This window comes from Amblyomma maculatum, chromosome 9, assembly GCF_055883805.1.
Source record: "Amblyomma maculatum isolate TAMU_Amacu chromosome 9, ASM5588380v1, whole genome shotgun sequence".
NCBI lineage: Eukaryota > Metazoa > Arthropoda > Arachnida > Ixodida > Ixodidae > Amblyomma > Amblyomma maculatum.
In genome coordinates this window covers 31528820-31656551 of record NC_139352.1, presented here as the reverse complement: position 1 = coordinate 31656551, position 127732 = coordinate 31528820, and the positions used below count along the sequence as shown (strand labels likewise).

Genomic DNA, 127732 nt, shown 5'->3' with positions numbered 1-127732 from the left:
GCCAGTTCAGGGTACTCAGCAGATTCACGAAACGGCTGGGATCTAGTGCATCGCTGAGAATGAAATGCTGCATCTCGACTGCATGTACAGGGTCGTCCACTTCTAGCTATAACACGGTCACTGCTTTCAAATCAACATTGCGCCCGACGTAAGCATATATCGATGCAAAAACGATGCAAGCACAGAAGGACCCGGGCGTGTTGCTTCACATGTCCTGCCACTAAGCTATATTGCATGGCCGAGTCGGACGCAGTGACGCTTTGAAAGCAGTGACCGTGTTATAGCTAGAAGTGGACGAGGCTGTACCTCTGCGTCTACAAGTACGTCGCTGCCGACCTCGCTCATAGATAGGGCTCTGGAAAGTAAGTCCGGCACGAGCAACTACTCTTCAGAGATATACTGCAGATGAAAGTTATATCTCAACAGTTTTAAGAATAAAAACGCTGAAAACGGGGTTGCATACCCCCCCCCCCCCCCCCCCCACACACACACACACTATTCTGCGCAATTACATGAGAAGCTTACTGTCAGTTTCTGCTAGAACATTACGACCGGAAACTGAATGGTGAAATTTTTCAAAGCTAAATGTGACCACTAAAGCCTCTTATCTTTTTGAGGGTATCGCGTTTCAGCTCCAGAGAGAACTCTAGAGGCATAGACAATCCGCCTTTTTCACAAATTGTGGCGCCCTCTGGAAATGGTTAATTATTCGTTTACAACTGGTTTAAAACGTCCTTGAGAGACGCATCCGGCTATGAAATGGCGAAGTGTGTTTTGTAGCGAGAGATACATTGGCCGCAGTCTCGCATCTCACCGAACTTGTTTGAAGTGCAAAGAAGTAGTGGTGGGAGGTGGCAGCTGGTAGCTGACATGGCCGAGCACTAACTGGACGTAGGGCTTCCTGCCATTGCGTTTTGCAGGAGCTGCCAACTCAGGTCTCTCCATTCATATGGGAGAATGATATCACAATCAGCCTGCCAACACCCTTGCGTTCACGTTATACCAAGCCACGCAGGCACGTTCATACTTCAGTTCAGTTCAGTCGTTTCCGACTCTTCGTGACTCTATAGACCATGTCACGCCACGCTTTCCGGTATCTCACTAACTTCCTAACATCACATAACTTCACCTGCAGCGCCTCGAGGATGCCATCTAACCATCGCGTTCGCTGCCTACCCCTTCTCCGGCCACCCTCAACCTTTCCCAACATCAAATCTTTCTCCAGCGACTCCTCTCTTCTCATCAGATGACCAAAGTATCTGAGCTTTAACTTTAGAATTTGACCCTCCAATGAGCAGTCAGGGTTTATGGTCGACAATATCGACTGATTTGATCTTCTGGCAGTCCAAGGAACCCTCAAGGGTCTCCGCCAGCACCACAATTCCAACGCATTAATTCTTCGGCGGTCAGCCTTCTTCACAGCCCAACTCTCGCATCCATACATCACAACTGGAAAGACTACTACGGCCCGGTTAATGCGGGGCTTTATGTGTTGGCTGGTAGCTTACGCTATTGCGTCATCGAGAAGGTGGGAGTGAAAACATAGAGAAAGAGGTGCAGTTGTGGAGGGCTTCAGACCACCGCGCGATAGAGGCTTTCGCCTCATCGCACTTTTGTGGTAAAAAGTGCCTCCTATGACGTAGATAAAGCTGGAACCATAGAGTAAAGTACTATGTGCCAAAGCCATGTCTTTACTTTCAACTGATCCTAACCGTAGCCATACAGATAGCTCTCGCATAACTTCAGGTTTAACCATGCAAGCTAAATTATATGCAGACTTAGGAGTTTATTGCCCGCCTAGCTGAAAAAACAGCCACATTACACAATGGTTCATTCGCGTTTTCACTACTGTCTTCTTGTTCGGGGCACAGCTCCTAAAACAATCTTAGAACGCATATTAGAAATTTATACGGTTGATAGAAAATGCACCTTACCTCAGCCATACTCATCCATTGTTTAGAAAATACCAGTTGCTTACCATATGGAATGTCATAAACAAAACGACAACGTCAGTCGCTTATTTAAAAATGGGTTTCAATCCTCTAGTATTTTACCACAAGTACATCGCCAAAGTACACAACTACAACACGTGACACACAAATTTCAATAAAGCAACCATTCGCACTAACTACGGCACCCAGAAACTCACATACAGAATTTTCAATTTTTTAAATGATCATCATCCTGCTTTAAACATTATTTATGAAAGCAAGTCTTTGAAAGCTTGCAAAAAGAATATCGTTTTGTACCTGTTGTCACTCCAGACGTAACCATTCTATTCAATTATCTAGTTTTTTTTGTGTGTGTGCTGCTTTTTCGTTCGGCACCATAAAGGCGTTTCATCATGTCTGATTATGAATTATGCACTGAGTGTGTGCCTTCTGCTTTGAATGTCCTGTGCTCCTGAGTTGGAGCACTAAGGGGGCCGACTCTTCGTCAGGCACTTATTTACCTTTTGGTCTGTCCCCTAGACAACTGTAACTGTTGCTGTCTGAAAAACACTTCGAAAAACCAAAGTTAACTTTCTGACAGCTGCCGCCATTAGTCGCATATGCCTGTCACGAATATTAACTGCACATGGCCTCCGAGATCAGCTCCGGCCGCGCCGATCGCGGATGTCAAGATGTGCGCATGCGCAGCTGGGGTTGGCTATTCGGTACTCCCCGTTTGTTGTCAGCTCTCGGGTTCCTCGTGATTGTTCGCGTGACCGTTCGCGTTGACTTTATTCATGAGAACGGAGCCATCAACAACCTGAGGCAGCGAACCGTGACATGTTTCTACAGGCAATGCCGATGACAACGCTGATGTCCGCCAACGCAGGTCCACCTTTTGCATTTCTGCAGCTAGTGTTTCCGTGCCGCCGCGTGCCAGCGTTTTTGCCAGTATCGAATGCGACGGGTTACGTGACGAAACAGCAGTCGTCGAAAGTAATATGTCACTTCTGTTGACGCACGAAGTATGTTCCGCCCGAAGCCTCATTAACTTCGCTAACTGTGAGTCGGAAATCCTGGTAACAAATTTTACCACTGAGCCTCGACACTTTTTTAGCGCTACATCGAGTTCGCTGAACACTTGCCCGATGTTTCTGAATTTTTCCTGTCTGCACCTACGCTATGTGCAGACAACTCTCTAAATAGGATTGATACTGTGTACGAATTGTGACCACTTACAAACAGTCTAGTATATCCCATACACAGATCCTGTCGGATGTTTCTGAACTGTCAGGGCTTTTGCCTTAAAAAATGAAACTAAGGAAGAGAAAAAGGTGCGCCGCTACAGCCGTCATCCTAAACAGTGACGAACCCTAGATTTCCAGCCCCGGAGAGCCGGGACATGCTCACGAGCTCTTTCTTTTGATTTAGGTCCAGGCTACTCGACAACACTGTGCACGGATTTTAACACCGCACACAGTAGTTGCGAGTAAGGGGTTAAACGTCGCTAAACTGCATGTGAATGAAATGCTGATAAAAGGCCCATAGTTTAGCAAGGCAAGCTTGAGATTACTGTCGATAAAGAAAGAGAGTTTTGTTTCAAAAAATGAGAAGGGTTCAACGCTGCTGAACCGAATATGGAGCGAAAGCGTTAGCTGCGGGGTACCAGGTCTCCTCCTCCTCCTCTTGATGCTGATGCTGATGCGGCCATTCCCCTTTGTATCGGGGGATCACGAAGTTATGGATCAGGTCAGGAGAAACTGGTAGAAAAAATTGAGGAGTGAGAGAAAGTTTTATGCTAAATGTTCAGTCAAATAGTCCGAAGAAGTAAGAAAGAGAGAGAAAGAAAGAAGAAATTTAACAGGCTTCTCTGTTGCGTCACCAGTCCTCGAGGCGGCGCTTTGTCGTCTGCACTGCCCTCATGATTACCCTAGTCTCTTCGGGTAGTGACGTCGACTCTAGACCGAGTGCTGTCAAAAGCGCCTCCGTTGGTGTTGTCGCTGTTGTAGTGGGGGCGGGTCGCAGTTCTAGGCACTCGATCACTACATGTTGGATGGTCTCGTCGGCCGCCCCGCACCTGGGGCACCGGGTATCCAAGCCCTCGGTGTATTTGGCTCGTATTGTCCTTGTGCGCAGCACGCCGCTCCGTGCCTCGCAAAGCAGCCCGCTACCTCATGTGTTGTCGTAGAGGTTTTCTTTAGTGATGGTATGCTTGGCACTGGGGTAGACCGCCAGAGATGACTTCTTCTTCTTCTTCTTCTTCTTCTTCTTCTTCAAGGTCATTCGTGACAGCGCCCACAGAATACGCAACGGGCCGAAGCCTAGCGCAGTATTGATTTCGCAATAAAAACTGAATAGTTGTGAAATGCACTGCAATAGGTGCACTGCCTAAGGCTGCTAACTGAGAAACCTATTTTTCGAAAAGTAAACTGAAAACCAAGGGAAAGCAATTTGTAAAACAATTAGAAGAGGAACGCAGCAGGGCACAATAGCGAGGGTAAACGTAACAGTTCTCGGGGTTGATATATTAGTGTCATATTGAGAGACTAGCATCCGAGCTCTTCAGAATACTCTTAATGATCATGAACCTCCCGCTCAAGGTTGGCTCGTGGACATTAGCAGCCGCTAGGAGTGCCACCACCGATCGAGAGGCCAGGAGGGGTCTCAATCTTTTCACGTCGTAGGTGGAGGATGACGTGAGGAGGGCGACGTAGAACCTACGTCACGGCTACGTATTGCCATCGTGGTCCAGCTTGCCCTCTCAGCAAGCTTTTTTTTTTACTTTTTCCCCTTCTTTCGGACGTTCGGGTACTTCAAATGAGGGAGTGGGCACCGATGTACACGACAAAGCGTACGCGAAGGCTCCGCATTCATAGCGCATATGTATTTCTTCCCTATATTTTGTGTGTGGGCGGTTACCCAGGAAGAGCTTTCGGAGGGGCTGTGCGTGGGCTGAACAGCTCACTACTCGATATTGTGGTTATCAAATCCTAATTCACTGATTTCTGTGCGCGGGATGAGCGCGTTCCGCTCATATTTTGACGTGCGGCTGAACAAGTACACGTTGAACAGCTCGAACTGGTTCATACTACGTAAGGCAGAACGTTGCAAAGATGGAGGCGAGGTTCCTATTGTTCGAGATGGAAAGCTTAGTTGCGAATTAAGAAGGACAACGTACGGGAACGGTGAATTCGTAGCATTACGAGCCTCTATTCATATTTTGTTGTAGGCGTACATGGATTTCATCTCTCGTGAAAACTTCTTTGCTGATATTGGCTTGAAAAAACGCTTGTAGGAACTTTGCCTTAATGTTCTCTCAGTCACGGTTATTTCTATTTTTATTTTCCTTCCGAGACAACCACAGCATGGCCTGCCCCTTCTCTCCACTACCTTGACCTGGGCCCAGACGTTTCACGTTTATACTCGGAAGGAAACATAAACAAATATTCTCATCGTCTATTTTGTTTTCACTGGGCCTCTATGAATACGTTGAAATATGAAAAGAGCCCTTCTGAGACCTTACTGAGGCGAGTACACGTGGAGTTCTTTCCGCAAGCAGCTGCTCGACGGTCTACAAAATAATGCATCGAATCAAGACCCGTATGTATGCGGAGGACAGCTCGCAGAGAAAATCCTCCTCGGACGCCACATCGCGCAGCTTCAGCTACTTGTTTAAGGTGTCGCCTAAAATTTTGCCTTCAGGTCTTGGCGGGCCTGCCATCGACTCGTAAACTAGGCGTTCAGAACGACACAAGCCTTCCAAAAACTAACGTTCAAGGTTTAATTTACGTGCTGTTTGTCTTGCAAGTCATGCGTATGCTCTTTCGCTCCCCATAAATACCAATTTTAGAGTTTTTTTTTGCTCTTTGACAATATATCTAGTCATTTGTGCCCAATCAATTACATGAGCTTAATTACGAGTGCGATCAATATGCAGTTTAAGTATAGCATGTGGACCGATACATGACGCAGATCTGCGCGCGATTTTTATCATCTTGAAACAGTTTCACATTTCGGAAAGTATTTGAAATTTAATTTCTTTATTGTCTGTAATGAAGATTATAGTAGCTTTCAGATTCTGTTCAGTTCAGCCCGCCATAACTAATGAGTTACGATCGCTCACCGCCGTCCATACCTCTGCTCAGACAACCTGCACGACGGGGACTAAATTCTCTGAATGTTTTAGGTTCGACGGTTGATAAATAATAGATGACCAATCAATATAGGCATCCTTCTGTTGTGAGCCACGCAGCTTTCAAGCGTTGGAATCGTTTTTCAAAGCTGCGTTTGATACCGTAGTGAAAGCTTCTTTCTCTTTTCTATTGCATTGCAAAAGCCATTGTCTGCAATGCCTCTTTCCACCAATTCTCAGCAAAAAAAAAAAACTGGAGATGAATAACGAGAAAAGGAAGCACTGCCAGGGGTTCCTTAACCTACCCTGTCACTGTGCTGTATATGGCTGCACTTTTAATTATTGAAGCTTTTAGGTCACCTCACATTTTAGAACCATATTAATTTGTAAAGAGCTTGTGGAAAGTCCCGGCCGCCGTGGACAGCAGGCGCTTGTTGTTTTTGCTGTTGGCCTCTTGAAACAAGGCACGCACCCACATGTGGGGATTGACTAAGATCTGTGCTGCACCGCCATCTCCTTTTGCTGTGCAGCACCTTCGCACAACATCGCCAGTAGGCGCCACATGCCACGGGACACATGAAAAAGAAAAGCTGCCTCAGCCATCCTACCGTCGTCGTTGTCGGCTCACCGGCGTACTGGCTTCCCATTAATATCAGCTGTCACTTTCCGGTCTTCAGGTTACTTCCTTCGCCGTCGACGACAGCGCGATGCTTCTACCTGGTTTCGTCTACATTTCCACGCTATTCATCTATGGCACTCCACTAGCAGCAGCAGCGAACAAGTGCGAGCTTAAGGTAAGTCAGAAAGAATAGTGTACCTCCCCGTCCACACAATAAGAATTTTAGCGCTCGCTATGTATACATGTCCACATGTTACTGGGGATGAACAAAGGGCGATTCCTAGTAGCTCCAGGACGAATGAAGCGGCTGGGCTAAAGCCAAAAGGACGCTCAGTTGTGGATGTGTCAGGAAGCGACCGGAAAGTCCGATGTTGCAAGGCGGTATATCACATAGCAACATGGAATGTAAGATCTATGACGCAAGGTAAAATGGATGTCGTCAAGCGAGAAATGGATAGATTGAACATTGATATCTTGGGTATCAGCGAGCTCAAGTCGACCGGAATGGGAGAATTTAACTCCGGCGACCATTATGTCTTGTATTGTTGGCACGAATCCGCGTGTTCATGACACTTTCTTACTGCAAGCCATTGACGTTTGTGAAATCACAGCAATCGTGAAAACTCTCGCCGCAAACAAGGCAACAGGACATGACGGGATTACAGTGAGAGCGTTAAAAGACAACATTCACCATCTTGCACCATTCCTGGCAACACTAATGAATCACGCAATTTACGAAGGTATTTATCCGAATATTTTGAAGATCGCTAGAGTTACACCAGTTTACAACAAAGGGGATTGTAATGATCCAGGCAGTTACCGTCCAATCTCGGTTTTGAGTATCATTAACACTGTGTTCGAAAAACTTATCGCAAAGCAACTAAATGACTACTTGGAGAAAACTAGAATCATATCTCACTGTCAACATGGCTTCAGGAGTAACAGGTCTACATCTACAGCAGTAATGGCATTGTCTCAGGAGCTATGTTCATCTTTGCATAATAATGAAATGTCCATAGCCTTGTTCCTAGACGTAAAGAAAGCATTTGATACTGTTAATCATAACATTTTAATTCAGAAGCTAGAGCACTATGGTTTTAGGGATTCCACTCTTGATTTCTTTACTAGCTACCTTACCAACAGAAAACAATTTGTTCATCTAAAACACTTCAAATCATCTCGACAAGCTGTCTGTGCTGGAGTGCCCCAGGGGTCAGTTTTAGGCCCTGTGCTGTTTTCTATTTATGTCAACGACTTTCCTCTCTGTTTGCAGAATTCAAAAACGGTGATGTACGCTGATGACACTGCAATAGTTTTTACAGGCAAAACTCTAACTGAAATTGAGGCTAAGACACGCGATTTAAGAAACATCTCTGCATGGTTTAAGGCAAATAAAATGACATTAAATGCTGTGAAAACAAAGTACATCCTGTTTAGGTCAAGGCACAAACATATCACAGATACGCGATTACATATTTACCTCGACAATGTTTTAATCGAGCAAGTTGACACCATTAAATACCTCGGCGTAACCCTAGATAAGAACCTTAATTGGCATGAACATATTGATAGCCTTTGTTCCAAGCTTGCTTCAGCTTGTTACATTCTATATAGAACACGGGGGCTGCTAGACATATCTGTGCTGAAGATAATCTATTTTTCTCTTTTTCACTGCCATTTGACGTATTGCTGCGAGTCATGGGCTAGCACATACAGATCTTACATTCATCAAGTTATCTCTTTGCAGAAAAGAGCACTAAGAATATTAACATACTCTAATAGGTATCAGTCCAGTGCTCCTTTGTTCAATAGGTTACAGGTTTTGCAGTTTCCATTGTTATATGAAATGAGAATCGCAATGTTAGTAAATAACATTATACAAAATAACTACCCGCTTTCAATTAATATTTTTGTGTTGCCTATCAGGAGCACTAGAAATGCTAGCAATATTAACTTTAATTACCCGGTAACCCGCAATGCCTATGGTCAGCGCCTAATTCAATACTGCGGGGCGAAAATATGGAATAGTGTACCACTCGAAATTAAAATGGCTAACAATTTCCTGTTTTCAGTTAAGCGCTTCTACTTCTCGATGATTGAGAATTATGTTTGTTGATCTTTTTATATCTGCTGTTGAGTGTTGCTCGCTATTACTTTGTTCACTGATCATTTATGACCGAGTCTTATGTTGGTGTCTTTGGTTGCTGTTATAACAAATGTGTACAATCGGCCTATACTAGCTTCGGCTATTGGCCCAGCAGTTTTTGCAAACGTTTTGTATATGTTATGTGAAAATAAAGAAAAGAAAAAGAAAAAAAAAAGAAGGAATGGGGTCGCTCTTATAGTAAAAAGAAGAATGGGCAAAGCAGTGCTAGGGTACAACCCCATAAACGACCGAATTATTTCACTTTGGATCCAAGGTCACCCTTTCAACATAACAGTTATCCAAGTCTATGCACCGACCACTACTGCTAAAGAAGCTGACGTTGAGAGATTTTATGCGGACCTACAATGCCTTTTAGACCGCACCCCATCATCAGACGTCGTTTTTCTCATAGGAGACTGGAATGCTAAGGTCGGGAGTGAAGAAATATCCGGAATTATAGGCAAGTTCGGTCTTGGCGAGCCAAATGAAGCTGCGCAGAGGCTAGTAGAGTTTTGTCAAGAAAACAACCTCACCATAGCGAATACTCATTTTCAACAGCACAAGAGGCGCCTGTACACATGGACTTCACCGGACGGTCTGTACAGGAATCAGATCGATTATATTCTTTGCCGGCAGAGATGGAGAAGCGCTATACAAGCAGTAAAAACAAGGCCTGGGGCCGATTGTGGCACCGATCATCAGCTTCTTGTTGCCAAAATTAAGCTTCGATTGAGAAAAATGCAGAAAACTAGAAGGCCTTCCAGGTATGATCTGGATCAAATTCCATTAGAATATGCTGTGAAAGTGAGGAATCGATTTCAAGAATTAGATCTAGAAGACAGAGAGCCCGAAGACATGTGGGAGATGTTCGTGATATAATACAAGAAGTTGCTACTAAGGTAGTTCCAAAGCAAACGAAATGCAAGAAATCAAACTGGTTATCTGAAGAGGCTTTGAAAATAGCTCGGGAAATGAGGATGGCAAATGTTATGGGGGAAAGAGAAAGATGCAAGGTTCTCAATGCGGATTTTCAGAAAATAGCAATTAGAGATAAGAATGCCTTCCTGAACATACCGTGCCAAGCAGTTGAGGACAACAGCCAATTAAGGAACACAAGAGCTCTGTATAAGACAATCAAAGATATCAAAGGAAGCTTCTGTGCTAAGCTGGTCGTGATAAAGGACAAACGAGGCAAGGACCTCACTGAAGCCTCAGAGATAAAGAAGAGGTGGCAGGAATACACAGAAGAACTGTACAAGAAGGACCCGAATGTGCAAACCCAACATAAGACGGTTGGGATCACTGATCTCGAGCCGGGCATCCTGAAGAGTGAAGTTGAATGGGCCTTAGCCAGCCTTGCTAAGAACAAAGCTAGCGGAATTGATGGCATTCCAGCTGAGTTGCTTCAAAACCTCAACCATGACGCTGTTAACATTCTGCATACATTATGTCAGAAGATTTGGACAACCCTGCAGTGGCCACAGGATTGGAGGAGGTCAGTTTACATCCCCATTCCAAAGAAAGGCAGTGCCAAAGATTGTTCCAACTACCGCACGATCGCGCTTATTTCACATGCTAGCAAGGTAATGTTGAAAATCCTCCAAGGTAGGCTGCAGCAGTATGTGGATCGGGAGCTTCCGGACGTGCAAGCTGGGTTTCGCAAGGGCAGAGGAACTAGAGACCAAATTGCCAACCTTCGCTGGATCATGGAAAAAGCAAGAGAGTTCCAGAAACCCATCTACCTCTGCTTTATTGATTATGCGAAAGCGTTTGACTGCGTAGATCATAGCAGATTGTGGCAAGCTCTCCAAGAGATGGGAGTTCCAATTCACCTCATCTGTCTCCTCAGGAACCTGTATAAAGGGCAAGAGGCCACAGTCAGAACTGGGCATGGTATTACTGATTTGTTTCCGATCGAGAAAAGAGTGAGGCAAGGCTGCATACTGTCGCCCTGCCTGTTTAACCTATGTGCAGAGTGCATAATGAGGAAGGCCGGTCTGGACGAGTCTTCAGCTGGAGTAAAGATTGCTGGAAAACGTATCAACAACCTTAGATATGCGGATGACACCACTTTAATGGCAGAAAGTGAAGTGGAACTCAAGAGACTTCTGATGCGCGTACAAGAAGACAGTGAGAAGTTTGGGCTTAAACTGAACATTAAAAAGACAAAGATCATGGCATCTTGCCCTATCAAGTCCTGGAGCATTAATGGACAAGAAGTGGAAGCTGTGACAGATTTTCTCTTCTTGGGCTCCAAGATTACATCGGAAGGAGACTGCAGCCATGAAATTACGAGACGCCTGCTTCTGGGAAAGAAAGCAATGGTTAACCTTGACCGCCTAGTAAAGAGCAGAGACATTAGTCTGCCAACCAAGATCCGTATAACTCGGGCTATGGTCTTTCCAGTTGTGATATATAGATGCGAGAGTTGGACTGTGAAAAAGGCTGACCGCCGAAGAATTGACGCGTTTGAATTGTGGTGCTGGCGAAGACTCTTGAGAGTTCCTTGGACTGTCAGAAGATCAAATCAGTCGATATTGTCGACCATAAACCCTGACTGTTCATTGGAGGGTCAAATTCTAAAGTTAAAGCTCAGCTACTTTGGTCATCTGATGAGAAGAGAGGAGTCGCTGGAAAAAGATTTGATGTTGGAAAAGGTTGAGGGTCGCCGAAGAAGGGGTAGGCAGCGAACGCGATGGTTGGATGGCATCCTCGAGGCACTGCAGATGAAGTTAGGGGTTTTAGGAAGATTGTGAGAGACCGGAAAGCGTGGCGTGACATGGTCCATAGGGTCACGAAGAGTCGGACACGACTGAACGACTGAACTGAGTATACCTGTATTTCGCGCTAAAACCGAGAAACCAGTTATAATGAAAAGCGTTGGAACGCAGTGCTGCTTGAGGGTGCAAGATAGTGCGAGGCACGCGTAATTTGCGACGAACCAACACAGACAAGGCACTCCCGTTTGTGCGAATTTCGAAATATATATAGTTTTCTTGCACCACCATGCAGCGCCGTTTATCACTACTGAGTAGTACCAATTATTCCATATTATTCTGTTCATGCTGCATAATTACGCCCCACCAATTAGCAGGACAAGATTGGAAACAAATCATTATCCAGCATCAATTAAGTGTCAGAAACTTTGCTGTGCTGCCCTTGGGTTGGTATAGCATTCACAATCTCGTATTATTTTATGATAGGCATGGCAAACAGCCCTGCATGTACAAACTATGGGTGCGACGAGTCTATAATCCACATTCTTTGTGTGTGCCCTATACAGTGAGGAAAGACAGTGTCTATGCCGTGCGCTGGAGCATCTAGATGGACGCCCATTGACTTCAATTAAGATTTTAGGTCCCCGGCCACGGCGATCTTCTGCGGTGAAGGCCTCCCAGGCACTGCTCCGCTTTATTAAAAGCACAGGCTTTATCGAAAGACTATGAGTTTTCTGTTATGTTCCGTGATATGACTGTGACGTGGTGTGATGTGATGTGACATGTCTGTGATGTGACTACTATCTTCACCCATCCACCTCTCACAACTTTTGTATCCACTCTCCCCTTTCCCCCAGTGCAGGGTGGCAAACCGGTTTCTTTAACGCTTAACCTCCCTGCCTTTCCTCCTCATCTTCCTCCTCTTCCTTTTCAGCCCTACATTTATGCAATAATCGTGCACCAACGATGAATGGTTAATTTAATAGACTTTCACACGTGGAAGAAGGCGATCGAAACTTTTAATCGGTAGACAAATGTACAACGTTATGTACTCAAAGGAACCCTCATAGTCGATGACTGAAGTAGAGAGATCTTATGTTAGAACAAACTCACTAACGCAGTGAACATCGGATTAAAGCACAAGCAAGAAATCAAGGCTTAAACACGCAGAAACATTAGACTGAACAGCAATTACTGAGGGTCAGTAAAAACTAATAATCTTAAACACAGACACACATGCAGCAAATTCAACAGAAGCTATTGTGACCGAGTACGAAATAACTCGATGGAGTATTCTGTTATTTTATTAAGTAATGTGCTCTATTATGAAGCCGAAGGGGACAGTAAATTTCCCGAGCTGCAAAAAGAGCAATATCTTTATTATCAACATTCCCACTCTGTGATGTGTGAAGTTGTGTAGATCCTCATGGAACCCATGTGTGCGGCTTGGCTGGAACATACGATGATAGAGTTAAGGTAACTGGCAAGATACTGAATTAAAAGGGTTTGTACGGTATTCTGAAGTCGTGGAGGAGGAATGGGTTTAATCCACAGCCTGTCGCCAATCTGAAAAGCTGGTTGAAAGTAGTGAAGGCACCCTGTATCGTGCGGCGGACATAGAGGAACTAACCACGTAAGAAAATTAATGAACGGCTCGTGTCCGATGTCCTGCCTATTTGGGTTTGCTCGGTACGGTGGCTCCGCAAGAGAGAAAACAACAGAAGAGACGAAGAAAGCGGGCTGTTCCGACTAACATCTACAAAGTCTGAAAGGTTTAACAGAGGGCCTCAAAATTCGGTTTTTTATAAGCGTAATTGAAATAAAAATAAGATCCTAGGTAAATGGTACGAATTTCGAAGATTTCATCACACTTGGTTCTTTGACTGAAAAAATATACCAACATAATTTATCAACACAAAGATTGCTTGTGCAGGGATAAGTTTTGGTAATTTTTGTTATGTTTATTCATTTCAGTTCATAAAATTGTTCCCAAATACATCGAACCACACACAAAATTAACAGCAGAATTCCAGACTGCTTTATCCTCTGCGCACACAGAGTAGCAAACAGTTTTGCTGTTATGATTACCTTCAGAAATTTTCAGCGCACCGCTGATATTTTGGTGCTGTTTTGATAGTTATGCCGAAAAGCAAGAGTGTTGCCTTAATAAAATGAGCAGTCTGTGGTGCTATGACGAAAGAGGGTAAATTTATTTGCTTTTTCATGAAACATCACGTGGATACGAGGTGCAATACGCGATTGAACATAGAGGGAGCATCAGCCAATTATCACCGGTTCCGAATTTGTATTAATGTCTCAGCGGCCTCCAATCGCATCATCATCATGTTGCCAGCGGATGTTCTCTGAATGGATTTCATTTGACATGGAATGAACTAAGATGCCACCTCGTCGCTTGTCTTGCAGGGCTGCCCCAAGCTGAAGCCGGGATACATCAACGTGCATGCCATTAGCCACAGTCACAACGACGCCGGATGGCTGGAGTCGGCGGAGGACATATACAGGACAGGTATACCGCGTGGAACTCCCTAGAACACCGTCGCACTTAGCAATCTAATTTGAGGAGAGCGTGCTGCCAGGATAGTTGGTGATCCATTAGGTCAAGAATTTAGCTCAAAAATAAAGCACAGTCAACAAAGAAAGCCACATAAGACGATTCACGAGCGCTAGCTACCAACTGTTTGCTCATGCCAAAGTACAGAGCATATATAAAGAAAAACTTAACATGCCCAGGAGGGGACGGATAAAGCAGCAACAGTTAACGCAAAAACATGTCCACAAGGGCACATTCCGCTGAGTCTGTCCCCTTCTTCGCATGCTCTTTCTTTATATATGCTCTGTACTTTGGCATGAATAAACAGTTGTTAGTTAGCGAACGTCAATCGTCTTATGCGTCTTTCTTTGTCCATTGTTGTTTATGCTTGCGCTAAATTCTTGATTTGATTGCAATCTAAGATTCAGGTTTTATCAGGAGTATTCAGACCAGGTACTTTCCTTGAGCTGCTGTGTAGTGGTGACACTTTCGACGCATTTCAATAGCAAATTCTCTTTAGATCGGACAACGAAGGTTGCCCTTACCCTGCCGAGATCGACAGCTTCAGAGCTGTGATTCACAAAATGGCTTAAAAAGGCACCATGACACTTTACGACCTTCACAAGGCTGTACTGGTGACATCAGAGTACTGATGGGTTTCGGCGCCACGCTTGTTCCAGAATGTTTACTATTTCTGTATCGTATATATCTCTCGGTGTGAGAGAAAGAGAGAGAGAGAGAGAGAGAGAGAGAGAGATAGACACAATTTTATTTGCCCCAGGTGTGTATTAGGGTAGGTGGGTCCTGTGTGGCCACCAGGTGGGGGCGACATCCTGGGCCCACGAAAAATAGTGCAAGTTGTGTGTTCTTGTCTGGCTTGGTGAGGAGTTGGTCCCAGCTTTCCGCAGTGAGAGCTGGCAGGAGGACCCTTGGGGGCGGGTTAATTTCCGCATCCCCAGAGGATGTGCGCCTGAGCCTCGGTGTGAGCGCTTCGTCATAGTAAAGAGTGCGTCACTACTCCTCATACGTGGCGCTAGATCACGACGAGTTACAAACAAATCTGTTAAAAAGGCTATTATGATGCACTCAGAATGGACTACCCTGGATGCCTTCGTTCACTGGCTCAGTCCAATGTGACGTCAGTTTACTTGTGTCTTATTGCAAAGCGATCTACAGGATGAATTGCGTTGTGTAATTCCGCCACTTGTCTCCATATATTTCGCTGCAGAGTTATCTCCCTAAATGCAGTTGTTCCTGGCGCGTGTCTGATTAAGCTAGCGCGCTTGTCTGGTCATTGCATCGCCCGAACTCATAACCCGTCAACATCATCATCAGCCGGACTATACCCACTGAAGGGCGAAGGCCTCTCCCATTTTCCTCTAATTAACCTGGTCATGTGCTAGCTACATCCATTTGACCTCTGCGAATTTCTTAATCTCATCCACCCACCTAATTTTCTGCCGTCCCCTGCTACGCTTACCTTACCTTGGAATTCAATTGGTTACTCTGAGAAACCGTCGGTTAACCTCTCTTCGAACTATAGGCCTTGCCCATGCCCATTTCTTCTTCTCAATTTCCACTAGAATGTCAGTAACTTGAGTTATTTCTCTGACCCACTCTGCAAGCTTCCTATCTCTTAATGTTACCCCTACCATGTTGCGTTCTATGGCCCTCTCCATTGTCCTCAACTTAAGTAGAACCCTTTTCGTTAACCTCCATGTTTCAGCCCCATAGGCGACTACCGGTAAGATGCAACTGTTATGCACATTCCTCTTGAGTGATACCGATAAGCTACTAGTAATAATGTTTGAGTAACTTCCAAACGAGCTCCATCCCAATCTCATTCGCCTAGTTATTTCCTTTTAGTGCTGCGACCTATCATCTACGTTATTTCGGCGCGCAGCTGTGAGAGAAATCTACAACACGGTCATGGAGGCTTTGAAGCGGAACTCCGACCGGCGCTACGTTTCGGCGGAGAACGTATTCCTGTCCCGATGGTGGAGCGAGCAGTCGCATGCCGTCCGCAACAGCGTCCGCGAGCTTGTACAGGCAGGTAAGGATTTGCCTTCAAGAGTTTCCTTTGTTTTTTTACCAGTGGGTGCCTAGAATAATGGCACGTCAGTATAACAGTATACGAGGGCAGAACGATAATCTAGTGTGACAGCTAGGGATAAGCTATACGAAAGAAAAGAGTATATCGACATCCAAAACCCTTTAGTGTACTTGCATTGTTTCATAGTGTTCGAGGCATCAAATAGAGTTTCCTATCGAGGGAAACAATTTTTTTCCTTTGTAGAGGAAATTATGCCATGAAGCTACAATTTCACAATTCCACAGTGGTCTCGTGGGAGCGTTGCTTGTGCGTCTTCCCAAACTTCGGTTGGACAGCACGACCAGATAAATATGCTCAGAGAACAGACAAAAGTATCGCATGTCAGCCTCTTTATGGTAGATGACTTAAGTATCGACTTTAAATGCTGTTTATTTCGTGAAATATTCATATTGCAATATTATGCCAAAATGCAATGCCATGCATTCGCTTTTATTTTTTTTATTGTCAAAATTGCTGACGCCATGAATTAACAACGAGACGGTCTCCATGCCGTGCACTCGTGTTGCAACGGTTCATTTCGTTAGATTTCGCTTGGCCGTCTGCCACTGGTCGTTACTCTGCAACGCAGGCCATACAGGTGACGTCACGCTCATTAGAGCAAAACAAGACACGCTTATGACGCCCCGTGAGGAAATCCTCCTAAGCAAATGCAACAATGGCGGACCGGTGTCAGCTCCTACGTATTACGGAGCGTGATGACACTTAGCTAATCGAGTCTTGGTAAAGAAATGGTGGTGCTTTTAAAAGATATTTAGAGCGTAGTTGCGCGCCCCGCCGCAGTGGTGCAGTGGTTAGGATCCTGACACTGTGCCGGAGTACCCGGGTTCGATCCCGACCACCAGCGGCCGCGTTTCGATGGAGGCGAAATGGAGAGGAGTCCGTGTGCTGTGCGATGTCAGTGCACGTTAAAGATCTTCAGGTAGTCGAAATCACTCCGAAGCCCTCCACTACGACTACTATTCTCTCTTTCCACTTTCAGTCCCCCCCCCCCCTCCTTTCCTTCCCTTATCGATTCATGCAAGGAGGAGCACAGGCGCTACCTTTCCCCTTGTAAGGAACTGAACGGCACTGACGAAAGCCTCCTGATCAAAATTTTCTCCAATACTGTACTGCACCCGGCGGTGCTTAAGCTTTTCAACACATCTTTTGATGGCTAGTCCCAGTACTGTGGGGAGGTGGCTGACGCCTTCCATATGGTCTGGGCGTGCCAATGAAACCCATCTATTTCTCCCGACCCTAATCCAACTATAGAGGACTGGGAGGCGGCCCTGCTCGGATATCAAGTCCTAAAGGCTCGAAAGGTCGTGTCATCGAACGCGGGTGGCGTTGCTAGCCAATGGGGCCCCAGAATAGGGGCTCCGCCTAATATTTTTGAGGGGAGGAGGCCAATTAGTCTCTAAACCCAATCCCCTCTTTTTAGCCATTAAATTGTTAATAAATATTTTAACCCTCATCACGACCCTTACGGCGCGGCTCAGGTGCGCGCGGAATAAGTGTGACAGATACGTCGTCTTTCCTTTCCTCTAAGCCAATAATTATTTATTATAACTGCGCTGACTTTACCTGAGTAGATGCAGCCAGAACAAGATGGCTTGAAGCGGCAGACAAAGAGATCAGTGGCCAACAAACCAGCTTCATCTCGAAATTTAACATCGGAATTAACGTTTTAACGAATTCTCGTAAATTTAAAAAATAGTCCATGACTGTGATTAAATACACGAAAGTAGCTTCCTGAATACCGCAGTTGACGAAACACTGAAAAATAAGCGCCCTGATCGTAGTTTTAGAACTCATGTGATCTGAAAGAAAGAGCCATGTCTCTTTCTTGGTGTATTCGTTTCGCGAATGTGAAGAGCTTAAAGAGGTTAATGCAAGCTCTAAACTCCTGATTCCAGCATTCAGTGAGTAGTTTACGTCATCGCGAGCATATCGTCCAAGTTAGGTTTTACTACAAAGCATAACACGCCCAAACGAAGCTGACAAGTTAAGTACCCTGCCTTTTTTTTACGGTTATTTAATTACGCCATCACGGCCATGTATTCCAATCGATAGCAAGCAAAACGACAAGAGGAGCTTCTGCTTACTCCGTGGGACGTCTTGCTACGACGCCCCATGATTCGACTCTGATAGCACAGCTCAGACGACTCTTTAAGCGCTCACTATCCAAAAGGACCTAAAATCTCTTTAAAGTGATCATTTTTGTTTTATAACACCCCGATTTTTCCGAAGCAATGCAGACATGTTATGCGCATGTTTTCATCATCATCATCATCAGCCTGACTATACCCCACTGCAGGGCGAAGGCCTCTCCCATATTTCTCCGATTAACCCGGCTCTGTGCTAACTGCATCCACTTGACCCCTGCGAACTTCCTAACCTCATCCGCCCACCTAACTTTCTGCCGCCCCCTGCTACGCTTTCCTTCCCTTGGAATCCAGTTTGTTACCCTAAGCGACCATCGGTTATCCTCTCTTTGCACTACATGTCGTGCCCATGCCCATTTCTTCTTAATTTCCACTAGAATGTCGATAACTTGAGTTATTTCTCTGATCCACTCTGCACGCTTCCTATCTCCTAATGTTTTAGTTTTATGTACTATTGTGCGGAATTTCATACGTTCAGAAATACTAGACTATGGAGGACTTCGCACTGTAAGGGTTCGTAATAAGTTACACCAACTGAGGATTTTCAATGTGCACTGACATCGGTAGCAAAGAGACATATTTACATGTCGTATCCATCGAAACGCGGCTCCAGCCACTAAGGATCCTATTCCGCGTCGTTAGGATTTCAAACAAACGACTAAGCTACTGAGCTGTTCAGGACGTGATTGATCATCATGACCCAGTTTTTCTGATCATATAATGGGAGACGATCTCTATTTCTAGATTACTACTGCATTGAGTTTAGTAAGAATACAAACACGGTAGATATGGTTGCATGGCAGCTACCTTTGACCTACTATCGGTACGACAACTGCATGACAGCCAGGTCAACAAGTGGAGAGGGCGGCAAGAGGAACAGCACTCTCTTTAACCCACGTGCCGTCTCTCAAGATAGAAATGGCATCAATGAATGGCTACTTTATTTCCGTGATCGACAACATCGATTGCGGCCCGTGAAATAGGACGGTCGTTCTGTGCGCAGAATTCAATAAAAATTATTTGATAAACATTTAGTGAAGGAAAATAAGGAAACCAATTTATTCGCCCTCAATTACTCCGCTACTTAAGTGAGTTCAGAAAAGAAATTCTTTAATGTCGATATCGTTTGTGAGGCACCCCCCACTTCCAATTGTCCACAGCGTTGAATAACTAAAGACGTTATTCTAGGACCCTTCGAGTGTAGACACGTGACAGGATACATTTTGTGAGAATCGCTGTGTGAGTGAAGAGCATATGTCGTGCATAACATGCAGGGCGCCTTCAGTTCGTCGGCGGTGGCTGGGTTCAGAACGATGAGGCCGTCACTCACTACACGGCCATCATCGACCAGATGACGCTGGGCCTCCGCTTCCTGAACGACACATTTGGCCCCGATTGCGGAGTGCCCAGCGTGGCCTGGCAGGCGGACCCTTTCGGGCACTCTCTCAGCCAGGCGGCCCTCTTCGCCAGGGTGAGGAAAACCAAACGTAGTAGAAAGCTACCGAATACATCTGGCTTGGCGTTGAACCAGATGCGGTATGTCTTACGTGCACCCTTCTCAGGCTGTGATGACCTAGTTTTCTGATGCGTTTAAAATATAATATATAAGCAGAGTTGTATTTCTGTGGAAAAGGAACATACATAGACAGCTGGAGACAAAATTGACGAGAAAAGAATAATGACGTAAGAAAGTGCATGATCTGAAGAAAGGTATCAGGTAAATAAACTCTTTGAAAATCAGGAGTAAGTATTCAAAGACGGTAATCCACAGATTATCTCGTTTTTCTAATCTATCTTTGAGTTCTTGCTAAACAACCGCCTGGTAAATATTTCCCTCGTGAAATTGAGTCTGGGTTATCTGAAGACCAGAATCAAATAATTGCAATCTCTGAAATTACGGAGTGACATCTTCAAAGGCTAGTGTCAGGCAACTACAGTCTTTTTAAACTTCAAGAGTAAGGTACTGAAGTGGCAGAGGAAATAAAATAAATTCGTTTTATTTGCGAAGTTTGAACAGCAAGTGACTGCAAGCAAGTACCCCGTCCTCGATTTTAGCGACAGCTGCTGCCTCAAAGCCTTCAAACTGCAGTCGTTTTGCATTGAATGTATACGACAACTACGCTGCCCTCATCATAACTACATTTTTTGTTTGGTAGCCTGAGTACAAGTACAGCATGAGATTCGTTCATTCAAAGGAAAACTTGTTTGAATGGATATCTTGACCTTTTTACTTAAAGATTATAGTTAAGAATATTTCCTATAGCCTCAGCACAATTCCTCGGCTACGTGACGTTTGCTTCACAGTGTCGCGGCTCCTTCTAGAACAGGCGAAAGAAGATACCCACTAATCTGCAAAAAAATTCTATTTTAGAAACTAAGGGACAGTACTAAACATACTCATACTGAGGGGTTCATATAATTACTTACTATAGGCTAACAGCCACTAAATGCAGAAAAATTTGCGCAATCACTAACAAATAGCTGAGAACCGAGAAAACCCAGCGACTTCATGCGCATCAGTAAGCAACTGGATTTTGAGCATGTCTGTGATCATCAGAGTCGCGCTAAGAGTATAGTTCATTAAAGAGTTTTAGTTTACCGTGATCCGCGATCCGCTACCGTGATCCGCCACCGCGCATTCCACTGCACATGCCCAAACTACCTTGACGCTGATAGATGGCGCCACGTACTGGTTGTCGGCGCATAGACCTGCTGCGTCGGAACCAATCAGCTTGTGCACCCCGCCCACGCGCGGTAGAGGGTCACGGTAGCGGATCGCGGATCACGGTATGCTAAATCTCTCTATTAACCCTAACAATTGCGTTTTAATTTTTCTGCTGCTCTATTTGTTACTGCAACGCTGCTCACTGTCATTCGTAATTGAAGCATCACGACACCAGGTTTTTTAAATTTAACCGTGAGTACAAAAGCGCGCTGCATGCAGTCTCTTTTAATTCAACTTACAATTCTACCTCTGTGCAGATGGGTTTCAGCGGCATGATGGCGGGCCGTGTTTCTATGGACACACTGAAGGATTGGAAGGCGTCGCATCACATGGGCTTTGTTTGGAAGATGGGACCCCAACAAAGAGGTACACGCATCGTGGTACCTTATGGCGCCTACCTAAAGCCCATATAAAATGACCGTCCAAATCTGCATACTATCGAATATATACTGTGGGCCATTGAAAATAATTCAGAGCTGTTCAGAGTTGCCTGTGCTGATCTTTAGTAGTTTCGATCATTCTTGTTAATAATTAGTAAAGACTAATAGCTATTTTTAAATATTTCCTTGAGATTAGTGTCAATGCCAAATTTGTGGACCACATAGAAAAAAAGCTCAACCACGTTGTTTCCATCACGCTACGACTTACGCATCTCTATTTATAGACCTTGAAATAACACTGTAACGTGACCGGCTGTATTTTAGAATCAATCGGGAAGTATGAAAACCTGGCTTTGTCGGAAAGAGCACTGGAGAGAAAAGCGGAATTTATCTCGAACGCTTCTTGGGCTTTAAAATGGCGCCGCTGTGACAAAGTTCTTTTTTATTACGCTTTGGGGCTGGTAAGAAAATCATTTTAGGTAAAGTTTATCTGGGTGGAAATAATATAGCTAGGCGTTTGTCGAGCAAATCTACCTACCACGAAAGGTGAGTTCGCTTTTCTGTCGCGCAGAATGCAGCCAATTCTCGCAGATCAAGAAATAATGTGAACTGTAAAGAACTTCCAACGGAGGATTCAGTTTCTCTGCTTCCTTTGTCTCTCTGCTGAAACGTGGTAGCCTGTGCTCTGCCGATAGTTCCACTCTTTGAGGTGACTACTCTTTCTGGACAATTTCACCCGTAAAGACTAGTTTTTTCTTCTCAAGTACCAACGTCCCTTTACGCAGGCAATGCAAGCCGAGAAAGCCATGGCAGCGACGACGCCGACGAGCTCTTCACGTGGGTTCCATGGAGTTCCTACTCAACGCCTATCGAGCTGTGCTACGAGTCCTGCCTCAAAGATGAGACGGTGAACGAGCTTTTCACCTTTATCTTTGTCGCTTCACACCTGTAATGACGATGCTCATATTTTTTTTTTTTTTTGCTTTTGGCTCCGCACTTGGCTGCGACTGTGAAAGTAGAATTATGTCCAAAGACGTAACGTGTTTCGTATGATGTGTATGATTTGACTGTATGATTTATAAAGCCGAGGTAGTCATCTGCCCTCTATGGCACACTGTCCACCATAATGGACACTTGACGACCATCCCCTTGAACCCTTGAGCCCAGCCCCTTACAACATCGCTGTGTTGCTTTTGTATGTGTAATTTCTTCTTGCCGCTGTGTATTGCAGTCAGTGCCGCTGACAACTCCCACCTTCGTTCTCGGGCATGCACGGGATCTGGTAAGTTCAGTGATCGCCGCTTTGTCATTCTGTTTATCTACATGCAGTGCCTTCAGGCCCCTTGTCCTTTTTATCATAGTCTTCCTCGCATTGAGGCTAAATTTTATATAATTTTCGAATAATTGTGTAATGGCAGTGTTGTGTGCGCTAGTAGCTCGTTTGTGTAAGGCGCTTATAGCATTTCATACAAAGTGGCTTTGAATGGCGCACCTTCGCAGTTTTGACAAACGCAGTGCCAATATCGTGCACAGTGTAGCATCTTGTACCACAAGGTCAGGCCTGTGCAGTGTTTTAAACGATCAATATTGAATTATTTGTTTAATAAATGCTGATAACTTATATGTTTATATAATCGATAAGTGATACAATCATTAAAAATGCAAGTGCATGTTCAGTGGCGTTTAGATTGCAATATATTCGTTTCCAAACTCTAGCTTGGTCTATTCCAAAGAAGAATTACAAATTTTTCATTTCTAACATTAAACTTGATTTGCAGGAACGGAGCGATGGATCCCCCTTCTCTCCTAGTACAGTTTGTTTAGGAGAGTCTCTTCTCAATTGCACCACAGTCAGACGAAGCTTGAAACAATTACAAATATGAATAAACAGTACACGAATGGGCTGGAGACAGTCGTCATCGTCATCATTACACCTAACGCAGGGCAAAGGCCTCACCTCACATGGTCCTGTGCAGCTGCATCCATTTGATCCCCGCAAGCTTTCTAATTTTATCCCCCTAACTTTCCGCCCGCCCCTGCTACGTTTGTGCATATGGCGGTAGTCATGTAAACACAAAACCGCTGCTCGTCCAGCACTCTTCCTTTTATAAGAGATGAGAAAAGATGAGTGATCTGGTTATACAGTTCTCATAGTAAATGATTACACCTCCTTAGCACTCATAACTATAGAAACCTCTAAGCTGCATTTCCTTAGGGCAAGAGTGGTGACGGCCGTGTCCTTCGCAATAACCATAATGCCTAGCATATAGCTATCGTGAAGTCATAAACGATTACACCCGCTTTCATCTCCACTCGGAAAAAAAGACTGATATTTGACTTTCGTAATCAGGTGAAATCTAATCTGGGTGCACTTGGGCTGTGCGACCATTATATTGCATCGTTTATCCTTATTTTCAATTGGTTATCACGGCATTGCTTTTGAAATGGTGATAACTCCTCGAATAAAAACAAAAATAGTGATATCTCTGTAATTTGAGTGGTATGACGAAACGTACTAACGCAAGAACAATAAAGGAACAGTCCTCCTTCATGGCTTAGCAGATGGTATCTGACAGGCAACTTGACCGTCCATTGACTGATCATCGGGTTGTGAGGCATTATGAGGACACATGACACGGTCGAGTTGGCGGGCGCTACGCCTTTAGGGTGCGAGGGTCAAGATTCAGCCTTCCACAACCCTGGAATCCCATGTTAGGTGCGCTGCCTCTATAAACGGGACAGACATGTTCCCTTCGATTTTGTTAAAAGGAGGATATATATTTCCACTGGTATTTCAGGTATGTGTCTTAAGATATTGTGGTAGTGAGTAATTGTGGAATGACAGAGGAACAAATTAAGATTGCTGAAGGAGCGAGTAGCACTGGCCCTCATTTCACCAAGCCGTTCGAACCTGCCTGCATGAAAAAGGAGTAGCGCGTATGTACTCTTCGTCCACGGGTCCTGGCAGATTCGGTTCTCATCTCACCCCAATCTCAAAAGTAGAAGACTGAGTGGGCAGCTCTGGTTGTGTCCTGTTGGCATGTGACGTCCCTTAACCCGCCCACCAATTAGTGCCCGGCAATGTCCCCGGCGGATTGCCACATGCTACAGCCATCCATTCCCGTCATTCTTTTGCTCAAAGAGCCCGCAACGCCGGACTTGCTGCATGGCGGTTAAATACATATCAGCCGCTCCTATTTTTTCATCATGTGTCCTGAGACAAAAGATTGTTTTATGATTCTTAACACCCATGCCACCCCTGGTACGCATCACGAGCCATGAACATTAGCCAGGAGTACGAGAAATAACCGACTGATTTTGTAATATCAGCCCGATTGTGCGAAAGCACCCATACGCACAGCCCCACCAGCCAGGAATATAGTCTGAGCCTCTTTGTGCCACCGCTAAGATTGGCTGAGTTGTTTCGTGAGGTCACAACCCCCGTGGTCCCGCGCAGGTAATTCACAGTAATGCGGCTTCAACGCGCGAGTCTCCTCGATGGCTCTTTCAATTTCGCCCACAATTAGAGTGATGGAGCGTGTGACTGACCAATTATTGATCACGATAACTTGTAGTGCTTTCACACTAAAAAATTATTGAAACGGACTTGAACCGATCGGGCTCGAAACCTGGTACTCAGGTTCAGTAGACGAACGGCTGATTGGGCGAGTTGGTGAATCATGAGGTTCAGGTTCAGTGGCCGAGTGTCTTAAGCACTTCGCCACCGTGGCGCGTACTTTCCCTCATTACAATTTTTCTTAAGTAAGATTAGACATCCGCCATTTGAAGCGGCGGCTTCTAGATGACTCGATTAGCACGTGGTCCCCGTGATAATGCATGCCGTTGCACCGGAGCACATCCCTGAAGCCATGGTTGTACCTCAGACATTTGATGTGACGGCTCCCAGGTGGTGGCGCATGTACAACTGAAACTGACAGTTTTTTCTGTCTTCGGACAGCGGGCAGACACTTAGCTGTAGTGTGGCGGTGAACATGCAGGAGGAAGCCTACGGAGGTAAAGTCGTTCCCCTTATGCTTGGAGACGACCTAACCTGGATCAAGGCGGTCCAACAGTACGGAGACGTGGACGACCTGTTCCACAAAGCGAACAGGCTGGGCAGTTTTCCTCTGTACCTGCTGCTCGAGCTCGCCACAGGTCGCGGTCGTAGGCCCGTGCGCATCGTCTACTCGACACCTGCCTGCTATCTGCAGGTTGGTCGGGGAATTCCCTTATTTCAATTTTTTTACAGCGGCAGCAGTTGCTGCTATTGCGCTCCACCAGACGTACGTGGAGCCGCCAGATGGGGCGCTAAATGTGTCCTTACATGAGAATGATGCAGCAGATGGCTGTGTATAATGTGTCCACTGCCGGCCTAATTACGGCGGGGTTTTTTTTTCGATAAGGAAGGAGACTGAGGTATTTCAGTGCGAGGCGTAAATCAGCTTTTTACTACGGTTTAAGCCTAACAGGGATAACCTGTCCTTTCATGGCATCCTTTAATCCAGAAGGCCAAGAATGAATGCTTAATGACGTCCTCAATACAAAATACCGTGGACGTCTCCTGGTCAGTAAAACTCAGTCACTGATGCAGTTACCTTCGGTCCCAATATACTAGCGTCAATGTGATGATGTGATATGATCAAACGTTTGGGATCACATGATCTGCAGAACAATAACAATAAATCATTATATAAAAGTCCTGCTCTAGATAATTAAAACATGACCAATTTGGTCACGACAAATAGGTTTCCTATTTCGAAAGAATGCTTTACTGTAATCCCTCTTTTCCAGCTTCTGTGGGCAAGCTCACGTTTTGATACAAGAACTGGCGCCTAATTTTGTTTCTTGCTGTGAGCTTCGTCTGGCGTCATAGCATTCAGCGCCATCAATAAGAAGGTGTTCGGGAGAAAGATATCGTATGTTTTCTTGCGGTTTAATAGAGCTTAAGCTACTAAGGTCGTCATGAGCCAAAGTCGAGGTTTCGTATCCAGTTAGAACGAGAAGAAGAAGATGGTTTGCACGGTATGAAGAAGAACTGAACAAGGGTAAATGGGGTACGCCTCAGTTCGCAGAGGAGCCAACGTGCCGACAAGTGATGAGCCGATGAGCCAGATGAGCCGACAAGTCCACTTGTCGAAACGTTGGCTCATCTGCGAACTGAGGCGTACCCCAATTACCCTTGTTCAGTTCTTGCTGGTGAGACAGTATTAAATGTTCAAACAAGAGAAGTAATGCAACTCGTTTGGAAGCTCCGTGTTTTTCAAGGAGGGTAGTGCACAGGAAATTTCGGTTAGAGGATTCTGTTCTTGAAGTAAGTAATCCGTCGCGATGGTTGAGTCGTTAGGAAAGTCGACTGGTGAGAGGCCGCGTTTTATATGAAGTTGCAACAGAAGGCACCTGTGTGCTGTTCGATGTCTGGACTCATTAAAGAACACTAGGTCATCTAAACTCCGGATCCCACCAATGCAACGTCTTTTTAGCAGCGTTAAGTCCCATATGCCACACCTTGCCGGAGGGGAATGAGATGTGTTTCATGAAGCTGTGAGAAACTCTCTTAACTAACTTTCTTCAGTTTTGTCGGTTAACACACTTTATGCTCCAAAGCAATGAGCGACGCGTAGCGAGGCAGTGAAAACTTCGGCCCACCTAGCATTCTTAAACGTGCACTGACGTCGCACCGTATACTGGAGTTTGGCATTTCGCCTCGATACAAACGCTGCCACCGCGGCCGTAATTGAACCCACGTCCTTGCCCTCAGTTTTCTAGCACCATAACCACTGAGCGACCGAGGACGGCAGGATAGCGCAAATGCAGGTTTGTCTCATTTCGTAAAAGTAAAGTTTTCTACGAACTTCGTATAAGCGCCCGTGGTGTCCCCTTTCTTGTGTGTGTTTGTGTTGGGCTGAACTCCCAGTAATTATGTGTGACCACCAACTAGCTCAACAGTTAACTCTCTTATCGGAATATGCGATGCGAAGATGGCGCATTATCACTCCTGTTAAGCGCTCGTGAAGAGCAAGAGGAGTTGAGCAGGAAAAAGTAGAAATTTATCAATAGGGTGAATAAATCAACCATCTTTATTTAGTGGGATGCTAATGATTCGTGCAAGTAATTAATAAGCGGGACAAAAAGCAGGAAGATGAGGAGGAAAGGCAGGGAGGTTAACCCGTAACAGCAACCGGTTTGCTACCCTGAAGGGACTAAAATAAATAACTATAAGCAGGACCAATTATAGTGGCAATTTTTTATACACAATATATGGCCTTTGATGCTGAAGTAGGTTAATTGGTAGAAGAGATAGTAAAGATAGGCAGTGATTTCGAGTCAAGGAAAGGTTATATGTCCGAGTCTTTTAGGAATAGTCAACTTCAGATTGGAATTAGTTATAGCCTAGTCTCTGTTGTGGCGGAAGACCAAAAGCAATCAAGTATTTTCATATATGACAAACTTTCGTTCTGCATAAAATATGTAGCTGTGAAGGATGTGTGCACAAAGAAGTGAGATATTATCTTGTAGTTTTCCCGCTGGTGTTGCAAACGTAAACTGCGGCATAGCACCTTCTCTCAGTAGGTCAGCCTTATCATAATCATCTTCATGTCAATTCTGACTATACACCCATGAGCAAAAGTGATATACTCCACGCGAACCGCAACGATTGCATTTTTTTTTTCGTTACAAAAAAATGTTCAAGCCAAACTTGGTTGGACAAGATGGCAAGTATATCAGGGAGGGTACCATATGCATATCTCAGAAATAGCTACTTCTCTGTCGGAAAAATCTGGCGGACAGTTTTCTCGCAGCGCGTTGAGAATACCACTTTTGCTCAAGACTGTACGTCTTGCGATTAGCCCGTTATACCCAGTGGCACGGGCACAGGCACGTTATTGTTTTATTATTTTGGGTGGCCTCACCATACTATATGTACATCTTGCGAGCCGAAAACAAAACGTGAACATTTACACGGCTAGTAGATGGAAACGAGTGCGCTTCCATCGATTGGCCGTGCAATTTGTTTCGGCTCGTCACTGGCCTCTATGCAGTCGCCCAAACTTCTGTTTGTCGCTTGGGACCTGGCAGGAAACGATTGGGGCATCGCTAAGCATCTCTAAACATCCTCTCTTCCGGAGCTGTTAATCCATCTAGGCATTCCAGAATTACATGCAGTTTTCGTTAACGTTTTTGCACTAGGATGGAGGCGTAATTTTGTAAACGTGAAAATCAGCAGCTGCTTCGCTGCATACGCGCAATATTCGTGAAGAATGAGTACCAGGATAAAGACCGATGTAATTTAAACAAATTCTCTCAACGCCCCTTTGTTAATTATTATAACAATTGATATAATAACATTCAGAACCTTCTGCGTGTATTTATAGTGCACTCTTCATCGTATGAAGCAAGTTGCTGCTTTTAAGCACGGCTGCCAGCATGTTCAAAAATCACATAAAATGAAAAAATTAGATCGTGATTTGCTTACTGTGATGCCTTATTGGGCATGGCGTTCGACTGACTGATCAAATTTAATGGCATAACATTTTAGTACTGGCGAAGTGTATTGCGATGTTAGTGCAGTTAAAGTATATATGCCAAATGGTCTTAATTACCCCTGGAGAAGTCCACATCTGTGGCTGTCACAACCCGTGTGCAGATACGGGGCATAAAATACCGCATACCAACCTTGATAAACATGGTAGATACAACGGCTTCTGAACTTTTTGTTTGTCTGCAAGGGACTCCATATTCTTTGCATCAAAATACATTGGTTGTGCTGGTATCCGTCGAGGACGACCCACGCGTCCACACCACCACTCACAGCCAGCCTCGGTTCACCAACCCAACCCGATTCCGCCCCGTCTTATAAAACGTATTTGTCATGAACCACCTCACAGGTTATTTACACACCTGAGAAAACTCTCAAAGAGCACATAGGGTGGTCATTGAATCCCAATGCTAGGTACAATGTTAAGAAATAAAGACGTTCTCACTGCCTTTCTCTTACAGAGCATCTTAAAATGACCGCCTTGTCCCTGTTCTTTCTCTAATTGTGCTTTTATCTCGTATGTTCCATGGCTTGCCAATTATACGTCAAGGCCCTCCGAGCCACGGCGTCGCAACCTTGGCCGCGCTTCGATGAAGATCTGTTGCCGTACACAGACAGAACGAATCACACTTGGACCGGTTACTACACGACAAGGCCTGGCATCAAGATGATGGCACGTTACTCTAACGGATTTCTACAGGTATGCCTACGGATGAAAACCCTTGTAGCTTCTAGGCGGTCACTCGTGGCATCCCAGGAGCAAGGGTGCCTTAGCAGAACCGTTTTTTAAATAAAAAAAAATCATTTTTGCTCTTTCTATATCTTCAGTGCACAGTCGCAATATTTTCCAACTATCAGAGAATTAAAGTCGTTACGTTGTACTCAGTTGTACGTTGTACGTTACGATATACTCTACGAACTCTGCCTGCCTGGAGCGAAATGGTAGTATCGTGTAGCCTCCGAGACGTGCCATAAAACACCCACTCAGGTCGTCGCACATGGTTCATAAAGAGGACATATATGACGGTGACACTTGTACGTCATTCCATCTATTTATAGCCCAAGTGCTCCTTTATCTGTGACCATAGCCTCTTTATTGCTATCTGCTGGCTATCAGGCAATAAAGCCAAACTTCAATTTACACGTTGCATCCTTACAATACAAGAGGCTTCGTTACTGTTTCCTGGGCTCAACTCACCAGGTGGTGTAACGCATGGCAATGGTATTGATTTTGCCCTGCTCCTAGCTACGCAGCAATTACCGAGGGCAACTAGCCAACAAAATATCCATGACTACTTTGAATCATTAAAATAAAAATAAATCCCAATCAGGGAATGCATGTTTTTTATTTTGCCTGACAGTGTTGCATTGCATGTCTTGTGATTATCAAGGGCAGTCATACGCATCTCATAGCGTTACAACCGCAGAACAAGTGACGCTCATGACCTTTCTTAAGTTGCCGCCTCCCTCCCTCCCCCGCCCCCCAGTGAGTGCTGTTTTCAGTGCTTAAGTATTGTAACTAATGAGATAGGACCACCATCGTGGCAGCAATCAGCAGATGTTCCACACGTGACTGCTGCACCAAGCAATCCTAAGATGCGTTTTGACGTATACGAAGGCGGCAGCTGTACCATAATATCTAGGAAGGAGCTAGGGCCTCGGCAAGCCTGGGGGAAGGAAGCCAGTAAGGAGGCTGGGGAATGAACCGAGAGAGATCGGTAAAATAAAAGGTGTTAAAATGCGTTAAAGCGCCCGTGGTAACATTTCAATGGTTTTTGCTATCTTTGCAACTCCAGCCACCACATTCTCGCAGCGATCCTGTTAGAGGGGCCTAATTGTCTATTCGTCGATATCAGGTGCAACTCCTTTTCAGTGATTTAACTCTGTCTCTTTTACGCCCGCCTGTACCTCAGCTCTGCGCTCATCCAGCCTTACCAACAAAAACAAATTGAGACAATTTAGCTAACATGACCAAGTACGAAGTATGTGCGAATGAATGCGCGTCACGTTTCATTTCCTTTTTGGCTCGCACGTATAGAGTTTATAGGTCAGTATTCAGGCAAATATCGGCAGACTACAAATGTTCAGGACCTCTTAACACATTAAGACGGCAATAAAACAGCGCTGAGTTTCGAATACATTGCGCACCAATGGGAGCTCATAAAGACGACTATATGCAATGCATAACACGAAAGAATGGCAGTAAAATTGGGGGATGGGCTGCAGCGATTGCTACGAGGTTCCCGTCTCACTTATCGCGATAAATTGTTGTTGTTGTTGTTGTTGTTGTGGCTGTAGGAAGAAGGAAAAGAAAATGCACGGGCCTGCTACTGGCCATATTTGGGAACACAGCGCGGAACAGGACGCAACACAAGAAAACGAAGGTAGACAGGACGGAGCGCTTGTGTTGCATCCTGTTCCGCGCTGTGTTCCCAAATATGGATTTGAACCAACTAGCCCAACAGCAAGTGCTGCTACTGGCTCTGTAGCTGAGCAACCTCTGCTGCCTCGTGCAGACAGAAGAGAACATAGAGAAGAAAGAAAAGGAAGACGGAGAGAAATACACGCGCCGCAACAGCAGCCGTCCACCACCAAAGCGGTGGCGAGTGCAATGACGGCCTACAACACATAAAAAATCGGTGGCAGGCCAGCCCCCGCCGCAAGCGCTGGTGACCTACCTGCCCCAACCCCATCAGGGTAAACTTTGATGAAATTAAAATAGTTATATGTCGAGGCTTTTCAGATAACACGCTGTTTTTCGATTTACCCTGGGAGGTTGTACTTTCTTGCACTAACAGGGTCTAGTTTGATTCATTCGTTTTTCCGAAATGTTTTAAGATTCCAGCATCTTCCTTTGTACCTTATTTCCATCATGTGCATGCTGCTTGTCATCCGACTCCTTACCGTGTTCCCGACTTCCTTCCGGCACAGCAATTTCACTGCTTCCTTCTATGCAGGCTTGCAAGCAGCTTTCGGTGCTCGGACCCGGCGTAGAGGTCACCAAGGTGCGAGCCCTGCGTGAGTGATGAGCCAGCCGTTGAGACGGTTTGCGGTTATTGTCAACTTTTCGTGCTCAACGAGGTAGTTACATCTATTCCCTTTTGCTAAACACATTCTTCCTGAACACTCCTTTTCCGTTTCCAAGTGTATTGAAATCATCATGAATATGCTGATCATCTGCGCCGAACAATAATGCCGACTGCTTCTTTGCATAGAACAGTGTCTCATTAAATAATAATAGGAATACTGCGCGACCACTGAGGATGATCGCTGTCATTCACGATGTGCGCTATATGACGATTCATGACTACCGTTCTACATGCAAAACTCGAGGAAGGATGACGCGACCTTTTCCATCGTGGCACTGCGCTTTGCACTACAGAAGTTTAGTCTTCTTGATTCTAACTTTTTGTGCCCGAAAAGTACGAATGTAAGTAAGCGAGAAGATTTTTTGGCTGCGTGTGTTATCTGCTGCCGAATAAATTTAACCTTACTTGCCTGTTCTGCAACTGCATAATGGTGCCGCTTTTTTCGCATACTTGCAGAGGAAGCGGTAGCACTACTTCAACATCACGACGCCATCACGTAAGATCACAACTACCCATTGCACAGTGCAGGCGAGGACACGATTAGCCATTCACGTTCATGGGCTTCAACACTCCGCAGCTCAGCAACCTAACTGGCGGTGTGGTCCAATTACCATAAAGAGCATCGTCAAATTATTCCATATGTAAAATAGCGCCACGAAAATCATCCGTCAGCAGTCGCATCTGTCTAGCCAAAACTACAATAAACAATCGCATAAACCTGTAATCAATGAAAATAGCATGCGCATATGGTAAGAGACCCATAAAGGGATAGTGAAAAACGCTGCTGCTGTAAATACCTTTCTAAAGTTAACGAATCTGAGACCCTACCCTACTTAAGGAACTAGCAAGTTATTATACAATAATAAATTATAGAGCAAAAAAGTAACCACACACAAAAAGGGTGACACACAACACACACGGTTCGTGCGTGGTTGTCTTTTTTTTTTGCGCTATAAAGTTTTAGTGTACAATATGCACCAACTCGCCCAGAAAAAAGTTTTATGACAAGTTATTATATTGCTAGAATTAGACTGTTGGATTCGATCAAGCAGTCTGCCTGGAAGCCTGACTGGACCGCCCCTAAAGAAAAGCCGCTCTTGGAAATGTGGATACATATGACAGCCCATAGAGCACTATCGGGAATCGGTATTCAAGTGTTTTCGATAACCACTGTAAGACACGTGTCATATGCTGCGCACGAGGTTTAAAGAGAATGTGCATATTAAAAGAGATCAGGAAGCGCTTGATATTTTCAAGTTACCGTGGTATCGCACAGTCAAGTGCCTCTTATGACCTTCTTGCTTCTGTCCAGCGGGACATCTGTCAATCTCGTGGCCAATGACTACGCAGTCCAACTCTCCGCCGGCATCGCCAGGTGTGAGGTCAGTGTAGAGGGCACTGGCGTGAGAATTTGGGCGCCCTGGTACGTATTGAGCGCTTGTGTCGTGTCGTCGTCGTCTTCTCTTGCCGTCTTCGTTTGTTTTTTGCGTTCGTTTACCATGACTATGTAGTCTATAGGGTACCGAAGCCTTAAAGGCAATAGCCTTACATGGCTCATGCTAAGTCTCGCATTGCCGAAATCTGTCCGCGAGCTGTGTTCACTAGATTCTGCGCGATATCGGTGGGCTCTCTCTGAGACAGAGCTCTCTCTCTCTCTCTTCTCTCTTCCGAGGAATCGCGGGCATTCCAAAGATCGCCGCAGGGCGGCCAAAAGGCTGCACGTAAGATGGCTGCTGAACGTAAGGTGCTCCCTTGAAGTTTTTCGGCATTGCTTTTTCTGCTTATACAGCGCTGCAATTCGTTACAATGCTCTCATTTTTTTCTCGTCTTTAAATGAATCCAAAAACGATAATCTTCTGCGTTCCTGGAGGCCCTGTTCAGTGACACTGATTACATGCAGGTGCAAGCAACCTAGGCGATGAAAGTTTTTCGTGTATGGTTGAAAAAAATATTCTCAAGGCTTTTTTTTTTATTCAGTGTATCGTTATATGGTAGCCTACTTTTTAACGCTCTGTAGAAACACTCTACTTTGCTATTAACAGTCAACAGAGAAGACATCTATCTCGTGCTCCCGTCGCCTCACTATTTTTGCACCTGCTTTATAGGCAGAAAACTCGCTCATGAACTAAAGTGTGGGGAAAAAACTTTTTGACAATGCCATGCAAGTTGCCAATCACATTGAATATTCCGGCATTGTTTTGCAACGTTTATCCCTGTTAGCCGCCCGTGGCCTTGTCATTGCCTTACACTGCAATACCGTAACAACCATTTGCAAGCCTGTGCCCGCGTGCACCTTGTAAGCCACATGACAATGTAATAATGCATAAGGGTACACTCACAATGCATCCACTGATAACAACATAAAGAAATTGAGTCGCTTGGAAGCGCCACTTTGCATTTTCTTTTGAAAACAAGCGCTTAATGAACTTATGCTTTGCTGGAGTATTTTCCAATACATACTGCTATATGGTCGACAGTAGGTGTTCAACCTACAAATAATCAACCTGCAAAGGTTTTTGAGCCAAGTCGTCACCGTCAAGACTACTGATCGCATCAGCGTACGGGACAACTTCTGGTGGGCGAATAAGTGCCAGCAAACAAACTTGCGAGCCACAAATCTGAGTCCAGTCACGTGGTGTCCCCCTGACACTTTTCTCATGTAGGTGCGCACCAATTCGTTCACTCACGCGTTATCGCCCATCCGTGGTCGTGCCTTTTGCTGCTGTGAAACCATCAAACAAATGCGAGGAAGATGAGAAACTTTGTTATGAAACGTAAAAAAGATGGTCAGTGGCTATTCCGCTGCTGAGAAGGAAACTAATGCGCCGGCGTTCGTAATTTCTTGATGGTGACGGCCACGTTCAACCGCGTTTCGAAGACCTGCGCCCCAGCTTCGTATTTTCTAATCGAAGACGACGGCCCGCAGGAGGTGATAAGGTCCTCCGTGTCTGTCTTGGCCACGAATCCCGGAGCCTCGCAGCAATTCCCGGAAGGCATTCAGCCGCAGCCGCTAGCCTTCTGTCACAGCCTCAACGAGAGCAGCTGTCCGTACAGCGAAGACCATTCTCAGGTGATGGCACAACCTTACTTTGAAACAGAAAAAAAATGAGACATTTGTAGTTCCATATCGAGTAGACTGAAAACTACTGGTGCTGGTTTCGTAAAATATAGTGCACTTCTCACAGCCCGTTGTATAGCAAGACGGTGCGGGCAAGGCAACTTATTTTATATAGCCCAAAATAACTAATGTAAGAAAGATAGACTAGGTGGCGAACGCTCATAAGAACGCTGGAATGAAACACTTATTTAGGAGATAGAGGCAATGAGGGCGAGGGAGCCGATGTGGAAGATACGAAATGATGACGTGAAAGATAAGACCATCCAATAAGGTGATCTTCTAGAAGAACGGCAGTATCGACATTCAGAACTCAACGTATACAGAGTCGCGCGATTCCTTCGGCATTCCGAAATTGGCGCATGCTCATATGTGACGTTTTCATATTCTGAGTGCACGCTAATAGTAGCTGCTAAGTTTATTTTATACATGAAAAGCAAAAAAGCGCTTTCTTTAGCAGCTGAAGTAGTCGGATGCGTTCATAATCCGAGCGCAATAATTAAAATAGCAAATACAGCGTATATGGTTAGAACACAGCAAGAGCTTTAATGAATTAAGCATTCCATATACCTCTTTTATTTGCTTAATTAGAAAATAACTGCTCTTTATTGATAAAACGTAAATGATAACTTCCGCTACAGTAATCCCCAATTCAAGTTATTGTACATTCTTTGATTCAACGAAACTCAATGCTCGTATGTCATAATATTCACTCTTTACTGTGAAGACACTGAGATAAATGTCCGCCCCGCCGGGGTGGCGCAGTGGTTAAGGCGCTCGACTACTGTTCCCAAGGATGCGGGATCGAATCCCGGCCTCAACGGCAGCTTTTCGATGGAGGCGAAAAGCAAGGCGCCCGTGTGCTATGCGATGTCAGTGCACGTCAGTGCAACCCCAGGTGGTTGAAATTTCCGGAGTCCTCCAGTACGGCGTCTCTCATAGCCTGAGTTGCTTTGGGACGTTAAACCCCACAAACCAACCAACCAAAAGTGGTGTCCATGCATTTAAACAGCATGTCCATTTCATATCCGGAGGATGTTTAGTGCATAATGGAAGAATACGATATGCAGGAAACATATTTTTGCGGGTCGGCGCATATATACCTATTTTCCAAGCATGCCAGGCAGCGGGATTCTTTCGTTACCCGCGTTGAGGAACCGTTATCTTAAGCTCTTTATATGTGTAAGTATAAGCAGCACCCTCCTCTTTTCTTCTCGAGATCTATTTTGCAATATTAGGTTTCACTGTGCGGCTGATAAGCCAACCCCATTGACTGGCTGCATTTGCCAAAGAAACATGGTTTATCCTTAACGTTTCCTCAGAACGAGATCCTGTAACAGAGCGCATTTTTTATTTACTCTGAGTCATGGCTACCATGTAGTCCACAGTGTTCAAGGTCTGCTGCGTGGCACGCAGTTTACAGTCGTCGTGTACAACCCGGCAAGCGTAGCCGTATCCAAGTACGTCCGGCTTCCCGTCAACGCTAAAGGGGCAACAGGCGTCACCGTTACGGCACCAGGGGACATCGTCGTCGAAGCACAGGCAAGAGTTCCTAATCCTCATTGTTTTGTACTTTAAGAAAAGAGAGAGCTGCATTTTCATGACCTCTGTCATGTTTCATTACGAAACACCCTGCATAGCTTATAAACTAACTTGTATTTCGTGGGAAAGCAGTTTTTCATCTAGCACTGTACTTCTACTACCATTACCTGGATGGCATAGCATAGACATAGCACCCGCCAATGTGCTACCTGAAACAGAGTCGCAAGTGGCGCTCTGCATGTTCACTGAGTCGGTGACTAAGGTAAGGCATGGGATAAGCAATGAAAAAGGGTGACTTCAGAGCAGAACACCTGACTACTAGCAACAGGTTCGCCTTTCAATGCATATGCACACATTGTGGCATAAGGTTTTCGTTTGAACAAATGCGTTATTGGGCTCAGTAAATTTTTACGACAAGAAACAAGATTACTGATCAGTTTCAGAAGCACATAGGCTCGACACAATAGAACTTTACAAAGATTGCAGCCGTATAGACACTTAATTAGGGCCGCATGTTTTTCTCATTTGCAATGATGCATAATATATTAGGGTATCTTGCATAATTAGATCACCTACGACAGCAAAATCATTTACAAATAATTTCTCTTTCTCGTGTTCAGGTTTCGGGTCCGTCATCCAAACGATGGCTGTCACGAAGAGGATTTCTTTGAGGTTGCGCGAGGCATAAAAAATAAAAAGCATAAATTGGAATATAATCACTCCTACGTCATATGTTGCTTGCGGTTTGTAGGAATATAAAATGACGCATGAGCTGTATTGTTACAGTTTTGGAGCCTTAAATACTCAAACTAATCTTTCACGTCAGTGCCATAGTTTTGTTGCTGAAACTCAAACAACACCAGAGATATTACCTGTCGATGTTAAGATGTTACCTGAACGATACCACATGCTTTTTTGCGCAGTTGGTGCCACTGCCTTTACCGAGAGAGCGATCTGGTGACAACGCTGACTTAAATACCACGACGGCACTCGTGTTCAGGGCACTTGTGGAACCACTCGGATTTAGCCTGTACCGTGTGGCGTTTGCTCCCAAGACCACTGCAACCACAGCGGATAACTTTCTAGCACTGGACAGACCTGAAGTCTTCATCGAAAATAAGGTTAGAGAACAAGAGACTCACGCAATATACCTGAAAAACAAAATGAGTTGTCAAATCACTAGCTTCTAGTGTCATTGTGTCTATCATTTATGACCGATTTCTACTCCAATTTCTTTCTACTTTAAGATAGTTGTTAGTTTTAGTCACGTGTACAAAGAAAGCATTGCAACTACAGATTACAGAAGCGGGCTCTCTTCAACGCCTTTACGTTTTAATGCGCATTTAATTCATTAGAGTACTTAGACTTAGTAATGACACCGACCTTCTCCCTTTCTTTTGTACACGATGTCAGTATATATTAAAGCTCATTTCGACTTGGAAATATTCTAATCTGAGTTTATTACATCCCCCCTTTTCGTTTCCATATTAGTTAAGCCAATATTTGCGGAAACTTTGCTGCAATGTCGTTCCAGCCCAGGTGTCAGTTTTATTTCTAAATTGTACTGGAAGCGTCTTGGGAAACAAAATGGCAGCTTATATAGCTGAATTCGTGCTGAACGTCGAGATCTGTAAAGTCGCTAGCAACGATTGGCGGGGATTTATTAGAAATTCGGAAGTCCCTTCGTGACCCTTTCTGTAAATATGGGAAGATGTCTGATGGATTGTGTTCGTGGATAGCACATAATTGGCGTACAAGGTGTAGGCCTCGTATGGGCAAGACGCCTTACTTACAGGCCCGATATGTCGTGGAGACGTAAGTATCGCAGCTTTCAAAATAAAATAACAGAAGTTAAGAACAAATTTAGATGTGCATGCTGTATACTACTAAGACGACAGCGTTAAGGAAGTGGCGAGGAGATTGATGCGGCGAGTAGTCAGACATGATACTGCTATTTTCTTGTTTTGCTGTGCCGACCATAAACTTCAAAATCAACCTCACTAAGGTAACTGCAGCAGACACCGGCGTAAATATCCGCCCCTTTTTTTAGCGAGCGAGATTTTATTAAAACATCGTCGGTGATGACCAAGCATGCAGTTCAGAAAGGAGAAGAGTCGAAATTGCAGTTATTCGAAAAAACGTCTAGTATGCGAGAAATTGATAGTAAAGTGGCTACTGTCGCAATCTGATACAAAATTGATGCTAGTAATCACCTATCTATCGGTATTTGCATCGATTTATATATCTATTCACTCATCTATCAGTATGTCATCCATCCGTCTACCTATCTACTCTCTATCAATATCATATATGGCTAATCTCACATCTATCCCTTATATATTTTCATCTGTCTACCTATAAATGAATATATTTCATCTAGCTACCTACTTGTATGTATGTATGTATGTATGTATGTATGTATGTATGTATGTATGTATGTATGTATGTATGTATGTATGTATGTATGTATGTATGTATGTATGTATGTATGTATGTATGTATGTATGTATGTATGTATGTATGTATGTATGTATGTATGTATGTATGTATGTATGTATGCATGCATGCATGCATGCATGCATGTATGTATGTATGTATGTATGTATGTATGTGTGTATGTATGTATGTATGCATGCATGCATGCATGCATGCATGCATGCATGTATGTATGTATGTATGTATGTATGTATGTATGTATGTATGTATGTATGTATGTATGTATGTATGATGTGCGTATGTATGTGCGTACGTACGTACATACAGCCTGTATCAAAAGTTTACAGCCCAGGCAGTCTACTTCTGAGCTATACTATGTGGCTCATAATGCATTCCCAGGTTTCCATACTTGCTGAAGGCAAGATTTTTCGTCCTGCCCTCTCCAATAGCTAGAACTTCTACGATTATTACAGAAGTCATATTATACGGCTTAAAAGCAAACCATTGGGCTGTAAACTTTTGATAAAGGCTGTACGTATGCATGCATGCATGCATGCATCTACCACCTGTCCATCGCTATCCTCTACCTGCCACGTTTGTATCTACATATAACATATCTGTTTGTCTCTACCTACCTATATATCTATCTAGCTTTCAAAAAACATGGCCACAGAACATAGTCTAAAAGCTACGGCTCTACGTCGTCGACCGAGCGGAGCTCCATCCTGCCCTTCTCGTGCAGAGGTACGTCCTCGAGCTCGACCCAGCGACCGGACTGGTGGCTCACGTGTCGTTGCCAGGAAGCAAGAGTGCCTCATTTGGACCTGTCAATCTGCGACAGACGTTCGCAGCCTATGACCAGCAGAGGCACGACCTGAGCGTCCCTCTCCCGGGTCACTACGTCTTCAGCGCGCATCGCGACGCTAAGGACATGGGAGACCTCGTCTCCTACCGAATCGTCAAGGTTGGCTATCCGTCTGTTTTTGCGGCCAGGGACTGTGCCATGGGTAAGAGAAGTAACATCGAGGTGGGCTAAGGTCTTGTGGCGCGTGTTTGGTTCTGTGTGCTCTGTACGAGTTTTGTATTTTTGGTCTCTGCGCTGAGCACAAGTCACTCCATGTACGTCTCGTACCACGCAAAAATATTTCACGTGAGACATGATCATCATTTTGCAACTAAATATCATTCATTTTTACCCAACTCGTGAATACAAAAAGCTATTTTCGCCCCATAAAGAAAGGCAGAACATTTCTTTAGTTCTACTGAACTGGAGAACTGACGAAGCCGCCATATTTTCTTCGTCACGCAGGGCCCCTTGGTTCAAGAAGTTCATCAGATTTTCAACAACTTCGTCACCCAAGTGATCGCTCTACACAAAGACTCTGACTTCATTGAATTCACCTGGACCGTGGGGCCATTGCCCGCATCGTAAGCCAAATAAGTGTCTGATATTCTAGGGGCAATGCCCATGAAACGCAAAATCAGTTGGCATTGTTTCAACACCTCTAAGTACTGTGCTTGTACAGGCGCGTACAGAAGTACACAGAACGCCTTGTGGTCTTCTAACTACTTTATACATTGCCGAACACAAATTAGCCAAATCATGTTTGCAGTAATCGCTGATGCACTGAGTGCATCGAGCTCCCTTTTTTTTTTATATCCACCTCTGTACACAGACATATCCACAGGCGATGTCGCCGACCCCCTTTCATTAAGTCCACAGTAAATCTCCTAGGCTTGATAGCTTCAAACGTTGACACTACAGGCTGTTAGAGCAAATAGTGGAAGGGATGATATATGTCTCTCAAAGGAAATTGCAACGGTATTTGACAGCTTGAAAACACATCACCTATCAGCGCTTAATCAAAGAGAGGTATTTCCACTGACTGTGATATACGAGAAGGAAAGAAGCCAACAGTCGGCGAGGCCAAGGAAAGCATTGGGGATTATGTTTTATGTCTTTTTTTTTAATTTTTACTTAAATAATCGCAGAAATGAGTAATGTAATCTGCTTAGGGGAAAGATAATTAAACACAAAGTAGAAGAAAAAACAACGTGCCGATGGTGGGAACCGAACCCACGACCTCCGAATATCGCGTCCGGTGCTCTACCGGACTGCACTGCAAAGATAAATTATAATATTGCGAGCGCCACACCGAACTGCAGGGTAACATGTGCAGTAACCGAGAATTCACACACTCACATAGAAAAGCATCATATTTAATGTGGTTAGCGTATATACAGCTATTTCACCAAGGTAAAAAAAAAAAACTCGCTTTTCAAAAAATATCTCAAATGGCATCGTTTCAGCATTAGCTCTTTGGCGCCCGTTCCTGGGTTTCGCGTCGCCCTCGTAACCAGCTTTGCAGCTTAACAGCAAAAATTATTATTATTTTTATTATTATTATTATTATTATTATTATTATTATTATTATTATTATTATTATTATTATTATTATTATTATTATTATTATTATTATTATTATTATTATTATTATTATTATTATTATTATTGCAATCCAGCAGCATAACGCTATCTAGGGAGCGTATTCTGTGCTCTACACCATGCAGGGTCACTGACCTCACGGGACAGGACGTGGTCACGCGTTACGAGAGCGGCCTGGACAGCGACGGCTTCTACACGGACGGAAACGGCTGGAAGAACATGTACAGGGTGTGAGTTTTCTGGCGGTGCATCACATCTATACAGTGAGGCGGCTACAAAGCAATCGCGGTAAATAGGGACAGCATCCTCCTCGCATCCTTTTCTTTTAAATGGTTAATATGTAATCACCGCCACTCCACGGCAAGTAACGCATTTATTCTGGTTTCTCTGCTGTTCTTAATAATAATCACCACTGCTGCCATTCGCCATTGTGCACATGAGCGTTGTGAAAATTGGGAAAGAATAGTGAAGTAGCGACATGCTGTAAGGCATTCGTGATGCTTTCTGCACTTAATGTGTAGTACGCCTTTGCCTTCCTTTTAATTCTCTTGCATGGGTCAAGAGCTAATCTGAGTACCATTCAAAATTTGTCCCTACTAATAACGTTTGATTGTTGAATTAGATGTCTGATATGAATCAGTCGTAATAGAAGTAAAGTCGGTAAATGGGGCATAATAGAAACTGGATTTCCTTTCTCGACAGGGCTACGCTCCAGGACAGCAAGCTACCCATTCCGTCTAACTACTATCCTGTTGTCTCATGGATCTACGTTCAGGCAAGACGAACTCCAGCTCGTCTGTGCGCACTCTCTATTTTAAGGAAGCTACGATCTAACTTTAACAATGCATGACCCGCTTCCTAAGAAATTCATTCTTTTGGTTTTTATTTTTTTTAACTATCAATATTTTGTCTCTATTTTGTGTAGTCTCAAAACCACTGTGTTTATGGAGAAACAGGTTTGACGTTAAGATACAAAATGTGCGGAAAACCAACCTCACTCGTCGTCAGACGGACAGAAATTAAGATCTTGAAGTGAGATCTCTTAAGCAGCATGCTATTAACACTCAAACATTGAAAGTAAATGAAATAATTGAAAAACTTGTAGCAGCTGGTGTGCCGAAAGTAGGCTTTAACTCGCGCTAAATGGAGGGGTTCAAGACCATGCTCCCTATATTAAAGTGGGTTCCACAGTCGTACACAAGCTAAGAGTGGCTTACGGACCTACACATCACATGCCAACTTGAAAAATCGCCGGTCATTAGGCAATGCTACCCTACCTTTATTCTGTAAGGAAAGGAAAATGATGCTCCATTAATCGCACAGTGAGTGTTTAAAGAAACAACAATGCGAAGAGCAAAGTTCTTTTGATCATTTTATCTTTCAAGTACTTGTCATACCATTACCTTCGCTTTTGAGTATTGGTTATTTTAAACCTTTTTGGCAACATTCGCACTTGTTATCTTGGAGTGCTGGAAGCTCACATGATATATATTAGCAGCTAACTCAAGCCTGAGAGCATCTTACCAAGCACGCGCACATGATTTATTTGGCGGCACATAATCAATCACAGCCAGGTGAAACGTTTATCTGGAAGAGCCGTACGTTCAGCCTCTGTGGACTCCAGAACTTTTTGACAGCGATGCAAGTTTCGGTCTGATGATTACTCAAGCAAAGGAAAGGCATAAAAGTAGTCAACGTTTCACGAGGCACTTTTCTCCCTCCATAATGCTGGTGCGTTCGTCACCATAGGACATCGCTCGTGACCTCACCATGGCGGTGATGCCGGACCGGCCGCAAGGAGGCAGCAGTCTCAGAAAAGGGCACATCGAGCTCATGGTAAGCGCCAAGGGTGCTGTAGCCAAGCACCTTGTACGTGGTGTCAAAGAGGCATATTCGAAGACGATAAAAATCCACATGGTATCATACAGGCTTCCTGGCTTTCTCAGCTTCCCTCTCCTACCTTTATGGCCTCTTCAACAGAGCAACGGCTATTTATCCTGGCTAGATGCTCTTCACAAGTCTGCTTCTTCCCCTAATTTCATCTGCATATATATATATATATATATTTAGTTCGCGTTCATCGTCTAACACGTTACACCTTACGCTTGTCCACAGTGCCTTAAAATGGTACCACCACATCTACTACTAGTCAAGAAATTATAGTTTAGAGTTTCAGACAATCCTGCGCTTAGGCTTCGGAGCACGCTTTAATGATTAAGCTTGTACTGCTTCTATCCTCGAGGTACCGGGGAAATAAAGCCTCCTCCTCCTCTAAAGAAATAGGCTGGTAACGACTTTTCTACGGCGCTGGAAGCAGCGTCACGCAGTTCTGCAAGTGACGCCTCCTTTTCAGCTTTGAGCTTCTTTGTTTGTCTTCTCTCACCAGGCGAATACTCCACTTATTACAAGTCATCATCATCATCAGCCTGACTATACCCACTGCAGGGCGAAGGCCTCTCCCATATTTCTCCAATTAACCCGGTTCTGTGCTTCCGGTTCTGTGATTACAAGTAACCAGCATTAAGTCAAAGGTGCAGGTGTGTAAAGCACGTACCTCAAATGCTGGCAGCTGCATCGGTGGCACACGACAAACGACGACTTGGGAAACTACGAGAGCATTTGGGAATCGAACGAGCATCCGCATGGAACCATGGCGACCGGAACCCACCGCGTGTTCCTGGGATCTGCAGCAGAAGCCCAGAGGACGCTCCGACCGCAAGCGCTGCAGCTCGTCTATCGACCACTGGTCGCGTTTGCACCTGCGCAATGGAAACCCCAGATGCAGAAGGTACAAAAGAGTCGCACCGCGCCATGAAACTTTAAACTGATTGAACTGTGCTCATTATTGCAGTTTATTGGCAGTTATAAGCAGTTTATTAAGTCCTTTCAAAGCAGGAAAAAAATGGTTCACCTTCTTTGGCAACAGCAGTTAAAAGGTGGTTTTGTGGCATTTCCTAGCGGAGGCTTCCAGATAGTTTCGACTATCTGGGGATATTTTACGTACACTGAAAAGGCACAGCAAATAACATAAATAATAAAGAAACCTTGAAGACCATGCTAGAAGCCAGAACCCTGAGGTCCAGCTCCTCCTCCTCCGACTGGCCGAGGACGCCACCAGGAAACAAGACCTCCAGGCCTCCGTCTAGGCGACGTCTCATCCACATGGACTTAGCGCCAGGAGGCCGGAGGGGGGGGGGGGGCGGAAGCCTTTTCTGTTGGACAATAATAGTTCATTCCCTCACTGACAACACACGGAAGCCGTTTGCTGAGGCGCAACGCAAAAGGCGTCAGTGTGCTGCGCTTTTAGTGCATATGTTAAAGGACCCCGGATAGTCGAAATTATCAGGAGCCCTCCACTATGGCACCGCCTTTGACTTCCACCTTTACCTTTACAGTGCGGCTCAGGTGTACGTCCACCAAGAATTGTGAGATACGGAGTCTTTATTTTCCTATTAATCAATTATTATTATTAATTCCACTCTCGAAGGAAACATCAGTTTCGGAATCGAAAATAATGCTCATTGTGTTATTCATACATTCGGGCCCCGCCGGGGTAGCGCAGTGATTACGGCGCTCGACTACTGTTCCCAAGAACGCGGGATCGAATCCCGGCCTTGGCGGCCGCTTTTCGATGGAGGCGAAAAGCAAGGCGCCCGTGTGCTGTGCGATGTCAGTGCACGTTAAAGAACCCCAGGTGGTCAAAATTCCCGGAATCCTCCACTACGGCGTCTCTCATAGCCTGAGTCGCTTTGGGACGTTAAACCCCACGAACGAACCTACTCTGAAAAAACTAACTCACCGCTTTCTGCATTTCACGGCAATCTGCTGCCAGTAGCCGAGTAGCCGAAGTTAGCCACTTTTGAGAGATTATCGCGCGTCAGGAGGGATTGCCATTTCGTAATTTTCGAGTTCATATGCTCCATAGATATCATGACGCCAAGAGAAGTCTTGCTTCAGCACTAGATTTAACCATAGTTCCTTCTCTTCCTGTGATCAATTCGCACTGATCCCTTGTTTCAAACGCAGTGAAATACACCTTGCACGTTAAGACATTTCCCATCTTCGCGGAACCTTGCGGCTTTTTCTAGTTTATCGTGAGCCACTGATATCTTTCATATTTAGGGCGTCGTCTTTACAATGCGTGTTAACCCATTATGTATACGGGAATAAGTCTGTGCTGTTCGCACCTTCCCTGTACGCACCTTCCCATTCCGAACAGTCCCATATGTAAAATTCAAGATAAAGAATCTCAAGCGCACGTCACGGCATGCAAGCCTCAACCTAATCATCTAACACAACCGTACCGCTCCAGCCTTTGTGGTAACGCGATAGCGTTTAATGCACAGCCCTGTAGAAAATCCGCCGCCGTCGCTCTTGGCTTCGTGAGCGAGTAATCACGGACATGACTTTGTTAATGGTAGTTGGAAGGTGACATGGGGGGGGGGGGGGGGGGGGGGCTGACCACCGATTCTTCGATGGGTTCGGCAACGCAGCGATACCAAATACAAAGCTGGGAGGAGCTAGCAATTCGGGTTGCTCCATTTAAAGTTGAAGGGTCGAATAGGAACACCTTTTAAAGGCCTCTTGTGTGTCTTATCAGGCACGTTGCTGCTATAGACCACGTAGCCCGTTTGTACGGATCTGTTATTATGGGCCTTAAATCGGTCGGGTGATCGCTTATAACCGGTGGCTGGTTATAACGTGAGATAACGTGGCAGCTTCAGACTGTATGGTAATAACGATGTCTGAGATTTTAGAGGCACAAATCAAGGGGCCGGATTAGACGAGCGGAAGCCGCGTAAACATTAGCGAGGGACCGAAATGAGGGCTGCAAACCGGATCCGCTAACGCTGTTACGTCGTACCATGTAGGGGTTCCTTTTGGAAGGTGTAGGTGGAACCTCACCCACGGTATGCACCGCGGGTTCGGGCCAGAGCAAAGCTGTGGGGTACCGCCAGAGCTCACTGCGGTCTTTTTCCGAATGCAGGAATACGCAGGTGACTAAAAGCACGAGTGTTTAATAAGAAACTACGTTATCCAATACTACTGCAATAATCCTCCACGCTTTAGTAGACACCATCGCCCTGCCGCAGTACCCGAAAACGAAGCTGCGGCGCCGTGCGCACCAGACCAAAGCTACTTACTGGTTCACGGCATAGCTGAGGGCGCTCGCTGGCCGCACGCATAACCAGGGGGTTATAGCACGCGCGACGCGTCAAGAAGGAGGGTGAGAGATGCGCAGAGCACATCTTGACGACACTCTCGCAATGTGGTACTCGAGACCTCGAAGTTCGTGATCGCTTCCGCCGATCATCGATTGGCATTGCAAGTATGTATTGAGTTCTTAATTCGTGCCGCTGCAGAACTATAACCGAGGGGATCAGTACTGGTAAGGATGCACAGGTTGACTCACGATGAATTTCTTACTGGATGCTAATTTTTTTTTTTTTTTGTCGTGTAGCCGAGGTGGCAGTACTGGCGCCGGCTATGATAGCCATATTGAGTTGCATGTATGGTAGCGTTCAGTGAACTGGAAGTGGATTTTCGGCTTCGGTTGGCATACAGAAAGCCGCCGGAATCATTCCTTAAGAGCGTCGAAAAATGGCGGCGGCATCATTCCACACTGTCTCCCTCTTTTCCGTGCGCGAGAAAACACAGGTTCGTGCAATTACACTCGTTGTCTGCTATCACTAAGCGAGGAAACCAAAGACAGCAACAAATTTCAGTAATATACAGGCGAGCACTCCATATCCCTGAATCGCGCAAGAGGAGGCGCGCGTTGTTGTTGGGAAACGTGGACGCTATCGCCCTATTTGCGATTGGTTTATAATTTGACGATGCTATTTGCTTGAGACTTGATTACATAGATAAATTTGTCACTATTCGGGTACCTCGCCGGAAGCCAGGGCGGCTGTCGACACTCCCTTCCGTGTATATTCAGTTAACCTCAAAACAAACTCACCTGACGATGCTGCCTGTCTTACCTGCTTACTGTTTTAATTTGTTGCTCTCTTTGGCTCTCTCGCCTAGTGATAGCAGACAATGAAAGTAAGTGCACGAATCTGTAATTGTAATGGCTCATCGCCCATCACCACCGGTGCTGACCTAACGATGACGGAGAACCCTGCTAAAAATCAGGCCCTCCCACCTCAAGAGCATCGGTGCCGCACTGTTGTGCACCGAACTCGTTACGCGCATGGGCTCGAGCAAGTGTACATGGTGCTCGCGTCTAGAACTCGCGTTCGCGGTACCCTGGTAAAAGCCAGGAAACCCGGAGAGAAATCTCTACGCACCTGCTGCTGCCCGAGTCGGTGGCCAATCGCGTGTTTGCTCCCCGAACTCGCCCTTGCGTCGAAAATACAATCCAATATGTCATTTAGAGCGGCCCAATGTTGACGCGAGAGCGAAGCGGGTAGAACAGAATTGAGGGCGCTAACAGCGATTCTCACAGCAGCTCGCTTCGAAAGAGGCGAGCGATACCAATTTTATATCCTTTCCCTCTCATAGTGATCCCACGGGGGGGCCTCTAATGGGGGGGCCTCTAATGAACAAGACAGCAGCAGAGGCTGCGCGGCCGTGTAGCTCATGGATCCCAATACCAAGAACTCTTAAAAGCAGAGCTTAAATGACCCCTTATTTTCCTTTCTTCAAAGATGAAGATGTATGTTGGACTGGCGACCAGAAATAGGTGAGGACAGAATGGCGCGAGGAATATCTAGGTCGCTGCTGGACAACCCTTCATCTAACTGGATGACACCACAACAATGTCGTCAATGCTAGCGATAGGCATTGATTGACCAACAGCACTAGAGAGATTAGCAAGCTGTTTGACGCACGGCGTTGCACCGGCTTCAAGGAAACAGCGCTATTTTCCCTTGCAGTTTCGAGCCATAGTTGCCAGCACAGGCAGTGACGCTTTGTTGTTAATTCATTTATTCGTCCCAACGTATAATATGTCCCATGCAGTTCTCCGGGCTGCGGTCTTCGCTGCCCACCACAGTGCACCTACTGACGTTAGAGGCACTGTCGCGAACTGAGGTGCTTCTACGGCTGGAGCACCTGGCCATTGATCAGAGCATGGTGCACGTCAACGTCACGGTAAGCTTTCTATAGACTCTAGCATGGGTGGTCCTCGTTCAGGGAACAAAAATATAAAACTTCTATTGCTGTCAACTCTTAAAGAAAGTGCAGCCTCAGAAGTGTCCGAGTGTGCCCGACAAGCGATTGATATCAGCTGATTCATCATCATAACAATTTGCATTTTGCTTACGCTTTCACTTCGTTCTAGAGTCCATCATATGGCAGCCAAGATTTCGAGGTTCGGAAAACATTACAAACTAAATGAGTTGTCCACCTTTTGTGGTTTTTATTTTCCGAGCAAAATTGAAGCAGACGAAAACAATAATTATCATCATTTCGGCGCTGTGAATCCACTTGACGCGACAGCGGGCGATGACGTCCATCGATTCTCCTGATGTCGTGGATAATTTCCTCTGGCCTGCAAGCGGGACAGCGCAGAGTGCAACACATGAAAGGGCCGTTCACAACGACTGAATGTAATCAACTGCGGAGTCATAAGAATCGGTTGACGGCATTCTCGAAGGGCCTGGCTAGACGGGCACCTTCCGCTTCCGCTTGTTTCTTGGAGCTGTCTCCGATATCATGTATCTACAAGAGCGTTATCAGCAGCGATGGAGTGAAGCTTCCGCAGATTTACTATCGTGTGGCCAAACTATTTGGAACAATACCTAGTCTTCAATCGTCATTCCTTGCAGTCTTGTCTTCATTACCAGAAAAAGCTCTCGACGATCACAGTGCCGGTGATGGACATCGTGTTTAGATATTTCAAAACAGTCGTGACGCTAGCGAATCCAAGCCTTCGTTCTTTTTTTCACCTGCGATCCGCTGCGGTGGCTCAGTAGCTACAGCGCTCGATTGCTGAACACAGTGGGCGCCTGGTCAACTCCCGACTGCGGCTGCCGCCTTTCGATGGAGGCAAAAAAGCAAGGCGCCCGAGTACAGTGTCAAGACAGTACCTATTGAAGAACCCAAGAGTTATGAATATGTGTCGCCTTCCGAAGGTTCAGAAGAGTGATTCGGCGGACGAAGGAATATGACAAGTCAGGCAGTATACGAAGAGGGAAGATATATTTACAGATTATATACAAAAGACAACTGAATTTACACTGGTGGCCTAACACAGAGCTGCCACAGCCCTAGCAAAAGGATACATCACATGCACAAAACATCTCACACAGAGAACCGCTTAACTCACACAGAGGAAAGCTTACGTGCCGAGCACGGTGTCGCCAGCTGTGCTCGACTGGACAAAACTCCTCAACCAGGTCTGATAGCTGCTTTTCATGGCAACGACAAACAAAGACATGAGGGCGGCCGCTTCACATGATCCGCCCCAGAATTACGCAGCCAATCAAACGCGTTGATTAATAAGACCCAACCACGGTGGGTTGGCCATAATCTCGGACCCAGGTCCTTGATTTTTTTTAATAAAAATGCAGCATGCGTGCTGCAGCTGTCTCCACTCGAGGGTTCAACCTCTCCCCACCGGCGCTCGTCCTCCTTTCTCTATCTCATGGTCCATTCCGCTGCCGCGTCTCCCGAAGAATCGCCGAGGGGGAGGGGGGGGGGAGGGGGGGGGGAGAGAGGAGACGAGGACGATATTTCGTTAGCCACAGGGGGCCAGGATGACAATCAGTCAGTGGCCATTAGCGGGAGGGGCTCGTCGCCGTCGCTGCTGCCCAAACCGGGAGAGGCGCCGCGGGTGGGCGAGGTCAGATCGCGCTTTCATTTAGGACAAAAGCTCGAAACTGCCCTACAAACAGCACCATCCTGCGCACCCAATTTTCGGGCTGAATAGAGCGCAGCTGGGGTGTCTTCGAGACGCCGTGTGTCGAACATCTCCATTAACTGCCCCGTTCCTTCGTTAGCGGCGCCACGTGGGGGACCGCTGTAAAGGAGGCAACAAAAACGAAAAGTTTCCGCATCCCAAGCGTGCTCGGGAAGCCGCCGGCACCGGAGGAGAGGCGCGAAAAAAAAAAAAAACGCTTCAATCCTGACTCCGAGGAGCTAGGTCCGGCTGCCCTTTCGACGCGGCGCGGGGCTACGCCTGTAAGCGCCAATAAAAAACAACAACAAAACTGCCGTTTATCGCGGCCTTACACCAAGGTCGTCGAAATTTCCGGAGCCGTACACTACTGCGTTCCTCATAGCTCCCTTTGCTTTGGGGCATTAAACACTATGACCAAACCATATTTGTAATGTCTCGCTTCAAGATGATGCTCAAATTTTGTGCTCGGAGAGCATGAAAGATCTTCATCCTCTTGATTGGATGACGGGACGTACTTACGTTGCCACTGCAGGCGGCACAAATCCTCTCAGTTTTTTTTATAGAACAACCATCATTGCCTATCGAAAAACAGAGACAACTTGAAATTTAAAAGGTCTGCAATACCAACAAAAAGCTAACACGTGTCAGTGACATATTTGTGGTCTTGTTCGAAAACGAAAATGAATATCAAATGTACGCTATGATGGCCTTCTTTCATTTTCGCTCTACCTTTCTAAAGAGATTATCATATGTGTGCATGAGTGAGTTACTTTGCTGGTTTTCATTGGTGCAACGTCATGACAGTTTTCGAATGAAGTTGCCAAGCGAATGTTGAACTTCTGCATGTGGCATATCCTTTTCTCGTCTTACAGATGTGCATGTAATGGTGCGATATTAGCCTTCACGGAGTAAAGGTCGTTTAGAGCAATTATCACTTTTAAAGGTTGACCGTGGCACAGCACAACACCATGCCTTCTGACACATGTCTGCCTGGACCTTATATTTTGTGGAATATCCTGCACATCATAACATATTTCGAAGCTATCCATATTTTGTAAGCGCAATAGCTTGCTACTGCATTTACGCAGAGGCTGCTGAGGGGCGTTCGACTGAGAAACGTCAGGCCTGTCAGTCTCGCCGCCAACCAGTTCCTTCCGGGGCCCAGCAGACACCGTTGGCCCACACACGGGCGGCCAGGCCTCAGAGAGGACGAGCGCCTAAGAGCTCCGGCTATTACGAGACACTGGGACACTGGTGACACACTTGTTGCCCTGTCGCCGGGCGAGATCGCCAGTCTTGTGGCGGAGATAGACGTGCGCGAGCCGTTGCATTAACCTAAAATCTACATAGGACAGTAAAACCTTGTCAGTTCTAACTTTCTGGTTTTCGACCTGATATTTCTGTTTTGTCAACGTCAAGTGAAATAAAATGGTACTGACCGCTAAGTTTCGCTTCGTTTTATTTGTAATAGTACGCAATTGATCGCCATGTACCATATCGTTTTGCTCCGTTCAAAGAATTAATTCTCCTTTTGCAAGTAAAGTTTCGTTTCAAAATATGGCATCAAGAGAAAAAGAGAATCTTTCTGTGCGAGCAGGAAAATTTTGCGTCTAAAGATAACTTTTGTTATAAAGCTGGGCCAAGCGCAATCCCAAGCACAAACGTAGATTAAGAAAGTGAGGGAAACTTGTATTCGATGCTAGTGCGGAAAGCTTCTCTCACAGCTGCATTCGAGGCTTTCAAAGTGCACGACAGTTTCCACCATTGTTTTCGTCTTCAGTTTTATTAGAACTGCGATAAAGAGTCTTGCCTTTGCTCCATTGTTTAATAAATTGCTGCTGTTATATTATAAAAGTAGCAAGGGTGCGCATATTTTGGTTGTATTCTCAGCAACCATATAACAAAAAGGCAGTTCTGTCGGCGTGTTCTCTTGATCGGCTGTATATTCAATGTGTTTAGGCCAATCGCTCTGATCGCACTAGGTTTTAACTAACAACATCATCAGCTCGTCTACGTTGATTACAGGACAAAGCCAACTGCGGACGCCTGATTCCTCCCCCTCTCCTCCCTCCCCCCCTCCCCCCCACCCGAGTTCCTAATCACATCCGCCCACCTAAATTTCTGCCTCAGCCTGCTCTCGGAATACACTATGTTACCCTTGGAGACAACCAGTTATCCTCATACGCACTACATGTCCTGTCCATTCGCATGTATTGATTTCTACGAATGACAATAACTAACGCTTGTTCAATGACCCCCTCTACTCTCTCCTAGTCATAACATGTCACCTAGCTATCATTTCCTTGTTCTTTCATCGCTGCAAGCTGAACCCTTCCTTTTAGTTGACATGTTTCACTTGTAGCTAAGTACTGTTAGACCACGGTCACGCCTGGTTCATCCCACGGCTTCCACCAGTTGTTGCGCCATGCATGGTCACGACTGGTTCATCCTACCACTGCCACCAGTTGTTAGAAGTGGCTCAAGGTTCCATCGGTAGCGTTGGCCTTGCGGCTCGGTGGCTCGGCGGAAGGCATCAGCAGTCCCGGCAAAGACGAGGCGTCGACTAACAAAAACAACGTTTAATACAGCATCACGTAGGAGAAGCAGGCCCGGAGAGAAAACTGACACGCTCACAAAGCAGGTGTCTTGGCGTTGTCTCTGCGTAGTCTCTCTCGCGGTGTTGTTGTGGCTGTAGGAAGAAGGAAACGAAAATGCACGGGCCTGCTACTGGCTTAAATAACCGTTGCTCTTTATAAGCTCGGCAGCTCAGATGGAACGGGAGAATTCATGTCAGAGCAAGCTCTGCTGACTCAGTCACGGCGGCGCGGATGGCGTTGATGAGCTTCCTCAACCTCTTGTTAACGGGCGAGGGCGACGCTCTCTCCCTCGAGCACCGGGCTTGGCTAGCGTTTGCACACACACGCGTACACACACATGACGACACGTGTAGATTGAACACGTCGAAGCATGTCCGCGGTAGGAAGCGTTGGGCGGCCGATTGCACGGTGCTAAAAAGGCCGAAATGCTCGCTGCTTTGACTGATGCCCTTGCGTTCGCTGCATTACGCTGCGACCGGACCGGCTGTCGCACATGACGGTGGCGAATCGTAACAGTACCGGGAAGATACACTGATATATATATACTTTCCTCCCGAGGTATACTAATAACTTGCGATTCAAAATCTTGAGTGCCCGTATGTGAAACGCTCCACTCCACTCTTTTCCTTCTAGTTATTTCACCCTCGGCCATCACTATTTTCCTAAGCAGATGTAAAGCTTGCGTACTCCAAAACATCCGACGTCGTCATCGGCTCTGTCTGGTGGTAGTGTGCAAGTGACATTGCTATGGATGGTCGATATCCTGCGTACATTCACGAGAGCGCATGACATGGCGAGTTAGCAGGGGCATTTTCAGAGCGAGAGATACTGAAACCAGTGCCCTTTGATTGCGGTTCCAACACGTAACCTTTAGGTGAAACAGGCACGTTCCAACGGCTTGGTAACAACGGTGGGTTTGTGTGTCAGGTGGTCATTCACATTGTGTCATAGCTTAAGACTGTATGCTGGTGATAATGTGAGCTAGAGGAGCAAGCTAAGAAAATAATGGGAGAACGCGAAGCAAATTGCCTGCTCATGAAAGGTGAGCGTACGCGAACGCGTATCCGCAAGAGGAGAAGCAGACTGTAAGAGAGTTTATAGTGTACCGGGAGCTGCGATCTGTTACCATAATCAGCCACAGCGCGTTCCTTTGCGCATGCCCAGATAGTAAGTAAGTGAGAAGTCCTGATTTCTTTTGACTCAGGGCAGGCGTTTGTCAACGCCACAGGGGATCCCCTTGATGCCAATAGATGACGCCACATGCTAGAAGTCTGCACAGACCTTCCGCGTCTGGACGAATCAGCGCGTGCGCACCAGCCGCACGTGGTAGAAGGTAAAGGTGATGGATCGCGGATCAGGCTATCTTAAATATCTCATATTTATTAAATCTGTCACTTACGTACGCTTACAAGGAGAGCTCAATTGCCTTGTTGATTTTTAAATCAAGGTTGGTGATAGCGCTCTTCAATTCAGCCTAGACTTACTCAACAAGGCGGTGTCATCAGTGGATCACAGATTGCTAAAGAGTTCTTTGTCAGCTCTTATCTCTAACTCTTCCCACTCCAGGGCCCGTATTCCGAGTTTGCGTCGTCACCGAAAGTGTAGCTATCTCCAAGACCTCGAGTAACCTGATTGGTGGAAAGCCCGGAATATGATGTGGCCACCTCTTCCGGTGCCGTATTAGGAACACCCAGTTTCGGCGTTTTGACCAATCAGATGACTCGAGGTCTCGTGAGATAGCGACACTTCGATAACGACGCAAGGATCGGAATACGGGCCCAGATCTCTGAACCTCTCGTAAGCATGTAGTGAGTAGTAGCACTACAGAAACCGTGTCTTTTCTTGACACACCTTCTTTAAAATAATATTTCAAATGAGCAAGTGATTACACCTCAGCATTCACACAACTGCACACACAGGGGTGCCCGCCGTGATCGGTAAGAGAGGTAAGTGATTGCAAAGATGAACGCCTGCCATCATGATGTTCTTTTTGATTGCGTGACGTCATCACCACTGAGTTCTGCGATGCAGCCTGAGAAGGCATGGTAATCTCAGTTGGATATGCACTGGGTTGCTCCAAAGCGCAATCTGCTTCAGAGTTTGTCTGACAGCGGTTAACAATTTTACTTCGGCATTGATCCGACTTTGCAATGCTAGCTTTGATTTCCTCCAGTTAACAGTGAGCCAATTTTGGACAGGCTGAAGGACGCTACCCGTGATTATGGACACTAGACTCCGCTTCAGGTCTTGTATAGCCGCCTGAACTGCACGTTTTACCTGCTGTGGAATAATCTGTTCCAGCATGAGCCTGTTTTGTTCAATTATTATTTTATGCTGTTCTTTAAACTTGGTTTCCATTCTGTTAAGACGAGCATCTATGTCCTCTGAGAGGAGGTCTACGGTTTTTGAGGCACTAGTGCAGCGTGATATTTCTTGGACTCCTGCACCTCGTCTAAGCTGACCAAGACCTGCATAGACTCCGGTTCTGGCCGTGGTAAAGCGTGAATTATTTTCAGAGCCTGGTTTTCTCGCTCTAGAGCGACAATCCGTTTTTGAAAAATTTCTGTTCTCATTTCGATTTCGGAAAGTGAGGGGGGGGGGGGGGGGGGGGAGGGTCCTTTGACTGGTCCCCTGTTTTTGCTCGCAATAAAAGAGTTCACCACCACCATCACGAACGCTCTCCTCCGTCTCTCTTCTCTTCTCGCCGATACACCCTCTCCGTTGTCATTTCGACCACTTGTCGGTAAATGCGGCTAGACTCAACTAGCACCTATGCTAACACGGCCGTGTCTTCAATTTATTGCGTCCTCGCAATAATAGCCTTGTAGTCACCGTGGCGGTCTTCTTTGCCATGGCTGATGGTGTTTCCAATGGCGTCGGGTTTTCTTCGTTCGGCGGTATTTCTGTGCACGCGTCGCTTAGCGAATTGCCGTGTCGACTTTCAGCATCGGGTACGCGTGTTGCTGTTGTTGTGGCTGTAGGAAGAAAAGAAAATGCACGGGCATGCTACTGGCTCTGAGCTGAGCCACCTCCGCTGCCTCGTGCGTACAGAAGATAGAAAGTAAAGAAAAAGAAGGGAGAGAAAGACGCGCGCCGCAACAGCTGTCGAACACCACCTAAGCGGTGGCGGGTGCAATGGCGGCCTACAACAACTCTACGCGTGTTTCACAGTTTTCGCATTCAGGAAATGGTAGTCTACACACAACTGCTTCGGTGTGGACTCGTGATGTGGTTGCTCCACAACAATTGCAGGTAATGCATACGGCGATTTTGATGGTCGTATGATCCCTTTCTTCAGCCATTCTTCCGCTTCCGCTCGTATAAACTTTGTTTGCTTCACTGGCGTTATATGGCTGCATGCGGATGGGTTTGTCATCATTGAGCTCAGTTGTGTGCTCCACATGTGTGCATAGTCCAAGATCATTTTGTGAAAACATCTATGTTGTCCAAAAGTACGCATTGGAGCTTGCCTGCTTTGTATTCTCAAAGTCTTGTGGCTTCACTTGCTTGACGAGCTTTATGATTTCTTCCCGTGATGGAAGTTTGGAATTCTCTTAGTTCTCATGGTTGTTCTTAAGTTCCACACACTGTTGTGGTGGTTTCCCCGTTCCGAGTGTTGCATTGCGATTGTTGCGGAAGGTCGTCATTACGGTCGACTTCCGTCTGTCGTTCTTGCGAGCTGTTCTTCGCTATCTACTCAAGTGTATCAGTTCCATCCGTGTACCGTTGGATGTAGTCGAACTTGATGCACTGTCGCCAGTCTGTGCCTATGACGGCTTCATGTGGCAAGTCTTTGACCCCTTTCACATCCACAGTTGCGCTTGGCGATATGTCTTTGTGTTACTCCAAATGGTGCCGTTGAATCGCCGAATGGCCCTTTGAGTACACAGTCCATGTCTGGCATAATATTGAAATTGTGTTCTTGTGCGAAAGGCAGCGATAGTAGAGATGTAGTCGAACCTATGTCCCACAAAGCTAGCGTCTCTATGCCGTTGATTTTCACGGGTGCAAAGATCACATTAGGCCTCTGCGCGCGCTGACAGGATGCAGTTCATTCGCTGCTCTCGCGTTGCCTTTTCTCTTTCCGACGCGCGGCGGTTGCCTTCTCCTCGGTGCGTGTGTCGGGTTTCGTTCAATCCCGAGCGCGGTGCCCCTTTTGCAGTCAGCGAGCGCAGGTGTCCGCCGAAAGTCTCGTGGGCTTGATCGCCTTTCGCTGCGTTCTTCGGTTGCTCATTCCGTGGGAATGGTTTGCGCTTGTGCCTTCGCTTTTCATCGCAATCGTGCGCCTGTCGAATTGTCGGGCGTAGTTGATGAATTCAGACTTCATTTTCGCAGGTCATGAAATGCCGCTAGCATGGGTCTCCGATCGTACACCTTGAACTAACCAATCCACGATCTCGTCGTCACTTAGTGCATACTTGCCGCGTTTTATGCGTTGCAGTCGTCTATACATGTAGTCAAGTAAGGGGTTCGTCTCCTTTTTGTCGTCGGGCGTTAACGTTGTCGATTCACTCGCAAAGCAGTGACTGTTTGTCAAATTTCTTTCGTAATGCCGTTATCCAGCTGGTCCAGTCTTTGAGACTTACGCCATCCGTTCGTTGCCAAGCTGATGCGCGTCCGCGAAGTCTGGAAATTGCAACATTGAGCATAGCCATTTCGCTTCATGAACATCTGTCGCGCATGTTCTCCACAGAAGTAATCCATACGTCTAGACCTTCGTTGTCTGTCGCGGAGAACGTTGGGAGACTTGCCGTGAGATCGGGAATTGTCCTGATTTGGATTGCAGCGCTGTTAGCCTGTCGTGTGGCGTCGGTGCTGCTGTCTGCCACTTTGAATGGGTTTCCAAGTGATCCCATTTCCCTTTCCAGGAGTCGTGTCATCATCTGCATCGTTGTCGTGAGCAACGAGCATCGTGAGCTCTGTTGTGTCGTTCGAAGTATTTGTTCGTGAGGTCGTGGGAGTTTCGCCGAAAAGCACGTTTGGTTGTGGGCCTCGATGTAGGTCCTTTTCGCTTCCGTACTCCTCGTTGAGCGTTGAGTGTTCACCTCGTCGTTGTTAGCCATGCCGCTTGCTTGCTCGTTGCGTACGTTCTTATTCTTGCGAACCTGCACGTCTTTCGCTGACACCGTGGAGGCTGGGAATTGTACAATTTCGCTCCGCATCGTTCGTCTTGTACAGCTTTGTCCCCAGTCCGTCAGTACTTTTTGTGGTTTCGTTCGCTTACCGTGGAGGCCGGGAACTGTACGATGTCGTTCCGCGTCGTTGACCCCGTGCAGGTTTGACGTCGGTCCGTCAGTACCCTTTGCGTCTTCGTTCGCTGACACCGTGCTGGCCGGAAACAGTACGATCGTTCTGCGTCGTTGACCTCGTGCAGGCTGCAGCTTTGACGTCGGTCCGTGAGTGCATTTTTGCGTCTTCGTTCGCTGACACCGTGGAGGCCGGAAACAGCACAATGTCGTCCCGCGCCGTTGACCTCGTTCAGCTTTGACGCAGGTCCGAAGCACGTGACGTCTTCATTCCAGCCGTTGTTGAATTTTATTTTTTGGTTGCTTGTCCGCGCTGGTTTCGTTAATAGCTCCTCGTCGCCATGTCAGCCTTTGCGTCTTCTTGGTGCTACTGCACGTGGCGTCGCTTGCCGTTGACGAATAGTAGTTTTTCCGTTTGTTGTACCCGCTGGTTTCCTACATAAAATGTTGCCATGTCAGCTTTTGCAGCTCATGATGACACAATCGATCGATGTTCTCAAAGAAACTAAATTTAATAAAGATTGAACTGGATTAGAATAGGTCACATAATGGGGCTTCCGACGTTACGTCCGTCTCCGTCGTCACGAACGCTCTCCTCCAGCTCTTCTCTCTTCTCGCCCATACACCCTCTCTGTCGTCATTTCGTCCGTTTGTCGGTAGATGCCGCTAGTCTCTCAGCTAACACCTATGCTAACACACTGCTAGTTTTCGAGCGCAGCTCTTTGGCGCCTGTTCCTGGGTTTCGCGTCGTCGTCGGCCTTTTCTTTCGTCTCTATTTTCTCTTCTGTCCGCACGAGGCAGCGGAGGTGGCTCAGCTACAGAGCCAGTAGCAGGCCCGTGTATTTTCTTTTCCTCCTTCCTACAGCCACAACAACAACAGCCTCGTAACCAGCTTCGACCCCCTTTCATCCCCCCAGTTCAAGCCGGCGCTACGGCAACCGGCGCCTCGCAGAAGGAGGGGGGGGGGGGGATACACTCGGCGGCGAACGATGGGGGCAAGAGCGCGCGCAGCAACCGGAGAAGGGTCGCCGAAGACAGCGCTAGCAGCGACTGACTGATGCCGCTGCCGCCACTAGCAGGTGAAGACAACGTGACTGCGAGAACACCGTCGCCGCCATGCTGGCTGGCAGGCCTTGGCCCATGGAAGCCTCCTCTGCCAAGTGGACAATGTTTCGCTGGAGCTCAGGGTCCGAGCTTTGCAGCAGGGTATCCCAGTTCTTTTCTCCCACACGGGAGAGCGCGGGCATTCCCATATTATGTAGTCGAGGGTCCCTCTCGCCTAACAATTACTACTATATCATGCTCTCTCATTTCGGGGTACATATATACGCAAAGACCGGATTTGTGTACGTATTAGTTTGTAAGCGCCTCCATGCAGCAGTCATTCAGTGTTGGGCCTGGCGGGGGTACCAGCCTACGTACCAATCGATATAATCGTTGATTACTTCCCCATAATTTAGCAAAAGCTCCTCGTTACTCATCGGGACGCCTCATGGCTGCGCAGAAGTAGAGTGCTCGAGCTAGCTCGTGGACGTCCCCTTCGTTGCCAGAGACGGCTGAGTGCGCAGGTGTCCAGATTATCTGAATTTTTCTGTTCAGTGGTTGATCTTTGTCGCCTCCGGCGAGATCCTCCTTTTTCCAAAATTTTAAATGGCAGCCTTACTGTCAGTTATGATGAATCCTACTTTTGTGCGCAAGCTAAAGCGATCGCAATACGTGCCGTTGGCACAGGCGGTTAGTCTCTCAAATAGACACATAGCGCGACGAATACGGACAGAATAATTCTTGTGAAAGTCCGAACAAACCTGGAGAAAGGATGGAGAAAGAAAGTGGACATATAGAGGGAGATAAGGAACGCCCTGATAGTACTCCTCCCCCCCCCCCCCCCCCCCAAAAAAAAAAAAGAAAAAACATGCATCCGGAGTTTAATAAAGGACGCGGCCGTGAGTATGAGGCATTAAAGGTTTTCACCTTAATATTCACTATGGTATCCGCTACGCTTGCTGCAGAAGGCATCAAAATGAGAACGACTCACAAAATTGCGCTAAACTACAGCGTTGACTTGCGCGAACGCTTTTCATCGCGATTTCGTTGGGTGGGTCGGACGACGAAGAAGTGGCTCGTGTCCGCGACGATGTTGCAAGGATGAGCGGAGAAGAGTGCAGTTTAACGCTGAGCAAGCCAACCGCCGTCGCAGAGCCTCTGCCAGCCGAAAAATGGGTGACGACGGCAGTGTTAGCGTAGCCGTCCGGGTGCGGCCACTGATACCGCGGGAGGTGCTAGACATGTGCCATTCCTGCACCACTGTTGCCACTGCCGAACCCCAGATCTGGGTTGGCGAAGATAAAGCGTTCACCTTCGACCATGTCTTTGACTGCGCCTCTAAACAAGACACCATCTACAGTACGTGTGTGCGTCCACTTATCGAGGGGTGTTTCAAAGGTTACAACGCCACAGTGCTTGCCTACGGCCAGACAGGCTCAGGCAAGACATACACAATGGGAACTGGCTACGACCTCCACGCGGATGCCCACAAGCAGGGCATCATCCCACGAGCTGTGGAGCACCTCTTCCAGGGCATCGCTAGTCGACAACAGGAGGCGCGAGAGCAGGGGAAGCCACTGCCCGATTTCAATGTCAGCGTACAGTTTATGGAGCTGTACAACGAAGAGATTTTCGACCTGCTGAACTCCTGCAAAGCCGTACATGAACCGATTAGGAGATCTGTGAAAATCCACGAAGATGCAAAGGGCGGGATCTACGCTGTTGGCGTGGCGGCAAAGGCTGTACAGAATGTAGAACATGTTATGAAGTACCTTAAAGCGGGAGCTCTGTCACGAACAACGGCTAGCACCCAAATGAATGTGCAGTCGTCCAGGTCACATGCAATCTTCACCCTGCACATCAAGCAGCGGCGATTTCTACAGTTGAATGTGGATGGTATTAACAACGATGAAGACAGCACCATCGACGAGGCCAGTGGGGAAGAAGGGTCATCCACGAGCGAATTTGAGACGCTAACAGCCAAGTTCCACTTTGTCGACCTAGCTGGATCTGAGAGGCTAAAGCGCACGGGTGCTACTGGGGACAGGGCCAAGGAAGGCATCTCTATAAACTGTGGCCTCCTTGCTCTCGGTAATGTCATCTCAGCCCTGGGTGACACATCGAGGAGGGTGTCGCATGTTCCATATCGCGACTCCAAGCTCACTAGGCTACTGAAGGATTCCCTAGGCGGGAACAGCCGCACCCTGATGATTGCCTGCGTCTCCCCATGTGACAGAGATTTCATGGAGACGCTAAACACCCTCAAGTATGCCAATCGAGCCAAGAACATCAAGAACCGGATCACAGTAAACCAGGACAGGTCAAGCCAGACGATTGCTGCCCTGAGGCACGAGATCCAGGAGCTGAAATGCGAGCTTATGGAGTATAAACAGGGCAAGCGTCTGGTCGGCGAAGGTGGTACCGAGCAAGTGAATGACATGTTCTACGAGAACACCATGCTCCAGACCGAGAACAACAACTTCCGCACGCGGATCAAGGTCCTGCAGGGAACGGTTGAGTGGCTGACAGTGAAGAACACAGAGCTGCTCACTGAGCAGGCTGCCAGCTCTTGGGTTGGTTGTGAAGGCTCGGACACCACGGACGTCAAGAATTTGATTCAGGGCTACCTCAAAGAGGTCGAAGAGCTCAGGACCAAGCTGATAGAGTCCGAGGAAGTGTGCGCTCAACAGCGGAAGCAGCTTCAGCAATACCAGACACGCCTATCAGTGTCCCGTTGCACAACCGCCACTGTGAATGGCGCCTACGATATCAGCGGCGATGTCGAGGGCACGATCATGGAGAACAGCCTTCCGGGGGCCAAGAGGGACGTGGAGAACCTCAAGCGGAAGACCAAGCAGCTGTCGTTCGAGGCCAGCAAAGTGGAGGATGAAAAAAAGTTCGACGCTGATAAGGACATGGCGGAGATAAGTGGAAACGAGAGTTCTGAATCGGAAGATGACGAGCTGGATGAAGGTGAAATGATAGGCAAGGACTTGGCAAACCTCACCACTGAGACCTCAACCAAGCAGAAGCTCAATGACCAGCTGGAACAGAGTCAGCGGAAGCTGCAGACGATGCGCGTACACTACGAGGAGAATCTGATGCAGCTCCGGCAGAAGATCCGCGAGACTGAAGCGGAACGGGACTGCATCCTCGCAAACATGAACTCAGTGGGCACCTCGAAAGACTCCGAGGAGAAATTGCACAAGATCAAGAGTGATTTTGAGCGCAAGCTTAGCCACCTGCAGGGCGAGCTGATTAAGGTGCAGTTAGCCAAGAGCGAGCATGCAAAAATCATGAAGAACCAGGCAGGGTATGAGCGACAGGTCCTTACGCTCAAGCAGGAAGTGACAGACATGAAGAAGAACAAGGTGGGGCTGGTTAACAAGATGAAGGAAGAGAGCAGGAGGCACCAGGAAGCCGAGAAGCGTCTTAATCGGCAGGTGGCACAGATGCAAAAGGAGAGCAGGCAGCAGGAGAACCGCATTCGGTCCCTCGAGGCCCAGAACCGGACCAAGGAGACAGTGCTCAAGCAGCGGCATGAGGAGATGGCTGCTTTGCGCCGCCTGGCACGACCCACGTCGCAGCGCGTCGCTGGCCGTGTGACCCCACGGAACCAAGCGTGTCAAAATCTAGTGACCATTTCTCCAAAGGTCGCAAAGCAGAAGTGGCAGACACTCGAGAGGAAAATTGACAAGCTGGTTCTGACGAAACAATGCATCTACACATTGAAGAAGGACATGGAGCGTTCACTTATGGACCGGGAGAGAATAACACGCGACCTAGATAGGACCATGCGAAAACGAGACAGGGAGCGGAAAAGTGCAAGAGACCAAGACGTCAAAGACCTCGAGGACCAGATTGAGAATATGCGAGCCAACCTCGACTGCTTGAATAAAAAAATTCATGAGTGCCAGGTGAACATCCTGCAGGTTGAAGAGACAAAGGATGACACTGAGTGCCTTGAGCTGGACGCTATTCTGGATGGGATGGTAGACTCAAAGGCACGCTATCTCGTCGACAAGCTGCTGCACATGGTCGTCAACGAGCGGCTGCAAGCTGCGCAGAGTAAGGCTATGATTCAGGAGCTGGAGGCCCGGCTGCAGCATGTAGAGGCCAACAAAGCCAGCAGAGTTGTTTGAAGACTGTATGCCTGTGTGGCAGCTTGCTATAATATCTAGCTTATTTTTGAGTTACTATGTACTATATCTACTGAGTGTGCACACCTCTATCATCAGAACTGAGAGTTTCAGTTCCGGAGGTACTTTCACCTAGAGACTCATGTTGCTTGTGGTAGGAGGCACCTAACAAACTGGCTCTTTTTACTCTATTTGTCTGGTACTGTAAGCAATCTTGTTGCCAAAGTGAGCAATGGTTGGTGAAGACATATCCAAATTGCTTCTCGAGCTGCAAGAGCACAAAACGAAAATCTCTACAGCCAGTCATGCGAGCAGTTCTACTCATAGAAAGCTGGTCATTTATCTTGATTATGGGGCATTTCGGATCTCATTATTCGTACTGTTCTGGAAAACCATTTTGTACCCCTGTTCTGGATGCACAGAGTAGTGAAGCATTCGTGTGCTTTTATACAAGTGATTTTGGGTATGGCTAGTTTGTCGGTCATGCTTATGTAATAGGCGTTTTAATATTCAGGCCGAAAAGCCATTTTCCATCTGTGTCGTCCCTGTGATCTTGAGAAATAACACAGGGAGGTGACTCCGCAGCAGAGCTAGCAGATCAGCTTCACTGACCCCTATACAAGAGCACTATGATATATTGCCACAATTGATCACCTAGCATGTTCAATTACCACTCTCTCGGTGTGCATTGCATGTAATAGTTATCAATTTCCATTCATGCATAATAGATTCAAAACATACTGCTGTCTCATTTGCCTCTCAATATACATTACTGATTGCACAAAAATCCCCAATCACGAATTTTTGCCTGCAGCCTAACACAGTATACTGTACTAATGGGCGACTTCAATGCCAAGGTAGGGAAAAAACAGGCAGGAGACAAGGCAGTAGGTGACTATGGCATTGGTTCTAGGAATAGCAGGGGGGAGTTACTAGTTGAGTTTGCAGAGCGCAATAACTTACGAATCATGAATACCTTCTTCAGCAAACGGAAGAACCGAAAATGGACCTGGAAAAGTCCTAACAGAGAGACTAAAAATGAAATCGACTTCATAATGTGTTCAACCCCCGCCATTGTGCAGGATGTAGAGGTAATCGGGAAAGTTCGATGTAGTGACCACAGGATGGTGAGGTCCCGAATTAGCCTAAATCTGAAGAAGGAACGCAATAGATTAGTAAGAAAGAAACCCATCGACGAATTAGCGGTGAGGGGCAGGGCAGAAGAGTTCAGGATCTCGCTACAGAATAGGTATTCAGCTCTAACTGAGGATGGCGACATTACCCTAGAGGCAAGGAACAATAATTTCAGAGATATCATTACTGAGTGCGCGGTAGAAGTAGGCGGTAGGATAGTTAGAGAGGATACCGGTAAGCTGTCTAAGGAGACGAAAGATTTGATTAAGAAACGGCAGAGTATGAAAGCTTCCAATCCAACAGACCAGATCGAATTGGCCGAGATATCAAAACTAATCAATAAGCGCAAGGTGGCCGATATAAGGAAGTATAACATGGAGAAAATTGAGCATGCTGTAAAGAACGGGGGAAGCCTTAAAGCGGTAAAGAAGAAATTGGGCATAGGCAAAAACCAGATATATGCGATAAGGGACAAGGCGGGCAACGTCATCACTAATATGGACAAGATAGTCAAAGTAGCCGAGGAGTTCTATACAGATCTCTACAGTAGCCAAAGTAGTCAGGACCGTAATGAGATTGGCGATAGGAAAAAACAGTCAGACGTTCCACCAGTGACGAAGGACGAGGTCAAGAAAGCACTAGAAACTATGAAAAGGGGGAAATCAGCTGGAGAGGATCAGATAACTACAGATTTGCTGAAGGACGGGGGGGATATCGTGCTAGAAAAACTGTCCACCCTGTATACACAGTGCCTGGTGTCATCGACGGTACCGGAAGCATGGAAGAATGCAAACATTATCCTCATTCACAAGAAAGGGGACTCTAAGGACCTTAAAAATTACAGACCTATCAGCTTACTGTCTGTTACGTATAAGGTATTTACTAAGGTAATCGCTAATAGAATCAGGACAACCTTAGACTGCAATCAAGCAAAGGATCAAGCAGGATTTCGGAAACGGTACTCTACTATCGATCATATCCATACCATCAACCAGGTGATAGAAAAATGCTCGGAATATAACCAGCCCTTATACATAGCATTCATTGATTACGAAAAAGCATTTGACTCAGTTGAAACCTCGGCGGTGATGCAGGCATTGCGAAATCAGGGGGTAGACGAGCCGTACGTGAAAGTGCTGGAAGATATATATAGTGGCTGCACAGCAACCATAGTTCTACATAAAGAAAGCAACAAAATTCCCATAAAGAAAGGTGTTAGGCAAGGAGACACAATCTCCCCAGTACTATTCACAGCTTGTTTAGAGGAAGTATTCAGAGACTTGGAATGGGAGCAGTTAGGGATAAGGGTAGATGGAGAATACCTCAGTAATCTGCGATTTGCTGATGACATTGCCTTGATAAGCAACTCGGGAGATGAACTGCAAATAATGATTGATGACCTACACAGGAAAAGTAGAAAGGTAGGCTTGAAAATCAATATGCAGAAGACTAAGGTAATGTTCAACAGCCTCGGGAAGGAACAGGAGTTTACATTAGGTAGCGAAATACTGGAAGTAGTAGGCGAATATATCTACTTAGGTCAGGTAGTAACCGCAGATCCGGATCATGAAAAGGAAATAACAAGAAGAATAAGATTGGGATGGAGCGCATTTGGCAAGCACTCGCAGATTATGACTAGCAGCTTACCGGTATCGCTCAAGAGGAAAGTATACAACAGTTGCATCTTGCCTGTACTCACCTATGGGGCTGAAACGTGGAGGCTAACCAAGAGAGTTCTACTTAAGTTGAGGACAACCCAGAGGGCTATGGAACGAAAAATGGTAGGGGTAACATTAAGAGATAGAAAGCGTGCAGAGTGGGTCAGAGAAATAACTCAAGTTAACGACATTCTAGTGGAAATTAAGAAGAAGAAATGGGCATGGGCAGGACATGTAGTGCGAAGAGAGGATAACCGATGGTCGCTGAGGGTAACAAACTGGATTCCAAGGGAAGGAAAGCGTAGCAGGGGGCGGCAGAAAGTTAGGTGGGCGGATGAGATTAAGAAGTTTGCAGGGGTCAAGTGGATGCAGCTAGCACAGAACCGGGTTAAGTGGAGAGATATGGGAGAGGCCTTCGCCCTGCAGTGGGTATAATCAGGCTGATGATGATGATGATGAACACTGAAACCCTGGTATTGTACTGAGGGAGAAGTCAAACGCGACTTGCTAGAGAATACATCAAATTCGGACAACTCAGCTAAATAGGCTCATTTTTTTGCTCTCTCTCCTCGCTCTGTTAGCTGTGTGCACCATTTTATGCCTTACAGCCAGTGGCTGATTGTAGTTTGAAAGCATTTCCTTTATACTGGAAGTGTAAAATAAGTGTTGCTGAACATAACAGTAAATTACAAAAGGTACAAATCTTGGTGCTACGTTTACAGCCTTTTCTAGGGCAAGCATTTCAGTGTGAAAAAATTGGCAATTGAAATTTCAGGTAGATTCGGCTGTTCTTCTCGATGACGTCCTTTTGAAGCATGGTGCACTTACACCTGAACACCTATTCGCACACTGCCAGAACTATCAGAACAAATGTTTACTCACTACCTTGCAGACTAAATACACTGCCGAAAATTTCCTGAGGATTCTCTGAATACTGAAAAGTTCACGATGGAACCCATCTGGCCCTAAGTTTGCAAGTTTTCTCAAGCCAGCTGGTGTCCTGGCTCCAAAGTGTGGAACCCAGGCAGCACGAAACTGTCTGCCCAATACTGGTACTGCACTGGCAGTACACAGGTCTTACATTGGTTCAACAATTTTTAATATACAACCAACATTGATCCGATGTTCAGTGCTGATTGGGAAGATGACTAAATTGTTCACATTCTGTTCACCGGTGAACAGAACCAGTATGCGCATGAGCACTGTGGAGGCTGTTTGCATGACAGGCCATAATGCTTTATTTGATTTCAGGTGAACATCACTTTCTAGCAGAAAGTAGTTCACTTTTTTCCAAGCACCTGCTTGCATTTTTTTTTCATCACCAGAGAAAAGCATATGTGCAAGGGCTCGGGATGCTGTCTGGCAAGGGATGGGCGAAATATTTGCATAGTATTCATCGTGTCCCTACCTAGCTAGTTGTCGGCCTCATTGTGCGAGCTTGTTAAGCTCGCCAGTCTGCCCACTCCCTGCTGTACATTTTTCCTGTCTCAATATCTATCCTGCAGAACTTTCGTTCCATTTACATGTCTAGCTTAGCTTATTTGGTCTCCTTGACAGCTGCATCAAGAGTTTTGTTCTTTGATGGAGTTCTTTTTCTCTACTGTACTCCCTATGCCGTAGCCATTTTTAATGTGAAAGCATTAAAGGCCCCATTTACCGAAAATTTGGCGTCCGCAGCAAAAAGTGTAAGCATGGCAGTAGCTGACATAGCTAATAGGGATTTAGGAGCTGCCAACTTGGGTCTCTTGTCATATGGGAGGGCAATATCAGATAAGCCTGCTGAGACCATTGCATCCACATTACTCATAGTTCCATGTTCATACAGCTTGGTTAAAGGAAGGCTTAATATGTGGGCTGGTAGCTTATGCTATCATGGCATACCCTTCAAGGCGAAGCCTGAGTGTCCCCCATAATTTTATTATTTTCACAGCCAATTTCAGTGTTCTCAATCTAATAACACTTGTTAGCCACCAGGTTCTGGCCTCCTGAGTGAATACCAGGAAATTACATATATATTGCAAACATTTTTTGAGGATAAACTCGAAAGTTGAGACTGCTTGCTGAATTGCATGTGGAAAATTTGTTTCGTTAATCTCACTTGTATAGTCAGGACTTACCATCAATATGTTGGCCTGCACACAGACACTGCTGCCCACAAGAAGTATGTGTGGCAGTGTTGTTTTTTTGTACTAATTATACTATATTCTAATTGCACCACGTTGGCATCCTTGATCAAAAGGAGCAATGTTTCTCGGCTCTGATCTGCATTGCCCAACAGCTTAGAAGGTGGCCTTTATTTCCAAGATCTGGTACAAGGCAGCTGTTTCCCTGCATTTCACTGATTTGTAGCCAAATGCATATGCTTTTGTAATCTATCAAACTCAACATTAAAACAACTTACCCAGTCACAGTAACAAGACAGGATATTAACTATAATGCCATGACAGTCGCTGGATGCCATTGGCTGGCTGGAGGGTTATCTTTGAAGACCATTGTTCTATATTTGTACCCAATTGCACAAGGCCATGTGGTCGAACAGACACCAATAGGACAGTGGCTGCTCCATCGAGTACTAGGAGAATAGCTATGAGCTCCTCCAGCTTATTAAATAGCGCATCGCAGAAAAATAAACTGTTTTTCCTCCTAGTCCTGTTGTTTCGTCACCATCGCTCCGCAATGACGCATCCAATGTCGAAATTAAATTGTATAGATGCAAGTTTCACTTTAAAATCTAAGCTTACAAATACTTCAAAGACATGACCAAGATTCCCTCCCTCTACTACCATTAGTCTATTCTTCTCAAGCAAGCACCATGCGCATTCAGTTATGTTTATGAAGTAGCACAAACCGACGGCCCAACATTACGAGTGTGTTGGCAATCTATGGGTCCTATGTAAGCCGGGCTTTACTAATATAGTACCAATATTGGGTTACGCTTTGTGCTGCCTGGCCATGTGTGTCCTGCTTTTTTTCCATGCAGACTGCAGTGAATGCATTTTTGAAGTGCACTCATTCAAAGCAGCCTACCTATATTTCCCATAGCATTATGAAAAAATTTTGCCAGTTAATTATGACCAGGAAAACATCAAAACATACTCAAAATGTGCCTGCAGGTCCTCCGGGACATTTCTATCGCACACAAAATTAATCTAGTCGGGTCTCCCAATTTTTAAAGCTCATTACAGGGCTAGACAGATCAGCACGTATGATGATTTCAATCGCACTGCTTCAGAAAGAGCTGCAATTTGTACAGAATTGTACTTCAGCTTTTTTTTTTCCATCCTCGAAACGCGACAATTACGGCTTCAAATAGGCATTCGGGCAACTTTTTAGAACCACCAGTGTCCACTTGTACCACGCAAGCTCATACTAGACAAAAAAGTAGACAACTAAGACAACACGATGCAAGTTAATGTTCATCAGTTTATTTCAGTGCACCATCAGTAATCCCTGTAAAGGAAAAAAAAAATTGGAATTATAAAGAAGCAGAATACAGCAATACTCTGACAATTCAAAGCCAGTGGAACTACAGGAAATATTCAAATTGAGCAAATCTTTAAATTAACATACACAGCAAAAAATTTGGTGGTGGAAAAGCACCAAACTTTTGGGACAAACCAGATTATTACAAGTAACTGCAGACGCTGGCAGCATGTCCTGCCAACCATGGGAATGCAGTGAAACCTCGTTAACATGATCTCCACTAATTCATAAAATAAAAACTAGAAGCAGGTTTCTGTCGATGCCTTTAAGTGTATGGTGTGGGACGCTCATTAATTTGGACATGACCAGGCTTGCAAGAGTTAATTCGGGCAACATAAGGCACTCCAAAGGATGCCCGCCGAACTCGATTTGAGAACACCTGACGTAGACTACCATATACCAGACATGCATTATAAAATGTCTATGATGCAAAACGGTTTTCAGCACTGTTTTGGGAACATCCGATAATTTCAACATTCAGAAAGTTTGAGCCTCCTTCCTGGTCTCTTGAACATTGAATTAACAAGGCTTTACCGTATACACAGAAATGCCACACGCTAATGTTGTGAGCAGTTACCCTATCGCAGGACACATGGCAAGAACGCTTGTTTCGCGAGGCGGGAGGTGTTGGCCCTGACAAAGCATTGAGAGCATGCGACACTGGACTGGTGTACCCTGCTGCACTGCAGTTCAGCGTACCTTATCCTCTGCTGGTATGTGTTTCGGCACTCTCCAAGCCCCATCAATGGACAGATTTTTGTGCACTGCCACGCAGAAGGATGAACAGTTGGGCAAGTTGGTCTCTGAAGAGTCATCGCTTCAGTAGGTTCATGGCTAACAGGACTGAGTACGCCCTCATAATGCACCACGTTTATTGTAACTAGGCTAGTGCAGGTCGTTAATTCAAGTTACCATGTAAAGTTTGAATTGGGAATAACAAAAACCGGATATATTCTCGAAACTGGCGTTACGCCGAATTATTGAGGCTTTGCTGTCCGCACTACTATACCATGATTGGGAGTTTATTTAATCGCACTGACGGGGGCAGGGGTGACAGCGTGCAATGACTCCTTTTCCAGAGATTGCAATATCACACTTTGATAGCTTCAGAAGTGTGCCGTAGCAGTTTAGCTCATAGCGTAGTCTGGAATGATGGTCTTTCAGCAGCAGTTAAATGATTATGCCACACACTGATATGGATTCGGTTGTAGTTTTAGTTTCAAATCAACTTTGACGCAGTGAGACATGCTGACACCGCACCCATGTGAGCAGAATTTAAAATGCTCGCCTTTACTTGATGTCGCAAGTACAGAAATTCAGAAGCACAAGATAACAAAAACTTTTGCAAATACCTCTTCTTAGAGTTGTGACGGTGCCACAAATTCACACAATTCTAACTTTACATTGAGCACCGCACACAGGTGGCATAGCTAACCCTAAATAAACAACCAGCTGCAAAGAAAACACGAAACGCAATGATCCACAGCTTTGGCTTGATCTGGATTCGACTGGCCGCTTAGCCAATGATGTCGATGGTGCTAGTGCAGTCAGTGATGTTGCTAGCAGTTATGATGCAACTGCTGATTCCGAGGTGCCAGTTTCTTAAAATCCACACTTACACGGGATGAGGAAACGTTTAAAGAGACATAGGAAAGGGGTCGTACAATCTGAAAGGTCAGAAAAATATTGCGGGTCTCTCGGGCAAATCGGCAGTTGTCAAGTATGCACTTACTTTGGAATATAGCCATCTTTCTGGGCCAAGCGTGTGATGCAGTCATCAGATTCACCCTACAAGAACCACAAGAACATCAAGCTATGGTTTCAGGCATAATGAAAAGGCCAAACAAGTTCACAGCGCAGCAATGAACAGAAAACAAAGTGTAGTTTTAATTGTTTCGACAACCATATCCTCTTACTAGCACAGCAAAAAAAAAAAAAGATTGCCTCACCGTTCTTCAAAAAGAGCCCAAAGTCGACAGTTTTCATTTATTTTGTACTTTTCACAAATGAGAAATATATGTAGGTTTGAACAAAAGGGAGGGACGGCCACAGGGACCTGACCAGTACAAGGACAGACTTGTATCAACTTAGTGCACTTTAATCCGCACAAAACAGTGTCAATTTTGCAGGCAAGCAAACCAATTAGCCAAGCCTCGAAAAAAACGGCAAAAATAATGTTCAGAGTGAGACAAAAAGAAGCTGCCTTTGCAGTGTTTTTCGCTGCAGCAAGCGAGCGACAAAGAGCAAAACTCTAAAGGCACAAACAGAAAAGAAAAAAAAGGCTATCATAGCATAGTTTAAGGGAGGACGCGGGTCTTAAGCTGGTCAAAAATAGGCAAAAAATTGATTTTGAGAAAACCACATTTTCGAACGTTTATATCTTTGAGCACTAGCCTTCAAAATATTAACACTGAATTCGGTCAGGAAATACAATAAAATCGACTTTTAAAACTCCACGGGAGCCTTGAAATGGTCAAAAAGGGTGAAAAATATTCGAACTTCCCACGCCTGCCGCGGGTGAGGCAGTCGGGTGGCCGCCGCCATCTTGGGCTTATTTTGAAGCTTATTCTTTGTGCACATTTTGCGGAACCTCCAAATGACGTCGCTAAAGCAGAACGACCACCGTTGCAGGCTTTCCAAAAGCATTTTCCGGTCCGCTGCATGGCTGAAGCGCGAGCGCGCGCCCCTTGTCTCGCGCTTCCCATTGACCAGCGCGACTTACCCGTCGTTTTGTTTTATTTTATTTTCTTCTTTTTAACGTCGTCGCGGCAGCTGCTTCGTAGGTTTCTGATGCGATTTCGCGATCATATCCATTGTGTCACGGCCAGCGCTGGTCTTTAGACGTAGCATGGTGGATGCAGCCATATCAAGAGTGTATTAGAAACGATACCGCCTAGCGAGTGCGCGTCTAAGAACGAGTACGGCGGCGCGCTGCCAGGGTCGCATGTCGCATCCTAAGCGAAGCGTTCTCGGCCTAGCTGCAGCACGTCCGGCGGCATATAATCGTTTGTGTATGGTTCAGAGGCATCCGAGACAGCATTGATAGATTGCACTGTTCAGCTGATACTCATGATCCCCACTGACGCGACTACTTCATTGCTTTTTTATTGTATCGCTTCAGACGACTGGCGAGCCTGACATCGCGCCGTTGCCCGCGTTCCTCAGCCGCGAATTCCACGGACGGTTTCGTTTTTTTTTTTTTTTAGACGATTGCCTAAGAAACCGTGTCGCTGCTTTCAAGAGGTATGGAAGTTTGAGCTTTAGCTCCAGAAAGAGACCCTGCGTGAGGCCCTGCATGCGCTGTACAGCAAAGTAGCAAAGTTTTACCTGGAACATTAGCCAATTTATTAGGTCCTTCTAGTATGCCGCCGTGTTTTAGCCTTAACTTCGTGCAACTTTATTAATATTGCAAGACAATTTTAACGTAGATTTTAAGTATTTGCTTGCCTTGAAGGGCACTGCCACAGACATATGTAGTGGTAAATGAAGCTACTCGCACTGGTTCTAGTGGTGGTATATATAGACTTCATGGCAAGTTTTTGCCAGTATTTGGGGAGGGTACTGGTATATGTTTTATATATAGCCTTTCTCATAAAGAACAAAGCCTCACAAAGATTCCATTTATATTGCCATAGCTGCAGTGTAGCAAATGTTAAAGGTTATCTCAAATTGCAAATGTGTTTTTCTCAGTGCTATTTCAAAGATCAGGGGGTGATCCAATATTTACATCACTCTATCGAGATTTTTGCCCATTACCATTAAAATAATATTGCGTGTCCAAAAATTTTGCTGATTTCCTAATGGCATACACTACCTTGGCCATGGGTAATGGTGATAGCTTCAGTTTTAAATGACATACCGTAAAAACCCGCGTATAATACGAGGTTTTTTTCCAACTTTCAGCGTTCCAAATTTCCGCCTCGTATTATTTGCGGATCCCAGCCAAAATGTCAAAGTTTTGCGAGAAGTTCTGGTTTCGTTGTTGCCGCGTGGCTACGGCTTGGCTTTGTTATCGATGTGCGGCTACGGCTTGGCTTCGTTGCCCTAACGTGGCCGCACCCCGCAGTGGCCACGACGTCGAGGTGTCGTCTCTTCGTTGTTGAGTCGTCGAGTGCGCACAGCATCAGCGCATGTGCTCTCGTGCAAACCACGGTTCGCGAAAAAGTGCACGCTTTTTTCTTTAAGTGAACGAGCAAGATGCCAGGGTCTCGGAAACAGTACTCGGCTGCTTTTAAGAGAAAGGTGATTTTAGTTGCTGAAAACATCGGCAACAGTGCGGCCGGGAGGCAGTTTGGCGTCACCGAGGGAAGCATTCGCGGATGGCGACGACAGAAAGAAGCCCTTTTCGCGTGCAAGGGAATGCGAAGAAGCTTTCGCGGGCCAAAGAATGGCGCATTCCCGGAAATTGAACTCGCTCTGACGGAGTTCGTACGAGAACAGCGAGCATCGCATCTAGCTGTGAGCGTAGAGCTTATGCAGGCAAAAGCTAGGGAGCTTGCAAGGGAAAAGGGAATTCCGAGCTCCGCCTTCAAAGCAAGCAAGCACTGGATACATCGCTATATGTGCCGTGCTGGATTCTCGCTACGCCGGCGAACCTCGATTTCACAAAAGCTGCCCGAATCCTTCGAAGAGTTGCTGGTGGCTTTTCAGCGCCACGTGATTTCTTTGCGAAAGACCAAAAACTTTCAGCTGGGGCAAATAGGCAATGCTGACCAGACTCCGGTTTACCTGGACATGCCATCGCCCCTCACCGTCCATGAGAAGGGCTCTAAACAAGTTTGTATCCGGTCTACTGGAAACGAGAAGACGCGGGTTACAGTCATGCTATCGTGCACGGCAGACGGCCGCAAGCTCCCGCCCTATGTCATCTTCAAGCGCAAGACAATGCCGAAAGGTGAGGAGCTGCCGAAGAATGTCATCGTGAGATGCCACGAAAAAGGTTGGATGAACGAGGATCTCGTCCTCGACTGGGTGAAGTCAGTGTGGTGCAAACGGCCCGGTGCGCTGTTGTCCTTCCCATCCATCCTCGTGCTGGACGCGTTTCGTTGCCATTTGGCCGACTCGGTGAAGAGGCTGCTAAGCGACTGCCGCACAGAACTTGTTGTGATTCCGGGTGGGATGACCTCACAACTTCAGCCTCTCGACGTTTGTGTTAACAAACCCTTCAAGGACGCAGTCAAGCGATGCTACGCGGAATGGATGCGGTCAGGTGAGCCTGCAGTGACGCCGGCCGGGCGGCTGAAGCGAGCATCGCCAGCCACGCTGTGCAAATGGATTGTGGACGCGTGGGCAAGCATCCCAGAGGAGCTTGTGCGCCGTTCGTTTAAGAAGTGCGGCATCTCAAACGCCCTCGATGGCACAGAAGATGAGTACCTGTGGGATGATTTGTCCGACAAAGAAATTTCCGAGGAAAGCGCTGCTGAAGATGAAAGTGATTGAAGTGTGAGGTCCTATTTCAATAAATATCTTGTTTTTTCTCTCTCGTATTATATGCGGTAAAAACTTTTTTTTTCCATTTCGCGTCTCCAGAATTTCACCTCGTATTATATTCGGGTTCGTATTATACGCGGGATTTTACGGTATTCAAAATCCGAAGACAGTTTTGGAAAGAAGAAGAGCATGTCGCTTTTGGTGAGAAATATCACCATGAGGTTACTGATCGTTATAAGTTATAATATGTGGTCAAACTTCAAATGCCGTTTTCTCAGTTTCATACTTTTATCTTTAGTCTTATGCAGGGTTTTGATTACTGTTTTGTTCACACAAATAACTTTGGTACCATTTTCTTCGGAGAGAAATGAGGTACCCGATGACATTTTTAATTTTTGTGTTTAGACAATGGATAAATATCAATTTGAGATTAGCTTAATGAGTTCGTGTCAAATAATGCAGCCTTTTACTCGACATAATGTGTGAGAATGACGTGCCTTTAGAGGAAAACAAAGGATGTCATCGGGTATGGGAAGCCTTTGGCTATCAATCCATGTAATTAAAAGCAACGAAATGCAATTAGAAAGTTCAATAAAGCTGCAAAAGAAATTCACTAATTATGCTCTGGACTTTGTTAGATAACTCTTGATCTAAGACCACCAGCTCAATTATAATTACATTTTTGATATCAGGAGAGAAAACTACATCTGTGTGCAAAGTTTCGTGAGATTCTAGCCATAACTGAAAAAGTTAGTCTTAATACCCTTGTCCCCCCTTAATATATATCTACACTTTTGACGCCTAACTTCAGCCACTGTGCCATGAAAGACTAGTTCACTTGGCTGAGAATTCTGCAGTAAAAACAGAGGAAAGCTTCATCCATTTGCCAGACAGGAAGGAAATTCACAAGGAGGACAATTTGATTGCAATAAAGATGCAAAATACCTAGTGCACAGCTTTGAAGTGTACAGAGTAGTGTCAAAAAAAAAATATATATATATGTTGTTAGATTCAAAATACACCCCTTTCATAGCTTTTTCACACAGTCGCTGTATGCACATCCACACCACCTTCTCTAGTGAACTCCACTGCTTGGACATAAGCCACTGGCTTGCATAATGTGTTAGGCAAAAGCAGCTGATAACATGCACACTTGCCACGTGGAGTAATTTAATGCCTCACAGGACCGAATCGTGGTGCTCACGCGCATGTTTTTAAACCTCGCACTTGCAAGAAGGTGTCATGCCCTTTGAAGCAAAGAAAGTGGATGAAAGGTCCCCACGCATTTGATAAACAGCTTCTCAAACACTGAGTTGCCAAAAATATTACGACTGGGACCAGAATGCTTCTGTCCACAATTAGAGCACAAAACATTTGCAATGGCAAGCGACAGAGGCTTCAGGAATGTTTAAACCAGGTGAGAGCTCAGGCGCATGTCAATGAGAAACGTAATGCAAGCTATTTTGAATTTCATGGCTGCCACATGGAAAATGGATACGGTAGAACCTCACTGATATGTTCCTTCCTGGCTGAGATGTTACAAATTTGCAGGCGGTAAAAACCTTCCACAGAGTTGCACTGTTCTTCTCTCGATTAATATGCTCCCAGACAGCACAATTTCCTGCCAACTACATTCCAAAATTTTGACACATTTTGATCGTATTAGCAATAAGCCACGCTTGTTCCAACATACCACAAGCATAACACAAGCTAGATAAAAGCTACACTCATCCCCAGTGCTGGCTTCCCTGCGGTGCCTTGACGCATGAGGAGAGGCTAACATGAGGAAGCCGCTTCGCTTCTTCGTAGCGTCAGAGGGAGAAGGGTTGAAGCATTTGAGAACACAACTATCCATATACATATGAGCGGCTAAATCTAGAGAATGTGGCGACCGTCAGCCACCCTACAGCGCACTGGCGTAAGGGAGCGAAGCACCGAGAAACAAGGAGGAAGCGATCTCAGCTCGCCATTATAGTCAACATACCGCCGTGTTACTACACCACTTTCCACACTAAGCGAAATGCAAGTGCAAGCTAAATTCTGTAAAGACTGAAACAAGGGCCTTCTTTTCACATCTCATGCCAGGAAATGCTAATTATTATTTTTTTAATGAAATAAAACTGCTCAACACAAACTTCACTAAAGGTTACATTTTTCAAAATCACGCAATTTAGGTCGCACGTTTTCTAGGATAAAACGTTTTTTCGCCACATTTCTTGCCAAAAAGCATCAAACACTGTTTATCAATGAGGTTTTACTGTATTTGTATTGCCCGAAGGAGCATTTTGAAACTTCGTTACATACGCTTCGAGACTTCCACCAGTGCTGGTATTTTGTTTTGCTTTGACCCCTAACAATGCAGCATGATCATGAAGACCATAATCATTATGTGATTGCAGTCACCACTAGCTATCATTATGAAAAAGGCAGCCAAACTTGTTCCTTCACACCCAAGCACATGACACACTGCATTCTCGAAAAACCCTTCATCACCCTCGCACAAGGCTAATCAACAATTAAGCTTTTCCCCTTCCAAAGATAAAAAAATAATGAACAGTGTCCAACCGCAGTGTCCAACCAACAGAGCAAAGTCGGAGCCAAACACACACAGCCAAAAGCAGTCTCACACTGAGAGCAAAACAGTCCCAAACCCCAAAACCGAAACACAAAGCACAAAAGTTTTGTGGTAGCTTTGTTTGTTTCACTGTGTGTACAAGTGTTCGGGCTTGTGACTGCTTTTGGCTCCATAATCGAATCAAACTTTACTTTGTTTGGACACTGATTGGCTAACACATTTGTTCCTTTTTATTTCTGCAAGGGAAAAGATCTCACTGTTGGTTGGTTTGTTTGTGGGGTTTAACGTCCCAAAGCGACTCAGGCTATGAGAGACGCCGTAGTGGAGGACTCCGGAAACTTCGACCATCTGGGGTTCTTTAACGTGCACTGACATCGCACAGCATAGGGGCACCTTGCTTTTCGCCTCCACCGAAAAGCGGCCGCCGAGGCCGGGATTCGATCCCGCGTCATTGGGAACAGTAGTCGAGTGCCGAGTCGAGATTACATACTCGCCTGCCGGACAAAGTGTAGTGAGTTCGCCACTTCACGTAGTGAGTTCACTTCGCGCCGAGTGTGTTCGGCAGCGAGTGGCATTAAAGTTCATCGTGTGACACGATGTGAATGACACTAAACTTGCTCGCCTGACCGGGGTATTAGATTGAGCGGACTTGCACTGTGGAGCACCATCGGCGCGCTCTAGACAAGGCTGCTCACCACTGTACATGGTATTGACGTTATTCAAAACCTCAGACGAACGCTTCCACACAAAAGCGCATACTCTCCAATATCTCCCCGCCTGTATACGCACAAGAAAATGCACCGACTCACCATGCGACGGATGGCACCGCAGATGGCGTACGCCGTCGTGTCACCGGTCGCCCGACCAGACTGCTCGTCCACCTGGGCACAAGTCGTGCAATGAAACCACCTGGCACCCATGTCACCACTATGACCGAGCCCTACTAGGCACCACACACTGCCATGAAGCATTAAACAATATCGGCACTATTCGAGTGAACCGCCACGCGCCCCCATCGCACAAAAGTTGGCTAACATGGCCATCCAGTCAGCATAGGGCGAGTGATGCAAGGGAAGCATGTATAAGCTATGTGGAAGCCCAAATCGAGCTAGCAACCACAGCCCTTCCAACTTGCACCTTAAAATAAACCGCACCATTACAACCAAATATGACAAGACTGCCGTGCTTCACCCATCGTAAATTTAATGAATTAGTACGCGCAAATCGTTATTAAAAATCAGGTCATGCAATTCTAATTTCATTGCTATAACAAATCAGACACGCGTAATGGGCAGGCTTGCGTGCTATGCATGTCAAAAAATGAAAAGATAAAATGTGAGCGTACGATGGCCAAGTTGATCTGAATGGAGGCGTGATCCTTGGCGTGGATGATGCGGTTGCTCGTAGAGCTGCACAAAGAAAAAATAGGAAAATGACAACAAATTAAGCGTTTCGCAGTAAGATCCCGGCTACAACATTTTGCCGCCACGTTCCGTGCACAAATATTGCGAGCAACACGGAGCAGCAGGGGCCGGCGAGTCAAACACGTGCACTTACCACTTGCGGGGAATGTACAGATCCACGTATTCTCCGGCCTCGTTCTGCATGGTTGGTTGAATCGGAGTTATTCCCGAACACTATCGAAAGTAGAAACGAAATATTAAACAACCTCTTTTCAACAAACAATCTACGATCACAGCGAGCGAAGTTCACACTACCTGGAAATATGGCGTCACCACGGAAAAGGACTGCTACGCGGGTTCTTTCGCTTGCCCCACCACCCCAAAATAAATATAGCGCTAGCAATCGTATGAAAATATTAGATTCTGGTTTTCAAAATTAATTATTGCAAAAAATTAAATATATAAAGTTTTAATTGAAACAAAATACACATTTTTTTATTTTAAATAAGTATCAATTAAAGTAGTTTTGCTGTTATTTGTCTAGGGAAGCAGAACGGTCGAAGCGTTCTTCATGGTGTACTACGGATGTACTACGTAGTGTACGTCTAGGTGTTTACTCGAACACGAAACTGCTAGACTGCCACACGTGTTGGTCGTCCGTTTGGGTCGATTCGCAGTCGGCAGAAACTTCTTTACAAACGCCGGCTTATCCCGGTGAAGTACTGAAGTCGTCTGTAACTGTAAATATTACACAACACAGTCCGCGCATACATAAGTGTGAGTTCATCCCAGCGGTATCTATCTTTTCGTGAACCTGTCACCGACTGCAAGTCAGCATGGCCAAAGCTAAGAGGATCGGAGCAAAGAAGACGAGCTCCTTCAATAAAGGGACTCACAGTCTAAACCCAGGTAACCATTGAAGTATTGCGTATGCTCCGAGTGTTTTCCTAGCTTGGGCATATGTTTAGTTAGCTTTTGCCCGTGAGCTTCACGTATACCATCAATGATTCTGAAACTGACAGTATGGAAGTGTTGTCTGCTTATGTTCATGCCTGTTCTGCGCTCTTACAGACAGACCCAAGAAGAGCAATGACTCAACGATGCGAGATAAGTCGACAATCAAGCGTCTGCTTATGTACAAGAATTCTAAACCGTATAGGTAAGCTCGGCGATCTGTCAACGCAGTTATTGCTCACTGATGTTCGTCTTAAACCACATTGGGATGCGTGGTGGCGGATACTGCTCTCTTGCTTCGTTTGGGCTCACATTGGAAACAATGCCTAACTTTGGAGAAGCGCTGATGAGTTAGCTTGCGCGTTTGTCGTCAGGCTCTCAAATAAGAACGCGGCGCTCATCCCTCGCCAAACACCACACGGGCGCGATGACATGACAAGTTCTTGTCAGTACGGCGCCGTACTGAGCAGTCAGTATGGCGTGGAAAATATTAAAGCTAACATGGGGCTGAAAATTTAGTGTTTACGCGATGACAAGCAGCTGATCTATGTGCATTTGTCTCCATTTGTCAATCATTTGTTGACAAGCTCACAAAATCTTTGAATGTCAGCATTGCGCAATGCAGTACATTGTTTTTGTGTCGTGAAAAATACGAATGAGGTCTTCCTGCATTCACCGTGCTTATTTTCTTTTTACTGAGCTGCTATCATTTTGAATCTCTTACAGCAGCGCACACTCACAAGGTCACGAGGATATATAGAAGTTGGCTTGTATCGATCCTAACCACAGAGACCACTATCAGAAGAACGAAACTTTTATAAGTTAAAAAAGACTACAAATTTAAAGGCAGGTGTCATCATAGGCTGATTTTGCAAATGAAATGTATGCTTCGACGGCGATTTTCAGATGCAAATCTCAGAGGCTATGCTACACTGCCATTTAGAGGTGTTTGGTTTGGTTTGTGGGGTTTAAACGTCCTGAAGCAACTCGGGCTGTGAGAGACGCCGTATTAGAGGACTCCGGAAATTTCGACCACCTGGGGTTCTTTAACGTGCACTGACATCGCACAGCACACGGGCGCCTTACTTTTGGCCTCCATCGAAAAGCGCCCGCCAAAGCCGAGATTCGATTCCGCGTCTTTGGGAACAGTAGTCGAGCGCCGTAACCACTGCGCCACCCCGGCGGGGTACAGCTTAAAGTGCAACACATGAGTTCATTGGGAACTGCTTGAAAACAATGCAGCAGAGAACTTGTATTGACCCTTTACAAAACTCTATAAATCAGCTTTCCTGAATAGCAAAAACTCTCTTACTATGGTGGCCCGGCCTGTTTTTTGGGCAGGAGTTGGGTGCAGTGCTAAATATTTCTATTTCAAGCCTTATGTCAGACACAAACCTGCGGAGCAGCATTCTTTTGCAAATTGCAAAATTAAGAGGATGAACGGTATCTGCTAGGCAATGGGTTTCTTAGTTATGACAGCAATACATGGCATAGGGGTGCAGGGCATAGGCCACAGTAGGCATCTACAACACTGCCCCCAAGTAAGGTTTGGCCTCCATGATGAAATGGTCTTCGCTCTGCAGAGAAGCTGACTTCCAGAGTTTTATAAAGAATCCGTAGTCAACATGAACACTTTTACTCCTTCTTTACGCTGCTGGAAATTTTTTCGTGCTCATCTCATGAGCAGCAACACTAGAATGTTCTGAGGTGCCTTTGAGAACAGTATCAAGGCAGAATGCATGAGCATTTTCAACGAACCTTGCATGCTTACATCCCTCAGCACTCACTTGTTGTGCTGAAGCCTGGGGGCTGCTGAAAATAAATTGCAAATAGCACAGCACACCTTGAAAGAAAAGTGATCAGGACAGCGAGCAGGGTGACAGTGTGGATCGGCACAAAGCATGTTACATCCCTTCCACAAATTTTCAAGATCTTGAACACAAAGCATCATTTTGCCGTGGTCATGGGAAAAGCACGAGTAATGTGCATTTCACAGTAGTCGTGGGTGTTTGCTTTTCTGAAAAAATAAAAAGTCTGAATTATGTATAGGCACTGCTAGCAAAGGGACTTCTTTAAATGCTGAGATGGTTTCATTGGTGTTGCAATACCAGTGTTGGTTGGTATCAGAAAATAGTTAATTCAGGCATCTGATTAACCATACTCTAATAGTTCACTTTTTAATTGTCACGCTGCGACGTTAAGGCAAGGAGACACAATCTCCCCAGTACTATTCACAGCTTGTTTAGAGGAAGTATTCAGAGACTTGGAATGGGAAAAGTTAGGGATAAGGGTAGATGGAGAATACCTCAGTAATCTGCGATTTGCTGATGACATTGCCTTGCTAAGCAACTCGGGGGATGATCTGCAAATAATGATTGATGACCTAGACAGAAAAAGTAGAAAAGTAGGCTTGAAAATCAATATGCAGAAGACTAAGGTAATGTTCAACAGCCTCGGGAAGGAACAGCAGTTTACATTAGGTAGCGAAATACTGGAAGTAGTAGGCGAATATGTCTACTTAGGACAGGTAGTAACCGCAGATCCGGACCATGAAAAGGAAATAACAAGAAGAATAAGATTGGGATGGAGCGCATTTGGCAAGCACTCGCAGATTATGACTAGCAGCTTACCGGTATCGCTCAAGAGGAAAGTATACAACAGTTGCATCTTGCCTGTACTCGCCTATGGGGCTGAAACGTGGAGGCTAACTAAGAGAGTTCTATCTTGCCTGTACTCACCTATGGGGCTGAAACGTGGAGGCTAACTAAGAGAGTTCTACTTAAGTTGAGGACAACCCAGAGGGCTATGGAACGAAAAATGGTAGGGGTAACATTAAGAGATAGAAAGCGTGCAGAGTGGGTCAGAGAAATAACTCAAGTTACCGACATTCTAGTGGAAATTAAGAAGAAGAAATGGACATGGGCAGGACATGTAGTGCGAAGAGAGGATAACCGATGGTCGCTGAGGGTAACAAACTGGATTCCAAGGGAAGGAAAGCGTAGCAGGGGGCGGCAGAAAGTTAGGTGGGCGGATGAGATTAAGAAGTTCGCAGGGGTCAAGTGGATGCAGCTAGCACAGAACCAGGTTAAGTGGAGAAATATTGGAGAGGCCTTCTCCCTGCAGTGGGTATAATCAGGCTGATGATGATGATGATGTTAAGATGTAATTGGATAATTGTAGCCGGCAGTTAGCAATAGGCACATAACTTTGTAAGATTTTCAAAACGCCACTCTTCTCGACACAGCGGCTCATTCACTGCACGCCATTCGCTGCACACCAATCTGCATGTCACTCAGCGGCCAACCTACCACATGACCTGCTGCGCCCCATGCTTCCACTGCAGTGCTTAATGCTGCTCGCTGCTCAAGCCTGCACAGGAAAGAGGCATTATTGCAGGATCATCACATAGCGACGTGGAATGATTGATGTCCCTTTGTGGCATGAAATTGATTGAGCCACAGCAATGAGAGAAGTCACGTTTTTGACATTGCTAAAAAAGCGAAATTTGCGGGTTGCTCTAAAAAAATTATTAAATCAGATTCTTTTGTTTTTGTATATATTAAAGTAACTTTTTGCATGCATTATAAGTTCTAAAACTGCACTCTCACGTCTGCGCAACACAAACCTGCCTGCCTTTATGCTGCTTTGCAAAAACATTCATTCAGCATTGAAGCGACCAATTTAAATGCACAGGAGCCTTAGATCAGAACGCCGTTGGTCTGGGTAGCGCTTGACACAGTGATGTGAATGCCACATCCAGTCAGAGCTGTGCTTTGACCTCTTTCTTCCAAATCATACTCTGTTATTGGCGCACACGTGTCTGGAATCGCACAAAATTTTGTCTGATTCTTATGTGTTCTTCAGCTTTGTACGCTCACAAACTGCACTCTCGAGATAGTGGATTTTCACTTAAAAGTTGCGTTTAACCACATTTTTAAAGTTTTGGTTATGGTGCAAAGATGGGGAAGACAAAAGGCACACTATAAAGGGTTGTGTGAGTATTGAAATTTTCGAATACAAATATTGATCGGATATTTTAGGGGAAACCCCCCAAGGTAGGGTATATTTGTAATATTGGAGTAATTACTTATGCAGTACCTTTGAGTGATTTCTCAAAAACTGTCTTCCTTGTTACAAATCTACTCTACCTGGGGATTTCTCCTAAAATATTTGACTAACATCATTCCCACTTCGAGTTATTGATCAGTTCACCCTCGCCTTACCATCTGTTCCGCGGACCGTCCTGGTTAGCTCAGTTGGTAGAGTGACTGCCACGGAAAGGCGATGATCTCAGATTCGATCCCTGGAACAGGACAAATTTTTCTTTAACTACGATGTTTCCGAGAAAGCTACATAGCTTTTCTTTGTAGTCGTATAGCTGGGCTTAGGTGGATGTCAGGGAGTAATTACTTCCGTATTATAGGGAAAAAAATGCCTTCAATATCCAATCTATTATTAAATTTCTTATCAGGTAAAAACAAATTAAATTCTAAAGCATAAGAAACTTCGTTCAGCTTGTTTGTTTCAAAATTCAATGTCATTTGCAAATACAATTAAACTATAATTGCACAGAAGCTTACATCCTACTGAAAAATGCAGTGCGCATTTTATACAGGATTCTGTATATACTGCTTTTTGGATGGACGTGCATGAGACCAAGCGGAGCTTTCATAATGCTGCTGAATACAGAAAACCCTTGTTGATTGGGCGCCTTCAAATGACCAGAAAAAAAATTTCCAAGTTGTCCAAAAGCTCAAATTATCGAATGGTCCTGAAAAAGCTGCTGAAAACTGTTGCATTACAGTAATTTTATCTAATGAGGAGCTGCAGGACGGTTGTCTCTTATAGAGAGGACACCCAAGTGAGGGCGATGATTTTTTTCTAGGTGCTTCGCTTTACGCACTATGTCGGGAAAGGTTCTCTTCACAAAAAGACCCTGTCACATTCGAGAATACTTCACTGCACAGTCCATGCTGCCAAGCATTATGGCAAAGCGGGCAGTGCAGTGAATTAAAAAATTTTGGTGTATTCGGAAATATTTCGAATATCACTTTTTCGCATATGAGTGAATGAATTAATGGATCTTTTATTCGATTGAAGGAATGGCTCTCGGTCGTTGTTTGGGTAATTAGGAAGTTAGTAGGAGGGATTTGGAGTGTAGTTTCTCGCTTCTTCGAGGTTCTTCAAGCTGTTTCTTGTTGCTTGCCATGCTTCCGATCTGCACATTGTAAGTCGACCTTTCACACTCTATTCGAAGCAGGCCGCTCTCACTGCCATAGTTGGCAATGGAATGTTGTATTGCTGTGCTTGATAGTATCCGATGTGCTAGGATGGGCATGTTGCCATGTAATTATGTATCGAATAACAAACATATTGTGTGCTATATTAAAGAACCCCAGGTGGTCAAAATTTCCGGAGTCCTACACTACGGCGTCTCTCATAGCCTGACTCGCTTTGGGATGTTAAGCCCCACAAACCAAACCAAATCAATTCATATTCGAAATATAATATTCACTCACCCCTAGCACTATGTATAGTATGCCTAAAGGCATGCTTATAGGCATACTCCATAGAAGGCATACTTCATAGAAGAGCAGGGTGAACTCTGAATGATCAGGATAGATCTGTAAACCTGCTCCTCAACTATTTCGGCATTCGTACAAAGCTTTCTGCCATATTAAGTGCTGTGTCACTCTATCTTGATACATTGTTGCTGTGACTGAAGATTGTTACAATGGCATTGTTTTGCAGAGACCGTAAAGGAAAGATAGTTAAGGCAGCACCGTACCAGTCATGGGTGACATCCGGCACGGTGGCACGTGTGGCGCCCAACCCAAAGTGGTTCGGCAACACCCGCACCGTCAGCCAGGGGGCGCTTCAGCAGTTCCAGGAGGAGCTGGGCAAAGCCATGCGTGACCCGTATCAGGTGGTGATGCGCCAAAGTAAGCTGCCCGTCAGCTTGCTCAACGAGACAGCCAAGGTAACTTGTGGTGCCCAATTAGGGTTGTCCAGCTTACGTTCAGTGACATGCACTTTTGCACTAATTATGCCATTACTGGCGGTACAGTGGACATTCTGGTACTGAAATGTTAAAGGCAAAACTCTTGCTTGGCACATGGGGAAAATCGTGTGGGTAAGATCTGTCTGCAAGTGGTGTCCACGAGATGTGTCCGGGAGATTGTGTGGCATATCGGTGGGGTTCTGGTATACAGTGACCTATATTTATAGTTTGCGATAGATAGTGATACTCAGTGATGAGGAAGCGGGAGAGCTTTCTCGAGAGAGATAAGACAGTCTCCCTCCCTCTCGGTTTCCTTCTCTCTCTCTAGGAATCGGTGGTGCTCCAAGGATTGGAGCAGGGCAAAAAAAGGCTTTCGCCTTGCTGCATATAATGTGACTCAAGTGCTGCCCTGTAATTTTTTTTTTTTTTTTTTTGCTCTCTTGAGCTCACGTCTACTTTGAGTGAGGCTGATTTTCAGCCATGCGGGTTAGTATGCTTTCTACGGGATGTGTCGTACCAATCGCACGGCTCGCTGCTAGAGAAACCTGGTACGTAATATTATTGTGACAGCAATACTATGACAGCCAAAGCAAGACCTCGGATGGCCGCAGCTACGCCATGAAGAGGCAGCTACACCGTGAAGAGGCGTAGCTATGCCGTGAAGAGACATAGCTACAATCTCCTCATTAAAAAATCAGCTTGTCATGACATTTAAATTCACGTTACCCCTATGCCACGGGCAGAAGCTGCCAATTTGGGTCGCTCCTTTCATATGGGAGGATGATATCAAAATCAGCCTGGCAGAACTGTTTGCATTCTCGTTACCCCTACGACACGCAGGCACATTCATATGGCTTGGTTGAAGCGTGACTTTATGTGTGGACTGGTAACCTACGCCTTCGCGTCATACCCTTAAATGATGAGCTTAAGTGTCCCTAATATTGTAGCACCTTACACTGATAGGGTGTGATAGGGGAATAATGTAGCAGACAAAAGAACCTTCCGCCGTTGCTTTCGCATTTCAGCTAGGGTTAACCAGAGCTGAAGCACAACTAATCTTTTTCTTTACACTAGTAGGCCCAAGTCTGCTTGGAGTGAAACTAATTCAAAATGAAATTGTAGCTGTTCTGTTCCCCTTTTCGTTGCCGCTCCAAAGTTTCCAGCACTGCCTTGACTTAGTGCGGGCAAGTGCAGATGCAATTTCTTTTTTTTTTTTTAAGACTCCAATTAGCAGCGCTTATTTTGTCCTCCACAGTGCCTGTAGGCATTACAGTGGGGGTGCGTAGATGAAAACGAGTAGCAGAGGTTGTATAACCGGCATTGCCCACATGGTAGTAACTAAACTTGATTGGGCCAAGAATCTGTAATGAAAGCATTGAGTAATGCGCAGCCAGCAAGGCTCCTTGACCGCTGTAGCCTCATTTTTCCCAATAACGTTAACATCTCCCGAGCAGCTAGCGCTTAGCTGCTACATTTGTCACTATACTTTACCTATGTACTTTGCCCTAAGTCAGGGTTCAGCTCAAACTGACCTTTATTACAAAATTGATCTCTTGACAGCAGCATTTCTATTTGTCCATTCTGTTTCTAATGCCCTCCATGTGTCTCTTGACTTGGTTATGCACTGAGCTGACTCTCAGGTGGCCTTTTAGTCAGTTTTTCTTTCATGTAGTGGTTGCGGAGATCTTGTGCAGGCTAGTGCAGCAAGTTTGTTTCAAACATATAAGGCTTAACAACTACCGAGGAGTGAAGGGCTCTCGAAACATTGCCATACACTGCAGTGGAGTAGCTGACGTGAAATGGCCCATAATAATTAAGGCCCACCATACCAGCAATGCTCGGTGTTTCAGTCTGTCTGCCTTGTGCATGTTCGTCCTACGGTTCTTTCCGTACTCCATCGAACTAAGTGCCTTCTGTTTTTGAAGCACCTGCATTGCCTTTTTTCATATGCATAGCCACCTTCTTATAATAGTTACCAAGTCCGGTGGTGAAGGTCGCTTTACCTGCTCTGAAAAGATTGAAAAGAAAAAAACAAAACACTGTGTTATAGGTAGCTCAATTCCAAACATAGTGCTAGGTTCATTCTGAGCCATTGTTTGACATTTCCTGCTGAAGGTTGCAAATTCATTGCCTTCGTTTTGTGGAATTCAAAATCTTCTGCAGAAGAAATTAATTTAAAATCTTCTACAGCAGAAATTTAGGCCCCGCCGGGGTGGTGCAGTTGTAAGACGCCCAACTACTGTGCCGGAGTACCCGAGTTCGAACCCGACCTCGGCGGCTGCGTTTCGATGGAGGCGAAACGAAGAGGCGTCCGTGTGCTGTGCGATGTCAGGGCACGTTAAAGATCCCCAGTTGGTCGAAATTACTCTGTAGCCCTCCACTACGGCTCCTCTTTCTCTCTTTCCCCTTTCACTCCCATCTTTTTCCCTTCCCTTACAGCGCGGTTCAGGTGTCCACAGAAACAAGTGGGACAGATACTGCACCTTTCCCTTCCTGTTAATCAATTAACTTAACTAAAACATTTGGGACCCTTACTTACTTGCAGTGTTAACACAGAAGTGTCGAATTTGCTGGGATTAGGGAGTAGATGTTTTCAGTGTACACTTTTCAGCATTATTTGTTTCTGCTTCAGGAGTCACTGACAAGACGCTCTCTGCAGCATATGTTCTCATAATCACTTTGAATGTTTGCTAATATATTTCAGAACAATCGAGTGCATATCCTAGACACAGCAAGCTACGAAACGACATTTGGACCCAAGGCACAGCGCAAGAGGCCACGTCTCTCAGCTGGCGACTTGGACGTGAGTGGTTCAAGCCTTGTGCTGAGCTTGGGAGGCATGCATTTTGCTAAGTAACTGTCATCAAGGTACTCGCACGTACACCGCTCCACGTTTAAAAATGCACCTCTGAACTCAGGCTAGTGTGTTATCTCTCCATTTGGTTTATCAGTCAGTAGTTATGGAGATACCGCACCCCTCCTCTCACCTGGAGGCACAGAGGAGGGCATGGTTGCTTGGTGCCAGTGACATGCACTTAGCTTGCAAAAGGAGTTGAAGCTTCTCTGTACGTGAGGGCTCCCATGCTTTCAATCCTTCGTTCAAATGTTCAGGAAGGTGGTTCTGCCATCTATTAACTTTGTAGAAGTCTTTTTATTTTTTATCATTATCTCGCTGTGCGCACTTTGAGGAATCGGGTTTATGGGGTGTGCGCTGCTGTCCCTCAAAGGCTCTCTTACCATTGTAGCAGCAAATCATAGTTGTTGCATCATTCATGCCGCATCCTTTGTTCGCAAGTTGCCGTTGTTACTTTGTTCATTCAAACAAGCAAACAAAAGAAAAAACTGAATGGGTTAAGATCTTCTTGTGGCCATTCATATTTTTTTTCTTGGCATGGTTGTACACATTACCCAGCCAGTATCACTATACAGTCAAGGAACATATTTATAACGAAATGCTGTAGATATGCCAAATCCTTCGTAATAGATATCACTTTGCTATAGAGGTTATCACTGAATTGCGAATTATAGAGTTAGCCGAGAACGTTCAGCAAAAGAAAACCTTTATTTAATGCAAACTTAAGAGATGCCTAATGAAAAAAGTCACAACATTTCTCGTGGACGTCTTACGGAACCCAACCTTGCCAAGTCCACAGCATGCTCTACAGCGCAGTTTGGGGACGACACATTGTACAGGTGCAGAGCATTGAAAACCACTTTTGCTTCCATTGTCGACAAATTTCTAGTTTCCCACAACGCATTGTCCTAATTAACACAGGTGCAGTACAGGTGCAGAGCGTTGAAAACCACTTTTGCCTCCCTTGTCGGCAAATTTCTAATTTCCCACAATGCATTGTCCTGCTTAACACAGGGAGAAAGGAAGTGCTAAGAGGAGCTCGCTGAAGTTTATGATTTCATGCGTTGGTAAAGGGAGCGATGCAAAACAACCCGCTGCATCCACCAGCTTCATCAGGGTTGGCTTTTGTTGTTCACAGGGTTCACCAGTGTTGGTTTCTAGCTCCTAATTGTCTCCTTGTGGCTCACTACTTAATGCCGCCACCGAGAGAGAGAGCGCAGAGATCACCGGTGTATCTATTCCTGCCCTTTTGCCAGAAGGCTTATCAAAACATTGACCTGCTGTAATCTTTTCTTTTTTTTTTTTGCACCAATTTGAATACTTACCGTGGCTACTGTGTAGTTCGGATTCTCCCAAATGTTTTTTGCTGTGGTTTTCAACTACAACTCAGGGCCTACTGCAGAAGGAAACTGCAGTGCCACTGCACACTTTCATTGCAAGCACAACAAATCAGCCATGAGAGACACTTAAATTCAGTCATTATGCAGGAAAATTCGTTGCAGTGGTTTTTCACTGCGGAGGCATTCCCAATGCATGTGAAAGACAGGAATTTGACCGAGGTGAAATATTTTGTTATACAGGTCATTTCGTTGCAGCGGCGTTAGACATTATTTTTTTGTATGTCCAAAAATGAGTGCATTGTGTTTTTATGACATTGTGCCTTTCATTTGTTTGATAAAGGCTACAACCACTATCTTACGTGTCTGGGCTTTGAGTGTTGAAGAGGCAACTCCTAGGCTCATCGTTGAGTGTTGTTATTTTGCTTGTGCAATCATAGCTTAGTAGTAGTAGTATAAGAATTTATTTAAGAAAATGGGTAAATTCTGGCCTACTATGGCGGCTCGGCGGGTAGGGCGCTCGACTAGCAGGCCAGGGGACCTGGGTTTTGCCCCTGCCATGGTAGCTGTGTTTAGATGGAGTCAACATGCAAATAGGTTGTCTATTATGTGATGCTAATGTACTTTAAAGAACCGTGGGCAGTCTAAATCATTTGCAGCCCTCCACTACAATGTTACTCATTTTTGAGATGCTTTGGAGCACCATATAACTCGCAAACCGAAGCAAATCTTGGTAATTGTTACTGCAGTCAGTGTTTTCTGCATATGGTAATACTATATTCACAGTGAAAGTTGGTTTGTCAGCCTTGATGCTTGCATTTCATGATAATAGAAAGTTTGTACTCTCACTATTGTGGTACGACAGTTACACTGTGCAATTTCTCTTTGTTTAACATCAAAAATGATGATACCATAAAAGAAGGCATATTTATTGCTTTTCAAACCAGGATCCAACTGCTGCATTTTATAGCTCCATTCGCATGCAAATTAAATGCTTTTGTAGCAACTCTGTAGTGAAACAGACGTCGTTAAATTAGAGTCGTGAGTTGTCTGTTCTTGTGGAACCCCTGCCAATAGTAGCGCTATTGTTGGACTTCTTCATTGCTTTCTTGAGAGTTCTGTGCATCTTGAAGTGCTTTTTCTTTTTACGCGTAAAGAGCTGACTCATATCTACAGCTGGGCCCTCGACGGAGATGTTTTTAATGACTAAGAACATTCTCAAGCATAATCTGCCGTCATTGTTGCCATCTAGTGTCTTTATGTTGTGCGCCAAATCGTGATACAGTTAAACCTAGATGTAATAAACCTCTGTGCGGCGAATTTGTTGATATTGCGAAGCTTCTCAGTGCCTCGCTTCCAACCTCTTTGAAGAAGTTTGTTTGTGAACTACACCTTATGAAGAGCAGAAAGTTTGACAAGTTGGTTGGGTTTCCTAGCTGCGAAAGAATAGAAAGAGGGACAGGCTGAAGTAGCAAGTGAAGTTTATTTGAGAAAGAGGCATGTGTATAATAAGTAGGAACGAAAATGACAAAGAAAGCAATCTTCACCTAACGGCCCCGCAAAAGAAAACTAAAGCACTACACCAGATTACCTTCCAAACCCAAGTGATGAGGCTGAAACTTTGATACAGTTTCCACTATTCGGGTAAACGTAAAAGGATTCCATTAGTTCTTGAGCTAATTGGTTTAATTGGTCCTGGTGCCCCAAAAGAATGGTTATGCTCCCAAAGAGCGATGTGCACCATGTCGTTTTCTCTTTGTCAATAATACTGCTGGAGCGGGAGTGCTGTGGCAGGCTGTCCTCCTAACCTTTTAAAGTATACTAGCCAGTCTGGCCTATGTATTTTAAAAGCACCACAGGACGGCAGCAACTTGTAGATGACACTGACTCCACCCTTAACGAACAGGGCTTTGTACTTGATAATGCACTTGTTTATTTTGTTTGTTTGTTTTTTCCCTAGTTATAAACGTGTCTTTCTTGAATAAACTTTGCGAGTTAGTGCCTGTTTCTGTCTTTTTATTGTTCATAAATTATCCCTTTTGTGTTTTTTTTTCCAGCTATCGATGTAATGAAGGTATTGCGGTAGTCAACCTTGGTGTAATAGACTTGCTAGGCCAGCTATCTGTTAGCCAGTGTTACTCATTACCTGAAATTTTGCTAGACCTTGGCAAAAATTCTAGATGCTAAAGCACAAATTGCTATGAGACGGACAGCTGTGGCCCTGAATCTCCATTCAGACTTGAGGTGCGCTCGGGCCGCATCCAGCCCAAGCCCTATGTTATTGATGGGAGGCGCAACCTGGCCTGACACTGAAAGAGCGTGAGCTCTGCTGGAAATGCTACATTTGCAGTTGAAGCAGCAGTACTGCGAAAAATAACTTTAGGAGGGTGAGCCAAAGACCTTTAGTTGTCGCATTCTCATGTTTGTGATGACAAATTTGTGGAATGTATTAGAGGCACGGCGCATATACATAGAATTATCATTCTAAGTAATTGTGCAAAGAGGACAAGTTATCTGTTGACGAAGGCTTGAGGAAAGTGTGGCATTCCTGCTTAGTGAATCCGGCAGAGCTGAAGTTTCTTTCGCTGCTCTGACTAGTGACTGCAATGACTGATACCTTCTTAGCACGCCCAGCAACAAGAGACAACAAAGACCACGGACACTTTGACTTGATGCCATTTCTCACTTCCAGTTAGGCTTCGTTGAGGCCTGCAGCAAGCCGTAACAAAGGACACATGGGGGTTGGATGCGAATCTCACAATGGACACTTAACATCTGTATCAGTGATACCAAAGCAAGAGATGCAGAAATCAAATTAAATAGCCTACAGATAAGAGGCCGTTCTGTTCAGTCATTGGCGGCTAGGAAAGGTTGGTTCTAGACAAAGGTGGATGTAGGAAAGGGGAATTGATATCAGTAGGGAACTCAGATGCCATCAAGCAGAGAGGATGCAGGGAAACACTTCATGCTATGGCCTAAAAGTGCCTAGCACATCATGGTATGGTCATATTCACACTTTTGCAAAAAGTTTCATGCACTTGGGATTGGGGAGCCTGGCTCAGCCCACCCGAGATAAATATACCCTGCCCCTGGCCTGGCTTAGCGGTCCGAACCTGGCATGCAGGCTGGGCAGGGTATGGGCTTTGTGGCCGGCCTGAGCTCGTGCACAGCTCTAATCCAGACTACTAGTGCGGGAGTTTATACGACTGGGATGGTTTATTTTTCAGGAGCTGGTGCAGGCCGCAGACAGCTCCCAGACGCAGCATGCAGAGACTCACAAGGACGAGCCAAAAGATGAGCCCAAGGCAGCAGTCCGTCAGGAGGTGATGGCCAAAGGCCAGTCCAAGCGCATCTGGAACGAACTCTACAAGGTGAAGAGACTGGCTGACGCACCTTCCACTAGGGTCCTTCCAAGGGGTGTTAGGAATGCTGTGATATTGGGAATATGGTTATAGTACTAGCTTGGAATTGTTCAGATTTGGTAGTTCTCTGGCATACCTATTATGGGCAGTGAAGTGACAAAAATCTGCAATCGCAGAAAAAAAGGGTCCTTCCAGAATTTAAAAAAAAAAAAAAAGAAAACTGCACTATTGAGGACACTGTTGAGGGCGTGGCCTCAGTGAGAACATTTTGGAGGGGGGGGGGGGGGGGGGGTAGGTTGCTAATGGCAGGAATTTGCTCAAATGCAGTGGACAGTCAACCAATCATGGACAGTATTGCCTATTGCCTGTCTTTCAAGGATATTCATGCAATGCCACAGGCACCTTTGTGTTGCTGGCGATAAAAAGGCTGTGTGTCCCACAAACAACAAAGTGGCGGCCACAATGACATTAGTGAGCACGCTTAATAATTGAGTACAATTCTAGATTGATGCAGACAAGCGTCCCTCATAGGAGATGCTCTAACGGGTGTCATCGACCCACAGTCATAGCGACATAATCAACTATCTTGAGCTTGTGAACGCCAATAAGAAACAAAGTAGCCCCTTTAGTGTACATAGGATATCCAAGATGACCAAATAGTACAAGGTCTAGTTGCCAGCTGATTTTCCAAGCTCAGTGGGGCGTTCAGAAAATGGCCCAAAAAGTCTGCGAACCTCAAGAAGAAAATTACTTTCCTACGAGAAACGGGCTTCAAGCAAGCATATCTGACTGCATCCCCATCTTCGCACCCCTTTATCTGCCCTGAACCATATGGGGCATCATCAGAGCCACTGTCCTGTTTTTAACGCAGTCATGTGGCTCTTCATGCGCCACACCAGTGATGATGAAGGCCTTGCCACTAGCTCGAGTGGCAACATTGACGAATACATATTTGACCCTGTTCAATACCTCTGTGACACGAGCAAGTTTAATCTCATTCGTATTGAATGACATTAGCATCTGATGTCATTATTCCCCTGCTACACGAGAAAATTAAGTCATTAGGTTCGAATGACATCCTTTATCGAATGAGTTTGGGGAACTCATTCGCATTCGATCGCGAACCCAATGTGTACACTTGACGCCAGATACACAACAGAAACAAGTAATGCAACAACATATTCTGCACACAGTGGAATATAAAAATAATATTTCTAGAGTTTTGTTTTAAAACCTGTTAATTTAGGTGTAAAATTATTCGCACTGCAGGCTCTCGCGGAACGGCATTACTCTCGGTCACAGCAGCGGTCTGGTCATGGCAACAACTCACGATCGTTTTGGGCTTTGTGTTCCTTGGTTGCCGCATCTCCCCGTATGTTTATCTCGGAACTATATAAAGTTGTGACTGAGCGCCTCACAGTTTGGACATCAATTGCGTGCTGTACGTGTCTCCGTGCGTCTCCACACTCTGCTGTGTTCGGCCATATTGTTTGTTTACATTTATCGAATTGTGGGTGACTCGATACTTGGCTTGGATTTTTATGGCTGAAGTGCTACAGCACAGCCAAAAGTAATGTTTTTTGCTTGAATTATCGTGCAGAAATGTTTTGATCAGCTTTAAAATATTACAAAGACTTTTCAAACGCCTTTTATGCGCATTGATGTTCCTTAAGTGCAGTATTTTTTTATAGCTGATCATAATTGCCACCATTTGCGAATGACATTATATTTCACCGTGTAACACTGAAAGAAACCAAGTGACTTTCGATGCATCGAATGACATTAAATCTGCTCGTGTGACAGAGGTACAAGCCATTCCATCCAACTGCCTCCACTTAAATGCAAGATGGTGCCTTTTATGGTGATTAGTGGCTACTTGCTTGGGAAAGCAGTGCCCACTTGCATTCATATTTGGTCAAAAATTGAGCTTTGCAACATTGCTGGTGTCTATATTGGTTCGCACGATCAGCCTTTTAGACTCCACAAAGTTGAAAATGTCGGCTGGGAATATGTTTACATTTCAGTGATGGGTGTAGCAGTTCCTCAGTATCATGCAAGTTCGAATTACGGGAGTCTGAAAAATTGGTCAGTTCCTATACCATTACGTTGAGGTATTCATCCGTGTACAATAAAAGTGCATTTATTTTCCCCGTTAATTCATTAATCCAGAGCAATTCAAACTGCTGGCACGTTCCCAGCCATCACCGTTTCAAACCTGGGTGTAACAGGGTGTAACGAGCGGTAGAGCCTCCACCTTTGTCATATCACATTGTGAAAGATGTTAGGACGGCACTCAATATTTTTTAGTAGTTCTGCGTCTACACTCCCAATAGTAGTATGCATGCTGAGAAACATTGGAGTGGAGTTAAAAAAAGCTGGAAACTGCTCTTTAGTATTTTATCAAAGGACTTTGATGCATGCCGTTGTTGTCATCCTTTCTGAGCTGATGCAATAATTTGAACTTTCTAACATTTTTCTCCATCCATCAAGTTCAGATTAAGGCGTGCTGTGCTAAATTCACAATTTTCACCAAGAAAGTGCGTGCTTTGATTTTTGTTGCTTTGTACTGTGCATTTTTTTTTTTAAAGAAACTTTTCACCAAGTTTGGTTGTCATCTAAATTGCAGAAAAAAATAATACATAACTTTTTTGCAAGATGGAGTGCACTCACCACCGAAAGCTTCTTTGAACGCTGATTTCAAGATGCAGCCGCGTAGCAAGCAAGAAACTGAACACAGAGTGCATCCCCCAGTTGGAACTTTTGTTTTTCGTGCTCTCTAGCCAAAAAGGACCTACTATCGAGGGTACAGCAGATGGCTGAAAATAAAACAGAAAGAAAAGGCAAGTTTGGGGCCATGGCAACAACGGATTGGCTGATAAACTGAAAGAAAAGCTTGGATTGACTAAAGCACAGCATATAATCATCGAACGCTTTTTTGTACTACTGGGATCCTGGCTGGCCAAAGTGCTCGACAAGCTGGTGATAGAATATGGAGCCAAAACGAAGAGGCAAGCCCAGGAAGCAACTAAGGAAAGTATTTCACAAGCGCAGACAAGGGTGCTGGACAGCTGTAAAGATGAAAAGAAAGAGGCAACTCGAAGTAATCTTTACAGAGCAGTGTCATGTTTAAAAGCACGGCTCATCATATGCACCAGGCCACTTTGATTTATTAATTTAGGCCCTGAATTTCAATACTATTTTCTGAGATCTTCTAACTCATTGTTCTCAGTTTGCACTTTTAACAAGAGCACAGCGTTTAGGAGAACTACCATTTCCAAACTCTTTCCCCAAAGGCTGCTTTCAAGGTTGCTTCTGGGCTAAATTTGTTGAGAACAAGCTAAGAAACTTTTTGGATTCCTAATTATTCTCTAAGAAAAAAGTTATCAAATATGTGACATGTAATGATAGCAAAAAAAAATGAAGTTTGGTTTTAAAAGGCTTAGATATTTGCAAAAACATCATAAAAGAACACGCAATTGGCCTTACCCTGCACAATGAACTACCTCGAAGTTATATATAAGCACAAACGATTACATGAAATGGTAGTTCTCCTAAGCTGACACACTTTATTACTCAGTATGACAGCTACAGCTTTTTTTTTTCTTTTTGTGCGAAGGTGATTAAACTTAGAATATATTCTAATAAGAGGAAGGTAATACCGCTGTCACTCGGGCGTTTTCAATGGACATTGAGTCGATAATCTATTGAGTCAACAGAACAGCTTGAAACTCTATTGAGATCTCGAAGACCCTCAAACGTCGCGCAAGGTTGCTAGCATTGACCCGAGGAGCACCACACGCACTCTCGGGCACAGTGCGTTTACGATACAAAAACATAAACAAGAGTTATTATTTTGTATCTTTAATTTACGCGGCAAAATATTTATGTGCGTAATAATTTATATATAGCATCGCTCTATTTAAAGCGCATTATTTTTGTACTCTCTATCACTGTAACCTGTGCCGCCGAGAAAAGCAAACGCATTGGAAACCACAGCCGTATAAATATCAACGCAATTAAAAAGAAAATTTGTGCTTTATAACAGCTAAAAACCTGCACTTACTAAAGAAAGGTATTAGTTATATATTATTTTGAATTTATAGAATATTTTAGTTCTTTAAGCAAAACCGGAAGCAACGACAGTGGTGCCACAAAAGTTTGGCCCCAAACACCAGAACTATTTTAACAGCCTTTGAGTTTTGCCGTGTAGCAGCGGCACAACTCCTTCGAGTTTAATCACGATTGAAAATCTGGAAGGTTATCGACTCAATCTCCTTTGAAAATGACCGTGTGACAAGGGTATAAGCCATCTTTGCAAATTTTAACGTAATTGGTGCGATGGTTCAAAAGTTGACACTCTAGCCCTCATCCCTCCTTATGAAATATTTGCCTACAAAAATAGCACGCTTAGGGAATAAGCATCTTGAGCACTTTTATTGTACGTTTTGTTGTACGTAAAAGGTTAACAAAAAATTTTATTTTATTTACTTATTTTTTTTTTCTTTAGGATGTTTTGTACTTCAGAAATCAACGTGCTGCCCTCTTTGACAGGTGCATTTCTTTTTTTTATCCTGGGTGCAGGTGATCGACTCGTCAGACGTGGTGATCCAGGTGCTGGACGTGCGGGACCCGATGGGCACACGCAGCCCATTCATTGAGCGCTTCATGCGCAAGGAGAAGCCATACAAGCACCTGGTCTTTGTGCTCAACAAGTGTGACCTGGTGCCCACCTGGGTGACCCAGCGATGGGTGGCGCTGCTGTCGGCGGAATACCCCACCATGGCCTTCCACGCCAGTCTCAACAACCCCTTTGGCAAGGGCGCTCTCATCAACCTCCTCCGACAATTCTCCAAGGTACATTTTAGTGCAACAGCAATAACAATTTGAGTGTTGAGTTTTTTCCTCAAAGCCTGAGTCGCTTTGGGACGTTAGGCCCCACAAACCAAACCAAGCCATATAAAGAGGAAAAGTTCTAAGTTACAATAGGTGGCAGAACCACTGCCTCATGGTTGAACAGAGAATTGCAAGAGTAGGAGCACTCACACACAGTAAATCCTCCACTCCTTTCACAAGCAAACAGCTTGGCACTAACGTTTAACGACTAAGCTCGGCCCCAGGTGGTAGTAATTGGCGCAGTTTTTCCGTGTTTTGCAATCATCAACTTACAAATGCGGCAGAGAGACGGTAATTAAAGGCTCTAGAAATATACTGCAGATGTTGGCACCACATCAAACACACATTTGCAATCTGACTCTCATTTTGAACCCGGAACGGTTTGCACATGAGTATGTCGACTGCACCCTAAAAATTGATGGGCTTGGTCTAGAAATATGTGCCTTCGGTGTTGCCGACAAAAATCACAAGTATGCACCCGTTTTTGGTTTGGTTTGTAGGGTTTAACGTCCCAAAGCGGCTCAGGCTATGAGAGACACCGTAGTGGCGGACTCTGAAATTACCGACCACCTGGGGTTTTTTAATGTACACTGACATTGCACAGCACCTGTTTCTGGCAGGATGCACACGGTTCCGTGCATCGAGTAGTTAATGTGTATGCAGACTGGTACTGCCATAGGAAACTCAAGCTATGCCTTGTATGCCTGGCTTGTTCACGCTAGCAGCCACTCTCTGGGATGAGCACTGGGTGTCAGGAGTGCAACATCCGATAATAATCGGTGAAGAGCGTGCATGTGCCGGAGTCTGAAACTGCGCAGCCATGCAGGTTTGCCACAAGCCTTTTGGGCTGCGCTTGCGCCGTTTCGCATTTGATTTGTGCTGGCATCATAGCGCGTTAATTGTTGCCTCGCCCCAATGCCATGCCACTGAAAACTGATCAACAATGGCTGGAAGAAGCAGGGAAGGAGCAGAAGATGCAGCACATTCTTGCAACAAAATTTTCTTTCCAGGTCTCTTTTTTTTTTTTGCTCAGTTCGCAAATCATTATTTCAGACACTTCCTGCAGTCCAAATGGCCTCGAATTAGCAATTTTTAACAGTATTTGTTTATCATTTAAGTCTTTGTCTTGCTTCCGTTATATCTAAACCGTTAATGCCCATTGTACTCTGTATGCTAGCAATATATCATTCATGCTTCCTGAGATCCTGCCACAAACCATGTCCTGAATGGGAAGCAATTTTGTGTTACAATGCCTCAATGCATGCTCTCTGCCACCGTTCTGCACAAGCATGCTCTGTGTGACATTTTAGCAAACAGTGCTGCATGAGCAAGGACAGAGTCCATTAGCAGCAGGGGTGGCTCGCCGGACAGAAAAAGGAAACATGAGAGAAGCGTCCACCTCACTTCCCATTCTGCAAGTAGCGACAGCATTTGGACTTCGAAATACACTCTTGCTTTTATGCTTTAAAGATGATCACACACTTATCCTCATACTGTAGACTTTGGTTCCTGGCCTGTTATTACTAAACAGGGCCTCAAAATGGTTAGTGTGTTGTGGCTTGGGTGGCAAGTACAGTGCAACCTCGATTATACGTCCCCCGGTCATGCGACGACTCACATTTTACGACGAATTTGCGCAGCCCCGGCAAAATTCCCACAGAAATAATGTATCAAACACCTCGATTATACAACGTAATTTTAGACGGACCCAGCTTCGTACTTCAGCTGGCTGGTACCGTCCGTCAAAATAGATACGTGCCCGAACCGCTAAGGACGGCAACCGCAGCCACAATGGCCATTTTATGTTGTTTATTTGTTGTCATTGTTGGAAACCAGCAACCAGCCCTCTAGCGGCAAAAATGTGCTGCGTTTATTTTAGTACATGGTCTCCGAGTTAACCTCCACGCACGTGTTCATGCGTGCGGGGTTGATCTCGGAGGCCATGATTAGTACGAAAAAAAAACAAGTAAAGAACACTATGCGGGACCTTATAATATAGCATAATGCAACATTTATTAAGAGGGAAGTGGGAAGTAAATTTAGGCCCGCCTAAGTTTTATTTCTGAGATACGAAACTGTCACCGCTCAACCAACCCGGATTGTTCGACTCGGTGCTGCTAGTAATTCACTCATGCCGATTATCCGAACGTGACCTGTGTCTTCCGAAGCAAAATAGTTACGGAATTTTCGGCTGTGATTGAGGTTCACGTTGTCGCGAAGTCGAACACCGCAAACTCTTGGAGATAAGCTCCGAATTATCGAAGAACCTGAAAAGAGAATGGGTGCAACAAAGGCCAGCATCGCTTGCGACCTCAATATTCCGGAGTTGACGCTGAAAACTATTCTGGCCAAAAAGTAAAGCAATTTACTAATCCAAGTAAGTTTGGTGTCATCAGGAAAGCCGCAAAGGAAGAAAAGTTTGCCGTCATGGAGGCGACTCTTGTGAAATGGCTGCGACAAGTGCGCAGCTCTGGGATTCCTGTTGACGGCGCTTTGCTAGTGCGCGCGTGACGATGTTGACAATGGCAATCTGCTGACAGACATCGCAGCGCTCGAAAGAAAACTAATGCGTCGAAACTGGGCAATGGCGCAGAAGAAAATTACCGATATTTTTAGACGGTAAAAAAAATATTTTTTTAACCAGTTGAAAACAAATGCCTGGTTTTTTTTCTTTCTTAATTTGATTAGTGTTGGTTGTCACGAACTTTCAAGGCGCTCATTCGGCATAAGGCCGCGCGCCACTGCCGGCATTCTTTGATTTTCGATTTTACGATACCCAGGTTATATGTTGGTATCGCGTGGTTCCCTAAAAGTGGTATAATCGAGGTTCCACTGTATAAGAAACAGAATTTGGGATTTAGAATGGTTCATTCTATGGTGGCGAATTGTCTGTCTGACCGCGGCGGTGATGCCTGCTCACGACTCTTTAGTCTAAAATATCGGTTGTGGATAAATGTGAGGCCCTTACAAGGTCCATGATGCTTGCATAATGAAATGTGAAATACAGTAAAAGCTCGTTAATTCAAATTCCACGGGGCCGCCAGGCCAGTTCGAATTAACCAAAATTCGAACTAATGAAAGTGAGCAAAAATGAAGGCGTTTGATGCCCGGAGGGCACGAAAAACATTTATTTAGCAAAAAAGTCTGTTATCATCTTCTGCTTCTTCTCTCTGAGGGCTACCGTACTCACTCGGTCTTCTAGCATGCGAATGCGACGCAGGAAGTCTTCTTCCCCCTCTTCAAAGCTGAAGAAAAGGCGCGCGACATTCAGCGCTCCCATAACTTCTGCCGCGGATGGACGCACGGGCTCTTGCTCCTCGTCGTCGTCCTCGTCTTCTGCCTCTTCTGGGACAGACTGCTCCCCAACAATTTCAGTGACAATGTCCTCATCACTTAGGGCACCGCACACTGCTGCATCGCTGTCTACTCCAACGTAATCATCAAAACTGACGTCCTGCAGCACAGCACGCACAGCCGCAGGCAGAGGCTCCGGACTCCCATCGTCGCCGCTTTCTTTCATACTTCCGGCGGCAAAGCCACAGTGGTGGAAGCAGTTTGCAATTGTGGACGGCATCCTGGATGGCCTTCCTATTTCGGACGTACGTCAACAACGTGCTTGGTGGAATCCCGCGCTTTTTCGCGATTTCCACTTTGCTGGCCTTCCGTTCATCCACCTCGCGTAAAATAGCCACTTTCTCCTTCACCGTCTTGGCACAGTATTTCCCACGCGAACACATCTCGCGGACACAAGCTCACAACAAGCGGCGTGCAAAACGAGGGCTCACGAAATGCAACACGAAACCGTGGTCGATAACACTAAAACGTCGTTCCTCGAAGGAGTCGCGGCAGGAAAGACTGTTTAGTACTTGTTCCAGCACCCTAGCGGCGCCCCGATGGTTGTGCCATCTATCGTTCTGCCGTGAAAGCTTCCAACGATGGTTTTTAACAGCGCCGCTTGGCGGCGCGCAGTTCGAATTATGGGTGGCGGCGCCAATTTTTGAGTGAATTAACGAGCTGTTATGCGCATAGACTTCTATGCACTGCGGACCGGACCACGATGACTATTTCGAATTATCCAAAATTTCGAATTAACGAGTTGTGGATTAACGAGCTTTCACTGTATCACACATGTCCAAATAGTCAGAGAGAGAGGACTACCTGGATGTGAATATTCCAGTGATATAGAATAATACACATCAAAATTTCGAAACACGTGGCATGAGGCTTACATTCGCCCTGATGTAATGTGTTCCTCGTAGCCCTTGTTGTGGCCATTAAATTATAGAACTGTCTCTTCCAAATTCAGAGGACCATCGTGTAACTCTGCTGCCATGGCGTGTAGTGTTGTGCAGATGTGGCAGGTTCTCATTCATTTTTAACTCTGGTCGTGCCCAGCTTCACACGGACAAGCGTCAGATCAGCGTGGGCTTCATTGGCTACCCCAACGTGGGCAAGTCTTCGGTCATCAATGCCCTGCGCTCAAAGAAGGTCTGCAACGTGGCACCCATTGCTGGAGAAACCAAGGTCGGTGGTGAACGCTGAGGTCTTTTTTTTTTTTTTTTTTTTTGTACGTGTGGGCTGGGACTATTCGGTAAAATATTGCGAACACAAAAGCACTGAAGACGGGAAAAGAAAGCGCTTGTGTTCGTTTTTGTCCCCATCTTCAGTGCTTTTGTGTTCGTTCTTTTCTTCCCTCTGCGTCCCGGAGTGCTCAGTTTTGCTTGGACATGGCCTTAGCAGGGAAAGCTTTTTTTTTTTTTTTGTAGTTGCTCACGGCGCTTTGCTACTGGCCTCAGTCATAGCATTAGTTCTTCACCTGCAGGAAGAGTGATAACTTAAGGAAATTAATGTTCTTAGCGCAATACTAGAAGCTATAGACCTACTTGCGTTCCACGTGGCAAAATACATCTGCTTATTAAGGTGAAAGCCTTTAATGGCTCATACTGTGGTCCGTTCGCAGAGGTATCACACTTTTGCACACATTCCAAATATGGGCATACGCAGCCTTAATGATACCTAACAGGAAAGAAAAGGCACAGTATCTGTCACATGTTCTGTGGACACCTGATTCCTGTCTGAGGGAGAGAGGAAGATAGAAGGAAGTCTAAAAATCTGTGCATGAGATGTGTCATAGATTCTCCTAGATGTTCTTGCCTAGCGTTCCTGCCATCTGCAATCCCACATTTGAACTGCGCAAATGAACACCACAGGCGCGATAGTGTACCATCCAAACTCACTCTTGCCAGAGAAAGAGCGACAGATACTGCACCTTTCCTTTCCTGTAAGTCAATTAGAATTATATGTAGCACTGCAAAGAACACCAATTAGAGGCAAATGACAGGCGAGGAAGGGTAGGCTTTCGCCATTCTCCTCGTAAGAGACATCTAAGAGACATATAATTTTTTTTTTTACTTGTTTTATAAGAATGGTGCAAAAAATTGCAGAGGTTTACTGGGCTGATCCTACTGTAAAACCTCGTTGTAAGAGACACTCTAGGGACCCGAAAAAGATGTCTCTTGTACCGACTCCTATGTGTGGCAGTTTAGATTCTCTTAGCTAAATTGTGTTATATAGAAGTGTCCTTTTTTTGTTGCTGTATAGGTCAGGAGTCGAGGAGTGCCTACGTTCCCATTGTTTCAGCCATTGGCATCACATTCCTGTATGATTGATGCAACAGGGACATTTTCGAGCAGCTGTTAGGCAGTGAGCAGCTCATTCACGACCTTCGCACTGCTTGTGTCGAAATTCCATTCGCCGGCTAGTTTTCAGAGTTCACAGACGTGGACCATGAGTTGGAACTGTGCGCTGGGCTCACAGATGCAGAAATTATTCGCCAAGTGCTTGTGGAGTCTGAGAGCGACGACAACGATGACTCACCTGAAGCTGCGCAGCCGACACAAGCTGAGCTGATGCAGTCGAAATTTAGGCAGACCTGTTTGCACGGAAGCGGAGCGTGGTGCAGAAAAGCATTCATGGCTTTTTCCGGCCTCAAAGTCAAAAATAGGCAATGAATGGAGCTTTTTTGGTGCACATTTGTTTTTTCGGACTGCTCGATTTTTCGGACATTTTCGTGGTCTGTTGAGAGTCCGAAAAATCGATCGTCGACACTATCTAGACGAGATAAGCGCATGAAGTAACAGTTTATTTGAAAAACAAAGTTGGCAAGCATCTTAGTGAATGCAAGTGCAGTTAGCTGTAGGCAGTCCTCTACGAACTTGTTCTGACTTCTGTTACAGCTCTTAAACAACACCAAACCAAGCAACACGCGCCCATGGTACCGATGAAACTTGCTGAGCACCGCTGATACCAAGCCCACATGGAAACACACTGTTATATCAGGGTCGCTTTTGGCCGGTTTTCAGCATTTTGTGCTGCTGTCTATCATGTAGTGTCTTAAAAAAGATCTGCCACGAATGGCGCGCCATCTGGTGACTGACAGCTTTAGTTTGGTGACAGCGCTCTTCCTTGAGAAAAGGGCGATGCTTAGGTTCGCATGTCAACATTAAAAAAAAAATTTTTTTTTGGTCGGGAATGAGGGTAGGGGCTGCTTAGATTCACAAAACTGCAGTAGTTTGGCATAGCTTATCATTATACAGTCGAACCCGGTTATATCGAACCCGGATATATCGAATTTTGGTTATATCGAACTCACGGAATATCCCCTTGAAAATCCCATGCAAAAGTACAGGAAAGCCGCGTCATATATCGAACTTAATTTCACCGGTCGTTCGATATATCGAACTCCGCACCAGGCACTGAAAAGTTTGACTTCCCAAAAACGATCGCATCACCCTTGGCAGTTTGCCGCGTACCGTTTTCAAGCCACGTGCGGAAGGAATGAGAGGGGACAATTCGGCGACTGCTGGTCTGGGCAGCGCCGCGCCCATTCCCCAAAGGCGCGCGCATCTGCAGTTATCGTTTTCCGCGCGCCAACGCATGACGTTTGCAAACCATGTGCGTGGGTGTGCCCATCCTTTTGCCAAGCTATCTCTCTCCTTCAGCATGCGCTACGCATGCGCCAAGCCAGCTTAGCCCGTTTTCAGACAGGCGTCGACGCTTTCGCTTTCTCCAGCGTGTGTTGCGAACCCGAACCCTCTGCGCGCGGCGGCTGAGGTAGCTATGGTGCCTGGGGACGTTAAAAAGCGGCAGCTCTCTCTGTTTTTCTTTTTGCAAGTCATCCTTTCTTATCGTTGTGCTGTTCGGACGTTAAGAAACGGCAGGTGGTTTTTTTTTTTTTTTGCGGGTGTCGTTTATCCTTTCATGTATGAATCAACGAAAGCACGCGGTCAGCTGCTGCGATCATGACGCGCGGCGTGATAAATCGAACCAGGCTTGTACATGCAATCAAGCCATCATGGGCACTCTGCCAAGTTCGCTCCCCGCCGCCGCAGGAGCTATAAAAAGATAAAAGCGGCCTCCCACGTTATTGCTGCCCAGCATCTTGGCACGCTGCCAAGAAATGAGCTGTGGATGAGACAACCCAAACAGAGTGACGCGCGCCATGGACATGCAAGCGAAAACGCTCAAGATTTCTGCCGCGGCAACACAGAAACCTTGTTTAGAGCTGCCGTTCCAACAAGTTTGAAATTTTTCGCCCTGTCGCTGCCGCTCGTCGCTGAGATAGCTCAATCGCTTGCACGTGAGCGAGCTGGCCTTACCGCTTTTTTTCTTTTTCAAATTTTCCGTGCAAAAGTGCAGGGTGGGTTCATTATGCAAGTGGGTTGATTACGCGACAAATACGGTATCGTTTTTTGGCATCGTAAATGCCATCACAAGCCGATTTTTGTATATCGAATTATCGATATATCGAACTGTTTCGCGATCCCCTTCGAGTTCGATATATCCGGGTTCGACTGTATCGTTATAAATAGTAGATGCAGATGACATTTTCTCTGTCTTCTCACCCATGTTTGTACGGCTTGTCCGGGGTATCTCAGCCCATGACAAGTTCCGTTAAGCACCAGGCTCAAAGTCTGTTTCAAAGAAGAATGAATTCACCAGGCCCATCACGCGAGTTATAGTACAGCTAGGCCACGTGATGCACCTATCACTGCTGACATCATGCACATGGTTATATGTGAGCTAACGCAAGCACAAGCAACATTAACAGTTAACACATATGATGTCACAGAAACTGCCAACTACCACCTGCTCACAGGTCAAGACTTGAAACGCACCTCCTCTATTTCTTATTTAGCCCGTGAAGTAGGGCTTTTGCACTAACACAGTTTACAGCACTGCGTGTGAAGGTGTCATGGACTGCCTGAGCAAGTCATCGGAAGCTGGTGAAGCCTTATTGTCACGATTTTCATTCTTCAGGTGGGCTAGGGCCAATGTAAATATTCAGCTTCTCTAATTGCTGGGTGGCAGATCGTGACAATGTGCTCATGGGGTAATTGTAAATCTTTGCTGAACCCCGGACAGTGCGTGTCCTTCGTGTTGGCAAACAATCGGCCGGTGAATCCGTTCACCTACCAAGCACTCGGCCTACAGCAGCCGTGTTTTTCTCCTCGTGTGCAGGTGTGGCAGTACATCACGCTGATGCGCAAGATCTACCTGATTGACTGCCCTGGTGTGGTGTACCCGACAGGCGACACAGACACGGAAATTGTCCTCAAGGGCGTGGTAAGTACCCGGTCATGTGCTCTGTTATGCGCTTTACTTCTCTGCATGAGCCAGCTTTGAGGACGCATCCTTTTTTTTTTCTTTAGTAACGCATATGTGGCAGATGTCATTTAGGCCTGATGGCATCATAATCTTCCTATCAGCAAATATTCACAACCTAGAGGTGGCGCTTCCAACAATTCAGTATGGCGGCCTTGCAGAGGACTCTTTCTGTACGAGGCCTAAGTGATATTGTGCTTGTTTTAAAATATTGCTACAAACTCAGGCTTGTCTGTAGATGTCAGCAACCTCATGTGAGCTGGCCTTTCATTTTTCAAGGACCTAATGTATAAATGGGAAACAATGAGGAAAATGGCCATTTGGCATTTCCAAACGGCCAGCATGACAGTGGGGTGGTAGGATGTTGACACACACTTTGACGACATTGGCAATGCAGCTAAATCATTTCTTAAAGAAGTGATTTACCTAGTTGGAAATGCAATTTCCTGCATTTATTCTCAGAGGTTAGATAGATCCAAGTATTGGCACCCAATATGAGCTGAAAAAATGTAGGGAATTGTGCCGGTCGTTGTTATTTGTATTTTACCTGATGATGTTGTGCCCCTTGTGCATTTCTTTGGGCTCGGAAATTTTATTCAACCTGTGACACTTTATGTCGTCATGATAGCTTTCTCCGCCTCGCATTCGGGAAGTACTGGGTTCGATCCCAGGTGCCGCCGGTTACCCACCGGGTTTTAAATGGGTACAAGCTTTCCCCCGGCCTGATGCTCGGCTCTTCTGGGGTGAAATGCTTGGGAAAAGGGGTCACGGCCCAAATAGTTGCGCTGATGTGGCAGTGATTCGTTCCGCCATCGGTCAACAATAAGTCCGCCTTGCGCGGCAACCGCCCATTATGTGGCCCTTTTTTTTTTTTTTTTTTAGTGCTCGAAACCCTTGTGACAGCTGCCCACACCCAGTTTGTTTTCTTTTAGCCCTACCTGACCTGTGAGAACCCCACCTTTGCAGGTCATTAGTTGTTCGAAACTTTAAGCCCTCTAAGGAGCACAGCAGGGTTAGCAGAGCCTCTTCCAAATGCACACCCCTGAGAGAGCCGGGTGCCGGGCCGGGGGACGCTTGTACCCATTTTACCGGTGGGTGTCCGGCGGTGAGTCGCTGAAGGTAACAAACTGGATTCCAAGGGAAGGAAAGCGTAGCAGGGGGCGGCAGAAAGTTAGGTGGGCGGATGAGATTAAGAAGTTCGCAGGGGTCAAGTGGATGCAGCTTGCACAGAACCGGGTTAAATGGAGAAATATGGGAGAGGCCTTCGCCCTGCAGTGGATATAATCAGGCTGATGATGATGGTGATGATAGCTTTCTGATCATGATCACAAGTCGAAGGCGAGGGCAACAAGGTCACGCGACTTTTCGCTTGCTGTATCCTTGGAGCAGTCAGCCATGCCTCGCACTCTCTGTTTGTGAGCACTGGTTGGAAAGCGTGTAAGATATACAGTTATCGTATTGCAGTAGGACGCTGTGTTGCAGTTCTTTGGACTCAATCCTATTTTATTTGTATTATCCGCTTTGACCAATTGATTCCAGTCCCATAGGGATGGCTTGGGGCAGTAACCGATGATCAAAAAGATTAGGAATGAAATGGAATTCAAATCAAGTTATCGTATCACCCCATCACCCATCCTGTAGATAAGAAGACACCTGATTGCCATGCACACATGCCATAATAGCGCCTGTCGTTACAGGGGTTCCCTTCGTGGTTGAAATGTTCCCATCTCTTGCCAACTCCTGTCCTCCTGCCATGTCATGTTGTCTCGTGACTCCACACAACCCACTCGCCAATCATTGCCCAGTCATGTCACCTGCCAACTAATAAGCACCTGCAACTGTTGGCCCAATATGTGCTCTGTTGGTAATACTCTAGTCTTATGTTGGGCCAGGCATTTTCAGCACAATGCCAATATTGGGCCAATGAAATGTGCTGCCTTGGAGGCGTGCTCATGATTTTCCGGTCACAGCACTACCTACAATGCCGACGGCAGGTTCTCCACTGAATGACAGTTTTAGTGATGTCACATTGAAGATTCTTCACGGTCCAAGGTCGAGGACAAATTTTTGCTGGCCATTCTAGTGCCTATATGTCACCGGCAGAATAGCTCTGGTCAGCTGTCCGCCCTCGTGTGAATTAATCATAAGCCTGTCTAGGCAGTTAGTTGGGTGCTCATTGTTAAGAGTATGTTAAAAGCATCTTTTGTGGCGTGATCTGTGTGGAGATTTCCTGTGGTGACTCATTGTATGTAGCATTCAGCCGGGTGGGCACAGGTCCACAGTTTCGATCCCAGCTGTCTTGGTTGCATTTTTCCTTTGAAGGTGATATACAAAAAGTTCAGGGGTGCAAATACTGAAATTTTTTCGAATGAGAACCGAGTGCAAATATGGGGGAAAAATTCCTTCGAGTATTGACTATTTGAGCGGTTAAAGAAAACATATGGAAAAATAAAGTACAGCAAACACTGTTAGCTTCATTTATTTCAGAATTCACAAGAATGAGTCAAGTTAAACTGTAGGAGGTATTCACGCTGACGTCATCCGCAAGGGGTGCTAGTGGCCGGCGCGGCATTCGCCTCTTGTGTGGTTGCGTGTGCGTGCACCATTGTATTCAACTCGTGATCCGTAAGTTGCGCCTTTCCCGTCTTGTCAGAATTTCTGAGTGGACTATCGAGTGGGCCTGAAAAAAACTTTTGAAAGCTCTTTTAATTGTATCTGGTGAACACATGCACGATGGTTGCATGCATTTGAAATAAAACACTTCCCCATGTGACCTGAGCAGGGCACCCGTCAATATCAGCCCCTCTCAATATCACTCACCTCTCAGTCTCTCAATACCTCTGTGCTTTCTGCTGACGTGGAAATCCAGCTTTTGGGGGATCTTTGAGTTCCGAAAACTTCTGAGGGCGACCTGTACATTAAATAGCATTAGTTTGCTAACAGTGTGTTTATATACAGCCTTCTGGTTAGTCTAATCTGAACTCCACCATTGACAGTGCTGCATGATATTAGTCAGGCAGAAAGAGTTTCCTCGGCAGTGTCAGCAATGGCGAGCAGTTGTTCCTGATACGGATGTGGCAGATTGGCTCTTGATATGCAATTATGCAGTCTCAGAAGCTTTACAGCTGCTTGCCAGAGTTGAAAATTTGTTTGTACAATGCCTGCATCCCATTGCAATTCAAGGCTACCGTTTTAAGGTGTTTAATATAAACGGACGCTTGTTGACTTCCGATTTTACGCGCAGCTCCTAATTTTAGCTACTTGTTGTCTGAACTGATTGGCATTTTCTGACTTTGTTGAATTGACACAATATGGTGATGATGCTTTGCCGCCGCACTGTAGAGTCAAGGGTTGTTATCAGTTCTTGCTGCTAAGTTTCATTGCGCAAATATCAGTTCAGCAAGTCATTTTGGATAACGTTCAACTTGTGAACATTATGTACATGCTAGGGATTGGTATAATTTTGGCACGAAAGGGGTAAAAGATGCCCTGTTCTTAATAATTTAGCATCACACAGCTGTTAAATGATGTCTTGGCTGTTATTCCTAGTGATCACGCACTGAAACAGTTGTTAATGAATTTTTTGCCTCCCGGCATTTCTGCTCTGTTTATCTCTTTTCCTCTTTATAATATTTTTTTTCAATGCCAGGTTCGTGTGGAGAATGTGGAAGACCCCGAAGACCACATCCCAGCTGTGCTGGATCGTGTGAGGCCCGAGTACATTGTCAAGACATACAAGATAGAGTCGTGGGACAGCCCCGTTGACTTCCTGGAAAAGCTGGGCAGACGTTCTGGCAAGTTGCTCAAAGTGAGGGGAAAGGCTTCGTTATAGATATTAATTTAGTTTCACTTGGTTTTCGGGGTTTAACATCTGAAAGAGACTCAGGCTATGAGAGGCGCTATAGTGGAGGGCTACGGAGTAATTTTGACCACCTGTGGTTCTTTAACGTGCACTGACAACGCACAGCACTTGGACGCCTAGCTTTTCGCCTCCCTCGAAACGCAGCCACTGAGGCCGGGGTTTGACCCCGCATCCTTGGGAACAGTAGTTGAGCGCCGTAACCACTCCGCCATCCCGGCGGGGTCTAATAGCTTTTGATTCATGAGATTGTTGTTGGAAAGTGGGCAGTGAAGGACAGCCAAAACTGAAATAGAAAGTGCATCCATAATTTTGCAAATAAGGAATCACACAGCTTTGGCATTTGGCACTTTTTAGCAGTTTCGAATGCTGCCTACATGGTTTATGCACCGGCAGCTCCTTCTGTGCGCGTGCTTCTGCTGGCAAGCATATCTTTGCTTCAGTTTAATCTAAAGCTTCCATCACATCGAATCCGAGCTGCTTTTTTGTTATTTTCTGAATGGATATTTTTTATCGTAACTTTCTGGTCGGGTTTTGTCTCTCGCGATGAGACAGTCCTTCTATGTTTCTAGCACTACAGGCATGATAAAAAAAAAAAAAAAAGCAGTCCTTAAAATGCTAATTCACCTATAATTGTAGACTTTTCGTGCAACATCTTCCGATCGCCGCTAGTCTAAAAAACAAAACTGAGTTTACTTGCCTATTACTGCAAGTTAACACTGTTTAACATCATGAAACTATTTGGCTTTCTTATAGCCTGCACGGGCTCTTTGTGTGGATATAGCCTGTCTTCATTTAGGATGCTTTGCTTGAGTTAAACTTCCTCCACTTTTGTAAAAGAAAGTTCTTTTTCTTGCCTTCAGTTTTCATTTTGGTGCAGTGTGCATAAGAAGTTGCGTATGCTGTAGGCAGTCTATTCACGTGTTATCGTCAACTCGCAAGGGAAAGTCTAGAATAATTAAGTTTGCCGTAAAGTTTAACAGGACAGCTTGTACGACCCACATGCAATGACTTGCTTAGCTTAGGGAGCAGGTTGCCAAGGTGTGTGTATTAGCCGAGCTTGCTAAACGATTACGAAGCAAGGACTTTCTTACCGCAACTGTATACAGGTCATTGCTGGCACAAGAAGAAACTAGACAGACGCTGTGAAACAGGTTGTTTCACAGCCATTATTTGGGGCGACTTTGATGGGGACAAAAGGGAAGGAACATAAAGATAATTGCTGAGCCACCTAATCATTCGTTCTGATGTGCTTCACAGCCTTTGCAGCTTCATATGACTTCAAGGGGACAAACTTCTTTTGTTTGTGTACTTTTTGGCACTCGGTGACACCCAACTATGGCGGCTGTTCTAAAACATTGGAACATCTGCACCCGACCATTGGTTTTGATGGCCTTCTTAGAATGTCAAATAGAAGTCGCAAAGGGGACCTTGACACGAAAGGAAACTGGGCTTGTTGCCGTGGTTTTGTAGTCAAACATAGCACCTGCATTTTCTGTTCGTTTGATGCGTCCTTCCACTTCGTAATAATGCCCTCAATTATCTTCTAGGGAAGTTTAAAATTCCTGAAAATTGCAGCAAAAATTTTCAAAAATTCTTCTATATGCCGTGGTAGACAGCAGAGAAACGAAAATAGTGTCTTTTTTCTTTATTTGCCTCCAGATATACTGTCATGCCCAGTATGACTTGCAACATACAGTTGAATCCCGCTATAACGAAATTCACGGTGCACGAAAAAATCGTTCTCGCGGAACTTCGTTATCGCAAAAATTTGACGTGAAACGCAGAAAGAATTGCCCAAGCAGCAGCAAAGGCGTTTAATGCCAAAAATCTGTAAGCTTGGTTTGCTTACGCTTCACGGCGAGCAACGCCGTCACGCGATTTTCGCACTCGGTCAGCAAACCCATTGCAACATCGTCGTCTCGGACAGCAACGAAATTCCTGATGACATCAAAAGCGTCCATCACCTGTACGGCGGTTGCCGCAGCCGGCGCTTCCTGTACGTCGTCGTCTTCTTCATCGGAAGAGTCCTTATCATTCCGGGCAGCTTTTATGATCTGCTCATCACTCACATCTTCGTGAACAACAACACAAGCGTCAGCGCCGATGTATTCGTCAAGCTCGAGATTAGGCGGCACGGTTCCTATTTCTCCCAGCGTTTTCCAGGCGGCCGCGATCCCCGGAGCCGGTGACGCCTCTTCGTCGTCGTCTGTAACGCCTGGTGTTAGGCCAGCAGAGTGTACGGGTCGACCTTCGGCAAATCCGGCGTGCCTGAAACAGTTCACAATTACTGAGCGCCCCAGTGTGCTCCAGGCAGCAGACATAATCTGCAGTGCCACGTACAAGTCCACCTTCGTGTCTCGGCCGGTTTCAGTGTTAAAAAGCAGCCGCTGAATTAACCTCCCGCGGTAAGCGCGCTTCAGGCTAAGAATCACGCCCTGATCGAGAGGCTGTAAGACAGACGTGCAATTGGGAGGGAAAAACCTCAGCTCCGTGTTAGTGAGCTTGACTTCGTCGGAGTGATGCGCTGAACAATTGTCCAAAAGCAAGCAAACTTTACGGCCCTGCCGCTTCATGTCGCGGTCGAATGCCATCATCCACTCGGTGAAAATAGCGTGGGTCATCCATGACTTGTTGTTCGCCTTGTACTGCACAGGTAGGCTACGAGTTCCCTTAAAACAGCGCGGCTTGGCACTTTTGCCTATGACTAACGGCGGACGCTTGTCCGAGCCATTCATGTTTGTGCAAAGCAGCACTGTGATGCGTTTTTTGCTGTGTTTGCCGCCGTGACAGCGCTGCCCCTTGAAGTCGAGCGTCCTAGCCGGCAACATCTCGTAGAATAGCCCGGTCTCGTCGGCGTTGTAAATGTCTGCAGGCGCGAAGTTGCTTAAAATTCCGGCCATGTTACTCGCCTTCCAAGCAGCTGCTCCGTCCACGTCTGCTGACATTGACTCGCCGCACAACACTTTTCCAACGATGTTATGGCGGGCCTTGAAACGGTTTAGCCAGCCAATGCTGGCTTTAAAATCATCAATGCCAAGTAGGCATGCATAGTTCAAGGCTTTCTGCTGGACGATGCTTCCGGACAGGGGGACGTTGCTGGCTCGTGCTTCCACAAACCACGCATGCACTGCTTTGTCCAACTCTTCATGGAGGGGCCGCGTCACCTTTTTGTGCTTCGAGGATGTGCCTGAAGCAAGTGCCATTCTCACGCTGTCCTTATTGCCTAGAATCGTTGACAGCGAACTTGCAGGAATTCCGAAGTCTTCAGCAATTGCCGCTTTCTTCCTTCCGCTTTCTGCTTGGGCGATTATTTGAGCTTTTTGCTCAAGGGAAAGAGTTTTGCGTTTTTTCACTTGCGTTGCCATCGTGTCCTGCGGATGAAAACTCGTCGTTGTCGAAGAGAAAGGCAGCGAGTGAACAACGCGACCACGACACAAAGCCAAAATGGCGGAACTGCAATCACGTGATTTCATGCTTAATGTGGCTTTGGATTTGACTTGGACTTCTCGCCAATAAAACTAGTTTCGGTTTCGATTTTGAACGCGAAAATTTCGTTGAAGCGGAAACGCTCTGCAAAAATGGTTCGTTGTGCAGAGAAATTTAGGCCATTAATTCTTATAGGATACTCGCGGGGAATAAAAAATTATTCGTTGTCGCGGAAATTTCGTTGTGGCGGTATTCGTTGTGGCGGGATTCAACTGTAGTAGTATTCGAAATGAGCCACCTGTGGTTTCGGCATAAATGCACTTTCGCACAGGTCACTGAACCTTTACAAATGTTCTGCGCTCATTGTTCCCTACATTAACAACTGGCTGCCTTAATTTCCACCTTTGTGGCGCTTGCATTGCATTAAGAACTGACCATGTTACCACACTGAAGAGTGGCTTTAATTTAGTGTTGGCAATATTGCGTACCCTTCTCGATTGGGGCTTGTTTGGCACAATTCCCCAAAGTGACTCGGTGATGTCTGACTCTCTCCTAGTGCGTAGTTCTGAGCCTCTTAGAGCGTACCCACAAGTCCGGACAAAGTCCCCACAAAAGTTTGGAATCTGCCAACTGCTGTTCTCTTGCTCCTTGGTGGCCTTGTACCACAAAAAGATGAAGTCCCAAAATATGATGCTGAGCGTTACTTGAAACTGAAAATGTTTTGCGCCACCAGAATGGTGCAGAGGTTGGGGCGCCCTCCTGCTGTGCCCGAGGATGCGGGATCGAATTCCGGCCATGGTGGCCGCATTTGGATGGAGGCAAAAAGCAAGGCGCCCATGTGCAATTCAATGTAAGGGCAGGTTAAAAAACCCCAAGTGGTCGAAATTTCAGGAGCACTCCACTACAGCATTCCTCATAGTCCTTAGGAAGTTAAATCCAATAAAGCAAACCAAACCTAAAAATGATTTTTTCCCCACAACAACGAACCAGGTCCCTGTCAACACCCACATAAGTGTGTAGTGTCAGATGCTTATTAATCATACGCACTCCCAACTGGAGGCCTTGTTGGGGATGAATGGCACCGCGAACTATTGTATGTTCCTTTCAGACTGTCCCAAAAGTGACTCGGGCTATGAGAGATGCCGTAGTGGAAGGCTCTGGAAATTTCAACTACCTGTGGTTCTGTAACATGTGCCAACATTGCATAGCACACGGGCGTCATGCTTTTCACCTTCACCGAAAAATGGCTGTCGTGGCTGGGATTTGATCCCGCATCCTTGGGCACAGTGTTCGAGTGCCATAATCACTGAGCAACTGCAGTGGGGCAGTGTTACCTTTTGGAAGGAAGGTTAATAATACAGTAGAGCCTCATTAGCTTGGATTTTAAGAGGCGAGGAAAAATGTTCCAATTAACAAACGTAATGATTCCATGATATTTGCATCTTAGCAAACTTATTTCCTGCAGACATGAGTGATGGCTGTTCACGTCTTGAGGTATTTATAATCCCCTGCTCCATTATAAAGGGCTGCGCGTAATTAACACACGTGATTACGCGCGCTCTTGGGGAGGACTGCGAGGAGAGGGCACACGGGCCACCCTCACCAACCTCCCAGGCTCCCGCGGCGACATCGCGTGGGTTTCCTTCTTTTTTCCCGGCCTACCCTGGAAACCTCCTCTCCCCGAGCCGAGGTGAGATGCACGTCTGTCGCAGCTCTCTTGGTGTCTTGATGGTTGGGCGTGCACGCGCACGAATCACCACTTCCTGTCGGGAGACTGCCGCCTTCACCCTCTGCTCCCGGTTCAGCGTGCACTTACTGCCGCGGGCCGTGAGCACGAAGCCGCACGCAGGTGAGCAGACTACCTCTCACTCCTTGTGCGTGCTTCTCCCTTGGGTGGCTTGATTTCACCCCTGTACGCGGCATTCGCTCGCTACACGGCGGTTGTTCTTGAGTGTATTTTCCTTGCCGTTACTCGAGCACAATGAACTGTTCGAGTACATAACTCGGTGTTTGTCCCCTCTGGCTCGAAACCACCGCAGTAGCGACTTCTCGCACCGCGGGTTGGGGGTCACAGTTCTTGTCTGTTAGGGCTGCACGTCGAGGCTATAAGGCGACTGTAGCGTCTAGCCCCCCATGGCGCATTCTTGCGAGAATAACCCCCATAGGTGAAAACTGCTTGGCAGTGATAATTTGTCACAGTTTCATCACATGCTTTGTTCGGTGCACACTGTTGGTAATGATAAACAGAACTGCTCCAGATGGTAAAAACGTCAATGGTAAATGCCTTCCTTCTATGTAAATGGCAAACGGTTCTTCCACAAGCGGTGTCAGGAGAGGTGATGAGGAGTCAGTGGCATGTTAAAGATCCCCTAATGGTCGATATTACTGACTAGCCCTCTACTACGCCATTTCTCATAGCCTGAGTCACTGTGACATTAAACCCCACGAACCAAGCCAGAATGCGCCATTGCCATGACTTCTCTAGAAGAGGGTGTGAATGCATAATCACCAAGACTGCCAGCATTTGTTGCATCAGCTTTCCCAATCTGATGATTGTTTTGTCATGCCTGCTGGTGCCTACAACAGCAGAGGTGTTTAAAAAAAAAAGTGTAATGTGTAATTTTGCAAAAAGTGTTCGAAATGAGAATGCTTGGCTGCAGGGCGGGGAGCCTGACATCTCGACAGTGGCGAAGATGGTGCTCAATGACTGGCAGCGAGGGAAGCTCCCCTACTTCGTGAAGCCACCTGGAGGAGAGGTGAGTCACTTCAGGGCTTTGCATCTGTAACTCTGCAACTCTATTGAACTCTGTTCTTGAACTTTTAAAGGGTGGTCATACCAGGGTGCATTTAAATATTCAAGCTCTTTGAAGTGATGCTGGGACCTTTAAATAATATTCTGCCTTTCCGTTTACATATCTTTTAATGCAACGAGACAGAAACTAGAAAAATTTACCCATTTAGTTTGGTAATAATTTAAAGCGTGTACAGCCATGTCTCATTAATGGGGACTCTTTGTTTCTTGTGCCAAATTGTCTATAAAGTGAGTCATCCATAATTACTCATTGCAAAAGGAAAAATAATTATAAAAACATGTCAACTTGTGGCCAGGGTTCAGACGAGTTTTAAAACTGTAAGCCCATTACACTGGACATCATTACAACTCAAATAATGTAGTGTAACTTGACGTGCTTAGGAGTCTCTGATAGCTTAGTGGTATTCCGTGGGATAGATGAGTTAACTTCTACTCACTGTTCTCATACATGACTTCAGCACTCAGGTCGGCTGAAAGCAACTGAATTTGGCTTTCTACTTTGCACAATCTGCAAAGAAAATTTTGTTCTGCTTTTTTTTTTTTGCAGCCATTCATGTACACAATGCAGAAATTGGTAAGATGCATTAGCAAAGCAATTTCATCCTCTAAAACATGACACCACAAGAGAAAAGGGTCGTCACTTAGACTTAACTGGCTTCATGCAAATTTAGTGGAATAGTCGCCACTTTCCTTCGCTGTCCTTCTTTTTTCAGACAAGCATATTCATTGTTTTTAGATCCAAGAACCTTAAAAGAGTAGAGATGCCAAATTTTTGTCAAATTCTTTTCTTTGGGATAGTTCACAAAAGGATAGTTTACCTTAGCCATGATGTGGAGTTCACTTATGCCAGCTGAATAATTTATAATTGAAATTTTTTATGTAGTTTTTTTCAACCGCCAAATAATGCCTGCAGTGCGCAATGAGGTGTGGTCACTTGAGGCAGAAAATAATTGCAGCTGCAGAGTGCAGAAGTTAAATTTGTCGTCTCTACTTCTTTAAGCTCAATAAGTTTGTTAGGAGACTTAGTAGCTCAAAACGAGACAAAGTGTTGCATGCCCACATGAAACCTTTGTGCGGTAGGTAGCGTGTGACATGGGATGGTTATGAAATAAAACTTAGGTTTTGTGAGTTCTTTGCAAGCTCCCAACATTCACTAGCATTATGGATTATCGCTTACCCCACTGAAACAGGCCTCATGACTGCGACCTCAGAAGCCCATTGTAATACTTTTCTACAACAGCGTTAGGAAAGATAAGAGACTCGGGATTTATTTTTTTTTTCAGTCACATACCCTGAAGGTCCTTTACGCGCATTACATAGGGGTCTGCAGAAACTCACAAATTCATTGTACATAGCGTATAACACAGTGAAATATAAAAACTAAAAAGTATAAACAAACATGCGCTCCAGGAAGCTAAACACTTATGACTGGATAAAAGAAGCGCTTCAAACACAGATACACTTGGACTACAATGCTGGATACAAAGGATAAAAAAATACCATTCTGACAACAGTCTATTATTAATCAGCATAGAGCAAGCACTTCAATTTAGCAACAAATGCTTCGTAACTTCTTTTTTTTTTGTAAACGATTTCTGCTAGCAGTTTATTCGAACGGTAAGTGGCAAAGAACACAGGTAATGGCCCAAAAGTTTGGTGTGAGCAGTCTTGGGTCGCAATGGTACTGTAAATGAGAGAAATGCGATGTGCTAGCTTGATGAGAGATTCTCTGTATGGCGATGGATTTTGATAAAGCCTGTGAAAGGGACATAACTGGCTAAGAAGCCTTCGCTTTCCAAGCGAGCTTAAATTTAGAGATGATTTGTTATCTGCAATGCTTGAGTGTCGAGCACATTTCCTTGTGATAAACCTAGTTGCCTTGTATGGAAGTGATTCCAGTTTCTCGGCAAGGTATGCTTGATGCAGGTTCCAGATGAAGCCGGCTTATTCTAGTTGTGATCTGACTAAAGTTGTGTTTGCTAACAGTTTCTTCACCCAATTTGCAAAGCACAAGTGATGCCTAATGAAACCGAGGGTTTCGGATGTTTTAGTGGTAACGTAATCGATGTGTTTGTGCCGTGTCAAATCTGAAGAAATGGGGACGTCTAGTTATTTGGCTACAAAACTTTTTCAATGGCCGCACTCCCGATAGAATAACAGATGGGCATGATGTTTTTTAGGCGATTGAACAGCGTTGATAATGAGGTTAGTGAAAGCTTCTGTGGTAGCAATACAGCTAAACACTTCCGCTCGCAGGAGTTTATTGGAACCCAGGAGAATGCGGAGCCCTCGGGAGACATGGCCATTGCTGCTAAGGTGCGCCAGGACCTCGACGAAATTCGGGTGGGTCCGAAGTTTGTCCAAGAGGACCTCCAGGCCCCTGGCGGGAAGCGAGCAAGTCTGGAGACTGCTAGTGCTGAAACGAAGGAGCAAGAGGAGACAGCCGATGAAGCTGAGGAATTTGCAAAAGAGTCCCAAGACCAGAACTCGAAACCAGAGCAGGATACACCAACTCCTGGTGGTCCTTTTGTGTGCGACGAAATACCTGCACAAAGTTGCGAAGAGAAGGAGAGAACCAGTGTCGCTGAAGACCAGCCCAGTATTCAGCAGCAGCAACTAGAGAACCTTGCCAGTAGTACTGATAGCGAACTGCAAAGTGAAGTCGTAGAAACGGTTGGTAGTGAGGCTGCTGATGATGCAAGTAAGAAGGAGGAGGAGCAGACGGTCGTCGAAAAGGAGACCAAGGTATCGCCCGACAATGCCGTCGATGTTCCAGGCAGCAGACCCCCGGCCAAGAAGCGGAAAAAGTCGGGCGCGGATTCGCAGCATGTGGAGCTGGCTGACCTGGTCGGGAGGAAGGTGTTACAAAGTCCTTGGGCGCAGTTTTTGCCAAAAAAGAAGGTGGAAAGCAAAAGTGATGCTACAAGCAGTAATGTGAACAATCCAGTAGCCCCCGAGTCTGCAGAATTTGAAGTGCAGGACTTTTCTGAAGACGACAGTGAGGAGGAGAATGACACTTCCATGGTGGGCACACATGTAAGGACAGTTCTCCATTCTAATAGAATTACTAACAAGAAGATTTATGTAAATGGGTTCTAACCTATTTTTGGTCCAACAGACCAACCTATGTTGTCACAGGCGGTGTCACAGAAGCCACTGTATGCCTGTTTATTGGCTGAACTAACTCTGCAAGGGACAGTCTACACCATTATTTGCCTGAATCACTGAAGCAAGCCTAAAGTTCTTTCCTTCAGCTCATGTAAAGCGAACATTGACTAGCATTAGTTTAGTGTCAAGCAGCCCCTTGGGGGGGGGGGTTCCTCTTGCAATGGGATGAAAACCAGCTGTAATAACAAACACTTACCAGCTTTGTCCTTTGCGACATATTGGAAACTGTCAGAGACCTTCGAACTGAACTGTAGTGTCGAACAACTTAACCCAGCTGAATGTTTATGCCTGCTAAATGTTTGCTTCTACGATGTTTGCTCGTAATAAGATGACTATTTGATGCTCATAATTCCATCAAGAGTACACAAATACAGGGGCTAGCTCTATGAATTGCACGGCCTAGTGACCGCTGGACTTTGTTTCGATAAGAGAATGATGCAAAATGACTTAGAGAACTAGCAGCCATGCACTCCACCAGGCCTGGGTGGATGGGATTAAGATTCTGCATTTCTCTCATGGTAGACAGCTCAGGCGGGCTCTTAACCTGCGTACTCATGACAGTCATACGTTTTACAAAAGGGATAAGAAAAGTATTTGTATGCTGTTAAAAAGGATTGTAAAGGCAAAGGTGTAACGCTTGTTCTCTGTTTAACCATCCTTTGCAGGTGACAAGCAGTGGCATGTTTGTAGTGACGCCCATGACGAAGAGGAGAAAAACATTGCATCAAGATGATGACGAGGCCCCTGTCAAACGGCTCACAGGAAAAGAGGTACAGTTAACACCTTTATAGTAAAGACACTTGGATCGGCAAAAATCTTTACTATATCAGGGTTTTTAATATAACAGTTGTTGGTGATGACATGTTTTTGAGGAAAAAAGAAAACACTAAAATGCCTTTCACCTCTTTCTTATCATCTCTTCGTGCCATTTTCCTTTTGCAGTTGTAAGGTATTTTGTTTACATCTTGTGGGAGTACCTCTTAAGCATGAGGGCAACATAACCAAGTTTGATTTCTTGGTAAAACCAAAACCAACGTTACTAGAACAAACTCAGTTTCACAGCTCCGCCCAGAGAGGTGTCCCCGGTGGCAGTCGCGTGCACTAACGGCGCTGTAGTTGACTCTTGCTCCTTGCCGGATGTGTCGTCTGCTACACGCGGCGCGAAAGCATGGAGCGGCCGGCATACACGTATCTGTTATGTGCTGCCGTTGCACTCTACACGGCTGCATTACAGTTATGACTACATTACGACAGTTTTGGCTTCGAAGGCATGCATTACCTCAGAGAACGCGTTTGTGTGATGCGAAATTTAATGCTGTGAAACAAGTGTGACAGTGTTGTCGACTTGCTCGCCAGAACCAACATTCCAGTGACGCCTGCTCTTTGGCTTCATTTCATTTTATTATGCGATATCGTGACGCCCAAGTCATTTCGTAATAAATTATGACGTAGCCGTTCATTGCGCAGCGTTCAGCGTTGCTGGCATGTAATTTTTCGCTTCTTATTTAGCAACGTCCTCCTTCTTTTCCAGTTTGGCCAATTTGTGAAATGGATTCAGGCTGCCGACATGTGTGCTTCCAATTCTATGCTGTTCACTGTAAACGTAGGGTGTGCACCGAGAAGAGGCTGCATCTTTATCCTAAAATCAAAAACAAATAGATGTATGCTTTGCCAACTATGTGCCAGCCTCTAGATGCCTAAAATTGGCAGAATGAAGAGACGGCGTTAAAGGCAATGAAGCTTATTGGAAAATTACTTGGAAGTCCTTCATTTGCTCGTGTCACTGATAGGCTTCATCGAGATTAAAAGGTGGGCACTAGCTCTGCACATAACAGATAACTTACTTCGAAGTGAACAATTTCTGATCTCCATTTAGAAAAGGAACTGTATTCAAGTACTCTCGTGATAATTCGTGTAGCAAGGCTCTTTATTTTCTTGCTGGCGCATATTTCGAACGCAAAATGCCTTTTAACTGAAGAGAAAGCACCCTAATGTGTTAATCGCAAACCCATGTGTTTTGACAGCAATGCCAGTAGAGAACTTGCAAGATTCCAAGAGCCTATTAGGGTACATAGCGCAAATTGGACAGCTGAGCTGCATGAACGGATTTTGATTTGGATCATTTTGAGTTCGTCGCAGTACCAGCTATTCGAAGGAAATTTGAGCATTTTTGCATCATGAGTCATTTTGTGGGAAGTTGTCGCCGCGGTCAGACGCACTTTACTATAACCGATTTTTACAAAGTTGTCTTTACTATAAAAGGGGGAAATACGCAGTCATCAGGGGAAGAAGGGCTGGGACTTCAGTTTCACTTTATTATATTGAGACGAGTTTTTACTATATTCAAGTTTACTATAGCGAGGTTCTACTGTATCTGCACGTATAACCAGTAATGAATTTCAGTTTGGATAGTGTTCTATCGTGGCTCTTTTAACACGTCCTAAAAGGACAGAACATGGGCCAAAATTTGTCTCAAGATTATGGTGGAAATAAAAAGACATTACCTTATAGAGTATACATCGAGCACTACTGTATCGAAGAAACAAGCATTTGTAATTTTAATTTGCCATTAAAAATTGCTTAGAAACAACAGAACTGACCTCTTGCAGAGGAAAGCTGGTACTGCCACTGTATTACCCCATGCGAGCACAACTCGGGTAAAATATCACTGATTTTCAAAAGAGCACACTGCTCTTTATTTTCCACGCGTGTGCATCATCATTTATTATATTTTATGCTCTTGAGCACTCTCCAGCGTACACTTCAATGAAAATACCCTCCTTTTGCATCGTGAACTTTAAATCTAGACTTTTCACGGGAAGGCTTACGTTCCTATGCCATAACAGCGTTGAGTATGGAAATTGAAATGGATGCTGCTTTACACTAGAAATGCCCACTTGCTATCTGGAGGGTGAGATATTTGTTTTTGATGCGTCTTTTTTTGTCAATGCCAAGTTGTCATTGCGATTGCTGCTCAGCATCGGCCTACATAAAAGTGGGCACATGCTCCAATAAAAAAATTCTCTGCTAACATTTTCTACGCCACTTCTGACATTTTAGATATTAAGCTTTCCATTGCACCGAAAATAATTTGTGCCTGAATTCAGTGTTCGGTTCCTTTAAGGAAAGAGTTTCACAAGGTTAATTTAGCCCCGGGAAGCACTACCAGTTTTGAACAAGGGTTAAGGAACCTCGCTTGCATTGACTTTCACCTCTTCTTGCTTAACATGCATGCACAAAGGACTGTGCATTTTTGCAAGACCATCGAAAATAACCAAGATTCAGTTTACAAGGAGTATCAACTGATTACTCTATGCAGTAGAGCTCTGCTATATAATAAACTCAGATATAGCAAAGTGAAACTGAAGTCCCAGTTCGTCGTCCATAGACGACTGTACATTTTTCCCCGTTATAGTAAATATATTAATGGAAAAATCGGTTATAGCGAAGTGCATCTGGCCGTGGCAACAACTTTCATGAAATGATGTCACCGCTTGCACGCTATTTAAGATCGTGGGGCAATTTATTCTTTTTTTTTAATGGCTTTACCACCAGGCTGAACAGCACTCAGGAGAAGCCAACTTTACGTAAGCTTGGAGCCATGAGGGATAGCATGCAGCGTGTAAGAAAAGTAAGGCTGTTTGCAAACATGGAAAGAAGGCAGTGCGGTCCATTCAGAAAGTAAAAAAAGAGTAAAAGTGCAGCGAGTTAAAGGGGAGGGAAGAAACGACCGAACATTCACAGCACTGTGCAGCATGAAACACGAGGCAGCAGTGACAAGAACTGGATGCGCAGCGTGTGCGGTTTTGCAGCACCTGACGGACGCATGCATTTCTCCTACAGATTTCTGCAAATAGTTCATTAATCAAAACAATCCTGTGAAGTGGCTTGTTCACCCACACAATAACCTTGTGCAGAATATTTTCCTTCATTGAGATCGTTTTTCTCTTGAACAGGAAAAAGGGCAACATACATTGTGATGCCTCTCATTCTACTAATTGTCCATGGAAGAGCATACATTGCAGGCTTTCATTCAGTTTTTTTCTTGCTCATATTTTTTTTTCTTTAGCAGACCTGTCTCTATTTTGCTACTCAAGTTCCTTTGCCAAGTGATAGTGGTGGCTTGATTCTCAAGCGAAATTTTTTTCCTTATTCCTCTTTTGCAGAAGCGGCGAAGAATGGAGGCAAACAAAGTGCGGAAGGTGGGCCACCACTTCTACGACTATGCCAACGTCAAGAACAGGAACAGGGCCAAGGCACGCAAAAACCGCGAGAACCAGAAGCGCATGGCTAGGGGCATAATAAAATCTGTGGCGAGTCGTTAAAGCAAAAGAAAATCCCGGCCTTTCTGAAGCGTGGGCTGCACCTTTTTGTGCTGAAGAGGGCTCAACTGGGGACACCGTCTGGGGCCCTGAAGCCCCCCTAACATTCCCCGGTGTGCGATCTCGTGTTCTGCACATGCATCAACTTCCATTTCTCGCTTCCAGGCTCGCCTGCGATTGTGGCTGAGATCATAGAAGAAGAAGATACTAAAGACCACATTCCCCAAATGGCATTACCAATAGTGTGGTGGAGGTCATAGTTTTCAGCACGAAATCACGGGATTTGTTGGCACAACAAAACATGCCCATGGAAGCACGGCCGCATGGCACTTATCGAGAGAGGTGGCTTAGTCACCCGAGCAGAGTTGAAAATTTGCTGTTTTGTGCAACCATTCTGTTTTGCGGGAACAAAATATATGACGGAACTTCACTTCCGGTTTCAAAAATTCTGTGTCATAACCTCTCCTCTGCATTTTACCTCCACAGATCTTTTCCATTTAAGTCACTGCATCAAATTCAAAACGGAGCAATGAAAACGACGGATTTAGTAGCACTGTTATCTAATAATGCAAATATTCTGGCATTTTCGCGAATGTGCAGAACAAAAGATAGTGCGCTGGCATATGTTTGGTATGCACCCCTGTGGCACGTTGAGCCACTCTGCTGTCGCCGCATTGTGACTTCACAGAACACGTCATGGTTGTATAACAAGTAAAACTATGAAACTACCATGAGGCCACTAACTTGATTCAAAAGCACGACGGAGAGCGCGAGGCCGCCTTCCTGGCCACTGCATTATGCAATTAAGCCATCGCCGTAGCCTGACATTGCACTGGTTAAATAGTTCATTTCATGCCCTGCACTTCGCCATCTTAGTCAACTTTCATTAGGCCGCAGGCGCTTACGCGTGCTAGCCAAAATTTGAATGTGTGGCCGCATCCGCTTAATTGGGCAGCCATACCGCGTTGCAAGTGCCAACGACTTCTCGGACTGCTCTATGTTTCTTGCGTGGGGAAAGAGTAGAAGTATAGAAAGGAAAGCCTGCCATCTACATTCCTGGCATAGCTAGATCCGCAGGCTTCTACCACTCAACATGTTTCAGCAGCAAGTGCCAGTCAGCTCGCGCCGAGTGACGACATGCAAAGCTCCTTAGCTTAGCTCTACCATTTTTAGTGCATATCACTATACTAGCCACAATCGTGTATTATTTCGTCGATGTCTCTCCGAAGTCTAGCTCTCTCTCTGCTTGAACTTTGAAGTGGAGTAAGAAGGTGGCGACACGGATTAGCATTGAGGAGGCGAAACGGCCGCACAACTACAGCTGAAGCCATTTTCTCTCCATCTCGGTGAACATGAAAGTGATGTGGCAACGAAGTGGAAGGCACGCGAGCTACAAAAGACTGTTCAGTCCAGAATTACTCGCGCTTGTACAACGCTGCCTGGTGATGGGTTCGAACTCGACCGCCGGCGCCTGCGTTTCGATGGAAGCGAAACGGAGAGGCGTCTGTGCGCTTGTGCAATATTTGTGGTGGCTGTAGGAAGAAGGAAAAGAAAATGCATGGGCCTGCTACTGGCTAGCTGAGCCACCTTCGCTGCCTCGTGCAGACAGAAGAGAAAATGGAGAAAAAAAAACGGGAGAGAAAGACGCGCGCCGCAACAACAGCCGTCGTCCACCACCGAAGCGATGGCGGGTGCAATGACGGCTTACAACAGATAAAAATTCAGTGCAGGCCAGCCCCCGCCGCAAGTGGCGATGACCCACCTGTCCCAGCCCCATCAGGGGAGTGCTGATGGTCTCATGCTGTCGTGGACAAAATGTGTCCCGCTTTTGCGGCGGCTCTAACTGGCCGAGGCCGGATGACGTCATAGAGGTCTCGACCAATCACAGAGCACCACCACATGCGCGAATGCGTGTCTTATATGGCTATATGTCAATCAATGATCAATTACGAATTAATGATTAAATATTTGATGACTAATTCATTAATTTATTTGCCTAATACCATTATCTAATTAATTATTAAGTACTGAGGTGGAGAAATATAGGAGAGGCCTTCACCCTGCAGTGAGTATAGTCAGGCTGATGATGACTAAGTACTGTCAGTTGCGTAGCAGAATGTGGCAATCAAGCTTTCGCCTTTCACTACTTTAGTCGCTAAAGTCCCTCGTAATTTTTTTATTATTGTGTACTTTCCCTTTTCTGCATTTTTCATCGTTTATCCCCGTCCCTAGTGCTGGAAGCTGCATATCGGACATTAATTAGCCCCCGATTCCATTTTCATATCTCACCTCCCACCAAAGGGATATATCCGACTGTCAGTTGCGTAGCAGAATGTGGCAATCAGGCTTTCGCTTTTCACTACTTTAGTTGCTAAAGTCCCTCGTAATTTTTTATTATTGTGTACCTTCTCTTTCCCTTTTCCGCATTTTTCATCGTTTATCCCCGTCCCTAGTGCTGGAAGCTGCATTTGGGACATTAATTAGCCCCCAATTCCATTTTCATATCTCACCTCCCACCGAAAGGATATATCCGACTGGCTTTTTGATCAACATTTTCTATGTCGGTTGAAACGTGGTCCTGAGCACTATATTGTAACAGTTGTTACACAGAAGGACTATCTGTAGTCGCTGAGCGAGGGCACTGCGAGAGCTGAACCAGGGAACGAGAGCACCAGGAACGGACCTACACTTCAACGTCGTCTACTGTCTACCTCTTCTGACTGCGCTCCTTCTTCTACCTCTAATGCACGCGTAAATATAACGTCATTGAGCAAGTTTTCAGCTGTAACAGTTGTTCAGTTGTCACTTAACGCACATTCTGGAAGCTTTTTTGGTCGGCGTGTCGAACGTTCGCTTTGTTTTAGTGCTGCAGCACTGCTACCTGCATTCTCGAAAAA

General features: G+C 45.5%; 3 protein-coding genes and 1 pseudogene across 4 annotated transcripts; 3 read left to right on the top strand and 1 right to left on the bottom strand.

Moving 5' to 3' along the window:
- The first annotated feature begins 19704 nt into the window (after window positions 1-19704).
- Window positions 19705-51897, top strand: LOC146178770 (lysosomal alpha-mannosidase-like). Its single transcript, XM_084580022.1, has 20 exons — window positions 19705-19824; window positions 21336-21444; window positions 22244-22365; window positions 22690-22740; window positions 25457-25669; window positions 29546-29695; window positions 31953-32013; window positions 32541-32580; window positions 33397-33466; window positions 35011-35154; window positions 36616-36741; window positions 37665-37862; window positions 39920-40141; window positions 40487-40605; window positions 41749-41853; window positions 42326-42398; window positions 43373-43459; window positions 44193-44411; window positions 48590-48721; window positions 51560-51897. Exons 1-20 carry the CDS (start codon window positions 19705-19707, stop codon window positions 51803-51805), a joined length of 2607 nt encoding a protein of 868 aa, XP_084436148.1. The 3' UTR covers window positions 51806-51897.
- Window positions 51898-60530: 8633 nt separating this feature from the next.
- On the top strand, window positions 60531-63500 carry LOC146178769 (kinesin-like protein KIF21A pseudogene; annotated as a pseudogene).
- A 6192-nt stretch (window positions 63501-69692) lies between these two features.
- RpS21 (ribosomal protein S21) lies at window positions 69693-79615 on the bottom strand. Its single transcript, XM_084578546.1, has 6 exons — window positions 79496-79615; window positions 79335-79414; window positions 79123-79186; window positions 78587-78658; window positions 71505-71560; window positions 69693-69739 (listed from the first exon to the last, which is right to left on the bottom strand). The coding sequence occupies exons 2-6, from the start codon at window positions 79382-79384 to the stop codon at window positions 69730-69732; spliced, it is 252 nt and encodes an 83-aa protein (XP_084434672.1). The 5' UTR covers window positions 79385-79414; window positions 79496-79615; the 3' UTR covers window positions 69693-69729.
- Window positions 79616-79774: 159 nt separating this feature from the next.
- Window positions 79775-125254, top strand: Ns2 (nucleostemin 2). 2 transcript variants are annotated; one of them, XM_084578545.1, is made up of 13 exons: window positions 79775-80089; window positions 80252-80339; window positions 85886-86114; window positions 88840-88938; window positions 93554-93697; window positions 98270-98542; window positions 102977-103105; window positions 107102-107206; window positions 110895-111053; window positions 117194-117289; window positions 119602-120369; window positions 121179-121283; window positions 124680-125254. In XM_084578545.1, the coding sequence occupies exons 1-13, from the start codon at window positions 80017-80019 to the stop codon at window positions 124836-124838; spliced, it is 2427 nt and encodes an 808-aa protein (XP_084434671.1). In that variant the 5' UTR covers window positions 79775-80016; the 3' UTR covers window positions 124839-125254. The 2 variants fall into 2 exon arrangements, with proteins under 2 accessions (XP_084434671.1, XP_084434670.1); XM_084578544.1 differs by having other exon boundaries at window positions 79776-80089; window positions 119602-120381; window positions 124680-125252.
- Window positions 125255-127732: the final 2478 nt, after the last annotated feature.

What these genes read in the sequence shown, in the direction of transcription:
- Ns2 (XM_084578544.1), top strand. Translation starts at nt 80,017, where the DNA reads ATGGCCAAAGCTAAGAGGATCGGAGCAAAGAAGACGAGCTCCTTCAAT. An exon ending in AAGAATTCTAAACCGTATAG is followed by an intron (nt 80,340 to 85,885) that starts GTAAGCTCGGCG and finishes ATTGTTTTGCAG; the next exon opens with AGACCGTAAAGGAAAGATAG. An exon ending in CCATTGCTGGAGAAACCAAG is followed by an intron (nt 103,106 to 107,101) that starts GTCGGTGGTGAA and finishes CCTCGTGTGCAG; the next exon opens with GTGTGGCAGTACATCACGCT.
- LOC146178770 (XM_084580022.1), top strand. Translation starts at nt 19,705, where the DNA reads ATGACGCTGGGCCTCCGCTTCCTGAACGACACATTTGGCCCCGATTGC. An exon ending in ACATCGTCGTCGAAGCACAG is followed by an intron (nt 36,742 to 37,664) that starts GCAAGAGTTCCT and finishes TTTTTTGCGCAG; the next exon opens with TTGGTGCCACTGCCTTTACC. An exon ending in TCTCATGGATCTACGTTCAG is followed by an intron (nt 42,399 to 43,372) that starts GCAAGACGAACT and finishes TCGTCACCATAG; the next exon opens with GACATCGCTCGTGACCTCAC.
- RpS21 (XM_084578546.1), bottom strand. Translation starts at nt 79,384, where the DNA reads ATGCAGAACGAGGCCGGAGAATACGTGGATCTGTACATTCCCCGCAAG. An exon ending in TTCAGATCAACTTGGCCATC is followed by an intron (nt 78,659 to 79,122) that starts GTACGCTCACAT and finishes ACTTGTGCCCAG; the next exon opens with GTGGACGAGCAGTCTGGTCG. An exon ending in GCGGTGCCATCCGTCGCATG is followed by an intron (nt 71,561 to 78,586) that starts GTGAGTCGGTGC and finishes TGGTTCTTGTAG; the next exon opens with GGTGAATCTGATGACTGCAT.